The sequence below is a fragment of the Mus caroli genome, unplaced genomic scaffold (genome assembly GCF_978045245.1).
Source record: "Mus caroli unplaced genomic scaffold, Mus_caroli_1 scaffold_18, whole genome shotgun sequence".
Taxonomy (NCBI): Eukaryota; Metazoa; Chordata; class Mammalia; order Rodentia; family Muridae; genus Mus; species Mus caroli.
Genome location: NW_028227273.1, coordinates 73896607 through 74040785, shown reverse-complemented (window position 1 = coordinate 74040785; position 144179 = coordinate 73896607). Strand labels below are relative to the sequence as shown.

General features: G+C 36.2%; 4 protein-coding genes across 4 annotated transcripts; all 4 read right to left on the bottom strand.

Moving 5' to 3' along the window:
* Positions 1–12298: 12298 nt before the first annotated feature.
* On the bottom strand, positions 12299–13315 carry LOC110289055 (formyl peptide receptor-related sequence 7). The gene has a single exon (XM_021155259.1). It carries the CDS (start codon positions 13313–13315, stop codon positions 12299–12301), a length of 1017 nt encoding a protein of 338 aa, XP_021010918.1.
* Positions 13316–72632: 59317 nt separating this feature from the next.
* Positions 72633–92307, bottom strand: LOC110284287 (formyl peptide receptor-related sequence 6). Its single transcript, XM_085832694.1, has 2 exons — positions 92243–92307; positions 72633–76104 (listed from the first exon to the last, which is right to left on the bottom strand). The coding sequence occupies exons 1-2, from the start codon at positions 92301–92303 to the stop codon at positions 75074–75076; spliced, it is 1092 nt and encodes a 363-aa protein (XP_085688820.1). The 5' UTR covers positions 92304–92307; the 3' UTR covers positions 72633–75073.
* On the bottom strand, positions 78759–86774 carry LOC147000500 (vomeronasal type-1 receptor 4-like). The gene has a single exon (XM_085832695.1). It carries the CDS (start codon positions 85669–85671, stop codon positions 84880–84882), a length of 792 nt encoding a protein of 263 aa, XP_085688821.1. The 5' UTR covers positions 85672–86774; the 3' UTR covers positions 78759–84879.
* A 4164-nt stretch (positions 92308–96471) lies between the features above and the next one.
* Positions 96472–132004, bottom strand: LOC110283937 (vomeronasal type-2 receptor 116-like). The gene is made up of 6 exons (XM_085832693.1): positions 131629–132004; positions 118877–119171; positions 117734–118525; positions 116682–116897; positions 114763–114886; positions 96472–101343 (listed from the first exon to the last, which is right to left on the bottom strand). Exons 1-6 carry the CDS (start codon positions 131847–131849, stop codon positions 100415–100417), a joined length of 2577 nt encoding a protein of 858 aa, XP_085688819.1. The 5' UTR covers positions 131850–132004; the 3' UTR covers positions 96472–100414.
* Positions 132005–144179: the final 12175 nt, after the last annotated feature.

Below are 144179 nucleotides of genomic sequence, written 5' to 3'. Positions count from 1 at the left end.
TGTTTCCAATTGTTGTCCGATTTCCTGACCCTCCATACCATTCTCCAGTTTCAGATACTACCACACTTATTTTCTGTCCCTCCATTCCCCTTCTGGTCCCCATCTCCTTCAACCTCCCACAATTGTACTATCCTCTACTCAGTGCAAGACTGAAGCATCCACCCCCTGGTCTTCCTTCAACAATCCATATGGTCTGTAGGTTGTATCATAGACATTGTGAGCTTTTGGGTTAGTACCAACTTATTAATGTGTACATACAGTGTGTGTACTTTTGTGTCTGGGTTACTTTACCCAGTTGATAATTTCTAGTGCCATCAATTTGCCTGTGAATTTCATAAAATCATTGTTTTTAATCACTGTAGTACTCCATTGTGTATATGTAACACATTTCCTGTTTCTATTCTTCTGTTGAGGGACATCTGGGTTATTTTCAACTTCTGGATGTTAAAAATAAGGCTGCTGTGAACATAGTGGAGCATGTGTCCTTGTTATATAATGGAGAATCGTTATATACCCAGGAGCAGTATGGCTGGGTCTTCAGGTAGAACTATTTCCAATTTTCTCAGGAACTACCAGACTGATTTCCAAAGTGGTTTTATTATCTTGTAGTCCTACCAGCAATGGAGCACTGTTCCTCTTTCTGTACAATCTCAACATCTGCTATCATTGGCATTTTTTATCTTAGCTACTCAGACTGGTGTGTGGTAGAATCTCAGGTTCATTTTTATTTGCATTTCTCAGAAGACTAAGGAAATTGCACATTTCTATATGTGTTTCTCAGCCATTTGAGATTTCTCAGTTGAAAATTCTCTATTGAGCTCTCTACTCCACTTGGGTTCATTTTATAAGAAACTTCTAAAGGATTTGAAGCCTTTTGTTTTTCACCTGTACTGGTACTAAATGCCCATGGTACACTTACACTCATCTTCTAAAGCGTTCACGCACATGAAGTAAATGTAATTTTTTTTTTCAAAAGAAAGAAATTTTGAAGAGAGTAAGGTGGCTAATGATTTAAAATAATTTGCAGGTCAGCCTGAACACAAACTATTGTTAAAGGAGACCCAGAGATGTAGAGAACTGCCTCCACCTTCTGCCCTATGATTTCTACCATAATGAGCACACAACCAAACACACACACACATGCACACACACACACACACACACACAAATGAATTAAAATATAAAATAAAATAATTCTATTTAAAATGGATTTACATGTATAAATTTCCCTCTTTTTTAAACATCAAAGAAAATCTCTTAATCAAGTACTTAAAACAAAGTCTTCCTCCATAAATGAACCAAGCAAAAACCAACACACTGGAAACTGTAGAGCTACTGAGAGTGACATCCATCAGTAATGTTTGGCTTATTCACATATCTAAGAACAGTATTCATAAGCATAAATAAATGCAAAATAACATGAAATAAAACTGGGAAAGTAGAATCTTTTATATTGTGGCATAACTTTAATTTTTTTGGTATATTTAGGAAAATTTTTGTGGAAATCTTCATTGATATTTTCTGAACATTCATAAACCTCCAATCACAACTATTGTTATTTCCTTAAGACCAGTCTAACACTTTCTTTATATTATAGGGACTCATTACATGCATGTTTACTTGTCTATTGTGAGGACTGAAGAATAAGTGAGCAATGATAGATGATATGCAGTGGGTATTTATTTATTTATTTATTTATTTATTTATTTATTTATATTTGCGGGGAGCAACCGAGTATTAGAATCTTATATTCTTATCTCAGATTAGCTTGATAGGGTGGTGTCAAATTTTTTTGTTGCTGTGAAAAAATATTCTAACCAAAGAGGATAGGATAAAAAGTGCATATTTGTTTTAAAATTGTAGGTTGTAGGTCATCATGACAAAGAGGTTAAGGTGGTAGATCCTTAAATATGTCAACAGTCAAGAGCACAGAGAGATCACTGTCCTACACAGTATTATTCTCTTTTGCCTTATATAGAATCTCTAATGTAGACTGTCTTCCTTCCTCTGTTAATCATCATTGATAGGCCTATCTCAGTTTGTTACCAAAACAGTTGACTTTGGTTAGTGTATAATACTCTTTCCTCTTCTCCTTCATCCAGATATTCTGTAATGATATGTCTTGCCTCAGAGAGTCCCATTCTATCAGGACATCTCCCTCTATTTCCATAACCAACTGCAAACTTCCATAAGAGAGTGTGTACAGGAGCAAATATCATAGGATGAAATAATGAAGCTAAAGCTTAAATTTGTCATCTCCCCTGTATGTTTTTGTGTATAATCTTGAAACACACAATTTACATGTTATTGTGGTGTGATAGATGTTTGCAATAGTTATGTATCCAACTCCATTTGATAAAAAGGAGATATTAAAGGTAGCAGGAGACAAGGGTTTTGGCTAACTGCTATAAATGATAAGGAACCTATGTTGAAAGTAAAATTATGTTCAAGATATTGAAAGAACAATGAATATCAGGGCAAATAAAACAATAATTTTACAAGGCTATTAGAATCCAACTTGGCTATTCCAAATATATCTTTACAACTTTTAGGGATTGTCACAGGTAAAGCAGTGATGTATCTTGCTGAGAAACCTAGGTTTTGAGTTATTTATAGATAAGCCACCTCCAGTTAACCCATAGAGAAGTGACAAACTAAAGTAATATTAATTTTAATAGAACCATATCAGACATAGATGATATAACATGTAGGTTCATGTAAATCATATTATCATTTCTTGTGGTTTGAATATCTTTACCCAAAGGAGTGATACTATTAGGAGGTATTATCTTGTTGTATTATACGTGTGGCCTTGTTGGATTAGGTGAATATCTTTGCCCCTAGGAGAGATACTGTTAGGAGGTATTGCCTGGGTGGAGAATGTATGGCTTTGTTGGATTAGGTGTGTCACTGTGTGTGTGTGGGGGGGGGGGGCTTTAAGACCTCATCCTAGCTGCTGTAAAGTGAGTCTTTTCTTAGCCGCCTTCAGATGAAGTGGTAGAACTCTCAGATCTTTCTGCATTATGCATGCCTGCACACTGCCATCTTCCCACCTTGATGATAATTAATCCAACCTCTGAACATTTTGCCTGTCAGTCATGGGGAGATTATTCTAGAGAGTAACTTGAAAAATTAATGCCTATTATGACAGAGTGATAAGCTCTGAACTTAACTGCAAGTAACCCATTTAAAAGGAGCAGAGAAATTCTAATGAATAAAACAAGATTTTAAAGGCCTCAGGAAAATCATATTTTGATGAAATATAAGAGCTATAAATGATAAAATGGAATCTTGGAACAAAGTTAAAATTATAATTATGTGAAAGTTGGATTGAGAGCCTAGTAAATACCAAAACAGATGTAGTTTTATTACATGTGACTCAGGTAATTAAATTGGGCCACCTCAAAAAGTATCTATATTTCTGCTGGGGATTGGGGCATTGCCTCAGATAAAACAGAGACTAAAACATATTGAATGTATTCATCTAGAAGGTCAGGTATTTAGGTAAAACTTATATTTGCTAGATATACCCTTGCAATTATGTGGAAGGAATCTATTATAACAGTGGGAAAAACAGACCTAAAATTTTTTGAATATCAGCAAGAGAATCTTAAAATTTTTTACTCCTACCATGGAACGTACAAAGGAGAAGACCAATAAGACAGCAAAGGAGATGAAGATCTAAAAGTTGAACCGATTACATGGGAACATCTCAAAAGAAAAAGAGACAAAATACATTGAATACTTAAAACTTCTTCCTGGTTACAATATTTATGGTAACTATACAGGTGATTTTTTTTTCCCAGAACACCTGCAACTATCAGTGGGATAAGTGGAGGAGGAATAAATGTCTCTACAGTAGCTACTAAAGATTATGGCAACCTGGTTTTCTTGATCTATGTCATCCAATCATGCATAATTATTCATTGCATATTTGGCAAAATGACCTATTATTACAGTTTCTTTATGCAGCCCAAAATGGCTTAAAAAGTTGGACAGGTGCCATTCACATGCTCATGCATAGAGCAGAGCCAACATTAGTTGTTTTGCACACCACACATTTCATAAATATATAAATACTAAATGGTCCTGACAAGGACCATTTTAAAACATTGTGGATTTTCAGAACAAAAGCATCAAACAACCAGAAAGTTAATATCATTCTGACAAGATTCACCTCAAAGATGGTAACATCAACATTTCTTCCAGAGTTCTTCTTGGTACAGGTATGTCCTCAAAAGCTACATTCAAGACAGCTTCAAAGATATTAGCCCTATGTGTTTCAGCCTCAATGACTGCATCATGTAGATTTGTAGTTTTTTGGTCACAGATGATACCTAAATGCTTGTACAGTGAATAAAAGAACTAGTTCTTCCAAAATCCCTATTTTCTTTGTGTCTCCAAATACGTTGTTGCTACCACACAAGAGGATGGTTTTTGTAGAGAATATGGGAAGTGCAGAGGATGGTTGCTGTTGCCAGGTTTTCGTCCTATAGGGAGGTTGGTTGCAGTTTGTTGATGGTCAAGGATGAATGAAAAATTATTCATGAATCTCTTTGTCATTCTCTCTCTTTCTCTCTCTCCTCTCTACTTTCTTTTCGGTTTAGTGTTAGCATGTGAAACTAGGGGTAATTATGTGGTGAAAAGGAAAAGAAGGGTAGAATATGGTACCTACTTTTAGAATATGAAAGTGACAAGAGTCTGAAATTTTTATTTTAGAAAGGATTTTTGGAAGATGATTTTAAGGTTATTGTCATAAAGATCTTATTAGATTAACAATAATTAATTTAAAATGTATGTTTAACTACTTATGTCTTTGACAATTGCTCATAAAAAAGCTGTTAAATAAATTACATGAGGAGCAGCATAAGTTTCTTGGTCCCCCAAGAAAATCCTTTCCCAAAGTCTGTGATTTAGGCAGGAGACCAATGCATCAGAAGGTTGAAGAAGGTGACCTCTTGATGAAAAGGGAGTAATTCTCCTTATCACTGGGAAGAAAAACTTGTGTCTATTCCATTAATATAGGACAGGTACCTATTGCCATGTCAAAGTCAATGCTGGTACTAGAGGTCTCTGATCTCCTGGAAGATTGTTGGTTTTTGTTTTTTAATTTTTAATATTTTTAATACATAATTTCCTCAATTACATTTCCAATGCTATCCAAAAAGTCCCCCATACCCCCCTCGCACTTCCCTACCCACCCATTCCCATACTTTGGCGCTGGGATTCCCCTGTATTGGGGCATATACAGTTTGCAAATCCAATGGGCCTCTCTTTCCAGTGATGGCCGACTAGGTCATCTTTTGATACATACGCAGCTAGAGACAAGAGCTCCGGGGTACTGATTAGTTCATCATGTTGTTCCCCCTATAGGGTTGCAGATCCCTTTAACTCCTTGGGTACTTTCTCTAGCTTCTCCATTGGGAGCCCTGTGATCCATTCAATAGCTGACTGTGAGCCTCCACTTCTGTGTTTGCTAGGCCCCGGCATAGTCTCACAAGAGACAGCTATATCTGGGTCCTTTCAGCAAAATCTTGCTAGTGTATACAATTGTGTAAGCGTTTGGAAGCTGATTATGGGATGGATCCCTGGATATGGCAGTCTCTAGATGCTCCATCCTTTCATCACAGCACCAAATTTTGACTCTGTAACTCCTTCCATAGGTGTTTTGTTCCCAATTCTAAGAAGGGGCAAAGTGTTTACACTTTGGTCTACATTCTTCTTGAGTTTCATGCGTTTAGCAAATTGTATCTTATATCTTGGGTATTCTAAGTTTCGGGATAATATCCACTTATCAGTGAATACATATTGTGTGAGTTCCTTTGTGATTGTGTTACATCACTCAAGATGATGCCCTCCAGGTCCATCCATTTGGCTAGGAATTTCATAAATTCATTCTTTTTAATAGCGGAGTAGTACTCCATTGTGTAAATGTACCATATTTTCTGTATCCATTCCTCTGTTGAGGGGCATCTGGGTTCTTTCCAGATTCTGGCTATTATAAATAAGGCTGCTATGAACATAGTGGAGCATGTGTCGTACTTACCGGTTGGGACATCTTCTGGATATATGCCCAGGAGGGGTATTGCTGGATCCTCAAGTAGTACTATGTCCAATTTTCAGAGGAACCGCCAGACTGATTTCCAGAGTGGTTGTACAAGCTTGCAATCCCACCAAAAATGGAGGAGTGTTCCTCTTTCTCCACATCCTCGCCAGCATCTGCTGTCACCTGAATTTTGGATCTTAGCCATTCTGACTGGTGTGAGGTGGAATCTCAGGGTTGTTTTGATTTGATTTCCCTGATGATTAATGATGTTGAACATTTTTTCAGGTGCTTCTCTGCCATTCGGTATTCCTCAGGTGAGAATTCTTTGTTCAGTTCTGAGCCCCATTTTTAATGGGGTTATTTGATTTTCTAGAGTCCACCTTCTTGAGTTCTTTATATATATTGGATATTAGTCCCTTATCTGATTTAGGATAGGTAAAGATCCTTTCCCAATCTGTTGGTGGTTTTTTTGTCTTATTGATGGTGTCTTTTGCCTTGCAGAAGCTTTGCAGTTTCATGAGGTCCCACTTGTCAATTCTCGATCTTACAGCACAAGCCATTGCTATTCTATTCAAGAATTTTTCCCCTGTGTCCATATCTTCAAGACTTTTCTCCACTTTCTCCTCTATAAGCTTCAGTGTCTCTGGTTTTATGTGAAGTTCCTTGATCCACTTAGATTTGACCTTAGTACAAGGAGATAGGAAAGGATCAATTTGCATTCTTCTACATGATAACAACCAGTTGTGCCAGCACCATTTGTTGAAAATGCTGTCTTTCTTCCACTGGATGTTTTTAGCTCCCTTGTCGAAGATCAAGTGACCATAGGTGTGTGGCTTCATTTCTGGGTCTTCAATTCTATTCCATTGGTCTACTTGTCTGTCACTATACCAGTACCATGCAGTTTTTATCACAATTGCTCTGTAGTAAAGCTTTAGGTCTGGCATGGTGATACCACCAGAGGTTCTTTTATCCTTGAGAAGAGTTATTGTTATCCTAGGTTTTTTGTTATTCCAGATCAATTTGCAGATTGCACTTTCTAATTCGTTGAAGAATTGAGTTGGAATTTTGATGGGGATTGCATTGAATCTATAGATTGCTTTTGGCAAGATAGCCACTTTTACAATGTTGATCCTGCCAATCCATGAGCATGGGAGACCTTTCCATCTTCTGAGATCTTCTATAATTTCTTTCTTTAGAGACTTGAAGATTTTATTATACAGATCTTTCACTTCCTTAGTTAGAGTCACGCCAAGATATTTTATATTATGTGACTATTGAGAAGGGTGTTGTTTCCCTAATTTCTTTCTCAGCCTGTTTATTCTTTGTGTAGAGTAAGGCCATTGATTTGTTTGAGATAATTTTATATCCACCTACTTCACCGAAGCTGTTTATCAGGTTTAGGAGTTCTCTGGTGGAATTTTCAGGGTCACTTATATATACTATCATATCATCTGCAAAAAAGTGATATTTTGACTTCATCTTTTCCAATTTGTATCCCTCTGATCTCCTTTTGTTGTCGAATTGCTCTGGCTAGGACTTCAAGTACAATGTTGAATAGGTATGGAGAAAATGGGCAGCCTTGTCTAGTCCCTGATTTTAGAGGGATTGCTTCAAGCTTCTCACCATTTACTTTGATGTTGGCTACTGGTTTGCTGTAGATTGATTTTAGGTATTGCCATGAATTCCTGATCTTTCCAAGACTTTTATCATGAATGGGTGTTGGATCTTGTCGAATGCTTTTTCCGCATCTAAAGAGATTATCATGTGGTTTTTGTCTTTGAGTTTGTTTATATACTGGATTATGTTGATGGATTTCCGTATATTGACCCATCCTTGCATCCCTGGGATGAAACCTACTTGGTCAGGATGGATGATTGTTTTGATGTGTTCTTGGATTCGGTTAGCAACAACTTTATTGAGGATTTTTGCATCGATATTCATAAGGGAAATTGGTCTGAAGTTCTCTATCTTTGTTGGGTCTTTTTGTGGTTTAGGTATCAGAGTAATTGTGGCTTCATAGAATGAGTTGGGTAGAGTACCTTCCGTTTCTATTTTGTGGAGTAGTTTGTGAAGAACTGGAATTAGGTCTTCTTTGAAGGTCTGATAGAACTCTGCACTAAACCCATCTGGTCCTGGGCTTTTTTTTGGTTGGGAAACTATTAATGACTGCTTCTATTTATTTGGGGGATATATGGCTGTTTAGATCATTAACCTGATCTTGCTTCAACTTTGGTACCTGGTATCTGTCTACAAACTTCTCCATTTCATCCAGGTTCTGCACTTTTGTTGAGTATAGCCTTTTGTAGAAGGATCTGATGGTGTTTTGGATTTCTTCAGGATCTGTTGTTATGTCTGCTTTTCATTTCTGATTTTGTTAATTAGAATGCTTTCCCTGTGCCCTCTAGTGAGTCTGGCTAAGGGTTTATCTATCTTGTTGATTTTCTCAGAGAACCAGCTCCTTGATTGGTTGATTCTTTGAATAGTTCTTCTTGTTTCCACTTGGTTGATTTCACCCCTGAGTTTGATTATTTCCTGCCGTCTACTCCTCTTGGGTGATTTTGCTTCCTTTTGTTCTAGTGCTTTTAGGTGTGTTGTCAAGCTGGCTAATGTGTGCTATCTCTAGTTTCTTTTTGGAGTAACTCAGAGCTATGAGTTGTCCTCTTACAAATGCTTTCTTTGCGTCCCATAAGTTTGGGTATGTTGTGGCTTCATTTTCATTGAACTCTAAAAAGTCCTTAATTTCTTTCTTTATTACTTCCTTGACCAAGGTATCATTGAGAAGAGTGTGGTTCAGTTTCCACGTGAATGTTGGCTTTCTATTATTTATTTTGTTATTGAAGATCAGCCTTAGTCCATGGTGATCTGATAGGATCCATGGGACAATTTCAATATTTTGGTATCTGTTTAGGCCTGTTTTGTGACCAATTATGTGGTCAATTTTGGAAAAGGTACCATGAGGTGCTGAGAAGAAGGTATATCCTTTTGTTTTAGGATAGAATGATCTGTAGATATCTGCCAGATCCATTTGATTCATAACTTCTGTTAGTTTCACTGTGTCCCTGTTTAGTTTCTGTTTCCATGATCTGTCCATTGGTGAAAGTGGTGTGTTGAAGTCTCCCACTATTTGTGCTTTGAGCTTTACTAAAGTTTCTTTAATGAATGTGGCTGCCTTTGTATTTGGAGCATAGATATTCTGAATTGATAGTTCCTCTTGGGGGATTTTATCCTTGATGAGTATGAAGTGCCCCTCCCTGTCTTTTTTGATGACTTTGGGTTGCAAGTCAATCTTATCAGATATTAGAATGGCTACTCCAGCTTGTTTCTTCATACCATTTGCTTGGAAAATTTTTTCTAGCCTTTCATTCTGAGGTAGTGTCTATCTTTTTCTCTGAGATGGGTTGCCTGTAAACAGCAAAATGTTGGGTCTTTTTTGTGTAGCCAGTTTGTTAGTCTATGTCTTTTTATTGGGGAGTTGAGTACATTGATATTAAGAGACATTAAGGAAAAGTAATTGTTCCTTCCTGTTATTTTTGTTGTTAAAGTTGGCATTCTGTTCTTGTGGCTGTCTTCTTTTAGGTTTTTTGAGGAATTACCTTCTTGTTTTTTCTAGGGTGTGGTTCCCGTCCTTGTATTGGTTTTTTTCTGTTATTATCCTTTGAAGGGCTGGATTCATGGAAAGATAATGTGTGAATTTGGTTTTGTCGTGGAATACTTTGGTTTCTCCACCTATGTTAATTGAGAGTTTGGCTGGGAATAGTAGCCTGGCCTGGAATTTGTGTTCTTTTAGTGTCTGTTTAACAACTGTCCAGGTTCTTCTGGCTTTCATAGTCTCTGGTGAAAAATCTGGTGTAATTCTGATAGGCTTGCCTTTATATGTTACTTGGCCTTTTTCTCTTACTGCTTTTAGTATTCTATCTTTATTTAGAGCATTTGTTGTTCTGATTATTATGTGTCGGGAGGTATTTCTTTTTTGGTCCAGTCTATTTGGAGTTCTGTAGGCTTCTTGTATATTCATGAGCATCTCTTTCTTTAGATTTGGGAAGTTTTCTTCTATAATTTTGTTGAAGATGTTTGCTGGTCCTTTGAGTTGAAAATCTTCATTCTCATCCACTCCTATTATCCATAGGTTTGGTCTTCTCATTGTGTCCTGGATTTCGTGGATTTTTTGAGTTATGATCTTTTTGCATTTTCCATTTTCTTTGATTGTTGTGCCGATGTTCTCTATGGAATCTTCTGCACCTGAGATTCTCTCTTCCATCTCTTGTATTCTGTTGCTGATGCTCACATCTATGGTCCCAGATTTCTTTCCTAGGGTTTCTATCTCCAGCGTTGCCTCACTTTGGGTTTCCTTTATTGTGTCTACTTCCCTTTTTAGGTCTTGGATGGTTTTATTCAATTCCATCACCTGTTTGGTTATGTTTTCCTGCAATTCTTTCAGGGATTTTTGTGCTTACTCTTTTATGTCTTCTACTTGTTTAGCAGTGTTCTCCTGTATTTCTTTAATTGAGTTATTAAAGTCCTTCTTGATGTCCTCTACCATCATCATGAGATATGCTTTTAAATCCAGGTCTAGCTTTTTTTTGGGTGTGTTGGGGTGCCCTGGACTGGGCGAAGTGGGAGTGCTTGGTTCTGATAATGGTGAGTGGTATTTGTTTCTGTTAGTAAGATTCTTATGTTTACCATTCACCATATGGTAATCTCTGGGGTTAGTTGTTATAGTTGTCTCTGTTTAGAGATTGTTCTTCTGGTGATTCTGATTAACGTCTATCAGCAGACCTGGGAGACAGGCTCTCTCCTCTGAGTTTCAGTGGTTAGAGCACTCTCTGCTGGCAAGCTCTCCTCTTACAGGGAAGGTGCACAGATATCTGGTGTTTGGACCTCCTCCTGGCCGAAGAAGAAGGCCCAAAACAGGACCTTTCCCAGATGCTGTGTTGCTTTGGCAGATCACAGAAGCTGTCAGCTTCTGTGGTGCACACTCTCACCTGTGCAGACTAAGTTCCTAAATTTGGCGGAGTCCCAGAACCAAGATGATTCTCCCTGCTCCTGAAGCAGAGGGCTTCCGTGAAGGGCGGACCACTGTCCTCTGGCTGGGAGGGTGCTGGATGTCTGCGGTCCGAAAAGGGTGCTGCCTCAGTGGCTCTGTGGCTCCTGCCTGTCCCAGAAGCTGTCTGGCTCTGTGGTGCATACTCTCACCTGTGCAGACTAAGTTCCTAAATTCGGTGGAGTCCCTGCTCCTGAGGCAGAGGGCTCCCATGCCGGGCGGTCCCTATCCTCTTCTTTTAAGACATTCATTAATTTTCAATTTTGTTCCATCACATGATTCTAAACAGATTAACTTTCCTCCAGACTCTATTATAAATGGATGAAAAGTATATTCAACACAACAAGACAGATATGTCACAGCAAAGACATGGTCTTGATATCAGTTTATTTGAGATTGCTTTCCTGGTACGAAAATATAAAATACCCTTACAAATAAAAGGTTCTCAAGAGGCAAGAGTCTTCAGTCTGGTCCATGGCTGGAGCACAGGAAGGCCTTCTGACAGGAGGTTAGAAGCAGCTAGTTAGAAGAAAGCCTATATCATCATCCAAGCATAGCAGGCCTTGATGAACAGAGACTGAAGGTCAGAAGCTTAGGACATTGTGTATGTGACTACTATCCACAGCTTTTCCTATGGGGGCTGTGTGGGCAGTAGCTTCCAAAGGAGCCAGAGGTTCAGGAGACATGAGGGAATGCCTTCTGTCTCATACCCTAACTTAAAAGATAAAGGGATTTTTTTTAATAGTAATTAAGTCTTATAGTCTATAATGTAAGGAAGTCAGGGCAACAGGAACTTGAAATAAGTTTATCACATTATCTTCACACTCAAAAACAGAAATCATTGTAAACAATGTATTCAGAGCCAGATACCATTTTGAAATCCTCTGCCTAAGGATTGGCCCCAGACACAATAGGGACATTTTCCCACCTCAACTGATGTAATAACTATAGAGTTGTTTTGTGTCTTGTGCTGTTGTGCCACCTTAGTGATAGCTCCTGTTCCAGACTCAGTTAAAAAATCCCAAAGTAAGAGTTATTTTTATCATTTTTTATTTTTCCTCCAAATCAGAGGATACTGAAATATTTCTTCTAGAATTCTAGATTAAAAGTCAAAGATCTTATGCAAAGTAGGATGAGACCAAAAGTGAAAATAGGGTGGCACTGGAACATTTCCATGACATTATGCCTCTCAGGTCCTATGGCTCAGAGTCTTAAGTTTGTGAAGACAAGTTTCTAACTTTGTCACTGTTCAGGGCTGAATCTTCCCTCAGGGCCCTCTCCAGACTAGCTGACAGGGAGTAGATCAGTCTCTTTCTGAATTGCTGACCTAGGAAAACATAGAGTATTGGGTTGAGGCAACTATTGAAGGAGGCAAGAGTGCTTACTGGGTCCACCCACATGTGAATATTATTCAGTGTCTCCTCGTTCCCAATATTTCCTAAAAGAAAAATCAATTGAAAAGGGAACCAACAGACAAAGAAAGAAAATGCTACAGCAGTGAGGACACGTAAAGGACGACTGGAATGCACAAAGCCTCTTCTGCCTATCTTGGAAGCCATGAGTCCATAACAGATGACAATGAAGATCATAGGTATGCTGAAGCCAATAATGAAACCGAAGGTTACAGAAATTAAACTCACAGTCGTGGACACTTTTACCTGCTCCTCAGGGGTTGCAGCCCAGGATTCAAAATTGCATATACAGTGTACTTTCCCACTTTCATCTTTCACTGTAGTCAAGAAGAAAAAATGTGGAAATATAAGCATCAGAACAAGTATCCAAGCTCCAAAAATCACTTTCCTTGCCAGATTCACAGTTCGATGATTCTGAGCCCATACTGGATGCAGAACACAAATACAGCGATCCATGGCAATGAAAGTAATCAGGAAGATACTTAGAAAAAGGTTTATGTTTATAATCATGTGAACAAATTTGCAAAGGAACCAACCAAAAATCCATTCTCCATTCATGACAATTGAGATGATCTGAAATGGTAGACTTGCCATGTAAGAGAAGTCAGACAATGCCAGGTTCAGATAACAGATTGTTGTCACAGTGTATGCCATCCGGAACCCAGCCACATAAATCACAAGCCCATTACCTAGCACACCAAGGAGAAAGGTTATAGAGAGGACCACAACTAAGAATGTACATATAACTCTGGAGGTGGTAGAATCATAAAACACCACTTCTGTTCCATTCTGAGGTATGGAGAAGTTGGCTTCCATTTTGTCAGCACCTGCAACATTTCAACAATGACTGTTTCTCAGATCTGTCTCCATCTTATAGTCTTTTTATTCAAATCCCCACACATCACCTTTTATAACAGAGTACCTATTCTGAGGGTAATCTAGGAAAATGATTGTCTGTTGAATGTCTGTTATGTAAAGATTAGTTCTATACATTACCAAGAAGCATTATTGATACTCAGAATAATTATGAAATGAGTCATAATCTCCCATGACCTTTCACGGATATTGAACTGAGCATAGGCAGGGGGACTGAAGTGTTTACTATGAAGAAGAGAGAATTCGCGTGTATATATCGAACATCGTTCCTTGCTCTTCATCAGTCTTTAGCTCTCATATGATAGAATTCAGCTAAGTGATACAGAATGATTAGGGTGAGATTTATTTTCCAGCAAAGCATAATAACTAGTTAGAGGAAATAGTGGATTATGTTAAAAAAAAGATTGTAGATGATGTCTTTTTAATTCTAGCTGTAATATTGTTACCATTACTCCAGCAGTTTTCTTTATCTGATGGTTCACCAGTTAAGGCAATTATCCTTCTAGGCACACCTTGTCACAAGAAGACACTGCTCAGTGAAGACCATATTATCTATCTAATTTTGCTCAATCCAATTCTTCTGTCCCTTTCCACATTGTGATTTTGAAAGAGTTTTTTATGATTATGAGGTATATAAAACATTTACTATGGTATGACTTATGTCACCCAAATCATAACACAGCATACATCCTTTGTTTATATTTATGTATGTGTCTCTGTGTTTGTATTAAGGCATGTTCATGTTTGTGCACATATGTTTGAGCAGTTCATTATAAACGCCCCTAGAATTCTCCATGTACCAAACAATTCAAATTATAGGAGAGACTCCTGTCACTGTCTGGAATTTACTGAGAAGGCTAGATAACCAGCCAATTTGCAGCAGGTATCTACATTAAATCTTCCCCAATAAGATGACCAAAAACCATCTCCACTTTTTCAGGTCTTCATTTTTTCAAAGCTAGGACATTACCAAATAAGCTATAGATCTAATTTAGTATGTATCATCATATAATATTTCTGGGTAGGAAAAAAATAATTTTATATTACATCCAGGACTCAGATCTTACAGTAATATTGAGTGTGGCAACAATAAAAGTTTGTAACATTTTGAATATTGATATGGAAGGGTTCAAATGTATCTTCAAGAATCACTCATGAAAAAAGGAATTTCAAGGGAAAAGTATTAAAGACGTGCAAATAATCTAACTTCTAGTTTCTTCTCAAGCTCATGTTAGGTTTAAAGTTAATTCTATCCATAAAACAGTGCAAATACACTTAAAATATATTCACCTTCTCTCTAAAACACAGTCTCTGCATATATTTTAGGTTATATTCTTGGGCAAGTGGAATGGTGTCTCTAGACAAAAATGAGAAGGTAAGTGGGTTTAGAAATCCCTATACCCTCAGACATGAAGATGTTTGGTGTTTGATCTACTCCCTACCAGACTCCTTTCCTTTCTGTCCTGGAGTATATGACAATGCCCACTAATGGGAAGAATGTAGCCACTAGTAATATAGCACAGAGATCTCCATGCCAGTGAGATTTTATCTAACAAGAATCCTTTCCTGATCATTCCTTCCTGCAAAAGTTATTTAATATCCATTCTGAGTAAGTCCTATGCTCCTATTCTTCACAATGAACAATCAACTGTTTGCATCCAAGGCCCGTGTCTCTTATCATGAACCACCACGTGGGAAAGCCTTCAACATATACAACTGCTTAAGTCTTCCACAAAAGGCTCCTCTGCACTCCTGACATTCAATTATGGACTAAGTTGGAGTTCCCCCTCCTCCAGCCCCAGGCTGATCCATGACTCAAACAGACTTGATATCCAGGAGTATTGCATCCACTGCATCCTCAGCCTCAGCCTGTCTCATTTCTCAGCAGGACTGGGGCTCCCATCTTAAGCTGTGTTCCCTCACTCCTGAGCTTTCCATTAGCCTGACACTCAACAGTGTGGGTTAAAATGCACCCTAGCACCTATTGTTTAATCTGCCTGGCACATTTGCCACTCCCCAGTGGAGAGGTCAACCGAGGAACCTTATTGGTTATCTGATAATCCAAGGCACTTGTTTGCATCTACTGTTGGAGAGAAAGTTGGAAAGTTATAACCTCTGTTTGATAATGTGTGACTCCATATGGGTCCCTGAAGGCAGGAATTCAGTGAGGGGTGGATACCATCTGTACCTTCAAAAGAGTATCTTCCCTATTCCTTATTGAGATGACTTTTTCATTGTTTTTGATACTAAGACTGAGCATGACTGTATATTTAATGTTATGTGGAATACAATGTAACCTAATGAGTTTTGGTAGAGGTCTGGGGCCTCTCTCTAATATGCATGCACTATGCAATCTACACAGATATTTATGTTTATAGTTAGTCAGTCTACAAGATTTCATTATTCCTTTTATTTTAAGAATAAACTCCTGTTTTGAGTAATTGTCAATCCTAGAGAAAGTTACTTGAAGAGTGATAGAGAATCTGTTTTAATTATACTTCCTTTGGACTCTGAGTTGTTCCTCTACCAAACTTAAACTGAATCTTTTACTCCTGTGTAACTGGTACTCTGTATTAATCAAACCAATATTTTATCCAGAGGAAATATATTTAATTTTTCTCTATTCCTAAGGATGACCTATTATGAATTCTTTTGTATATAACCCTAAACAATTCATTGGTTCAATAATTTAGATTTTTAGATATTCACTATTTTTGTCTGCCTTTAATTATTGTTTGTGACTAAGTAAATATTTGTGTTACCCACACCCTTTAAAGTCTCACACAATACCCTATCAACTACATACTCAATACATGCTCATTCTTTTCAACACTCTATTAAGTCACTTGATGCATGGTTCCAATGGAGGTAGGCATCTCTGGAGAAAAGCCAAGTAGATTATTTTTAAAGAGTTTATATTAGAAATTAAAAATAAACTGATATCTTATATCATAGTAAATTATCCTCTTGTAGTTATGGATACTGGATGCCCAAGATGAAGATGATATCTTCTCCTACAATATTTTAACTGCATGTATAGGTTATATCCTTCTCCTCTCCACACTTCATCTTCCCTGTGAGTTAAAGTACATAACTTATACCTCATTGTGACCTTATTTTTAGGGTCCTATTTTGCTTTAATTATTACCTTAATTTTTTTTGTTTCTGAATTGTTATATGTTGAGGCACTCTAATTAGGAATACAATATTGATATGAAGAAAACTTCAACTTAAGCTATAACATAGGATAGTATGAAAAAGCAAGAGCAACTGTGCTAAAGATGGTACTGTTGAAACATTTGAGCAAAGGATTTGCCTGGAGATCCAAAAGAAGTTGAGATGGAAAAAGAGATTAGAGAGGTTGACAGAAATCTAAGCTATGAAATTATATACAAAAGAAGATACTTGGATAGGAGACAAGAATATTTTTATTGGTTGGAAACATGGGTAAGAGGTTAAGTGTTCCTACTACTGTTGTGCACATCCAGGTTCAATACTCATAACAAAACAGTGCCTAAAGCTATCTGTAATACAAATTCCATGGAATCTGCCATCTCCTTCAGAGTTGCCTGGGAAATAGGCATACATCTGGCACATTGTCTTATGTCTTAATTAGGGTTTCATTTCTGTGAAGAGATACTATGACCAAGGGAACTCTTATAAGGGACACTATTTAATTGAGGCTGGATTACAGTTTTAGAGGTTCAGTCAACTATCATCATGGCAGAGTCCATGGAAGTATTCAGGCAGACATGGTGCTGGAGATGGAGCTGAAAGTTTTAGATCTTGATCTGAAGGCAGCCAGGAGGAAACTTTCTTCTGTACTGGATAGAGCTTGATAATATGATCTCAAACCAACCACACAGTGACACATTTCCTCTATCAACGCCATATTTATTCCAGTGGGCTACAGTGCCTCATAATACCATGTTTTGATCCACATATATTCAGACCACTATAACATATGTACAGAAAAAAACACCTATATATACAAAATTTAAATATATATTTTATATTATATATTTTAATTAATATATATTTATATATATATACATTTACATATACATATATATGTATGAAAATGAAAGGGATATATTTCTAATATGTAAGTGTTATTTATTGTAATGAAATCCTTTTGCAGGTTTTACATCAGTTTTCCTGTATTTTATTTTCAAACGAACAAAAATTGTAACAAATATGACTCTGAAGTAAGAAGTGAATTGTTGGTAATCTGTAATCATCAATTAATCCACACACTGTATAGAAGCTGTGTATCAAAAATTATTTTTATTATTTATTTTACTGGCTGAATAAGTCTGAACAAAAAAGTTGTGATTTATTCATGGATGTATAAATCACATGCTATGTTCATAAATGAAGATGTCTTGGCATAGCACAAGACCCTTAGCTGTATATCCTTGTACATATATTATTAAGTTGAGGGGGATTTTACCACTTTCTGATATGAAATATTTATTATTTCGCCTTTAGAGAAAGTACCTATTCTACTTAATATGACTTTTCCAATATTACTGAACTATTGAAAAACCTAGTCTACATACCTACTGAGAGATTTCATTGTTTGCAAGGCCTTTGTAACTAGTTTGGTTTACTAACAGTTTAGTAACACCACTGAATTGTTAGCTTTAACATTAGGATTTACTCACTCAGCACAGTTCTATGCCATTTCCCTTTGTGTTTCCTAAATTTTTCAATAGACCACCTAGAACAGAAGCCTACTTGAAGTCTTTATTTCTTTACTTCATTATATAAATTATGACTTACTCATGCACTCCCCTGGGCATTTCCACAGGACCCCATATTATAATAATAGACTATTTTGCACAAAATAACAAAGCCTGCCTCTACCTTAGGAAGAAGTGTGTTGGGCTGTAGTAGACCCACATACATTCTTATCTGTCATTAAGAGAAAGAACAACCAGACTTCAAAGTACTTCACAAATCTGATCATTAATTATGCCCTATGGATTTTCTTGACATTTGAGTTTTCTTGCCACCTGGGCAATTCTCTATGCAAAATCATGCTTCCTGCCATTCATTTTTATTATTACACATAATTATATGTTTGATATACATAAATTTGCATGACTCTGCATCCACATAGGAAATTTTAAAATATAACTTTTAGAAATCAACAAAAAATTGAATTGGAAGAAGTTTGGAGAATCGTGGAATTGATTTAGGTCATAAATGTCAGAGTGGTTAATATTTTATCCCTTATGTCTGAACTAACTCTTCACATTTGGTAACTCTGTGTCTCTTGTTCCTATGGCTCTAATTTCCATCTCAAGAATTCACTGTTTAAGATAAATAATATTTCATTAGAACCTCTGCTTTAGGATCCAAATTAGTTTTCATTATTATTTAAATACTTGATCATTCCATCCTTGCACATGTGGAGAAAGTTTTTGGAAAACCAGTTCTTTTCTTCACTGATAGCTATATGGTTGATCTTATGACTCCTACTAAAGAGGTAGAAGAAACAAGCACATAAATAAACAAAAGATTATGGAGAAGAGGAGGCAAGGAGGATGAGGAGGGAGTGGAAAAAGAAATAGAGCAAGTTGGTATACACATGTAATCTTAGCATTTGGGAAGCATATATTTAAGGTCTTTTATAAATGTAAGACTTGCTTCATGTACAGAGAAATCTCTATACAACAGGGCAATATTAAACAGTAAGATCCTATTATAAAATCTGAAATCATTGTAATATTTTTTTAAAAAAATGTTTATCTAACCATATGTAGCCAAGTTTCATTTCATTGTGTAGTATATACAAGATTACTAATGAGATAATCCATATTAATTTTTCACAGTATGATTTGTAATCTGATAAATATTTGTATTCTTTCCCTCATTACCTTAGACTATTGCTTGGGTGACAAGGCCCACATACATTAACAGAATTACCAAGCAGGTTAAGAAACAATGTTTTGCTGAAATTTCAGTTTCGGTAACAAAGTCTAGTAGTTAAATTGAATGCTTAATGTCAGCTTCCTCATTTCACAGTAAAAATTATAAATTTGTTATCATTATTCAAAACATGCTATATGTCTATTGAATAGAGCATGCTTAAAAGGAAGGCTCCAGATCAGAAATTAAAGGATGTGGCAGATACAAATAGGTATTATATTGAATGTTTTCATACTCTCTGATCTCTTTCCTCAGTTCACTATCATTTGTGGACTCACAGGAGTACTTTTTTATGTTCAATTTTTTCCATTATATTTAAAAGCAAATTGTATTAATTTAAAATTTTTATGCAATGATTTTAAGCATATTCAGCTTCTTGTCTAATTTTTTTCTAGAAACTCATCAAAAATTTCATGCTGTCTGTATCCCTCCACCCTCTCCCTCTTTGTCTGTCTGTCTGTCTGTCTGTCTCTGTCTGTCTCTGTCTCTCTCGCTCTGTCCGTCTCTCTCTCTCTCTCTCTCTCTCTCTCTCTCTCTTTCTCTCTCTCTCTCTCTCTTTATATATATATATATATATATATATATATATATATATATAATTGTGTCTAGTTATCTGCCTCTGTCTCTGTCTCTTTCTCTGTATCTATTCCATTCTTTGTGTTATTTTTGTTTTGACTAAATCCACTTGTGCATTTACATGACCCTGAAATGTGATCAATATACAAAATAGTACATTATTGAATAAAACCAAATCATTTTTTTCTCAATAGTCACCAAATGCAAAGACATATTTTGACAGATGTGTCTTTTTTCTAACATTTCCTATGTCATGCTTGTATTTTGTCTTCGTTGAGCTTCTACAGAGGTTGTAAATGCTGACTGAACCCTGAGCTAACCTGTGCTTCTGTACTTTCTTCTCTGAAATAGGCATAGCAATTGTACCTAAATATATAGAAATGCACATGTACTCACACAAATAACTTATTATATAGAGTTACCAGCATTTGTACAGGTTTGTAAACTCAGAACTCTAATATGAAGATCTCTGAGTGACCAAGACAAGAGTTTCATGAGACCACTGTCAGTTTTAGCTACATAAAATTCTACAGGTTTACATAATCTGTATAAAGAAACTTCTTTCAAAACGTAAACAAAAAAGTGCTGGAACAATAGTTCTGTGGGAGAGCTCTGTCAAGACCAACTGCTTAGAAGTATATCTTCTGTCTAAAAGAATCATGATCAACCCTACATGACGGTTTAAACCATGTAATACCATGTGAGACCATATAATATGTGTTCTTGGAAAGCTAAGAAAGGATTTCTGAGAGTTTGAGGGCAGCCTAGGTTCATATGCTAATACAAATAAATAGTAATTCACGATTTCCTAAATTTATTTGTACATTGATTAGGCTCTGGGTTTCTATACATGTCTTTAAGGAAACATTACACCACAAAATAGATGATTAATGCTAATAAAGATGACAATTTTCACAGTTTGCACATTTGCTTCCTAAGTGAGATTGAAATCCTTCATATCACTCAATAAATATCACTTAAACAATTTTTGTAATTATTATGCTTGAATTCATCTTTCATGTTAAAGACATACAAACACTCTTGAAAATTTAGAAGATGACCACTGTGAAATGTTTCAGTAGTGATATCTGAAATTTTACTTTCAAATCATTAATCAAAAGTTGGCAGTTTATGATCTTGCAGTATCAGTACCAAAGGACTGAGGATGGGATAGCATGCTGCCAGAAATGTGGTATCATGTTGCTTCCAGTACAGTGATATAAAAATAGCATCATTGTCAAGAATCAGGATGGATTTGGTGAAATAAAACAAAATTAAGATGCTTGTTAGAAGTAGTATGCTTTATGTAGCTTTAGCCTTTGGGAGACACTGAATGAGTCAAAAAGCCTCACCCTCCTCTCGTGTCTGTAGAGAAGATGAACCATATAGATACTGGCACAAACCATGTGTCCTACCAATACAGAATCTGAGAGAGTTATATGTACTCTGCATCTGCCTTCAGATGTACTTGACACTTGAGAAGAACAAAACCTATAATCCCAAATCTTTGTTAAATTCTGTTTATTCTGAAAGCATTCAATATGTAGAGGACTAAATATATTTATCAGAAGGCTAGATATCCAACACAGAAAGCAAGAGATACTGATCTTCCAAGCTTGGCTTTTGATACCCACCCATCCACCCACTCTTGGACTGATAGGCATTGCCTGAAAATTACTCAAGAGGCAAGTGTTACAAAGTGACAGGCCCTGACCTACTCTGTACATATATACAACAACTTTAAGCCAATGGATTCTCAGAATGTGTGTTATTCCCCATATATATATACTGTGTGCAGTACTACTGAAAAGAATAAAGAAATTTCCTATAGCCATGTTGGTGAGTATGAGAAGAGTGGGTCTTGATTCTCGACTAGTATAGGACATAGAGGCATAAACTGCAAGAACAATGGCATTCCCTAGTACCCCAACTACATTCTGTACCAGGAAAAGTAAATTCAGAAGAAAATCAAATCTCATTGTTCCAGGATCAGAGAAAACACTTACTTTTAAAAATGGCTGGGAAAGCAGAGATTTACATAGAAGTTAAGACTTTAATTTTTTTCTTGTTATGATAAAACATCTTTCCTCATGAACTTTTCTTTCTGAAAGCAGTGAGTGAATTTAAAAATTTTCTGCATCAGTGAATTCAAACTTGCCATATATACAGACCAACAAAATATATTCAGATATTGCTCATTGAATCTAGCCAAAAGTCTAAATTTTATTTTGTAGAATCTTCATTGCATGTTCAGGATAATATTTATAAAGTAAAGCATGGCTCACATTATGAATATTTCTTAAGTATCACTCTATGACAGTACAGGCTGACACTCCTCATATTAATATACCTGAGTCACTTCGTAAGGATTTAGAGCCTTGTGTGAGACAGTTTTACAAACTATGATAACCACAAATTTACATTTGACTCAGCCTGGTAGTACAAGTACTTCATTCCAGCACTATAGCAGACTCTAAAAGAAGTCACTGTTGGAACTCTTTGAGCATGATGCTATTGTGGCTATAGAGTTAATTCCTGCCCAAACAGCATTACATAGTGACACTCAGTCTCAAAACAAACATATAAAAATAATTACATACATAAAGCTTAAGACATGCCTTAACTTAAAGAAATAAATAATATTATAGGAATGTGCGTCACAGAATTTATATTGATTCCATAGGATGAACAAATTATTTGTACTTAAATTGAAGTTACTTTTCAAATTGTTAAAATAATCTGTAAATACCATAAGTAGTAAATATTCTACAGATAATGAAAGGAGTTAATATGTTTTGCTGTATTCTGATTACTTTTATCTCTTTTCTCTGAAACAACCCTCTATTTCAGTTATTTAATATTTAGAGTTTTACACATATTCTCATAAGACACACATTATAAAATAAAAATGGAACATTTGCCTTAAAATTAGTCTCAGATATTTAATTTTTTAAAGTTAAATTAAAACTTTTGTTACTAGTTCAAGTTGTGGGTTATTGCAATTGGCCAAGATACTATGCTGCGAATATAAGTTAAGAAAATAAAAAAGTTCTGAGTATAGTAGAAGAACTTTAATCCAAGCATTTGGGAGTAAGAGCCAGGTGATTCTCTGGGAGTTCAAGGTGAGGCTGGTGGAAATGGAGAGTTCCAGGACAGCCAAGTTCACACAGTTAGACCCTATCTATAAAACAAAGAAAGATAAAGACAGGAATGATTGGACACAGAAAGATGGGATAAGGTTAAGTAAACAAGCATAAGCTGCAAGACTCAGTGTTTAAGAGTTTGTTGCTCTCATAGAGGAACTTGGTTTTGTTCTTAGGTCCCATATCCCACACAGGATTTTTATGGGTATCTGATACACTCTGGACACGGCAGGAATCTGCCCTCCTATGATAAATATTAACTTACAAGATATGTAAAAAGTAAACATGAAAAAATAATAAATACATGTAAGAGGAAAGAAAAGTATTCATGGTGATCATGTGAGAATTATAGTGCCAATGTTAAGCAAGACCAATAATAAGAAATTCAATAGTTCCCATCACTATTTTAAAAACAGAAGTTAATTTCCCTATCTCTAATTGTACATTCTAATAACAATCTTGATTCATATTTTGGCAGATAAGAATCTCCTCACATAGGATTAAGAAATGGGAAGATTCAGAAGAGCAAGCAATATTTATTGTTTTAAATAAGAAATATTTGAAGAGCAGTGATCATAAGGGAGGTAAGAACACATCTGTGTGTATTCATATATATATATTTATATACATATGTATATATACACATATGTATGTATATATGTGTATGTATGTATATATATATATATATATATATATATATATATATATATATATAGAGAGAGAGAGAGAGAGAGAGAGAGAGAGAGAGAAGGGTGAGGATTTCAGAATGAATGGAAAAGACATTCCATATTCAATTAGTAATTCCTTTTTTGAATGAGGGAAATAATAGAATTCGGCAGGCAAAACTTACTAAGAAATCAAAGAACACATATCTGTAGAAAACATAATATTCTAGCTAGAAATCCTTAGTTCACTAATATGCTTACAATAGGATAAGTTTGGAGAGAAGCAAAGTATAAAAATTATCAAACATACACACACACACACACACATACACACACACATGCACGCATGCACGCACGCACGCACGCACACTGAGAGAGAGAAGGGGTGGGGACATGCATAATTTCTTATATTCTTTTAGCCTGGTGTCCATTCTTTAAACTCTGTGCTGGTTAGTTTCTTGTCAATTTGAGACAAGGTAAAACCAGAATTAAGATTCTGGAGAGAATCTTTTTTTTGTTTAAATTAGGTATTTTCCTCATTTACATTTCCAATGCTATCCCAAAAGGCCCCCTTACATAACCCCCTACTTCCCTACGCCCCCCACTCCCACTTTTCGGCCCTGGCGTTCCCATGTACTGTGGCATATAAAGTTTGCAAGTCCAATGGGCCTCTCTCTCCAGTGATGGCCGACTAGGCCATCTTTTAATACATATGCAGCTAGAGTCAAGAGCTCCGGGATACTGGTTGGTTCATAATGTTGTTCCACCTAAGGGGTGCAGATCCCTTTAGCTCCTTGGGTATTTTCTCTAGCTCCTCCACTGGGGGCCCTGTAATCCCTCCAATAACTGACTGTGAGCATCCACTTATGTGTTTGCTAGGCCCCTGCATAGTCTCACTAGAGACAGCTATATCAGGGTCCTATCAGCAAAATCTTGCTAGTGTATGCAATGGTGCCAGCATTTGGAGGCTGATTATGGGATGGAACCCTGGATATGGCAGTCTCTAGATGGTCCATCCTTTTATCTCAGCTCCAAACTTTTTCTCTGTAACTCCTTCCATGGGTGTTTTGTTCCCAATTCTAAGGGGCAAAGTGTCAAAACTTTGGTCTTCGTTCTTCTTGAGTTTCATGTGTTTTGCAAATTGTAACTTATATCTTGGGTATTCTAAGTCTCTAGGCTATTATCCATTATCAGTGAGTACATATCATTTGAGTTCTTTTGTGATTGGTTTACCTCACTCAGGATAATGCCCTCCAGGTCCAACCATTTGCCTAGGAATTTCATAAATTCATTCTTTTTAATAGCTGAGTAGTACTCCATTGTGTAAATGTACCACATTTTTTGTATCCATTCCTCTGTTGAGGGGTATCTGGGTTCTTTTCAGCTTCTGGCTATTATAAATAAGGCTGCTATGAACATAGTGGAGCATATTTCTTGCTTACTAGTTGGAACATGTTCTGGATATATGCCCAGGAGAGGTATTGCAGGATCCTCCGGTAGTACCATGTCCAATTTTCAGGGGAAACCACCAGACTTATTTCCAGAGTGATTGTACAAGCTTGAAATCCCACCAACAGTGGACGAGTGTTCCTATTTCTCCACATCCTCGCCAGCATCTGCTGTCACCTGAATTTTGGATCTTAGCCATTGTGACTGGTGTGAGGTGGAATCTCAGGGTTGTTTTGATTTGCATTTCCCTGATGATTAAGGATGCTGAACATTTTTTCAGGTGTTTCTCAGCCATTCAGTATTCCTCAGGTGAGAATTCTTTTTTTATCTCTGAGCCCCATTTTTTAATGGGGTTATTTGATTTTCTGGAGTCCACCTTATTGAGTTCTTTATATATATTGGATATTAGTCCTCTATCTGATTTAGGATAGGTAAAGATCCTTTCCCAATCTGTTGGTTGCCTTTTTGTCTTATTGACGGTGTCTTTTGCCTTACAGAAGCTTTGCAGTTTCATGAGGTCCCATTTGTCAATTCTTGATCTTACAGTATAAGCCATTGCTCTTCTATTCAGAAATTTTTCCCCTGTGCCCATATCTTCGAGGCTTTTCCCCACTTTCTCCTCTATAAGTTTCAGTGTCTCTGGCTTTATCGAGGCTTTTCCCCACTTTCTCCTCTATAAGTTTTAGTGTCTCTGGCTTTATGTGGAGCTCCTTGATCCACTTAGATTTGACCTTAATACAAGGAGATAGGAATGGATCAATTCACATTCTTCTACATGATAACCACCAGTTGTGCCAGCTCCATTTGTTGAAAATAATGTCTTTTTTCCACTGGATGGTTTTAGCTCCCTTGTCGAAGATCAAGTGACCATAGGTGTGTGGGTTCATTTCTGGGTCTTCAATTCTATTCCATTGGTCTACTTTTCTGTCGTTATACCAGTACCATGACGCTTTTATCACAATTGCTCTGTAGTAAAGCTTTAGGTCAGGCATGGTGATTCCACCAGAGGTTCTTTTATCCTTGAGAAGGGTTTTTGCTATCCTAGGATTTTTGTTATTCCAGATGAATTGGCAGATTGTTCTTTCTAATTCATTGAAGAATTGTGTTGGAATTTTGATGGGGATTACATTGAATCTGTAGATTGCTTTTGACAAGATAGCCATTTTTACAATATTGATCCTGCCAATCCATGAGCATGGGAGATCTTTCCATCTTCTGAGATCTTCTTTAATTTCTTTCTTCAGAGACTTGAAGTTCTTATCATACAGATCTTTCACTTCTTTAGATAGAGTCATGCCAAAGTATTTTATATTATTTTTGAATATTGAGATGGATGTTGTTTCCCTAATTTCTTTCTCAGCCCGTTTATTCTTTGTGTAGAGAAAGGCCATTGACTTGTTTGATTTAATTTTATATCCAGCTACTTCACAAAGCTGTTTATCAGGTTTAGGAGTTCTCTGGTGGAATTTTTAGGGTCACTTATATTTACTAGTACAATGTTGAATAGGTAGGGACAAAGAGGGCAGCCTTGTCTAGTCCCTGATTTTAGTGGGATTGCTTCCAGGTTCTCACCATTTACTTTGATGTTAGCTACTGGTTTGCTGTAGATTGCTTTTATCATATTTAGGTATGGGCATTGAATTCCTGGTCTTTCCAAGACTTTTATCATGAATGGGTGTTGAATTTTGTCAAATGCTTTTTCCGCATCTAACGAGATGATCAGGTGGTTTTTGTCTTTGAGTTTGTTTATATATATAAGGGATTACGTTGATGGATTTCTGTATATTAAACCATCCCTGCATCCCTGGAATAAAACCTTCTTTGTCAGGATGGATTATTGTTTTAATGTGTTCTTGGATTCGGATAGCGAGAATTTTATTGAGTATTTTTGCATCGATATTCATAAGGGAAATTGGTCTGAAGTTCTCTATCTTTGTTGTATCTTTCTGTGGTTTAGTTATCAGAGTAATTTTGGCTTCATAGAATGAGTTGGGTAGAGTACCTTCTATTTCTATTTTGTGGAATAATTTGTGCAGTACTGGAATTATATCTTCCTTGAAGGTCTGATAGAACTCTGCACTAAAGCCATCTGTTCCTGGGCTTTTTTTTGGTTGGGAGACCATTAATGACTGCTTCTATTTCTTTTCTTTTTTTTTTTTTTAATTTTCCCCACTTTTTTATTAGATATTTTCTTTTTTTAATTTTTAATATTTTTATTACATATTTTCCTCAGTTACATTTCCAATGCTATCCCAAAAGTCCCCCATAGCGCCCCCCACTTCCCTACCCACCCATTCCCATTCTTTTGGCCCTGGCATTCCCCTATATTGGGGCATATAAAGTTTGCAAGTCCAATGGGCATCTCTTTCCAATGATGGCCGACTAGGCCATCTTTCGATACATATGCAGCTAGAGACAAGAGCTCCACTGCTTCTATTTCTTTAGGGAATATGGAACTGTTTAGATCATTAACTTGATCCTGGTTTAACTTTGGTACCTGGTATCTGTCTAGAAATTTGTCCATTTCATCCAGGTTTTCCAGTTTTGTTGAGTATAGCTTTTTGTAGAAGGATCTTGTGGTGTTTTGGATTTCTTCAGGGTTTGTTGTTATGTCTCCCTTTTCATTTCTGATTTTGTTAATTAGGATGCTCTCCCTGTGCCCTCTTGAGTCTGGCTAAAGGTTTATCTATCTTGTTGATTTTCTCAAAGAACCAGCTCCACGTTTGGTTGGTTATTTGAATAGTTCTTCTTTTTCTACTTGGTTAATTTGCCCCTGATTTTTATTATTTCCTGCTGTCTACTTCTCTTGGGTGAATTTGCTTCCTTTTTTCTAGAGCTTTTAGGTGTGTTGTCAAGCCGCTAGTGTGTGCTCTCTCTAGTTTCTTTTTGGAGGCATTCAGAGCTATGAGTTTCCCTCTTGGAAATGCTTTCATAGTGTTTTATAAGTTTGGGTAATTTGTGGCTTCATTTTCATTAAACTCTCAAAAGTCTTTAATTTCTTTCTTTATTAACCTTTCTTGACCAAGGTATCATTGAGAAGAGTGTTGTTCATTTTCCACATGAATGTTGGCTTTCTGGAAAGAACCTTAATTGAGCATATATTGTCATCAGATTGACTTGTGGGTAAGACTGATACATTCTCTCTATGAATGCTTAATATGAAAATTCCCAACCAACTGTGGTTGGTTGTATAAGGGCAGGGTTGTTAAGAAACCATACAGAGAAAACAAGGAATTGTAATTAGGTAATCAAATATGTCCATTGCTTATGACATCAAGATTAATATATGAAAGAGATTATTTGACATAATAATACTGGAATGTCTGCCCTACATGGGGTTTTATACAACAAATGAAGGATATCCAAATAAAGATCACAATACCATGACATGGAAGAATTTGATCCAAAATAAAACACAATAACACATCCCAGGAGTGTGCATTTTCAGTGAGCTGTCTCTGTTACTAGCACAACCACTTCTATTTTGGAGATCACTTTCATATTTAAAATGCCATGTCTCTATTTTCTATAATCTCATATCTCTGTTACAATTCTTTCCTCTTGCATTCAAAAATAAGTGAACTTGTGTAATAAGAAATGTTTGAATTTAATTACAATTACCAAGGTACAACATATTTAATAAAAATGAGTTGAATCAGAATGGCACAAGTAGATATGCTGGAGCTAATGAGGAAAGCCAATAAGGGAATTATAGGCAACTAAGAAATGCTGAGAGCTGTGAAAATTATTCTTTCCAGGAAGGGCAGTCTCACTAAATGCTAAATTATTTCAAGAGCTGAGTCTTATTTCAGTTACTGGAAGGAAAGAACAACAAAACTTAAGATACATATTTAGAAATACTGTGAAATATGTCCAATGTTGTTACACTTATAATTAACACTTAGAGTTAAAAATATTTTATATAATAAAATTCATGTGACAGGTTGTGCCCCCTTCCAAGTCGTTTGTACCTCCTAAAATCAATTATATATTTATCCAATTTCAAAGAAAATTGTTATCTAATACCAAATAGGTCTGTCCAGAAAATACTCATTCAAGTCACAATATATAGATTGAGCAGGTTACATCTGGAAATTTGTATGTATATCAATATACATACACACAAACACACACACACATAGACACACAGACACACAGACACACACAGACACACACACACACACACACACACACATATATATATATATATATATCTCACATACATATACAGGAATGTAATATCAGTGGAAATAGAGATATGACATGGAAAGACAACATTAGGGTAATGTCAGAAGGTTTGCAGTTATGAAAGGGAAATTTTAAATGATGTTTGTATTAAAATTTCAAAATCACAACAATATGAACTAATCAGTATCCCCAGAACTCATGTCTCTAGATGCACATGTAACAGAAGATGGCCTAGTTGGCCATCATTGGGAAGAGAGTCCCCTTGGTCTTGCAAACTTTATATGCCCCAGTACAGGGAAATGCCAGGGCCAAGAAGTGGGAGTGGGTGGGTAGGGGAGCAGGGCAAGGGGAGGGTGTAGGGAACTTTCAGCATAGCATTTGAAATGTAAATAAAGAAAATATCTAATGAATCAGACCCTCCCAAAAATAATTTCAAAATCAAAGACATTAATGTATAATTAACACCATAATTAACAAAAATATTTAATTAACGAGTACTACTTTGTTTCCATTAACCATCTTCTAATGCAAATGCATTCATTAATACAGCAGACTGTAGAACAATTCACACACGTGTAATATGTTCCAACACAAAGAATTCTTGGCTTTCATATGCTGTATGCAATCATTGTTTGGCTTGCTATACTTATTCTTATCATCAATAGATATTTCATATCCCTATGACAGAAGGTAAAAGACACATAAAGGTAGAAAGAGAGAACTGTCTCCAAAAAATTGTCCTTAGACCCCCTTCTATGCACTGTGGTATGTTTTATCCACCCCAGTTTTGTCTTTCTCTGTCTTTGTTTCTCCCCCATTCTGCCTTCTCTCTCTCTCCCCTTTCCTCTCCCTTCCCTTCCCTCTCCCCCTCTCCCTCATCTACCCTCTCTATGTATATTTGTCTCTCACACAAGAACAGACATAAATAAATGAATAACTAAATAATGCATGGATGAATCAATCAATAATTTAAAAGAGTCAATAAACAATAAAAGCCAAATTTCTGGCTTTCACCTTAGGATTTGATTGAAACATGGAAGAGTGACATATCTAATGTAAGAGTTCAGGGTCTTCTGGCATAGCATATGATATTTACTTTTAGAGATTGTGCCTTGATGATGTTTGGTTAAAAAAGGGTTGTTTTTCCCTGCTACCCATTGCTTCACGTCATGGCAGATTCTAGAATGATCCAGAATTCTGAGGTCCATTTTCAAACTTTTATTCTACTCATGATGCATTCTTCAAGACAACATTACTGAGTTCCCAAACAAATAAAACGTGATGAAACATGCAGATATTTTACTTAGCATTGCTTATGTGCTGGGTGATCCTCAAAAGTTGTAAATACAAGAACTCATCATCTCAGATAATTGAATGTGCTAAAGATTCCAATTCTCTTTCTTATATGAATACTGATAACAATCACATGGAAACATAAATTGAATCTCTAAAATAAGGCAATATGTAATTTACAGTGCAATTATACTTAGCATTCCAGGTCTTAATAGGAATATTTCATCTTATTTTATGCAGAAGCCAGGATCCTCACACCCTCATTCTGTCAAATGATTTTGATCTCTCTCAGCTAGTATTCCATAATGTTCTTTATGGAAAACAAACAACCTGAGTAACAAAATGTTAAACTGGAAAAATCATTCAGGCAGAGAATTCTGAGACCTGAGAATGATGCAGTGAGAAGTTAGTTAAACAGAGAACAAGGGGGGAAAAGAGGCTATGAGAGACAAACTAGGAAAGGAGGGCAGAAATTCAGATTTAAAAGTAAGGCTTGTGATGATATTCCACATAGAATGTATTTTTTTTGTCTTGGGATGTGGTTCATATGGTAGAATTCTTAGAAATTTTTAAATGATGGATGTGAATAACTTGGTTGAATTTTCATCACCACCTGAATTGGGTGTGGTGAAACTTCTGTAACCCCGTCATTTAGGAGACAGATGTTAAGATGATCCAGAAGTTCAGAATCATCCTAGAATACATAGTAATACTGAGGTTGGCCTAGGCTATGAAATGCCACCATAAAAGTAAGACAAACAGACAACACCTCTCAACTGGAAATATTTCTGAGCAATTACCCCAATTAAATGGCTTATTTTCATTTCCATGAAACAGAAGTTATAGAAAAATTTACTTCATCTGTGCATTTGAGTCTAATTTCAGAATTCACATGCTTTTTTACACTCAATGTTCTGGTCAGATTAACATCAGGTTTTCAATTTTTCAATTTTATTTTCATAGTGCATTTGTGGTGTGTGTGTGTGTGTGTGTGTGTGTGTGTGTGTTTATGGTGGTAGAGGTCTTATTAATAGGCAGATGGGTACATCAAGGTTCCTGCATCTCATATTAATGGCAGTTGTGAACTGCTACACATAGAGGGTGCTGAACATATGGATATTCTACAAGATCAGGAAGAACTGTTAACTGCTGAGCCATCACTTCATCCACTTTTATTCTATTTATCCCAAGTCAAAAATGTGCCACAGTTATGGGGGAAAATGGCTTAGTGTTTAAGAGTACATGCTCTTCAGAGGACATGAGTTCAATTTTCAGCTCTCAAATCAGACAAACCAAAATTGCCAACAACTTCAGATCCATGGTATCAGACACCTCCTTGTAATTGTAGTCATGGTTCTAAGAGGCCCATATAAAACATATAATAGAGATATTTTATTCATAACTCAAATGCATAGATTGGGTGGATCTAGGGGTATTTTAACTTATTTCTCAGCTGTAAAGTCCCTTTTTGTTTGCTCTTTCCTGGTTATGCAGTTTTATTTTATTCCAGCTTCCTCCTCTATACCCATTATCTCTCTCTCCCACTATACCCAAACATAGGCTCTAGCCATTTCTTTACCAATTAAATTTGGGAGAAGATTCATATGGCATTACTTGAGTATTTATGCACCTGCTTGTCAAGGGCAACCATCTCTTGAGAAACCAGTCTTGCATATAGGATATAAGCAGCAGTATCAAACAAATCAACCACATCTTATAAAAAATAGATAGATAGATAGATAGATAGATAGATAGATAGATAGATAGATAGATAGATAGATAGATATAATATAAAGAGCTCACTATCTTCCATGTGGTTAGGTGGGGCAGAGCACCTGGGTGTACTAAATTATGGTAAGGAAATTGACAGGATCTGTTGATATGTTTAGAATTTTGTTATGATAGCTGGAGTGTGAGTGTGTGTGCATGTTTGTGTGTGTTTGTGTATGTGTGTGCGTGTGTGTGAATATTTCCAAGATAACAAATATATGCAAATTAAATGTAGATCATTTCTGCTGAATTCTTTCTTTTCTGTTATTGGGTTATCTTTATTCTGTTTTTCTGTTATCTTTCTTTATTTACATACAGCCATATCATTAAGAAATCATGCAAAACATATTTGGAGTCGCATGTTCTTACAATCTTAGGGACACATGGCAACAGCAGCTATCAGACAAAACATGATATGATATGAAATTTCATCTGATGATTTACTGTGCTTACACTTTCTGGAGTAAGCTATCCCTCATTTTTCTGTATATATGTATATAGTTTAAGCATCATCTCTCTTGGATTCTGCCAGTCTCTCACAGTGGGGAATATGTAGTACTTTAAGACAGAAACTCCAAAATAAAAACAAACAGGAGAAAAACATCAGGAGAGTTTCACAGTTGCATGAAACCTGTAGTGGACTCCATTTTTTCTTTGCTGCTAATTAAAAATTCTGGTGTTCAGCAAAAGAGGCTTACATGACAATTTGTAAGAGAAAAGTTGTATGCTGGCAATGTCACTGTTTATCTGATAGGGTTAGATGATCTTTTAGCTTTTGTCTTATAGGTTTATAGTACAAGACAGACACACTATTAAGAGCCTCTTAGCCCCTCATTTCTTAGGAACAAAGTCAACAATTAGAAATTTTTTTTCTTGCATCCATAATCTGGGGTTTTATTTCGAGTTGGGTATAAATTGTATATTTCAGCAATGAAATGAGAGGATGTAAACTGAATACCTTAATTTTCACTAACAACTGCTAAGTGCATGTAAACACAGAGATATGTCTATGATCTGGTGTATTTGTGTATGTTAGTGTGTTTTTCCTTGCATCTGTGCATGAATACACAGTGCAAATAGTAAAGTTCTACTGTCTGAATATGCACCCTGATTGATAACTTGTCCATCAATTCTCTATGCTGCAGGACACTGCATAGCTGTTGTATTAAAAGGAAAGTACCAATAGAATATTGGAATTATCAGACTCAGGATACTCCCTCAATCACAATTTCCTGATGACCCTGGATCTCCTTACCTGCTGAATTTCATATTCTTGCATCTTTTGCTCAACACAGAAGCAGTGAATTACACAGGTGAAGCTGTTCTGAGACCAATGAGAAAAGGTTTGTCCTATCCAACTGCTCTCATGTTATTCCCTTATAGTCACACCCACGAATGTAACTTGCAATTTATCCAAAAGAAATCACTCACCAGGGCTGAACTCGGCTACTATAACAGAGTCAGGTCTGACGCCCTCAGTAAACACAGAGCATTTGCAGTCAGTGCAGTTATAGATTCTCAGGATCTGCGAGTTCACTTCTGCACCTGAGCTGCAATTACCTTGTCACCTGCTGAACACTGACAATCTGTGCAAAGGGACAATTATTCAGCCATGAACAAACTGTTAATTCAGTGCCAGGACAAGTTACAAGTTTGGGAATTATGAAAATCAGAGTTAATTAGCATTGATGTAGAAAGTTCCCTGAGTCTGTTGCAATGAGCTACCCCTGAAATAAAAGAAAGAGTAAGTGGGTCAGCTATACCTTTGGTCTGATTCCTTCAGCATCACAGGCTATATATATTTGTCGTATTCATTACAGAAGTGGTGCTAATGTTTCAAAATGAGGATAAGGAGACTACTGATAGCAACTCTTAAACATATGTTCACCTCACATTTTTAGAAACCTTGGGAAAGCCTATACTAGTGAAATACTTGAGTTTTTTTATTTTCGTATGTCATAGAACTAAGGTAACAGGGGCAACAGAGGTCCTCATATTCAACATTTGCATCCATTTCAGTCTTCATATTGAGGCTCTTATATGAGTAATTATAATTCAAGACCATGATAATTTGGAATGCATTGTTGTCCAAATTACTCAGTGGGTAAATGCATTTGCAATGCAAGCATGAGAACCTGGGTTTAAACATTAAAACCCCATTTAAAAACCTGACACTAGGGCAAATGGCTATACCTCCCAATGTTCTGAAGATGAAATTGGAAGCTATGACTAAAGAAGGAATCCTTGAAAGTTTGACTGTCAGTTAGCTTGCAATACACGCAGGACATAAACAAGGTTGCATATAAAAGATCCACATCTAAAGAGTTTTTTGATTGCCAGATAAATGGTGGAATGTACTTAGTACATTCACATACAGGCCTACACACACATACACAAAACACACACACACACACACACACAAGGGTGAGATTGGAGAAAGACTAGATAGAAAAGTAAAGAATCAAAGAGTAAGATTGGCCATTTTGAATAAGATCTCCTTATTCTTTACCAACTTGGACCATCATTTTCATATTTCTCTTCCTACCACTCTTCCTCTTTCTTTTCCATAAAATGTACTCTGTACTCTATTTTCTTTGTTTTTATTATTTTAAGTGATTTTTGGTTGTGTTTTTGTTTTCTTTTTACTTTGTCTGACTTTGATGTCACTAAATATACCAGACGGGACATAAATTCAGAGTTATCCACCTCCCTCACCTGCCCCAGTGATGAGTTTAAAGACTTTTATAAAAGATTTGACAAGTGTCCATGTTCAAATGGGGAATTATTTTTTCAACCACCTTCCCCACTCATATAAAAATGTGCTCTTAATGCTATATCAGACTGCTTGTTCTATTTGGTAGGTTTGTTTAATTTATGTTTTGTTTTATTTTGAGGGTAACACTTGGCTGTGTAACTCAGTCTAAGGTAACTCTAATCCTCCTGCCTCGGTCTCAATAATCATGGTTTTAGATAGCCTTAATACTATTTCCATTTCATATAAGTTATTTACCAAATTAACTCTGCTAATTCAATTTCCCTTCCTTGACTAAAATATTCTTATAACACTATCTCATCATTTCCAGGACAAGTAACCAGGCCCTGGGATTATTAAGAGCTGAGTTAATTAGCATTGATTAAAAATTTCCCAGAGTCTGTTACAATGGACTATCCCTCAAATAAAAAACAAGTTAATAAGTGAGATAATAAAGAGTTAACAAGAGTTAATAACAAGCAAACTTTATTTGATCTTTTAATATTTAAGTCTGCATTCTGTTTAAACCTTCATGTATGTACTGTTAAAAATTTCAAGAAATAATTATAAAAAATAAAATGTTGTGTAAAAATTTCAGTGTAGTTACCCACCGAGTTTTCGATATATTAAGGATAAAAGAGTGAAGAAACCCAGGAGTTCCTGAGCACAAAAGCAGAAAAATTCCCGAATAGGAAAATGCAAGCTCACTATTTGAATTTCCCCCAATTCTGTACCTGCACATGTCCACCCTGAAAACATCTGCTCTCCAAGAAATCCAAACTAAATTTTGTCTTCTGCTTCATTCACTAATGATTCTTGCCTGAGCAGAAGCGACCACTCTCCTGGAAATTTACCTTCTAATAAATCTCCTGTGTGAGATCTGTGTTCTCTCTTCTGTTAGTCTGAACTTCATTTGGAACATATCAATAACCTCTAGCTCATATGCAACAGACTCATTGCCTTGTTCATTGATTACTCACCAGACCATCATTCAAGACAATTAGGTAATTTTCCCTAAGCTTCGGTAAGTCAGCATTAGTGGCTCATGATTGTCTAGAACCCCTCTGGTAATTTTGGTGTAAAATGTAGCCACAGCCATGGTCTTTAAGGCTAAGACTGAAACTATATCTGACCTGATCCCACTACCCTAGGAGCTAAATCACTGAAATTTCCCTAGGCCCAACTTGGCTATTATACCACTTCCTTCCCTCTTACAATACATTCACTTTAGATCTTCCTGTAAATTCCACAGATCTTCTAGATCCCTGTGGGTTTAAAAAAAAACAAAAAACAAAAACAAAAAAACTTTATTCCCTAAAGTTTCACTGTGAATGAGACCCTGCTCAGTTTTTGTCCTTGCCTCCTGTGTTCTAGGAGATTCCTGGTATTAGGCCAGAAGTTTCTCCTCTGGATTTGTGAGGCTAAGTCCTTAACCTCCCAGTGAATAAGGCTTTATCTGACTGCTTTGGTGAATACTGCTTCTGTGTCTCTCCTGAGTCAAACCCATGACCCCCAGTTGTGGTCTCATCCATTGTCTTATTAGACAATATTACCTCAGCACTCATTAATTCCTCTAAGCAAAATATTACTAGCATCCCTTATCGTTCCCACATCTATCTCTTTATTATCATAGTCTGCTTTAATTACCTAGGAGCATGCTTTGTGTTCACACTAGATTCCACAGATTGAAATATTTCCTTAATCCTTAATACTACCATGCCAACTTTCTCTCTCTCCAAATGTTCACAATGCTTCAATAATCTACTACCCATAAGTAAACAGTTGTATATCCTAAGGATGTCTGGGATTTGTGTCCTGGTGTATAGTTTTCCAAACTTAGGGGTGATACCTGCAAAAAAAAAAAAAAAAAAAAAAAAAAGCAAACCAAACCAAACCAACCAACCAAACAAACAAACAACAACAAAAAAAAACCCCAAAAACCCCAAAAAAAACGAAACAACAACAACAACAAAATGTGCTTATTACCGTCACCAGATTTAGAATGCTATGGTATGATACATGAACAATTCTGGTCATCATTTTTCTAGTAGTCCTGGGTCATAAGTGCTGGCGTTACCACTGAAACATAAGTGACTAGTTCTCTAACTCTTTTCCATGAAGTTTCCTCTCAGTTCATCCAGGATCTCTAAATGGTGGCTCTGACCACCCTTACCTTACAAGGTCAAATATACTCACTGATCACAGTAGTATTAAAACATTAGTAATGATTATGTTTACTAACAATAGAGAAACCTGTTTCTTAAACAACAGATTGTCTGTTCCTTGCAGACAAATATTGCTTCCACATTAACAAATTGGGTAAACAAAAAGACAAGATCCAACAATTCCAAATGGATCTACTGAAATGTAAGAAATAGCTGATATCAGTACTGGCTATGATAGTGCATACTGGTTTGGACTCTGAACAGATATGGATAAATATTCACCTTTTTTGTGTCCTTGTCTATGTACATTCTCCTGTTCAAAGCCACTCTTACTGGGTAGAGAGTGAGCTACAAAGTTGCTTTGTTTTGCAGTTTCCTAAGGACTAAGCATGTTAGAGATTTCATTCTGTTTCATCAGTCATTTTATTTTATTTTTATTTCTAATTTGCATAGAAAGAGTTACCCCAAGATATGTTTTGGGGCTACTCTGAATGATAGAATTTTCTTAATTTCCATTTTAGTTTCTTTGTCATTTTTTATTGAAAATTACTAACTTTTAAGCATTATTGCTTTTTTTTTTTTTTTTTAAATCTGGCTCCCAAAAGTTTTCATCAGCACTAGAATTTGTCTGATGTAGTTTCCATATGTTTAGATGAAATGCCTGACAGTAGGGAGAGGGAACTTATAGAGAATACCTCCAGCAGAAAGACAGGATATTATTGAGAGATGAGGTTGACATCCCTCAGTCACATCTCTGACCCATAATTGTTCCTGTCTGAAAGAAGTACAAGGACGGAAATGGAGAGGAGCCTGAGGAAATGAAGGTTCAGCAACAGGCCCAAAGTGTGATCCAGCTCAAGGGGATGTCCAAAGGCCTGACACTATTACTGAGGCTATGGAGCACTCACAAAAAGGGAACTATTATGACTGCACTCCGGAAGACCCAACAAGCAGCTGAAAGGGTCAGGTGCAAACATTTGCACCCAACTAATGGACAGAAGCAGCTGACCCCTGTTATTGAATTAGGGAAGGTAGAAAGAGGCTGAGGAGAAGGGCGATTCTGTAGAAGGACCAGCAGTCACAATTAATCTGGACCACCGAGATCTCTCAAACACTGGACCAGCAAACAGGCAGCATACACGAGCTGATATGAGTCCCCCAACACACATAAAGTAGAGGACTTCTACGTATGTGTTCATTCAAAGATGATGCACCTAACTAACCCTCTAGAGATGGGAGGCCCCAAGGATTTTAGAGATCAGGTGAGGTGGGGAGTGGGAACATCCACATGGAGACAGGTGGGTGGGGAGGAGGCATGGGATGTGAAATAGTCAGAGGGTTGATCGGGGGCGTGTGCATAAAATATGAAGTGTAAAAAATAAATTAATTTAAAAAAATAAAATAATATCATCTGAAAGTAAAAATTACTCAACTCTCTCTCTTTCCAATTCATATATACTTCTTTCCCACAGTCCTCTAATTGTTGTAGGGGTTGAGTGCTATATTAAGTAGATATGGAGAATAGGTATCCCTATCATTTTCTCATTTTTCACTACAATGTTTTGACTTATTTTCAATTTAGGTTCATGTTGGTTATATGATGACTTATGATTATTCCAGATTGCCTTTCTTGCATTGAGGTATCTCCCTGTATTTCTAGTTTCCTTAGGATCATTTATCATGAAGGGATGTTGAATTTTATTAAAAGACTTCGGATAAAATAGGAATACCATGTTTTTTTTTTTCTTTTTAAAGTATGCTCTAAATGATGGACTGTGTCTGTCATTTAAAATATTTTATTATGTTTTAAAATCTGGTATACAAGGAACTTGATGAAATTAGATATTTTAATATGCATTTGCATGTAGTTTGCAAGTACCTTTTGAAAAATTTTTTATCTTTGTCTATACTTCAGTAGGTTGTTGTTTTTTTTTAGTGGATGTTTTGCTTTAATTATCAGGGTGAGCGTGGCCTCGTGAAAAGAATGAGGAATTTTTTACTACTTTTCGTTTTTCAGAATAATATTGTAAATATGTGCATTATTTAATGATTAAAGTTATAGTGAAATTCTGGAATGATTTAACTTTATGGTGACTTTCGTTGGATGGGAAAATATTGATTTTTTTTTTTGTCAAATATCCAGTTCTTCATTCCTTTAATGCTGTCTTTTTTGTTTTTACTTCATTTACTTTAGCTGTTAATTTGATCATTTTTCCATCTTTTCATCTTAGGTGTTATTTATTCACATCGATCTAAAGTTTGAAGTTCTTTCTGTAAGCTATTAATGTGATATCTTTGACATTCTTCGTTTGGGTACTCAGTGCAATGAAAAATCTTCTTATTGGAATTGCCTTCATGTTTCCTCAGAGGCGTGAGTATTATATTTGCCTTTTCAGCTAATTCTAAACACTTTTTAATTTCCTTCTTGGTATCTGTCTTGATAAATGTTTTATGAAAGTAATGACTTATTCAGCTTGTATTAATATTAATATCTTCATTTGTTTTTTTTTTTTTTTTTGCCTTGTTAATATCCAGCTTTAATTCATGGTGGTCAAATTGGATGCAGGACATATATTAAACCTCTTATATAGTTGAGATTTATTTATTTCTAAATATTTATCCAATTTTGGATAAACATCCCTCAGTTTATACGAAGAAATATATTTTCTTTGAGAAAAATTTTCTGTAGTTATTTCCTATGTGCATTTGATTTGTGATATTATTTTTTTAAGATTTATTTATTTATTATATGTAAGTACACTGTAGCTGTCTTCAGACACTCTACAAGAGAGCGCCACATCTTATTATTGATGGTTGTGAGTTCATCATGTGGTTGCTGGGATTTGAACTGAGGATCTTTGGGGGAGCAGTCAGTGTTCTTAATCACTCCAGCCCTTGTGAAATTGTTTAACTTCAGTGTTTTTCTAATTGTTTTTCTAAATGTCCTGTACATTGGAGTAAGTGGGAAGTTGAAATCACCCCACTATTGCTTTGTGAATGTCATCATGTGATTTTACCTGTAGTAATGTATTTATGAAACTAAATGCCCTAGTCGTATAGTACATAAATATCAAGAATTATAATGTCCTCTTGGAAGATTTCTCCTTGGATGAATGTGTAATATTCTATTTCATTTCATTTCAATTGAGTTAGATGTCTGTTTTATCAGATATTAAAAGAAGCACAATTTATTTACTCTTGACTCCATTTGTTTGGAATAACATTTATATTTAAGTTGTATTTACTTCTGTTGGTGATATGTGATACTTGGATGTAGTAGAAAAATGGATCTCATTTCTAATAAGGTATTTAGTCTATGTACTTACTGAGTTTTTATAAAAATTGATTTTGACAATTATTGAGAAGAGTTTATTATTTAATTTCTATTATTTGTTGTTATGGTTTCAAATTTCCTTTTTTGTTTTTATTTACTCTTCTGGTAATATATATTCTTTGTGTATTTCTGTCCATGATTAATCTCTTCAGAATGATGATTTCCTTATAGTAGCTTTTGTAGAGCAGTACTGTTGGATGGGTATAGATTTAATTATATTTTACCTGGAATATCTTCTATATCTATTGTTATTGATAGTTCTGTTGGGTATTTTAGTCTGAGTCAGCATCTGAAATCTCTCAGAGTTTGTAAACCATCAGATAAAGGATATTTTGAAATATCCAATGACAAATAAGGTATTATTTTGGCCTGATCATTATAAATTTCTCAGTAATTTTTCTTTGCAGATATTAGTGGCCTCTTTTTTTCCTTGTTTTTCTGTGCATTTATTTCTTGTTGTTTATTTCTGTGTTCTTCTTTATGTTGTTCTGTGTGTATTTTGATTAATATGTATTGTTTGGATTGTCTTATTGTCCTGTCTATTGGTATTTTACCTTGAGCGCCACTAATGTCTCTATGATGGTGAACATTTATTATTATGTTTTTATTTTTATATTCTTTATGGTAATGTCAATGTCCTGTGATTCTTCTCTTTCTTCTACATCTAGCACTTATAGAATAGGTTATTTTCTTCATGTAAACATTTGGTTACTTTTTGGTGGCGCAGGTTAACATATTCTTTGGCTGATGTATGAATTTCCACTACATTGTTTTTATTACCTAAGATTCTTTCTTGCATGTCTCATAGTCTTTTGTCTTAATACAGCCTAGATTTTTTTTTCAGGTCATAAAACAATTCAGATTTATTTATTTATTTATTTATTTATTTATTTATTTATTTATTTATTTATTTATGTATTATTATTTACTTACTTTTTATTTTTTCTTTTTGTAATTTTTATTAGGTATTTTCTTCATTTACATTTTAAAAGCTATCCCGAAAGTCCCCTATATCCTCTGCCCACCCCCCACCCCGCTACCCTACCCATCCACTCCCAAATGGCCTTTGTGTTCCCCTGAACTGGGGCATATAAAGTTTGCAAGATCAAGGGGCCTCTTTTTCCAATTATGGCTGACTAGGCCATCTTCTGCTACATATGCAGCTAGAGACACGAGCTCTGGGGGCTCTGGTTGGTTCATATTGTTGTTCCACCTATAGGGTTGCAGACCCCTTCAGCTCCTTGGGTACTTTCTCTAACTCCTCCATTGGGGGCCCTGTGTTCCATCCAATAGCTGACTGTGAGCATCCACTTCTGTATTTGCCAGGAACTGGTCTAGCCTTACTCGAGACAGCTATATCAGGGTGCTTGCAGCAAAATCTTGGTGGCATATGCAATAGTGTCTGCGTTTGGTGGCTGATTATGGGATGGATCCCCAGGTGCAGCAGTCTCTAGATGGTCCAAACTTTCTTCTCAGCTCCAAACTTTTCTCTGTACCTCCTTCCATAGGTGTTTTGTTCCCAATTCTAAGAAGGGACAAAGTATCCACACTTTGGTCTTTGTTCTTCTTGAGTTTCATGTGTTTTGCAAATTATATCTTGGGTATTCTAAGTTTCTGGGCTAATATTCACTTATCAGTGAGTGCATATCATGTGTGTTCTTTTGTGATTGGGTTACCTCACACAGGATGATATCCTCCAGATATATCCATGAGATTAAGAATTTTTTAAATTCATTGTTTTTAATAGTTGTGTAGTAGTCCATTGTGTAAATGTATCACATTTTCTGTATCCATTCCTCTGTTGAGGGATATCTGGGTTCTTTGCAGCTTCTGGCTATAATACATAAGGCTGCTATGAACAAACTGGAGCATGTGTTCTTATTACCAGTTGGAACATCTTCTAGATATATGCCCAGGAGAAGTATTGCTAAATCCTCCAGTAGTACTATGTCCAATTTTCTGAGGATCTTCCAGACTGATTTTCAGAGTGATTGTACAAGCTTGCAATCCCACCAACAATGGAGGAGTGTTCCTCTGTCTGAACATCCTTGCCAGCATCTGCTGTCACCTGAAGTTTTGATCTTAGCCATTCTGACTGGTGTGAGGTGGAATCTCCAAGTTGTTTTGATTCACATTTCCCCACTGATTAAGGATGTGGAACATTTTTTTCAGGTGCTTCTCAGATTCATTGCAATCCCCATCAAAATTCCAACTCAATTCTTCAACGAATTAGAAAGGGCAATTTGCAAATTCAACTGGAATAACAAAAAACCTAAGAGAGAAAAAACTCTTCTTAAGGATAAAAGAATGTCTGGTGCAATCACCATGCCTGACCTAAAGCTGTTCTAGAGAGCAATTGTAATAAAAATTGCATGGTACTGGTATAGTGACAGACAGGTAGACCAATGGAATAGAATTGAAGACCCAGAAATGAACCCACACACATATGGTCACTTGATCTTTGACAAGGGAGCTAAAACCATCCAGTGGAAAAAAAGACAGCATTTTTAACAAATGGTGCTGGCACAACTGGAGGTTATCATGTAGAAGATGCAAATTAATCCATTTTTATCTACTTTTACTAAGTAAGTCTAAGTGGATCAAGGAACTCCACATAAAACCAGAGACACTGAAACTTATAGAGGAGAAAGTGGGGAAAAGCCTCAAAGATATGGGCACAGGGAGAAAATTACTGAATAGAAAAGCAATGGCTTGTGCTGTAAGATTGAGAATTGAAAAATGGGACCTTGTTGGGGCCGGCTAGAGACTCACATGTCCGGGTTTGAGCCTGGAAGGCATCTTGGAATCTGGAAGAGAGGGAAACTAGGCGAAGAGAGAAAGATAGAACCAAGACTGGGTTCTGATCAAGGTTCAGATTTTTAATGGCAGACATACTTTATAAAAGAACGGGGGGGGGGGAGTCCATTCCCACCAATTCATCCTTGGAGCCTGGAACCAGCTGCAGGTGATGATGTGCAGAATAGGGTGTAATCCCCAGGATAGCTCTGGGGCATCTCAGCAGGTAGCAGTATCTTGAAGAGGAACAGAGGCAGTGACAGAACAATAGAATGATCTAGGGAGGAAGGCTCCACCCTAGATAATCGCCTTAGTGGCATCAAGGTGAGGTTCTGGCTTAGCCTGCTTCAGGCTTATGGGAGGCTACTGGACCTCATAAATAAGCATCCAATATATTTTGATATCTTAAAATTTTAGATGTTCAATTTTACTTATTTGTGTTTGCTTTAGTAAATTTATTTCTATCTATCTCAAATTGTTTTCATTGTTACATTAATTGGTCTTTGTTTCTTTAATTTTCCTAAGGAGGATTATTTTTATCTTTATTTTGATCCATGAATATATTAATAATTGTTATGTTGTATTCTTTATCATATGCCTCATTTATATTAAATATCTCATTCATGTATATTGTTTTTAATTACCTGGCTGAGAAAATAGAATGAAGATACATAAAAAGAAACAGACCACATATATCAATAGTTTTAGTGCAATGGATTATATATATATATATATATATATATATATATATATATATATACTCACTTTAAGTTCAGATCACTTCCACCTTCCTTCTCACCCATGCCCACAATCCTTCCATTTATGACCTGACTCCTTCTCGACTGAGAGTGTGAAGAAAACCTTGGTTATTTCATCACCCAGGCATATCAAGTCTCTGTATGGCTAGGGGCATCATCTCCAACTGAGATAAAAAAAAGGCAGCTGAGATAGAAGAACATATCCTACAGACAAGCAACAGCCATTTTCATTGCTCCTAATCCAGTTCTTTGAGACCCATATGAAGCCTGTCTTAGTCAGGGTTTCTATTCATGCACAAAACATCATGATCAAGAAGCAAGTTGGGGAGGAAAGGATTTATTCAGCTTACACATCTACATTGCTCTTGATCAACAAAAGAAGTCAGGACTGGAACTGAAGCAGGTCAGGATTCAGGAGGTGATGCAGAGACCATGGAGGGATGTTACTTACTGGGTGGTTCCCCTGGCTTGCCCTGCTTGCTCTTTTATAGAACCCAAGTCTACCAGCCCATGGAGGGTTGTGACTAAAAACTGATTAAAAGGAAGTAGTGTATTGATAGCAATTAAAGAAGGATTGGATCAAAACCTATTATATGTGCACATAAATCCTGGAAGTAATATGTAAGGAAGAAGGTAGTGTCTATAAATCTAGAATTATCTACACCAGTGTACTAATTAATTTGTCACTGAGTAAAAAAATATGGTTACATCTGTGACAGTCCTATAGTTAGAATGTCTCAGAATAAAAGGAAATACCATAGCCTGAACTGATATCATGTTAACCTACATTTCTGACTAGATGTAGGTCAATGTGTGTCCACAGTGTCACTATGCAACTACAGAGAATAGCCACTGCTTTCAAAGTCTGTAAGCTTTCTAGCCTATGATGACTCCTCGGGGCTGGCACTAGCTAGCATAGCTTTGTGTTTATCTGTACACACAGCCTTTGTTATTGCGATTTTTGTGAAACACAGAGACACTCCTAATGTCAAGGCCAATAATCAAGATCTGAGTTACATTTTGCTGATCACACTCACTTTCTGTTTCTTATGTTCTTTGAACTTCATTGGTCAACCAAACCAAACACAGCTGCCTGCATCCTTCAGGAGACCATATTTGCAGTTGTTTTCACTATGGCTCTTGCCACTGTATTGTCTAAAGCAATTACTGTGGTTCTTGCCTCTCAGGTCCGTTTTCCAGGGAGAATGGTAAGATGGCTAATGATATCAAGGGGTCCAAACTACATAATTTCTATCTGCACCTTGACGCAGCTTCTTCTTTGTAGAATATGGATGGCAACATCTCCACCATTCATTGACCAAGACACTCATACTGAACTTGAACACATCATCTTTTTTTTTTTTTTTTTTTTTTTGCAACAAGGGCTTAGCTGTTGTCTTCCAATCTGTTTTGGGATACCTCTGTTTCTTGGCCTTGGGAGTTATACCATGGCCTTCTTGTCTAGAAAATGTGTCTGTTACATTCAACGAATCCAAATTTCTGTCATTCAGTATGCTGGTGTCTTGTTTCTGGCTCATCTTCCTTCCTACCACAGCACTAAAGGGAAGGTTATGGCAGCTATGGAAGATTTCTCTATCTTGGATTCCAGCACAGCACTCCATGTCTTCATATTTGGTCCCAAGTATTACATTATCTTGTGATCAGACAAGAATTCATTTCATCAATTCAAAAAGAAAACACATTCTAGAAGGAAGAATTCTCCTAAAATACAGTTGAAAAATACATTTAGCTTTAATGTTAAAAACTTCATAAAAGGGATCATTCATTTATCATTCTAAAATATGTTAAACAATTACAATATGGATGTAATTATATTAGGATTTATTCTTTATTCAACTATATTATAGTGTTATTGTAGGAAAGCCATTTATTTTCCATGTCTTAAAATCACATTTGCTCTGGTGATTCAACTTCTCAGAGTCTAAGAAATGATGACTCTCTTCCTGGATTATGTAAAATGTTTCTAACCTTTCTTAATATAAACTCTTCCTTTAAATTTATTGTTTTAATTTATTGAACAATTCATGTGCATTCTTCATTTTTCCTGAAAGAGAAAAGACACTTAGATTGAAAAGACCATTTGAACATAATTTTTAATGTCCACTAATTAATAATACTAATAATTTAATTACCATATAAGTAGTGTGTAAATTTATTATATATTGAAATTTCAATATGCCATATTTGAAAATAAACAGCATGGTAGATGTAAAGATTTCAAGACATTTAATTAATTTATAATGTTCTGTTTAAATTTATGTGTTTATACTGAAAACCACCACTTGTCATAATTTAAATTATATCTTTCATAATGTAATAGCATTCTAGTTCATAGCACTATGTTTTGCATAGTAATTTAGTATGAAGGTTCATTTAAAAATGCATTTTATTACCCAAAGTGAAATATGAGTCAACCATAACAATCCACTTTGAGCCCATGTTCATAGTTTGACAAAATTTATGACATATCCAGCTGTTTGAATGTTAGCTGACTACTGTAACATTCATTTAAATTTAGACATTTATGTATCTATTATATATTATTTGCCTTTCTGATGCATCAATTCATCTGAGAATTACTGCTATCTCAACTTGTTGATGTTGAATTTTTGTATTGTTCGTTAATGAAAATTGTTCATTTGACTTAATTTGTTTAAATTGTTCTCCCTTAAATTTCTGCAAACTGGTATAAAATACTCAACCAAAATCAAAAAAATCATTTATATCCTTCTATTTTATTACTACCCATTCCATCATGATTCATTATTATTTGGTAAAAATAATAAACATTATACTTAAAATAATCTTTCTATCCCCATTGTTATATGAAAGAAAACATATAAAATTGTTAGAAAAATATATGACTTTTCTCTTAGTCATGGTGTATCTCTTTACTTATCGCTATATATATATATATATATATATATATATAGCAATACCCTTTCAAGATTTTTTTGTTGGCTGGTGGCTGATGACAAGCTCAACTAGAGGAGAACCAGGTCTTTATTGGAAACCTATTAACGTCTACCCCATGGCAGAAACAACGTGAACCTTAGAAGGAAACATATACCCCCCATATTACTAAAATAGCATTGGTGCACCCATATTTAATGGGAACAATGAAAGTCAAAAAGGACAGCACAGCTGTTTCACAAAGATCTAATAAAACAGACCTACATGTTAAGATCATGATCAAATGCTTTTCAGTTTTGTTCTGAATCTCCACCGGTTGCAAGCTTAAAGGAGGCTTTTATTATTTATTAGATGTTTTCTTCATTTACATTGCAAATGTTATCTCCTTTCCTAGTTTCATGTATGAAAATCCCCTATACCCTCCCCACTGACCCTGCTCCCAAACCCACCCACTCTCCACTTACTGGCCCTGGCATTCCCCTAACTGGGGCCTAGAATCTTCAAAAGACCAAGGGCCTCTCCTCCCACTTATGGCAAACTAGGCCAACCTCTGCTATATTTGCAGCTAGAGACATGAGCTCTGGGGATGCCGGTTAGTTTATACTATTGTTCCTCCTATAGGGCTGCAGACCCCTTCAGCTCCATTAGTACTTTCTCTAGCTCCTTCATTGGGGACCCTGTGTTCGATCAAATAGATGACTGTGAGCATCTACTTCTGTATTTGCCAGGAACTTCCATAGCCTCATAGGAGACACATATATCAGGGTTCTGTCAGCAAAATCTTGTTGGTATAAGCAATAGGGTCTGGATTTGGTGGCTGTTTATGGGATGGATTTTCGGGTAGAGCAGTCTCAGGATGATACTTCTTTCAGGCTCTGCTCCAAACTTTGTCTCTGCAACTACTTCCATTTTGGTGCCCCTTCTAAGAAGGAATGAAATATCCACACTTTGGTCTTCCACTTGAGTTTCATGTGTTTTGCAAATTGTATCTTGGGTATTCTATGTTTCTGGGCTAATATTCACGTATCAGTGAGTGCATATCATGTGTGTTCTTTTGTGATTGGTTTACCTCACACAGGATGATATCCTCCAGATACACACATTTGCTTAAGAATTTCTTAAATTAATTGTTTTTAATAGCTGTGTAGTAGTCCATTGCGTAAATATACCACATTTTCTGTACCCATTTCTCTGTTGAAGGGCATCTGGATTTTTTTTCAGCTTCTGGCTATTATAAATAAGGCTGCTATGAACATAGAAGAGCATGTGTCCTTATTACAAGATAGGAAGTCTTCTGGATATATGCCCAGAAGTGGTATTGCTAGATCTGCTGGTAGTACTATACCCAATTTTCTGAGGAACCACCAAACTGATTTCCAGAGTGGTTGTACAAGCTTGCAATTCCACCAGCAATGGAGAAGTGTTCCTCTTTCTGAACAACCTTGCCAGCATCTCTATCACCTGAATTTTTGTTCTTAGTCATTCTGACTGGTGTGAGGTGGAATCTCAGGGTTGTTTTAATTTGCATTCCACTGATGATTAAAGATGTTGAACATTTTTTCAGGTGCTTCTCAGTCATTTGGTATTCCTCAGTTGAGATTTTTTTGTTTTCTCTGTTCCCAATTTTTTAGTAGGGTTATTAGGTTTTCTGGAATCCAGTTTCTTGAGTTATTTATATATGTTGAATATTAGTCCCCTATGGGATTTTGGATTGTTAAAGATTTTTTCCTAATTTTTGGTGAACTTTTTGTCTTACTGACAGTGTCCTATGCCTTACAGAAGCTTTGCAAGTTTATGAGGTCCCATAGGTCAATTCTTGATCTTACAGCACAAGCCATTGCTGCTCTGTTCAGGAATATTTCCCCTGTATGCATATCTTTGAGGCTCTTCTCCACTTTCTCAATGTCTCTGTTTTTATGTGGAGCTCGTTGACCCACTTAGACTTGAGCTTTGTACAAGTAGATAAGAATGGATCAATTCGCATTCTTCTACATGATAACTTCCAGTTGATCCAGCACTATTTGTTGCAAATGCTGTCTTTTTCCCATTGGATGGTTTTAGCTCTTTGTCAGAATTCAAGTGACCATAGGTGTGTGGGATCAATTCTGGCTGTTCAGGTCTGTTCCATTGATCTGTGTGTCAGTCGCTGTACCAGTACCATGTAGTTTTTATCACAATTGCTTTGTAGCACAGCTTGAGGTCAGACATGGTGATTCCACCAGAGGTTCTTTTATTATTGAGAATAGTTTGTGCTATCCTAGGTTTTTTGTTATTCCAGAAGAATATGCAAATTGCACTTTCTAACTCAGTAAAGCTTGGAATTTTGATGAGGATTTTATTGAATCTGTTGATTGCTTTCAGCAAGATACCCATTTTTACTATATTGATCCTGCCAATTCATGAGCATGGTAGAAATTTTCATCTTCTGAGATCTTCCTTGATTTCTTTCTTCAGAGACTTGAAGTTCTTATCATATAGATTTTTGACCTCTTTAGTTAGAGTCACACCAAGGTATTTTATATTATTTGTTACTATTGTGAAGAGTGTTGTTTCCCTAATTTTTTTCTCACCCTGTTTATCCTTTGTATACAGAAAGGCCACTGACTTGTTTCAGTTAATTTTATATCCAGGTACTTCACAGTAATTGTTTATAAGGTTCAGGCTTTCTCTGGTGGAATTTTTATGGTCATTTGTATATACTATTATATTATCTGCAAATAGTAATATTTTGACTTCTTCATTTCCAATTTGTATCCCCTTTATCTTCTTTTGTTGTCTAATTGCTCTGGCTAGGACTTCAAAACTATATGGAATAAGTAGGGAGAAAGTGGGCAGCCTTGTCTAGTCCCTGATTTTAGTGGGATTGCTTCGAGTTTCTCTCCATTTTGTTTGATGTTGGCCTCTGGTTTGCTGTATATTGCTTTTATTATGTTTATGTATGGGACTTGAATTCCTGATGTTTCCAAGACTTTTATGATGAATGGTTTATGGATTTGTCAAATGCTTTCTCAGAATCTAACTTGATAATCATGTGGTTTTGTCTTTGAGTTTGTTTATATAGAGGATTATATTGATGGATTTCCATATATTAGACCATCCTTGCATCCCTTGGATGAAGCCTACTTGATCATGGTGGATGATCATTTTGATGTGTTCTTGGATTCAGTTTGTAAGAATTTTATTGAGTATTTTTACATCAATTTTCATAAGGGAAATTGATCTGAAGTGTTCTTTCTTTGTTGGGTGTTTATGTGGTTTAGGCATCAGAGTAATCGTGGCTCCATAGAATGAATTTGGTAAATTTCCTTCTGTTTCTATTTTTTGGAATAGTTTGAAGAGATTTGGAATTAGGTAATCTTTGAAGGTCTGATAGAACTCTGCACTTTCCCATCTGATCCTGGGCTTTTTCTTTTCTTTTCTTTTTCTTTTTTTTTTTTTTTTTTTTTTTTTTTTTTTTTTGCTTGGGAGACTATTAAAAACTGCTTCTATTTCTTTAGGGGATATGGGACTGTTTAGATCTTTAATCTGATCCTGATTTAACTTTGGTACCTGGTACCTGTTTAGAAAATTGTCCATTTCATCCAGGTTTTCCAGTTATGTTGAGTATCAGCTTTGGTAATAGGATCTGATATTGTTTTTAATTTCTTCATTGACCAAGTTATCATTGAGTAGAGTATTGTTCAGCTTTCATGTTTATGTGGCCTTTATATTATTTATGTTGTTATTGAAAATCAGCCTTTGTGCATGGTGATCTGATTGGATGCATGGGATTATTTCAATATTTTTGTATCTGATGAGACCTGTTTTGTGACCCATTATATGGTCAATTTTGGAGATGGTACCCTGAGGTGCTGAAAAGAAGGTATATCTTTTTATTTTGGGTAAATTGTTCTATAGATATCTGTTAAATCCATTTGTTTCATAGCGTCTGTTAGTTTTACTCTGTCCCTGTTTAGTTTCTGTTTTCAGGATCTATCCATTGATGAGAGTGGGGTGTTGAAGTCTCCCACTATTATTGTGTATGGTGCAATGTGTGCTTTGGGATTTGCTAAAGTTTTTTTTTTTTTTTTTTTTAATGAATGTGGATGCCCTTGCATTTGGAGCATAGATGTTCAGAATTGTAAGTTTATCTTGGTAGATGTTAGCTTTGATGACTATGAAGTGCCCCTCCTTGGTTTTTTTTGATAACTTTGGTCTAAAAGTCAATTTTATTTGATATTAGAATGGCCACTCCAGCTTTTTGTATTTTCATGGGCTTCTCTTTATTTAGGTTAGGAAAGTTTTCTTCTATGATTTTGTTGAAGATATTTACTGGCTTTTTAAGGTGAAAATCTTCATTCTCATCTACACCTATTATCCTTATGTTTGATCTTCTCATTGTGTCCTGGATTTCCTGGATGTTTTGAGTTAGGATCCTTTTGGATTTTGAATTTTCTTTGATTGTTGTGTCTATATTTTCTATGGAATCTTCTGCACCTGCGATTCTCTCTTCCATCGCTTGTATTCTGTTGGTGATGCTCACATTGATGATTCCTGATTTCTTTCCTAGGATTTCTATCTACATAGTTGTCTCCCTTTGGATTTTTTTTTATAGTTTCTACTTCCATTTTTAGATCTTGGATTGTTTTGTTCAATTCCTTCACCTGTTTGGTTGTGTTTTCCTGCAATTCTTTAAGGGACTTTTGTGTTTCCTTTTTAAGAAGTTCTACCTTTTAGCTGTGTTCTCCTGTATTTCTTTAAGAGAGTTATTATTGGCCTTCTTAAAATCCTCTACCAGCATCATGAGATTATGATTTTAAATTTGAGTCTTGCTTTTCCCTTCTGTTTTGTTATCCAGGACTCGCTGTGGTGGGAGTACTGGGTTCTGATTGATGGGAAATTTCTCTCATTTTTTTTTCAAGACAGGGTTTCTCTGTATAGCTCTGGCTGTCCTGAAACTCACTTTGTAGACCAGGTTGGCCTCAAACTCAGAAATCTGCCTGCCTCTGACTCCTAAGTGCTGGGAGTAAAGGCGTGTGCCATCACTGCCCGGCTCTGATGGGAAATTTCATAAGAACAGTTATTCCACTTTAAATGAGCACTTTCCTAAGCTTCCCCAGGAATTTCCTAAGTATACTACCTAATCTGCTTTTAGGAAGATATTCTTATCTGGGCCACCTTGAAGATTCCCTGCATTGTGAATGTTATGACATTCATAAATATGTCCTAGATCTTCCTATGATAAAATGGTTTCAAGATATGTTTGGAAGATCTGCTTTTGGACTAACAATGGGAGAAAATATTCAGAACAAAGCAAACTTTGAAATGTCAACAAGATTTAGAGGGCTAGAGAAGGTGTACCAAACTCAAATTAAAAGCCTCTTCTTATAATGCACTCAGTCAATTACATGGCATATGAGATTGTGGATTTGACCTATGGCATGCCTCTTCAGTCAGAAATACCAACAAAGTTAAAATAGCTGACATTAATATTCCCTTCCATAGGGCTTACACTGACAGAAAAAGAGTTGTCTGGGAGAATGATTAAAGAAAAACAACAACAACAACAACAACAAAAACCACCAACATATAAGGACCTTTCTTTCATGGAGAAGTTAACTTACAAAAGGCCCCAGTGATATCTAATGAACAAGGAATGATGTAAGACCAATATTATACACAAGAAGTTTTAGAAAGATATAAAAACATATAGATTGTATTACTCCAAAAATTGAAATATAATGAAAGCAGCATTGGCCTTAAGGTTTTTCTTGGGCTCAAATGACAATTGGTACTCATTAAACATTGATTATATACCAGTTTAAAAATGCAAGCTTCCCATCCTAGCTTTGGGAGTTTAAGTAGGTCTACTGTCCTTGAAACCTCAAAACAGCCAGTCTGGTAACGTTTTTTTCATGTTATGGGAAAACATGTCTCTAGAGTCTTTTAAAAAGTATTTATTAATCCCAAAAGATGTCCCCTGTTTTGTTCTCCCTTCCCAGGGTTCTTCACCCCATTCTCCCTCTTCTTTGCCTCTGAGATAGTGCACTCCCTGCCCTACTCATCTCCATTTCCTGGGGCATAAACTCTCTGCAAATTTAGGCCCCATCTTTCTCACTGAGACCAGACAAGGCAGTCCTCTGCTACACATGTATCTGCAGCCTCAGACCAGGCAGTGTGTATTCCTCTCTTCAAGCACAAAGTTGTATCAGTAATAGTGTCAGGGTTCATTGTCTGTACATTGAATGGATTCCAAGTTATGTCCATTTCTGGTGAACCTTTCTTCACTCTGTACAAGAATTTTGACACTGCCCAGGAATGGGCTTTCATGCTTTTGCAAAGTATGCCTCTATATTCTTAAATATTGAAATATGTATTTGTTGAGAGGAAATAATTGTAAAAGAAATTATGTTCTATCATGACTTATCAATGATGACTATACTTAAGACTCCAGAAATGATTGTAAATGATAACTGTTCAGCCATGGTTTATAAATGATGACTATACTTATATTCTTATGACCAAGATAATGTCAGAATACATGTGTTACTGATACAATCCATTTTTTGAAAAAATAATGAATCAGCTGCTGGATTGAACCTCTCAGAGCACAAAATGCTCCTGTCTGCAAGTATAACAGAAGTATAATTTGTAGTGTCAGGGCTTGGTGCGTACCCATGGACTGGTTATTGGTTGGTCATTCACTTAAACACTGCTCTAATCCTCATGCTTGCATTTCTTGTATAATGGATATAGTTTGAGTTGTAAGTACTTGGGTTCCTGCCTGAGAACAGCAGGTAGTCTCTTCAGGTTCCATATTCCTAATAGAGTGAGACACATGTAAGATTAGCTCCATTTATTCTTGGGTGCTTCCCTTATCACAAGTTTTTGTTGCTTCCTTGAGATGCCCCTGCCACCTTCTCAACCCCATCAGTTAAATATTTCCATTCATTTTCATGGCCATCTAGCCATCTCACTTGTCTTTTCCCATACCTGAAACTGAACTCCTCTTTCCCCTTTATATCTCCTCTTTGTTGTCACCAGAAGATTTACCCCCAGCAGATGACTCACACAGATAGAGTCACCTACAGCCAAAGAGTGGATTGACAATGGGACTCTTAGGGAACATTCTAAAGAGTGAACTTCATATTCACACATAAATCTTGTTTCCTTTACTTATTGAAGGAATGTCTCTCTGCAACAGGTCCAGATCATTAAAGAAAATCACAACCAATCAAAATGTAGAATTGTGAAGATCAATCAAAACTAATATACTTGTAACACACTAACAAACAAAGGCTCAAGGTTAATTGGACCCAAAGAGCTGAAGGGATTTGCAGCCCCACAGGAAGAACAACAATTTGAAGCAACCCACACAGCTCTGAGGGAATAAACCACCAACAAAAAGATTACACATGGCTCCAGCTGCATACATAGCAGAGGATGATCTTTTCAGACATCAATGAGAGGAGAGGCCCATGATCCTATGAAGGCTAAAGGCTCCAGTTTAGGGGAATGCCAAGACCAGGAAGTAGGAGTGGGTGGGTTGGTGAGCAGGGGGAGGAGAGGTGGAATGGGGGTTTTGGAGGAAAACTAGGAAAGGGGAAAATTTTGAAATGTAAATAAAAAACATCTAAGAAAATATAATAAACACACACACACACAAAAGAGGGGGGCATAAACTTTTAAGAGACAGGAAACCAGGACATTTGGTAAGAGTTTGTACCTCTGGACAGGAAGCAACTACCTTTAAAGTTATATAAAATATCATCAACATGACTGTCAAAGCATGACCTGAACCAGAACTGCAACACACACACACACACACACACACACACACACATGTATATGCTACTTTCAATGGGAACAACTTATGACACTATGCATAAAGAACTACAGACAACTGAGTAATGCTCAGAAAGCAATAAAAAGCCACATTAGGATATTTAATCTTCCTTGAAGAAATACATTTTGCTAAAATTTGAAAGAAAATAATCAGTGGTAAAGATTATTGTTTATTAAACCACATACAGACCTGACATTTGAGACTGTTACTTAATTTTTTGAATATTTAGAGTATAAATGTACTTTCAATTTGGCTTTGTTACTCATGGAGCACTGTTGAGAGACTGAGTATTTCAGAAGTTGGGTCTGTTGACTTGAATTTAGTGGCTTCTATTTTCTTGTTTTAATATTTTATTTTGATTTGCCGTTCTCTTATATCTAAGGACTTTGAACATTTCTTTAAGTGCTTCTTGGACCATGAGATTCCTCTGTGGAGAATTCTGTTTAGCTTTCTGTGTTACTATTTTTAATTTGGGTTGTTGGTGTTTAATTTTTTTAAGATCTTTATAACTTTTGGATATTAGCCTTCTGTCACGTGTAGGGTTGGTGAGTGTCCTTTCACAATCTGTAATCTAATGTTTTGCCTTGTACATGGTGTCCTTTGCCTTACAGAGGCTTTTCAATTTCATGATATCCCACTTATCACTTATTATCTTAGAGGCTGAGCCATTGGTTGTTCATGGTTGAGGGTGATAAATATGGATCTATTTCAATCTTCTACATGTAGACATCCAGTTAGACCAGTACCATTTGTTGATGATACTCCTTTTTGCCTGTGTATGTTTTCTTTAGTTTTGTTTTGTTTTGTATCAAAATCAAGTGTCCACAGGTGTTTTTTTTTTTTTTTTTTTTTTTATTTCTGGGCCATTGATACAAATTTGTTGGCCAATGGGTCTGTTTTCTATACCAATACCCTGTACTTTTTATCACTATTACTCTGTAGTCTATTGACATAAGGAATGTTCATTCCTCAAAAAGCTATATTGGTTTTCAAGATTGTTTTTTCTCTGTTGTTGTTGTTGTTGTTTCTGTTGTATTGTTTTCAAAAGAAGTTGACAATATGAATGGGAATCTACAACTGATGAGGATGAAGATGTACAGTGACTCTTCAGGAAGAGACAGAATCCTGGGATACAAGAGGAAACCTAGAACCAATGGGGGTGTCCTTAAATGTGATTCACAGCATTGGGCCCTGAAAGTTCCATTTCCTGAAGCCTGACAGGAAACCCAATTGCATGATAGGGATACCCACACACTCACCTAAATTTTAACTCAAAATGTTCCCTGTCTACAAGAAATGCAAGGACAGTGAATGGAACAGATCTAGGAAGAATGGCCAAACAATAACCAGCCCAACTTGAGACCCATCCCATGGGCACATACCAATCCATCACACAACTAATTAGATTCTATTATTGTTTCAGATTAGCATAGCTGTCCTCTCTGAGGCTCAAAACAGCAGTTTACTTAGCGACATGCAAAAACCCACAACCAAACCATAGATGGAGCTATGGAAGAACAGGAAGAAGAATTGAAACATCTAATGGAAAAGGAAATGAAAAGGAAGACAAACAGAATCAACAAACCTAGACCCTTGTAGATCTCAGAGACTGTATCACCAACCAAAGATGTATAGCTTAGGCTTCCTGTGGGTCCTGAACAACGAAAGTGGATGCTATCCCAAAAGCTATTAACTGTCATTGTAATAAGTTCTACTAGCTAGAATGTCTTGTATACTTTCAGAGGGAGAGAATGCACCTAGCTTCACAGAGACTTTATATTCCAGGATGGGTAAATACCACCCATTTAGAGGAGAATGGTAGGGAGTATAGGGGGGAAGGATTGTTTGAGTTGGAATTAATAATAATAATAAATTTAAGTGATCCTATTCTCTCCATTGACTCTGTTTCTCTTACTGTGTATATCTGTCTCTTTTCTTGCTTTCTTGCTTTCTTTGTATATAAGTATTGTTGTGTGTCTGTATCAATATATGTATCTATTCATATTTGTATGTATGTATGTCTTTTCTCCTATCCAAATGCACATATATATAATAGTATCAAATCTATATCATATCATAGTCATAGGTCCTAGGGTCACATGAACTAATTTTATACCACAATATTGCTTGAACTAAAGCCTCAAACTTCAAAACACAGACACTATTGCACATGCCAGCAAGATTTTGCTGAAAGGACCCTGATATAGCTATCTCATGTGAGGCTATGCCAGTCAGTGCCTGGCAAATACAGAAGTGGATGCTCAAAGTCATCTATAGGATGGAACACAGGGCACCCAATGGAGGAGGAAGAGAATGTACCCAAGGAGCTGAAGGGGTCTGCAACCCTATAGGAGGAATATAAATATGAACTAACCAGTACTCCCCAGAGCTCGTGTCTCTAGCTGCATATGTAGCAGAAGATGGCCTAGTTGGCCATTATTGGGAATAGAGGCCCCTTGGTCTTGCAAACTTTATATGCCTCAGTACAGGGGAATGCCAGGGCCAAGAAGTGGAAGTCGGTGGGTAGGGGAGCAGGGCAGAGTGGGGAGGGTATAGGGGACTTTCCAGATAGCATTTGAAATGTAAGTGAAGAAAATATCTAATAAAAATTGCAAAAAGAAGCCTCAAACTTTGTAGGAAACAAGAAATTGATACTTATGTACTCTGATCAATATTTATTTTTTAAGCTTATGATAGTTTATGATGACACATACACCTTTGCATTCCTACAGGATCAATAAAGAATATTTAAATATATCAGAAGATATTCCTCTGGGGGTTTTTTTGGATATTTTATTTGTTTACATTTCAAATGTTATTCCTTTTCATGTTTTCTCCTCTGGAAAATCCCTATCCCTTCCTCCTTCCCCCTGGTTCCTTGTGGATGGCTTACTCACCCATCTACATACCCACTAGTAACTCTTCTCCCAGGCATTCCTCTACATGGGGGCATCTAGCCTTTCCAGGCCCAAGGTTCTCTCCTCCTCTTGATGTCAAACAAGATCATCTTCTGCTACATATGCTACTATAGCCATGAGTCCCTCAATGTACACTAGTTCATAGTTATATAAATTGTCTAGTAGTTCAATGAATATTCTATATTGGTCTTACTTATGTCTATATTGGTCATGACAAATGAACTGATATTAAGTTCTTAAAGGGGCAATAATATTTTGTTTAGTTGTTTTATATAGATTTTAGTCTATCAAGTCAGAGAAAAAGTAAAGGAAGGATCTAGCTAAAAAAAATATGTTCAACTCCTCACATCATAGAGAATGAGTGAACAGATAAGTTAGATATAAGCAAAGCATAAAAAACTGTCAAAACTTTGTGACTAGTGGTTGTTGTCCTTTCAAAATTCTAAGATCTCAAAATACAAAAAAATACTCAAAACAGCAACTTTTTGGGCAAAATACAGATGTGGAAAATATATAGCATATTTCAAGGCAAATACCCAACTATCATACATGATATATTTGTTCCAGTTAGACAGCCACAAACTTCTCAGTTCTATAATAATTATTACCTTTATCTTGGTCAACATCCATTCTTAAGTACAAAAAAATCTCTTTGTATTACTTTTCTCTACAACACATGTCCTATCCAGACCTCACTACAGTCAGTCTGAGTTTGCTATATACTGCTTGGCAAACTGGCTAAATGTAGTCTTAGTACAATCTTCTACATATCCCTCAACAAGATTTCATTTATACCTGTTGACTACTACCTTGTGGATGATTCTGTCGCAATTTACTGGCAAGTCAAATCTATTTTTTATTTCTTTTAACATACAGTATTAGCAGTTTCTACTGTGTGATAACCCATAAAAATATTTTCTTAGGTTTTCCATAGCATGACCCCTTTGATCATCACTCAATTCTTGATATATCTCTTTCCAAAACAATATGTTTTTACTTTCTCAAGTCATCTATGTGTTTCTATCAGCAAGGGATTTTTTTATTTACCCTATACAAAAAAAATATTTTATTTTATTTTCTCTTTTCCTTTTTCCTTTTTCCTTTTTTCTTTTCTTCTTTCTTTCTTTCTTTCTTTCTTTCTTTCTTTCTTTCTTTCCTTCTTTCTTTCTTTCTATCTTTCTTTCTTTCTTTCTTTCTTTCTTTCTTTCTTTCTTTCTTTCTTTCTTTTTCTTTCTTTGTTCCTGTCTTTCTCTTTCCCTTTCTTTCTTTCATTAATTCTTTCTTCTCTTTTTTCTTCCTTCCTTTGTTTCTTCCTTCATTCCTTCTTTCCCCCGCTTCTCTCCCTCTTTCTCCCCCCCCCTCTTTCTTTTAAAATCTAATGATTTTACTGGAATTTTCTGCAGGCATATGGGTAAGGACTTATGGGGTATAGACATCAGCTGACCACTCAAAGTCTACCTCAGCAAGGTAACTTCTCTTGAATGTTATATCATTATACCTTAATCTATAGTAACCACACAACCCAATATATCTTACAAGTCTCTTCTTTCCCCTAAAAGATCTTACTGTTTCTTATGACCACAAGATATACAAGTTTTGACATTTTTATTATCTATGAAACTTTCAGATGCTTGTATGTTGTTTAACTCAGAGTCTAAAGGAGTTACTATGTGTAATGGGATGTTTCAAAATAGACTTTTCAAGTGGGCAGTAGTGGTACATACCTTTAATCCTAGCACTTGGGAAGCATAGGCAGGCAAATTTCTGAGTTCAAGGCCAGCCTTGTCTTCAGAGTTCTAGGACAGCCCCAGCTATACAGAGAATCTCTGTCTTGAAGAACCAAAAACCTAAATAAATAAATAAATGAATAAATAAATAAATAAGAACTTTCTGAGTTATAAAGGAAATCTTTCTGGAATGAAAATGTTTTAGTTTGCAAGGCTATGTCTACTATACTACTAATGGATTGCACTACTAACTTGATTTCCTTGCATCTCCAATGCATGTGATGTCTTCATTTCTCTGTATCCTATAACTGAAGTGTGGGGCATCTTCATCAGTGGGGTCTTACCATCTGATTTTGGTGGGCAAAGCAAGGGCATGCATCTTTGTCTTTTATGAGAGATTTCTTTTTAATTTTTAAATTATCTTTAAGTATCAAAAGATGGCCTAGTCGGCCATCACTGGAAAGAGAGGTCCATTGGACACGCAAACTTTATATGACCCAGTACAGGGGAATGCCAGGGCCAAATAATAGAAATGGGTGGGTAGGGAAGTGAGGGGAGGGTATGGGGGATTTTTGGGATAGCATTGGAAATGTAATGGAGGAAAATATGTAATAAAAAATATTTAAAAAAAAGAAAAAAAAAGACTTTTCTTTATTATTTGAAATTTACTTTTCTTTTATGCGCAAGGGTGCTTTGCCTGCATGTATTCCAGTGTATATCTATGGTGGAGTTAGTATCCAATAGCTATTATCCAATGCCCTCTGTGATCTGTAAACATTTTTTACTCTTTTGAAACTACGGAGTCTGTCATCCCAAGGAATATACCATTTCATATAATACTGCACAGTGTGGACCTTGGAAAAACCATCCGTTGTAAGAAGAATGTGCTTCTCTTATACTATAGGACGTCATATGGTGTACAATTCTCTTGTCAAAGTATGTACATACATGACAAATGGTTTTAGAGTTCTTTACTTGTTTCAATCACCATTTGACCTTTTAAAGCCAGTGGAAGAGCAACCACCAGATAGCTTTGTGAGGAGGACATGCTACTTCATGTTTTCTCTGCTGTTGTATTCTCTTTCAAAAAATCTCTTATTCATTCATCCTAAATTTGAAATCAGGCTCCCCAGTTCCACTCATTTCCCTGTTTAGTTGTATCACACTCTCCCTTGTAACATGCCCCCAAAAATGAAAAGAAAAGAAAAACAAAAAACAAAACACAAAACTTTGTCAGTATTTCCCACTGCATACCATATTGGCCATCTTTCTTTCTGTCTTTCTTTTTTCTTTTTTTGGTCACTGCAACCCTCAAAATACAAGTTTATTGAATAAAGCTGAGAGGAGCAATAAACCGACAAAAAATATATCCACACCTTAATAAAATATTTATGTATTTACCAAGTTCAGTAACAGTTTTTTTACATTCAGAGGCTATACATTGGAAAATGTTGATAGTAGCTTTTAGATGTCCTGAAATACTGAAAATCAATGGAAAGACATATTAAAAAGTTAAGGTTTCCATAGGTCAATTAACAAAATCCTATGCAGTTCCTGCTTAGTTTAACATTCTGGTTCCAATCCCTCCTTTTAGACACAATCAAGTTCTCACATTCTTTGAAATGCTTCACAGTGACCATTAGTCATATAGGACTACAGGAGCAACGTTTAAATATTCCTTTATTCAAACCACCCATTCCATTCAGGACAAGTGCAACATGCCCCTATGAATAAGAAGAGAACTTTACAGCCCAGATTCTATTCATTAAGAATGTGAATGGAGAAAACAAGTAGTGTCTGTGTAACATAGTGCAGTTATTTGTACAGAATGTTGTTAAGGCCATGACAGTCTATAAATTAAAACAGTACTCAGTAAAAGAACTTACCATTGACTACACTTGAAATGCTCAATACATCTGGATACATAGTGTTGACATAGGTACTACTTAACAGAAGAGACAAATCTCACACAGTATGAGCAACATATAAGCAGGGGGCACCATGGGGTTTATCTATTATATCTGCATGAGTAACAGTTTACAAGTCAACCAGTATTAATATGTTCCTTCATGTATGTGGAGATTGCTAAAATATGTTCATTGTAAGTTTTGCAGAGCTGTGTATCATAGAAGCAAACAATAAACACCATTGGTTCCTCTGTTCTCTGTGTGGCTGATCATTAAACAATCTGTAGACATTGTGCATGATTACGTTTCAAAGTTCTCTCACAGAAAGCATTCAATACCCTAATGCACTGGAAAAGAAAGATTCAGATTTAAAAGTACATCTCATGTTGATCAAAGAGTACTTTAAGAAGAACATAAATAACTTCCTTAAAGAAATACAGGAAAACACAGGTAGACAGGAAGAAGCCCTTAACTAGGAAACAAATAAATCCCTTAAAAAATACAGGAAAACCCAATCAAACAGGTGAAGGAATTGAACAAACCATCCAGGATCTAAAACTGGAAAGAGAAACAATAATGAAATCACAAATAGAGATAACCCTTGAGATAGAGAAACTAGGAAAGAGATCAGGAGTCATAGATGCAAACATCACCAACATATTCTATAGAAGATTCTATAGAAAACATTGAAACAACAGTCAACAAAAAATGCAAAATGCAAAAAGTGCATAGCCCAAAACACCCAGGAAATCCAGAACACAGTGAAAAAACAAACCTGAGGATAATAGGTATAGAAGAGAGTGAAGATTCCCAACTCCAGTAAATATCTTCAACGAAATTATAGACAAAATCTTCCCTAACTGGAGAGAGAGAGAGAGAGAGAGAGAGAGAGAGAGAGAGAGAGAGAGAGAGAGAGAGAGAGCCATAAACATAAGAAAAGCCTACAGAACCCTAAATAGAATGGATCAGAAAAGAAATTCCTCAAATCCAGCCCTCCAAAGGATAATAGATAGAAATCTACAACACAAAGAAGGAAAATACACCCTTGAAAAAGCAAGACAGTAATCTCCTTTCAACAAAAGTAAAAGAAGATAGCCACACATACATATATCCACCTCTACCAACAAAAATAAAAGAAGCAACAAACACTGGGCCTTAATATCTCTTAACATCAATGGTCTTGATTCCCCAATAAAAAGAAATAGACTAAAAGACTAGATACTTAAACAGGACCCAGCCTTTTGCTGCACACAAAAACACATGTCAGTGACAAAGACAGACAACTCCTTAGGGTAAAAAGCTGAAAAAAATTTCCAAGGAATTATTTCCAAGAAACAAGCTGGAGTAGCTGTACTAATGTTGAATAAAATAGACTTTCAACCTAAAGTTGTCAAAAAAGATGAGGAAGGACACATCAACGAAAAAATTAACTATGATAAACTCTAAATTCTGAAGGTCTATGCTCCAAATGCAAGGTGACCCACCTTCATAAAAGAAACTTCACTGAAGATCAAAGCACACATTGAACCTTACACAATAATAATAGAAGACTTCAATGCCTCACTCTCATCAATGGACAGATCATGGAAACAGAAACTAAACAGAGACACAATGAAAGTAACAGAAGTTATGAACCAAATGGACTTAACTGATATCAATAGAACATTTCATCATAAAACGAAATAATATACATCTTCTTCTCAGCAACTCGTTTAATCTTGTCCAAAACTGACCATATAATTTGTCACAAAACAGAATTCAACAGATACCAGAAGATTGAAATAACCCCAGGCATCCAATCAGATCACCAAAGACTAAGACTGGTCTTCAATAAAAACAACAGAAAGCCCACATAAACATGGAAGTGGAACACTGTTCTACTCATTGATAATTTGGTCAAGGAAGAAATACAAAAAAAAAAAAAAAAAAAAAAAAAAAAAAGGCCTTCTTTAGAATTTAATGAAAATGGTGTCACAACATATCCATACTTAGGGGACACAATGAAAGGAGTGCTAAGACTAAAACTTAACTCTGAGTGCCTCCATAAAGAAACTTGATAGACCATATACTAGCAATTTAGCAACACTTCTGAAAGCTCTAGAACAAAATGAAGCAAATAAGTACAAGAGGAATAATCAAACAGGAAATAATCAAGCAAGGGGGTGAAATCAACAAACTAGAATCAAAGAAAACTATACAAAGAATCAACAAAACCAGGAGCAGGTTCTTTAAAAATAATCAACAAGATAGATAAATCCTTAGCCATATAAGCCTCATAACCAGGAGGCACAAAGACAGTATACAAATTAACAAAATCAGAAATAAAAAGGAAGACATAACAACAGAAAATGAGAAAATTCAAAAAAATCATCAGATCCTACTACAAAAGCTTATATTTAGCAAAACTGGAAAATCTGAATGAAATGGACACTTTTCGAGACATATGTCAGGTTCCAAAGTTAAATAAGGCTAGGCAACAGTGGTGCATGCCTTTAATGCACTTGGGAGGCAGAGGCAAGTGGATCTCTGAGTCCGAGGCCCGCCTGGTCTACAAAGTGAGTTTCAGAACAGCCACGGCTATGTAGAGAAACCCTCTCTCAAAAAACTAAACAAAACAAAAAACAAACAAAAAAGTTAAACCAGGATCAGATAAGCCATCTAAACATTCCCATAACACCCAAAGAAATAAAAACAGTTCTTAAAAGTCTACCAACCAAAAAAATAGACAAAGCCAGATGGTTTCAGTGTAGAAGAGTATCAGATATTCAAAGAAGATCCAACACCAATACTCTTCAAGCTATTCAACAAAATAGAAACATAAGATAGAACTACTTTGTTCTATGAAACTACAATTATGCTCATATCTAAACCACACAAAGACCTATAAATGAAAGAGAACTTCAGACCAATTTTTCTTATGAATATTGATGTAAAATTACTCAATAAAATACTCAATAAAATTCTCAGAAACCAAATCCAAGAACACATCAAAAAGGTTTCATCCCAGGGATGCAGGGATGGCTCAATATAAGGAAATCAATCAATATAATCCACTATATAAATAAACTCAAATAAAACAAATGAACATAATCACCTTAATAGAAACTTATAAAGAATTTGATAACATTCAATATCTCTTCATGTTAAAAGTTTTGGGAAGATCAAGAATTTTAGGCCCATATCTAAACATATAAAAGCAATATGTAGCAAACCAGTACCCAATATCAAATTAAATGGAGAGAAATTCGAAGCAATATCACTAAAATTCGGGACTAGACAAGGCTCCCCACTCTCTTTTTACCTATTCAATAATGTACTCAACTTTCTAGCCAGAGAAATTAGACAAATAATGGAGGTCAAACAGATACAAATTGCAAAGAAAGAAGTCAAAAACATTATTTGCAGATGATATGATAGTACATTTTAGTGACCCCAAAAATGCCACAAGAGAACTCCTACACCTGATAAAGAACTTCAGCAAATTGGTTGGATATAAAATTAACTCAAACAAAACAGAAGCCTTCCTCTACTAAATGATAAACAGGCTGAGAAAGAAATTAGGGAAATGAAACCTTTCATAATAGTCACCAGTAACATAAAATACCTTGGCCTTACTCTAACCCAGCAAGTGAAAGATCTGTATGGCAAGTACAGCAAGTCTCTGAAGAAAGAAATCTACGAAGATCTGGAAGATGGAAAGATCTCCCATGCTCATGAATCAGCAGGATTAATATACTAAAAATGTCCATCTTGCTAAATGTCCATCTACCAATTCAATGCAATCCCCATCAATATTCTAACTCCATTATTCATAGAGGGAGCAATTTCCAAATTCAATTGGTACAACCAGAAACCCAGAAGAGCAAAACCTATTCTCAAAAATAAAAGAACATCCAGGGAAAGAACCACACCTGACCTACAGCTGTATTACAGAACAACTGTGATTAAAACTGCATGGTATTGGTATCGAAACAAGCAGGTAGATAAATGGAATAAGATTGCAGTCCCAGAAATGAACCCACATGCCTAGGGTCACTAAATCTTTAACAAAGGAGCGAAAACCATCCAGTGGAAAAAAAGAGAGCATTTTCTTTCTTTCTTTCTTTTTAATTATTAGATATTTTCTTCATTCACATTTCAAACCCTATCCCGAAAGTCCCTTATACACTCCCCGCACCCTGTTCCCCAGCCCACCCACTCCTGCCTCCTGTCCCTGGCATTCACCTGTACTGAGGCATATAATCTTCACAAGACCAAGAGCCTCTCCTCCCATTGATGGGCTACTATGTCATTCTCTGCTACATATGCAACTGGAGACACGAGCACTGGAGGGTACTAGTTAGTTCATATTGTTGTTCTTCCTATAGGGTTGCAGACCCCTTCAGCTCCTTGGGTTCTTTCTCTAGCTCCTTCATTAGGAGAGCAGTGTTCCATCCAATAGATCACTATGAGCATCCACTTCTGTATTTGTCAGGTACTGGCATACCTCACAAGAGACAGCTATATCAGGGTTCTATCAGCAATATTCTTGCTGGCATATGCAACAGTGTTTGGGTTTGTTGGTTGTTTATGGAATGGATCACTGGGTATCACAGTCTCTGGATGGCCCTTCCTTCTGTCTCAGCTCTGAACTTTGTCTCTGTAACTCCTTCCATTCGTATTTTGTTCCCATTCTAAGAAGGAACGAACTATCCACACTTCAGTATTCCTTCTTCTTGAGTTTCATGTGTTTTGCAAATTGTATCTCGGGTATTCTTAGTTTCTTGGTTAATATCCACTTATCAGTGAGTGTATATCATGTGTGTTCTTTTGTGATTGGGTTACCTCACTCAGGATGATAACCTACAGATCCATCCATTTGTCCAAGAATTTCATAAATTCATTGTTTATAATAACTGAGTAGTACTCCATTGTGTACATGTACCACATTTTCTGTATCCATTCCACTGTTGAGGGACATCTGGATTTTTCCAACTTCTAGCTATTATAAATAAGGCTGCTAGGAACACAGAGGAGCATGCGTTCTTATTACAGGTTGGAACATCTTCTGGGTATATGCCCAGGAATGGTATTGCTGGATCTTCTGGTAATACTATGTCCAATTTTCTGAGGGACAACCAAACTTATTTTCAGAGTAATTGTACAACATTACAATCCCTCCAGCAAGGGAGAAGTGTTTCTCTTTCTCGACATCCTTGCCAGCATCTGCTGTCATCTGAATTTTTTATTTCAGCCATTCTGACTGGTGTGAAGTGGAATCTCAGGGTTGTTTTGATTTGCATTTCCCTCATGATTAAGGATTTTGAACATTTTTTAAAGGTGCTTCTCAGCCCTTCAGTATTCCTCAGTTGAGAATTCATTGTTTAACTCTGACCCCTATTTTTAATGGGTTTATTGGATTTTCTAGAGTCCAGCTTCTTGAGTACTTTGTATATATTGGATGTTAATCCCTAACAGATTTAGGATCGGTAAAGATCCTTTCACAATCTGTTGGTGGCCTTTTTGTTTTATTGACAGTGGCTTTTGCGTTACAGAAGTTTTACAATTTTATGAGGTCCCATTTGAAAAGATAGCATTTTCAACAAATGGTGCCAGTTCAACTGGTGGTCTGCATGTATAAGAATCCAAAGTGATCCATTCATATCACTTTACACAAAGCTCAAGTACAAGTGGAAAAAGAATGTCTATATAAAACCACACACCCTGAATATAAATAACAGAAAGTAACGAACAACAGTGAAAACATGGGCACAGGAGAAATTTTCCTGAACAGTATACCAATGGCTTATGCTCTGACATCAAGAATTGACACTGTCAATAGGACAAAATGGCAACTAACAGCTTGTGAATAAATCTTTACAAATCCTTTATCTGATACAGGAACAATATCCAATATATAGAAATAACTCAAGAAGTTATACTCCAGAGAACCAAATAATCCTATTAAACATAGAGTAAAAAGCTAAACAAATAGTTCTCACCTGAGAATTAAATGGCCAAGAAGCACTAAAAGAAATGTTCAACACCCTTCGTCATCAGGGAAATGCAAATCAAAACAATTCTGAGATTACACCTCACACCAGTCAGAATGGCTAAGATAAAAAACTTGTCAGTTGCTGATGAGGATGTGAAGAAAGAGGAACACTTCTCCATTGCTGGTGGGATTGTAAACTGGCAAATCCCTACAGTGTGGTCTCCCTTTCCCCAGCCTGGAACCTGCTTGCTCAAGGGTGGAGCTTCCTGCTCATTCGTCCTGCCACGCCTACTGCTGGACCCTGTCGCTTTGCTGCTTGGAGCCACACACTTGCTCATCCTGCTACTGGATCCCGAGATTGTTTGGTGGGAAATCGGGTTCCCTCCCCCTTCCTTTATAACTGAGTGTCTGAAAAAGTAAAATTGAGCTTTGATCAGAATGCTGTCTTACATTTCTTTCTCTCGCCGCCTAGCCCCTCTTCTCTTCCAGGTTTCCAAAATGCCTTTCCAGGCTAGAACCCAGGCTGTGATCTGCTGGCCGGACACAACACTACAGGAAATTGTTAGGGTGGTTCCTCATAAAATTGGACATAGTACTACATGAGAACCTATCTATACCACTCCTGGGCATATCTAAAAGATACTCCAAGGTATAAAAAGGACACATGTTCCACTATGTTCATAGCCACCTTTTTATAATAGCCAGAAACTGGAAAACAAAAATCATCAAACAAAGACGAAAGCAAGACACCATCAATAAGACAAAAAGGCCACCAACAGATTGGGAAAGGATCTTTACCTATCCTAAATCAGATAGGGGACTAATATCCAGTATATATAAAGAACTCAAGAAGGTGGACTCCAGAAAATCAAATAACCCCATTAAAAAATGGGGCTTAGTGCTAAACAAAGAATTCTCACCTGAGGAATACGGAATGGCTGAGAAGCATCTGAAAAAATTTTCAGCATCTTTAATTATCAGAGATTTGCAAATCAAAACAACCCTGAGATTCCATCTCACACCAGTCAGAATGGCTAAGATCAAAGATTCAGGTGACAGCAGATGCTGGCGAGGATGTGGAGAAAGAGGAACACTCCTCCATTGTTGGTAGGATTGCAAGCTTGTACAACCACTCTGGAAATAAGTCTGGCGGTTCCTCAAAAAATTGGACATAGTACTACCGGAGGATCCCGCAATACCTTGCCTGAGCATATATCCAGAACATGTCCCAACCAGTAAGAAGGACACATGCTCCACTATGTTCATAGCAGCTTATTTATAATAGCCAGAAGCTGGAAAGAACCCAGATGCCCCTCAACAGAGGAATGGATACAAAAAATTTTGGTACATTTACACAATGGAGTACTACTCAGCTATTAAAAGGAATGAATTTATGAAATTCCTCGGCAAATGGTTGGATCTGGAGGACATCATCCTGAGTGAGGTAACACAATCACAAAAGAACTCAAATGATATGTACTCACTGATAAGTGGATATTAGCCCAGAAACTTAGGATACCCAAGATATAAGATACAATTTGTTAAACACATGAAACTGAAGAAGAACAAAGACCAAAGTGTGGACACTTTGCCCCTTCTTAGAATTGGAAACAATCACCCATGGAAGGAGTTACAGAGACAAAGTTTGGAGCTGAGACAAAAGGATGGACCATCTAGAGACTGCCATATCCAGGGATCCATCCCATAATTAGCCTCCAAACGATGACACCATTGCATACACTATCAAGCATTTGCTGAAAGGACCCTGATATAGCTGTCTCTTGTGAGACTAGGCCGGGACCTAGCAAACACATAATTGGCTGCTCACAGTCAGCTATTGGATGGATCACAGGGACCCCAATGGAGGAGCTAGAGAAAGTATCCAAGGAGGTAAAGAGATCTGCAACCCTGTAGGTGCAAGAATATTATGAACTAACCAGTACCCTGGAGCTCTGGACTCTAGCTGCATATGTATCAAATGATGGCCTAGTCAGCCATCACTGGAAAGAGAGGCCCATTGGACATGCAAACTTTATATGCCCCAGTACAGGGGAATGCCAGGGCCAAAAAGTGGGAATGGGTGGAGAGGGGAGTGGGGGGGAGGGTATGGGGGACTTTTGGGATAGCATTGGAAATGTAATTGAGGAAAATAGGTAATAAAAAATATTTTTTAAAAAAAAGATTTTCTGCCATAAAAAAAAAAAAAACAGATATCCTTCAACAGAGGGACGGATAAAGAAAAACATGTTACATTTACACAATGGAGTATTAATTACCTATTAAAAACAATGTCTTCATAAAATTCACAGGCAAATGGATAGAACTAGAAAATAGCATTGGAAATATAAGTAAAGAAATTATCCATTAAAAAAAGAAAGAACGAAAATATTATCCAGAGTGAGGTAACCCAGTCCCAAATGAACCCACATGGTATGCACTTGATGATAAGTAGATGTTAGGGCAAAACCTCAGAATACCCACGATACAACTCAGAGAACATATGAAGATCAAGAAGAAGAGACACCAAAGTGTGGATTATTCAGTCCTTGATTAGAAGGGAAAACAGCACACTCACAGGAGATAGAGGGTGAGAGGGACTCTGAAGGAAGAGATACCATGGAGGGGAAAAGTGGGACAGGATCAGATATGGGAGGAGAAAGGGATGATAGAGAGAAGGTCAAGAAAATGAACAGAGTTATGTAGCAAAGGGATATGGGGAATGGGAAGTATCCACCAGAAAGTCAGAGAAGACAGGAAAGCAATAGGCTGTCCAGATTCAAAGGTGATGACATTAGCTGAAATTCTCAAAAGGGGAAGGGAAAGCCCTGCGGAAGCCATATCCAGAGGTTAGGTAGGTCCCTGTTTGAGGAATGGGACCATACACTCATCTCAAATTTTTAACCCAGAATTGTTCCAGTCTTAAGGAATTATGGGGAAAAGTGTGGAGCAGAGACTGAAGCAAAGGCCATCCAGAGACTGTCCATTCTGCATATTCATCCCATATACAAACACCAAACCCAGACACTATTGCTAATTCCAAGATGTGCTTGCTTACAGGAACCTGATATTACTGTCTCCTGAGAGGTCCTGCCAGATATTGACAAATACAGATGAGGATGATCATAGTTAACCATTGTACTGATGATGAGGTCCTCATTGAAGGAGTTGGGGAAGGGACTGAAGGAGATGAAGGGGTTTGCAACCCTATAGGAAGAACAACAATATTAACCAACCATACCCCTCCAGAGCTACCAGGGACTAAACCACAAACCAAAATGGGGAAGAACCTCAAAAACATGGGCACAGGAGAAAAATTCCTGAACAGAACACCAAAAGCCTTTACTCTAAGATCAAAAATTTGCAAATGGGACCTCATAAAATTGCAAAGCTTCTATAAGACAAAGGACACTGTCAACAGGACAATTGGCAACCAACAGATTATGCAAAAATCTTTTCCAATTCTATATCCGATAGAGGGCTAATTAACCCAGACACTATTGCTGATGACAAGAAGTATTTGCTGAAAGGAGCCTGATATAGCTGTCTCCTGAGAGGTCCTGCCAGAGCATGACAAATACAAATGAGGATGCTTGTAGTTAATCATTGGACAGAGTGTGGCATTTTCATTGAAGGAGTTCAGGAAAGGATTGAAAGTGCTGAAGGGGTTTGCAAGCACATAGGAAGAAAAAAAATATCAACCAACCAGACCCCTCCAGAGCTCCCAGGGACTAAGCCACAACCCAAAGTTTACACATGGAGGGACCCATGTGCAGCTGCTACATATGTAGCAGAGGATGGTTTCCATCTCTGAGAGGAGAGGCCGTTGGTCTTCTGAAGGCTGGATGGCCAAGTGTAGGGGAAGGTCAGGGCTGTAAGATAGGAGTGTGTGGATAGGTTGGGGAGCACCCTCATAGAAGCAGGGACAGTAGGAGGGGTATGAGATAGGGGGTCTGCTGAGGGGAACCCTGTAATTCAAATTTAAATTTTAAAGAAATACATAAAATATCCAATTAAAAATATATAACCTGGAAGAATAATAAAAAGTAACAAAAAATTACAAGATATTAGGACCTCTCTTTCTTGGAGAAGTTAGCTTTCAAATGGTCACCTTCATGTGTAATGAACAAGGAACAACATAAGACCAGTATTAGATAAATAAAGAAATTTTACCAACATTCTATTATGCCAGAAATTGAAAAACAATGACAACAACACTGGCCTGAATGCTTTTCTTGGGCCCACTGACAATTAGCACTTTGGCCATTAAAAGTTGATAATACACTATTTGGGACATGACAAGCTTCCCATCCTAACTTGGAGAGTTTAATTATGTCTCCTCTCCTTGAAACCTCAATAGCTTCCAGCCAGAGAATGGGCTGTCATGCCTTGCAAAAACATGGCTCTAGATTCTTTTTATTTTTTAAATTATTAATTATTTTATTAATTTATATCACAAATGGTGCCTGCCCCCTCTGTTGTTCTCTCCTCACAGAGTTCTTCACCCTATTCCCTTTACCCTTCACCTCTGAGATGGTGCTCCACCTGCCATAGGTATCCTATGTCCCTGGGGTGTCAAATCTCTACAAGGTTAGGCTCCCCCTCTCTCACAGAGGCCAGATAAGGCAGGCCTCTGCTACATAAGTAACTGGGGCCTCAGACCAGGCACAAAGCCTCCTGTCTTCAAGCACAAAATTGTTTCAGTAACAGTGACAGGGTTTGGTGCCTACCCATGGAATGGATTTCAAGTTGTTCCAGTGCTTGGTTGCTCTTTTATTCTGTTTCTGCACAATTTTGCCCCTGCCCAGATTTACTACACAGCCCAACCCTAAGATTATAAAAATCCTAATTTTTCTGAAGTAAACGCTACACCAGGAAGCTAATTCCATGTTACTTTGTGCTAATCACTTCTCATTGATAACTGGTGGGTAGCACACACACACACACACACACACACACACACACACACACACACACGACATATGAAAAAACAACGCAATATGATTCTTCCTAATGTTCATAATTCCCTAACAACTGACTACAAAGATGTTGAACTAAATGACATATATTGACTAAAGATTTCAAAAGAATGAATTATTGCCATATTACTTAATTCCAAGAAAACACATAAAAATAACTGAAAAAAGGAAAAAAAGATACTTTAATTATTGGCTTGCTTAAAGTTTTAGAGGCTTTGTCCATTATCATAACAGCTAGGAATGGTTACTCAAACTGGTGCTATAGCAGTAGCTCAAAACATGCATCCTGATTCTTAGTCTGATAGAGAATGACTGGGCAGAACAAGGACTTTTGAATATCAAAGCACACTCTTAAGGACACATTTTCTAAAAGTATATACGTACAATTCAAGGCCTCATATTCTAATAGTTCTCATCCTTCCAAACAATCTCACCTCTGGTATATAAACACTCAGACATAAGATACTATAAGGGATACTTTCATTCATACTATCACACAGGATATATTCCATCATTTGAGGAAATCAAGGAAAGAGCTGAAGACAGAATCTGGAAGCAGTAATCATGAGCACAGAAGATTGTTCTTGGTTTGGATCCTCTGTCTTTCTTGATACAATTTCTTATACAGCTTAGGCCCAATGCTGAGAAATATTATAATCCATTGTGGGTTGGGTTATAATTAATCAAATAGCAACAAAATTGCCCTTACCCAAATTTTAATAGGAGAATCTGATTGAGATAATTACTTAGTAGGGATTTTTCTCCAGCTATTTCTAGGTTTATATGAAATTTACAGAAAAATATAAAAACCCAGAGATATAAGGTATAATTCCAATATTTCATCTTCAGAGGGCTTTCACTATACCATCTTGCTCAAATCCCAATTGCTTAGCAATGGGTTTCCATTAGCTGAATTCATGATTCAAGTTCTCAGGCAGCTGGATCAATTGTATCTCTATTTTTACCAGTTTCCCATTCAAGACTTGGGAATGTTATAAACTATCTCCTAGTGTTTAACATTCTTTCATTCATTATTATACAATATCTCAGACAAAAATAGTAGTATTAATGCCTTATTTCAAACTGAGCCATCAACATACACTTATTCTCAATCCTAGGAGCTGATGTCAATCTCTGAGTAGTGCTGTTCACTGCAAAGAGCGGCATCAATAAATAAGCATGACAGTGGCATTTTTATTTGCATGGGTATTTAGAGGGTAGCTTCTTGCTACTTGTTTTACATAAACAAAAGTAGTAATTTCCATAGGTGTGCCTGTTTAATCATGAACACCCATATACACTAAGTGAGCTCATAGTATCATACATGGATTCCTTCCCATCAAGTAGTCTTCCTAATTAACTAGTGAGTATATTATAACTTATAAAGTGTTCATGGCACTACAGCACACATTGGCATATATTGCCAATATTTTGATCATGGGTGTCCTAGTTCTCTCTTCAGAATAGTGTGGTTGATGTCCCTCTTTCCCCTAAAATCTCCATAGAATTCACTATATCTACAAAAGCTAGGTAGGGCCTAAGCCATTTTCAATTCATATCCAAATTGTTTTTTCTGTTTCTTGCAACAAAGTTTTATGTTGCCTTCAGCCATTAGAAGTTATCATACTTCACAATAATAGCCTGGGCTGCTTTCAGGAACAAATATAAGCAACAAATCAACAATTAATATCCCACTCTGCTGTAAGAAATATTTGCTTATGGAGTTATTATTATAGGAACAGAAATATACAAAATATTTTTTAATATATTTCAACTCTATTATACGATATATGAGTATAAGTATTTTTCAAGTAGCCTTCATTATGTTTAACTATACCCACCCTTTCTGTGTTTAAACCCATGGTATATCCTCCCTCTAATTTGATATATTTTCTACTATCTTCATCTTTTAAACCATTCAAAGGTTTTTTTTTATTTATTTTTTCTTCATCACATAGTTCTAAAGGGTTTTAACTTCCTGCAAAAAACATTAGAAATAGGGGGAAAAAAGTAATTCAACAAAGCAAGGTAGATTTGTCACAGCCAAGACACAGTCTCAAAATGACTTTATTCAAGATCACTTTCATGCTATGAAAGTATAAAATGAACTTACAAATGTAACATAAAAATAAAGGGGTGTTTTAAAATACTAGTTATATATTATAGTCTATAATGTAGGGAAATTGGGGAAGCAGAAAATTGAAATAGGTTGACACATTATCTCCACACTCAAAAACAGAAATCATTGTAAACAATGTTATCAGAGTCAGATACAATGTCAAAATTCTTTGCCTAAGGACTGGTACCACATACAATAAGGATGTTTTCCCACCTCAACTGATGCAATAACCATACGCTTGTTTTGTGTCACATACTGTTGTGCCACTTCAGTAATAGCCCATGCTCTGGACTCAGTTAAACTCTCCCAAAATAGGACTGATATATTTTTCTCATTTTTATTGTTCTTCCAAAACAGAGGACGATGAAGTGTTTCTTCTAGACTTCTAGATTAAAGGTCAAAAATCTTATGCAAAGTAGGATGAGATGGAAAGTGAGAATAGGACAGCAGAGGAAACATTTCCATGGCATCACTCCTATCACATCCTATGGCTCAGAGTCTTTGTGAAGACAAGTTTCTGATTTTGTCACTGTTCAGGGCTGAATCCTCCCTCAGGGCTCTCTCCAGGCTAGCTGGTAAGGAGTAGATCAATCTCTCTCTGAATTGCTGACCTAGGAAAACATAGAGTATTGGGTTGAGGCAACTGTTGAAGGAGGCCAGAGTACTTGCTGGGTTCACCCACGTGTCAATATTATTCTGTGCCTCCTTGTTCCCAATATTGCCTAAAAGAAAAATCAATTGAAAAGGGAACCAACAGACAAAGAAAGAAATTGCTACAGCAGTGAGGACACGTAAAGGACGACTGGAATTCACAAAGCCTCTTCTGCCTATCTTGGCAGCCATGAGTCCATAACAGATGACAATGAAGATCATTGGTATGCTGAAGCCAATAACAAAACTGATGATTACAGAAATTAAACTCACAGTCATAGATACTTTTTCTTGCTCCTCAGGGGTTGCAGCCCAGGATTCAAAATTACATATGCAGTGTACTTTCCCACTTTCATCTTTCACTGTAGTCACGAAGATACAATGTGGAAATATAAACAGTAGAACAAGTATCCAAGCTCCAAAGATCACTTTTGTGGCCACATTCACAGTTCGATGATTCTGAGCCCATACTGGATGCAGAACACAAATACAGCGATCCATGGCAATGAAAGTAATCAAGAAGATACTTAGAAAAAGGTTTATGTTTATAATCATGTGAACAAATTTGCAAAGGAACCAACCAAAAAGCCATTCTCCATTCATGACAATTGAGATGATCTGAAATGGTAGACTTGCCATGTAAGAGAAGTCAGACAATGCCAGATTCAGATAACAGATTGTTGTCACAGTGTGTGCCATCCGGAACCCAGCCACATAAATCACAAGCCCATTACCTAGTACACCAAGGAGAAAGGTTATAGAGAGGACCACAACTAAGAAGATACATATAACTCTGGAGGTGGTAGAATCATAAAACACCACTTCTGTTCCATTCTGAGGTATGGAGAAGTTGGCTTCCATTTTGTCAGCACCTGCAACATTTCAACAATGACTGTTTCTCATGTCTGTCTCCATCTTATAGCACATTTATTCAAATCCCCACACATCACCTTTTATAACAGAGTACCTATTCTGAGGGTAATCTAGAAAAAATGATTCTCTGTTGAATGTCTGTTATGTAAAGTTTAGTTCTATACAATACAAAAAAGCTTTACTACTACTCATACTGATTATGAAATGACTCATAATCTTCCATGACCTTGCATAGGTATTGAACTAAGGATAGACAGGAGGAGGTAAGTGTTTATTATGAAGAAGTGCACATTGGAGTGTGTGTATTGGCCATCATTCTTTGCTCTTCTTCAGTCTTTTGCTCTCATAGGAAAGAATTCAGCTAAGTGATTCAGAATGTTTAGGGTGGGGTTTATTTTCCAGCAAAGCATATGTACTAGTTAGGGTGGATACTGGATTATGTTAAAAAATTGTAGATGGTTTCTTTTTAATTCTTTTTGTGATGTTGATACCACTGTTCGAACATTTTTCTTTACCTATTGTTTCTCCATTTAATTTAATTATCCTTCTGGGCACACCTTGTCACAAGAAAACACTGCTCAGTAAAGACAATAAAATCTATGTAATTTTGGTCAATCCACTTCTTCTGTCACTTTCCCTATTGTGATTTTCAAAGAGCTGTTTTCTGATTATGAGGTATATAAAACATTTACTATGGTATGATTTATGTCACTATACCCCAATTAATAACTCAGCATACATCCTTTGTTCCTATTTCCATAACTGTCTGTGTGCTTGTATGAAAGCACATTCATGTTTATGCACTTGTTTATATAGTTCATTATAAACTTACCTCAACAATTGAAATTATTAGAGAGACTCCTCTCACTGTCTGGAATTTGCTAAAGAGACTAGATGACCAGGAAATATGCAGCAGATTTTTACATTAAAGCCTCCCCAATAAGATGACCACAAAGCATCTCCACTTTTTTGGCCTTCATTTTTCAACACAAGAACATTACCAAGTGACCTATCCCCATAGCCATAAAATAAATTTAGGATGTATCATCATATATATTTCTGGGCAAGAATAAAAACAATTTTATATTACATTCAGTACTCAGATAGTATGATTATCTTGTGTGTGGCAACAATAAAATTTTGTAACATTTTAGATATTAATATGGAAGAGTTCAAGTGTGTCATCAAGAATGCCTCATGACAAAAGGAATTTCAAGGGATATATATATATAATAGAAGTGCAAATAATCTTACTTCTACCTTCTTGTCAAGCTTATGTTAGGTTTAATGCTAATTCTGTCCATGAAACAATACAAAAACACTTAACAATATATTCTCCTTCTCTCAAAAATATGTTTTTGATTGTATTCTGAGGCAAGAGCAATCCTGTCACTAGATAAAAACTGGTAAGGTCATGTGGGTTCAGTAATCCCTATGCCCTGAGACATGAGGATGTTTGGAGTTTCATTTACTCCCTTCCAGACTCCTTTCCTTTCTGTCCTGGAAGAAGTGACAATCCCCCCCTAATTGGAAGATCTCCATGCCAATGAGGTTCTAGCCAACAAGCATCCATTTCCTGTTCATTCCTTCCTGCAAAAGATATTTAATCTCTGATCCATCCTGAGTAAGTCCTAAGCTCCTATTCTCCACAATGAACAAGCAGCTGTTTGGATCCAAGGATTGTGTCTCTCTCATCATGAATCAGTATGGGGGAAATTCCTCAGCAAACAGAGCTGCCTAAGTCTCTCACAGAAGGCTCCTCTGTACTCCTGACACTCAATGATGAACTAAGCTGGAGTTCTCCCTCTCCCTATCCCCAGGATCATCCATGACCCTACCATACTGGACACCCAGGAGTTTACTAACCTCTGCATCCTCAGCCTCACCCTGCCTCGTTTCTTACCAGGGATAGGACTCCCACCTTAAGCTGTGTTCTTCCAATCCTGAGCTTCCTGTTAACCTGACATCTGACAGTGTAGGGTAAAATGCACACTAGAGCCTCCTGTTCTGTCTGCCTGACAGAGTTGCCACTCCCAAGTAGAGGTGTGAACCGAAGAACAGCATTGGATATTTGTTAATATAGGGCTTAAATCTAGAGTTGAAGAGAATGTTGAAAAGTTATAACCGCTGTTTGATAATGTGTAACTCCTTGTGGGTTCACAAAGGCAGGAAGTCAGTGAGGGGTGGTTACCATCTCTGTTTTCAAAAAAGGGTTTTGACTTATTACATAGTGAGATGAAATTCTTTTTTGATTTTTTATAATAAGAGTGAGCATGATTGTTTAATTAATGTTATCTTGGATACATTGTCATCTAATGAGTTTTGGTAGAGGTCTGGGACCTCCCCTTTATCTGCATACCTTATGTAATCTACACAGACATATATGTTTATGTTAGTTAGCATACAAGATTTTATTATTTTTTACTATAAGAATAAACTAATGTTTTGAGTAGTTGTCAAACCTAGAGAAGGTTATTTGAATAATAATATAGAATCTGCTTTAAATCAAGTTGTTTTGTCCTCTGAGTTCTTCCTCTACCACATTAAACTCATCTTTCACACCTGTTTAACTGGTGCTCTGTACTAACCAAACTGATGTTTTATCCAGAGAAAATATCTTTGAACTTTCTCTACTCCTAGGGGTGACCTATTATGAATTAGTTTGATGTAACCCCATCAAACTCATTGGCTCACTAATTAATTTTTTTAGATGTTCATTATTTTGGTATGTTCTGAATTCACTGTGTGTGACTAAGTAAATATTTGTGTTACCTATAGCCAAGTAAAGTGTTCACAGTACCCTCTAAACTACATACTCAATACATGGTCATTCTTTACAACACTCTGGTAATTCACTTGATTTTTGGTCTTAATGAAGGTAGGCATCTCTGGAGGAAAGCCAAGTAGATTAATTTTTAAAAGTTTACATAAAAAATTAAATATAAACTGATATATTATATCATAATTGCAGTTGGATACCTGATACCCAAGATGAAGATGCTATTTTCTCCTACAATATTTTAACTGTCATATATAGGTAGGTATCTCCTCCCTCTTTCCAACCTCATCTTGCTGGTGAATTGACGTATGTAACCTATACTTCATTGTGACCCTACCTTTAGGGTTCAATTTTGCTTTAATTATTAATATAAAAGTATTCAGCTTCTGAGTCATTATATTTCGATGTATTCTAATTAGGGATACAATATTGATATGAAGAAAACTTCAACTTAACCCTTAACATAGGATAGTGGGTATGAAAAAGCAATGAGCAACAGTGCTGCAAATAGTACTGAGAAAAATTTGAGCAAAGGATTTGCTTGGAGATCCAAAAGAAGTTGCGCTGGAAAAAGATATTAGAGAGAAGTTGACAGAAACTTAAGCTATGAAATTATACACAAGAGAAAATACTCAAATAGTAGACAAAAATATTATTGGTTAGAGATATGGGTCAGAGGTTAACTGTTGTTACTACTATTGTGCAGATCCATGTTCAATACTCATAACAAAATAGTGCCTAAAGCTATCTGTAATATAAGTTCCATGTAATATAAGGATCTGCCATCTCTTTCTGGATTGCCAGGGGAATAGGCATACATCTGGCACATTGACATATGTCTTAATTAGGGTTTCACTTCTGTGAAGAGATACTATGACCAAGGCAACTCTTATAAGGGACAATATTTAATTGGGGCTGGCTTACAGTTTCAAAGGTTCAGTCTACTATCATCATGGCAGAATCCGTGGCAGTATTCAAGCAGACATGGTGCTGGAGAAGGGGATGAAAGTTTTATATCTTGATCTGAAGGCAGCCAGGAGGACACACTCTTCTCTACTGGATAGAGCTTGATAATATGATCTCAAACCAACCCCACAGTGACACATTTCCTCCATCAAGGCCATATTTACTTCAGCGGGCCACAGCTCCTCAAAATGTCATGCTCTGGGCTACATATATTCCGACAACCACACCATATGTACAGAAAACCATGCATACATACAAAATATAAATATATATTTTATCTTATATATATTTATAAATATGTAACAATATATATATTAGATAAAGAAAGAATTCTATCTTTAATATGTAGGTATCATTTATTGTAGTGAAATCATTTCTGCAGGTTCTGCAGCAGTTTTTCTGTATTTTATTTTTAAACAAACAAAAATTATGACAAATATGACTCTGGAGTAACAAGTGAACAGATTGATATTCTGTAATCATCAATTAACCCACACATTTTCTAGACCCTATGCATCAAAAATATTTTTATTTTTTTACAGGTGAAATAAAACTGAGCAAAATGTTATGATTTATACAAGGATGAATAATCCACATGCTATGTTCTCAAATGAAGATTTGTTGGCACAGCACAACACCCTTAGTTATGTATCCTTGTACATATGTTAGTAACTAAGATTGGGAATTTACAGCATTCTGATATGAAATATTTACGACCTTACCTTTAGAGAAAATGCCTATTCCAATTTATATGACTTTCGCAGTATTATTGAACTATTGAACAACTGAGACTAGAGCTCTACTGAGAGGGTCCATGTTCAATACTCATAACAAAATAGTGCCTAAAGCTATCTGTAATATAAGTTCCATGTAATATAAGGATCTGCCATCTCTTTCTGGATTGCCAGGGGAATAGGCATACATCTGGCACATTGACATATGTCTTAATTAGGGTTTCACTTCTGTGAAGAGATACTATGACCAAGGCAACTCTTATAAGGGACAATATTTAATTGGGGCTGGTTTACAAGGCCTTTGTAGTAGTTAGGTTTTTACTAACAGTTTAGTAACATTGCTTAAGTGTTGGCTTTAATATTGGGATTTACTCATTCAGCACAGTCCAACGACATTTCCCCTTGTGTAGCCTAAATTGTTCAATAGACCATCTAGATGAGAAGCCTACTTGAAGTCTTTGCTACTTTACTTCATTATATAAATTATGACATACCCATGCCCTTGTCTGAGCATTTCCACAGGACCCCCAATTATAATAATAGGCTGTTTTGCACCAAATAACAAAGCCTGCCTCTGCCTCAGGAAGAAGTGTGTTGGGCTGTAGTAGACACATGTACATTGTCACCTGTCATTAAGAGGAAGAACAATTAGACTTCAAAGTACTTCACAAATCTCATCATTAATTATGCTCTAAGGATTCTCTTGCCATTTGAGGTTTTTGCAAACTTGGCAATTTTAAATGCAAAATGATGCTGCCTACTATTTATTTTTATTAAAATACATCATTGTAAGTTTGGTATACATTAATTTGCATAACACTTCCTCCACATGGGAAGTTTTTAAAATATAACTTTTAGAAATCAACAAAAAGTTTAATTGGATGCTGGGCAGTGGTGGTACATGCCTTTAATCCCAGCACTTGGGAGGCAGAGGTAGGCAGATTTCAGAGTTCGAGGCCAGCCTGGTCTACAAAAGTGAGTCCCAGCACAGCCAGGTCTATTCAGAGAAACCCTGTCTCAAAAAACAAAAACAAAACAAACAAACAAAAAAAAGTTAAAAAGATAAATTGGAAAAAGTTTGGAGTGTCATGAGATTGATTTAGGCCATAAATGTAATAGTGGTTAATGTTTTACCTCTTATGTCTGTATTAACTCTTCACATTTGGTACCCTGCCTCCTTGTCTCTTGTTCCTATGCATCTAATTTCCATCTCAGGAATTCATTGTTCAACACAGAGATTATATTTCCTTAGAACCTCTCCTTTAGGATCCTAATTAGTTTTCATTATTATTTAAATACTTACACATCCTTATTATCCATAGTTACACATGTGTAGAGAGTTTTTGGAAAACCAGTTCTTTTCCTCACTGATATCTATAGGGTTGACCTCATGATTCCTACCAAGTGAGTAGAAGAAGTTGTTAAGGGTTCAGATCTGAGTTTGTATAAGTATCCTTCCCATTCTAAAAATATTTTTATGAGAGCTAGTAATGATTTAATTTTGATGTTACTGTAAGCATTTTTATGACTTTATTCTTAATTCCTTCTTTAAGTTCTGTTTTATATTTCACATTTTTTTTAATTCTTTTGCTGAAACTATTAAAAGAAGGTCACTGATTTTGGAATAACAGACTTAAAGCTATCCAAAATACGGTCCAAGGATTTTAGAAAGCACAAGTAAGAGACGATTTCCTAGAAGTGCCCTGATATTTGCAAGGTTGTACTCAGCAGAATGGGGGTGGAACAGATTATGAAATGAGATGTAGCAGGCTTTTGATGTACAAAAGCCTTCACAGCTACAATGGCTCTGCATAGTATAAACCAGAGTAGTGGCCCATATTTTTAATCTGAAAACTCTAAAGTTGGGTTTATTGCATGAAAAATACTGAAGTTCACTACTAATATGGGGCACATATGTACATTTTGATTATCCAGTAGAAGTAGATGATTTTTAAAAATAAGTATCCAGAGGACTACATTAATAACTCCATTGGAAGATAGCTTGCCTTGAATAAGTTCAGCCCTGTCTTTTATTCTCAATCGTTTGTAAAATGTGCATAGGATACAGGAAAATAATCCAAGAACTGGAATAAAAGGAACAGGAAGATCAATGTTTCAGTCTTATCTTTGGCAGAATTGAAGCCAGCCTTTTATACATGAGACCCTGTCTTTAACAACATGCAAAAAAACAAACAAATAAACAAAAGAGTACTGAGAAGGAGAGGCAAGGAGGATGAGGTGGGAGAGGAAAAAAGAAATCTAGCAAGTTGGTATACAAATGTAATCTTAGCATTTATCAAGCATATATTTGAAGTCTGTTAAAAGTTTAAAACTTGTTTCAACTATATAGAAATCTCTATATAACATAGGACAATATTACACAGTGAGATCTTATTATAAGATATGAAATGATTTTAAAATCTTTTAAAAATATTTATCTCATCTATGTAGCCAAGTTTCATTTCGCCATGTAGTGGATACAAGATTACTAATGAGATAATCTATATTAATTTTTCACACTATGATTTGTAATTTGATATATACTTGTATTCTTTCCTCATCACCTTAGACTATTGCTTGGGTGACAAGGCCCATATACATTAACAGAATAGCAAAGCAGGGTAAGAAACAGACTTTTGTTGGAATTTCAGTTTAGGATACAGAGACTAGATTTTGAATGTTCAATGTTAGTTTCTTCATGTGCACAGTAAAAATTGTAAATTTGTTATCATTATTCAAAACATGCTACACGTCTAAAGAATACAGCATGTCTAAAAGTAAGGCTCCAGATCAGAAATTAAAGGATGTGAAAGGTACAAATAGGCATTATATTGAATACTTGGATACTCTGAGATCTCTTGTCTCAAGTAATTATCATCTGTGGATTCACAGGAACATTTTTCAACTTCAGTTTTTTCTGTAGTATTTCAAATCAAGTTGTATTAATATAAAAGTTTTAGGCAATGATTTTAATCATATTCAGCATCTTGCCCAACTTTTCCTAGAACCTCATTCAAAATCACATGCGTTCTCTCTCTCTCTCTCTCTCTCTCTCTGTGTGTGTGTGTGTGTCTGTGTGTCTGTGTCTATGTCAATGTGTCTATCTGTTTCTGTCTCTGTCTCTTTCTCCACATCTATCTCATTTTTGAGTTCTTTTTATTTGACTAAATCCTCTTGTACATTTATATGGCCTCTACATGTGGTCAATATATGAAATGGTACAGTAGTGAATAAAAGAAAACCAATTTTTCACAACAGTCAACAAATACAAAGAGGTATTTAGAGAGATGTGTCTTTGTTCCAGCATTTCCTGTGCCATGCTTGTATTTTGTCTTTCTTGATCTTGTACAGATCTTTTACCTGCTGTCTAAACTCAGAGCTAACATGTGCTTCTGTATTTTCTTCTCTGGAATAGATATTGAAATTACACCCAAATATACAGAAATGCATATGTACTCACAGTGACACACACAAATAATCTGTTATATAGAGTTGCCTGCAGTTGTACAGGTTTGTAAACTCAGAACTCTAATATGAAGGCCTTTGAGTGACCAAGATAAGAGTATCATGAAACCACTGTCAGTTTTGGCTGCATACCATTTTATAGGTCTACATGATCTGTAAAATCAAACTTCTTCTTTAAAAATGGAAACAAAAAAGTGCTGAAAGGATAGTTCCGTTGTAGAGTTCTGTGAAGACCAAGTGTTTGGAAGTATATCCTGGAAGTATATCCTCTGTCTAAAAGATTCATGTTCAACCCTAGATAATTGTTTGAGCCATGTAATGCCATGTGAGACCATATAATAAGTGTTATTGGAAAGATAAGGAAGGATTTCTGAGAGTCTGAGGTCAGCCTGGGATATGTATATAGATGTTGCTACAGATATATAATAATTCATGATTTCCTAAATTTATTTGTACCTAGAATAGGCTCTAAGCTTCTATACATGGCTTTAAGGAAATATTACACCACAAAATAGATGAATGATGCTCATAAAGACTACAATTGTCACAGTTTGCACATTTGCGTCATAAGTGAGACTGAAATCCTCCATAACACTCAATAAATATCACATAAATAATTCTGTAATTATTATGTTGTATTCATCTTCCATGTTATAGACATACCAATACTCTTGGAAAATTTGAAGATGACCACTGTGAATTGGTACAGTAGTGATATCTGAAACCTTTATTTCAAATCATTAACTAAAATTTGGTATTTTATGATCTTGGGGTATAAGTACCAAAGGGCAGAGGGTGGAATAGCATGTTTCCAGAAGTGTAGTGGCATTTTAAATCAAGTATTGTGATATAAAATTAGTATCATTTTTAAGTATCAGGATGGATTTGGTGAAATTAAACAAAATGAAGATGCTTGTTAGAAGCAGGATGCTTTGTGTAGCTTTAGCCTTAGAGGATAGTCTTTTGGAGATACTGAATGAGTCAAAAAGCCCCACCCTACCCTGGTATCTATAGAGAAGAAGAACCATGTAGAAACTGGCAAAAACCATAAGTCCTATTAATATATAATCTGAAAGAGTTATCAGTACTCTGTATCTGCCTTCAGATATTCTTGACACTTGAGAAATGCAGAGCCTAAAATCCCACATCTTAGTTAAATTCTGTTTATGCTGAAAGCATTCAATATATACAGGACCAAAGGTATTTATCAGAAGGCTAGATATCCAACATAGAAAGCAAGAGATACTGATCTTCCAAGCTTGGATTTTGAGACCCATCCAAACACACACTCTTGAACTGATAGACATTGCCTGAAAATTACTCAAGAGGCAAGTGGTACAAAGTGATAGGCCCTGACCTACTCTGTACATATATACAACAACATTAAACCAATGGATTCTCAAAATGTGTGTTATTCCACAGATATATACACTGTATGCAATCCCCTTGAAAAGAATAAAGAAATTTCCTATAGCAATATTGGTGAGTATGAGACGAGTGGGCCTTGATTCTTGGCTAATATAGGGCATAGAAGCAGAGACTGTAAGAACAATGGCATGCCCCAAAGGTCCAACTATATTCTGTACCAGGAAAAGTAATCTAAAAATACAATCAAAACCCATTGTCCTAGGATCAAAGAAGACACTTATGAAAAATGGTTTGGAAGCCAGAGAGTTACAAAGAAATTCAGATTTTAATTTTTTCTTGTTTATGATAAAATGTTTTCTTATCTCATGAGCTTTTCTTTCTGAAGACAGTGAGTGAATTTAAGGGAATTTTATATCAGTGAATTCAAAATTGTCACATATACAGGCCAACAATGTATACTCAGATTTTGCTCATTCAATCTAGCCAGTAGTCTAAATTCTATTTTCTAGATTCTTCATTGAATGTCCATTATACTACTTATTTAGAAAAGCATGGTTTACATTACGAATATTTCATAAGACTCTAATCACTGTATGACAGCACAGGCTGCCACTCCTCGTGTTAATATACCTGGATCAATACCTAAGGATTGTGTGGGAGGCAGTTTTACAAACTATGATAACTACAAATTTACAATTGAATGAGCCTGGCAACAAAAGTATTTAATCCTAGCACTATAGGGACTCTAGAAGGAGTCACTGTTGGATTTCTTTGAGCATGATGCTTTTGTGACTAAAGAGTTAATTCCTGCCCAACCAGCATTACATAGTAATACCCAGTTTCAAAACAAACATATAAAACTACATACATACATACATACATACATACATACATACATACATACATACAGCTTAAAACATGCAATAAATTAAAGGAATAGATAATATAATCAGCATATATGTCAGGGAATTTATAATAAGTGATTCCACAAAATTAACAAATTATTTGTAAGTAAAGTTATTTTTCAAATTATTAAAATAATTTGTAGATATCACAAGTAGTAAATATTCTATAGACTGACAGTGAAAGGAGTTAATCTGTTTTGCTGTCTTCTGATTACTTTTATCCCATTTCTCTGAAGCAACCCTCTATTTCAGTTATTTAACCTTTAAAGTTTTAGACATATCCTCATAAGAAACATGTAAAATAAAAAATAGAGTATTTTCCTTTAAATTAGTCTCAGACATTTAATTTTTGAAAGTTAAAATTAAGCTTTTGTTCCTAGTTCAAGTTGTGGGTTATTAATATTGGTCAAGATACTATGCTACAAACATAAGTTAAGAAAATGTTCTGAGCATGGTAGAAGACCTTTAATCCAAGCATTTGGGAGTAAGAGCCAGGTGATTCTCTGAGAGTTCAAGGTGAGGCTGGTGGATATGGAGAGGTCCAGGACAGCCAAGTTCACACAGTGAGACCCTATCTATAAAACAAAGAGAGAGAAAGACAGGAATGATTGGACACAGAAGAATAGGATAAGGGTATGTAAACATGCATATGCGGCAAGGTTCAGTATTTAAGAGTTTATTGCTCTTGGAGAGAATTTTGGTTTTGCCTTAGCACCCATATCCTACACATGACTTTTATGGGTATCTGATACTCTCTGGACTCTGCATACATCTGCCGGTATATGGCGAATATTACTTTACAAGTTATGTACAAAAATACACATGAAAAAATAAATACATGTGAGAGGAAAGAAAATGATTCATGATGATCATGTGAAACTTATAGCAGGACTGTAAAGCAAGGACAATGATATGAAATTCAATAGTTCCAGTCACTATTTTAAAAGATGAAGTTGATTTTCCAGTACCATTCTCTAATTGTACATTCTAATTATGATCTTAATTCATATTGGGACAGATGAGGATATACTTCTATGTGATTACTAAACAGAAAGATTAAAAACAGCAAACTATCTTTTGTTTTAAATAAGAAATATTTGAAGAGCAGTGGTCATAAGGGAAGTAAGAAGACATCTGTGTGTATTCAAAAATATAGTTTGTATTGATTGAATGTAGTTGTATAGATTGATTATATATATATATATATTATATATAATATATATATATATGGAGAGAGAGAGGAAAGGAGGGAGAGAGAGACAGAGAGAGAGAGGAAGATAGAGAGGGAGAGAGAGAGAGAGGATTTCATGATAAATGGAAAGGAGTCTCTAAATTCAAATTGTAATCCCTTTTTTGTATCAGTAAGATAATAGAATTCTCTCTGCAATAATTCACATGAACAAATCAAAGAACACGTATCTGTTAATAATATTATGTTCTAGCTGGAAATCCTTAGTTCCACTGATATGCTTATCATAGGATAAGTTTGGAGAGAAATAAAGTATAAATTGTCAAACACACACACACACACACACACACAAACACACATAACTTCTTATATTCATTTATCCTATGGTGTTAAGTCAGTAGTTGAGCAAATTTTTGCATGGTGCCCAGGCTTTAAACTCGCTGCTGGTTAGATTCTTGTCAACTTGAGACAAGCTAAGGCCACCAGGAAGGAATGTTAGTTGAGCATATATTGTCATTAGATTAACTTGTGGGTAAGACTGATGTATTCTCTTTATGAGTGATTAATATGAGAAATTTTAACCAACAGTGGTAATATAACCTCAGGGCAGGGTTGTATAAGAAACCAGGGAGAGAAAACAAGGAATTGTAATTAACAAATCAATGTCTGTCCATTGCGTCTGACATCAAGATTATTTGACAGAATAATACTGTAATGTCTACCCTATATCGAGCCTTATACAACAAGGGGAGGATACCCAAATAAAGAGCACAATACCATGACATGGAAGAGTTTGTTGCCATATAACTGATCTTTAAGGAAGCAAAATAACAACCTAGCAGTGTGTATTCAGAGTGAACTGACTTTGCTACTAACACAAGCAATCTTATTCTGGAGATCACTTTCATTTTAAAGACACATTGTTTTTATTTTCTCTAACCTCATATCTCTGCTACAATTCTTTCCCCTTCCATAAGATAAAACAAACAAACAAAAACAAAAACAAAACAAAAAACAAAAACAAACAAAAAAACTAGTGGACTTATAACTCAGGTAATCAGAAATTTTTGAATTTAATTATAATCACCAAAGTAAAACATATTTAATATAAATGAGTTGAATCAGAATGGCACAAGGAAGATGCTGTTGTTAATGGGAAAAACCAATAAGGGAACTAAGGAATGCTGAGATCTGTGAAAATTATTCTACCCAGGAAGGGAACTTTAAATTGATTATCCCAATACCAAATAGGTCAGTCCAGAAATAATTCATTCAAGTTACAATATATATAGATTGAGCAGGTTGCATTTGGGAATTTGTATGTGTGTGTGTGTATGTGTGTGTGTGTGTGTGTGTGTGTATATATATATATGTATATATATATATATACGCATTATATATATAATGTACATGTACATATACATATACAAGAATGTAATATTAATGGAAATAGAGATATGACATTGAAAGACAACATTGAGTAATATAGAAGGTTTGGAGTTAAGAAAAGGAAAATTTAAATGATATCTATATTATAATTTCAAAATCAAAGACATTTATATATAATTAACACCATAATTACTGAAAGTATTTAATTAACAAGTACCACATTGTTTCCATTGACCATCTTGTAATGCAAAGGCATACATTAATAGAGCCGAGCATAGAACAACTCACACACATGTAAAATGTTCCAACACAAAGAATTTTTCGGTTTCATACACTGTATGCTATCTTAGTTTGGCTTGCTATACTTATTTCTTGTTAACACCAATAAATATTTCGCATCCCTGTGATGGAAGGTAGAATACACATAAAGGTGGGAAGAGAGAACTGCCTCCAAAAAGTTGACCCCCTTCTACACACAGAGAAATGTTTTACCCAGCCCAGTTTTGTAGTTTTGTCTTTCTCTGTCTTTCTTTTTTTTTAATATTTTTTATTACGTATTTTTCTCAATTACATTTCCAATGCTATCCCAAAAGTCCCCCATACCCTCCCCCCCCCCACTTCCCTACCCACCATTTCAATTTTTTTGGCCCTGGGGCATATACAGTTTGTATGTCCAATGGGCCTCTCTTTCCAGTGATGGCCTACTAGGCCATCTTATGATACATATGTAGCTATAGACAAGAGCTCCGGGGTACTGGTTAGTTCAGAATGTTGTTCCACCTATGGGGTTGCAGATCCCTTTAGCTCCTTGGGTACTTTCTCTAGCTCCTCCATTGGGAGCCCTGTGATCCATCCACTAGCTGACTGTGAGCATCCACTTATGTGTTTGCAAGGCCCTGGCATATTCTCACAAGAGATAGCTATATCTGGATCCTTTCAGCAAAATCTTGCTAGTGTATGCAATGTTGTCACCATTTGGAAGCTGATTATGGGATGGATCCCTGGATATGGCAGTCTCTAGATGGTCCATCTTTCTAGAGATGCATCACATGCACTTCATCTGTGCATGTGAGTCTAACTTCAGAGCTCACATGCTTGCTTACACTGAAATACCTGGTAAAATAATAAGCATCAGGTTTTTAATTTTTAAAATTTATATTCATAGTTTATCTGTGGGGGGTGTGTGTGTGTGTGTTTATGGAGTTAAAGGTTTTTTTAATAGGTAGATGGGTTTATCAAGTTTTCTGTATATCAAGTTACTGGCAGTTGTGAACTGCTACACATAGGGGCCTCTGAGCATATGGATATTCTACAAGATGAGGAAGAACTCTTCATGGATGAGCCATCTCTTCATCACCTTTTTTCCCATGTCAAAACTGAGCCACAGTTGTGGAAAAATGGCTTAGTGTTTAAGAGTACATGCTGGTTTTTCAGAGGTCATGTGTTCAGTTCTCAGCTCTCAAATTAGACAAATCAAAATTCCCAACAGCTTCAGATCCAGGGTATCATACACCATCTTATAGTTATAGTCATGGTTCTAACAAGCCCAGATATAACATATAATACAGATATTTTATTTACTACTCAAATGCCTAGATTGGGTGGGTCTAGGGGTATTTTAACTTATTTCCCAGGTAAAAAGTCCCCTTTTGTTTGCTCTTTCCTGGTTATGCAGCTTTAGTCCTTTGCAGCTTCCTCCTCTATACCCATTATCTCTCTCCCACTATCTGCAGCCTCCTTTTAAACTCATAATAGTTTCTCCATTACACAAGCATAGGCTCTAGGATTTATTCACCAATTAAATTTGGGAGAAGATTCATATGCCATTACTTATTTGTGCATCTGCTTTTCAAATGCAACCATGTCTTGAGAAATTAGTTTTGCATATAGGATATAATCGGCAGTATCAGACAAACCAACCACAACTTTTTCGTCTTCTGCCATCTATATTGTAAATAGCTCACTATCGTCCATGTGGTTAGATAGTGTAGAGCAACTAGGTGTATTAAATTATAGTAAGGAAATTGACAGGATCTGGTGATATGTTCAGAATTTTATTGTGATAGCTAGAATGTGAGTGTGTGAATGTTTATATGTGTGTTTGTTTGTTTTTGTGTGTGTATGTGTGAATATTTCCACGATAACAAATGTATGCACGTTAAGTGTCGATAAATTTCTGCCGATTTCTTTCTTTTCTGTTATTGGGTGTTTCCTTTATTTACATACAGCTATATCATTAAGAAATCATGCAAAACAAAAAACAAAATTGGAGTAGCATGTTCTTATAATCTGTGGTACACATGGCTACATCAAATATCAGACAAGGTATGATGTGATAAGACCTTTGAGCTGCTGTTTATTGTGTTGAAATTTTCTGGAGTAAGCTATCCCTCATTTTTCTGTATACATGTCTATAGTTTAATATCTCCTCTCTTGGTTTGTCCCAGTCTCTCACAGTGGGGAAAATGTAGTTCTCTAAGACAGAAACTTCAAAATAACAACAAAGAGGAAAAGACATCAGGAGAGTTACACACTGCTTGAAAGCTGTAGTGGATTTCATGTTTTCTTTGCTGCAGATTACAAACTCTGGAGTCAAGTAAAAGAGGCTTACACAACAATTTGCAAGAGACAAGCTATGTTCAGGCAATACCATTGTTTATGTGCTAGAATTAGATGTTCTTGTAGCTTTTGTGTCCTCGAATTAAAGTACATGACAGCCATGCTATTAAGGGCCGCTCAGCTCCTCCTTTATCAGGAGCAAAGGCAACAATTAAAAAAAAAAAGGTTTCTTCCATCAAGAATCTGGGGTTTTATTTAGAGTTGGTTATAAGTTGGGTATTTCAATACTGAAATGAGAGGATGTCAATTGTATTCCTGAATTTTCACTAACAACTGCTAATTGCAAGTTAACACAGAATCTGTGATTCTGTGTATTTAAGTGTGTTAATGTGTTTTTCCTTCCATCTGTGCATGAATACACAGTCCAGATACCAAAGTTCTATAGTCTGAATATGCATCCTGAACTAGATCTTGTGAATCAATTTTCTATTCTGTAGGAAACCGTATAGCTTTTGTATTAAAAGGAAAGTGCAGATAGAATATTTAAATTATCAGACTCACTCTACTCTTTCAGCCACAATTTCCTGATGTCCCTAGAATTCCTTGACTGCTCAATTTCATATTCTTGCATCTTTTGCTCAACATAGAAGCAGTGAATTACACAGGTGAAGTTGGCCTGAGGCCAATGAGAAAAGTTTTGCCCTATCCAAATGTTCTCATGTCATTTCCTGATAGTCACACCCATGATCATAACTTGTAATTTATCCAAAAGAAATCACTCACCAAGGCTGAACTTGGCTACTGTAACAAGGTCAGGTCTGCGGCCCTCAGTAACACAGGGCATTTGCAGCCAGTGCAGTTATAGATTCTCAGGATCCTTGAGTTCACTTCTACACCTGAGCTGCAATTACCTTGTCACATGCTGAGCACTGACAACGTGTGCAAAGGGACAATTATTCAGCCATGAACAAACTGTTAATTCAGTGCTAGGAAAAATTACAAGTCCTGGGAATTATGAAAACCTGAGTTAATTAGCACTGATGTAAACTTCCCTGCGTCTGTTGCAATGAGATACCACTCAAATACAGAGAAGAGTTAGTAAGTGGGTCAGCTATACCTTTGGCCTGATTCCTTCAGCATCACAAGCTATATATGTGTCATACTCATGACAGAACTGGAGCTAATGTTTCAAAATTAGGATAAGGAGACTATACTGATAGCAAGTCTTAAACATATGCTCATCTCACATTTTCAGAAACCTTGGGAGAGCCTATACTAGTGAACTACTTATTTTTTTTTGTTGGTCTGTCATACAACTTAAGTAGCAGGGGCAACAGGGGTCCTCATATTCAACATCTACATCCATTTCAGTCTTCATATTGATGCTCTTACATGAGTAATTATAATTCAAAACCATAATAATTTGGATTACAGTGTAGTTCAAATTACTCAGTGAGTAAAAGCAATGCAAGCCTGAGGACCTGGATATAAATATTAAAAGCCCATATAAAAGCTTGAAACTAGAGCAAATGGCTACACCTCCCAATATTCTGAAGATGAGATTGGAAGCTATAACTAAAGTAAGAATCCTTGAAATCTTGACTGTGAGTTAACTTGCAGTACACAGCATAGCATAAACAATGTTGCATATAAAAGATGTACATCTGAAGAGATTTTTTTGATTAATAGATAAATGTTGAAATGCACTTAGCATATTCACATACATGCATACACACATACACAAAAAGTACACACAGGCGCACACACACACACACACACACAGAGACAGAGAGAGAGAGAGAGAGAGAGAGAGAGAGAGAGAGAAACTAGATATAAAAATAAAAGAAGAGAGAGATTGGCCATTTTGAATAAGATCTCCTTATTCTTTACCAACATGGACCATAATTTTCATATTTTTCTTCCCACCCATCATCCTCTTTCTTTTCCATAAAATGTACTCTTTACTCTATTTTCTTTGTTTTTATTATTCTAAGTGTTGCTTGGTTGTGTTTTTGGTTTTGGTTTTGTTTTTTTTGTAACCTAGACTTGTCTTGATATCACTACATAAAATAGACTGAACATAAACTCAGAGTGATACACCTCTCTCACCTGCCCCATTGCTGAGATTAAAGTCTTTTATAAAAGATTTGACAAATGTCTATGTTCAAATGGAGAATTTTTTTTCCACCAACTTCCCTATTCATATAAAAATGTACTCTTAATGCCTCATCAGAGTGCTTGGTTTTTTTGGTAGATTTGTTTAATTTATATAATTACTATTTTGAGGGTAATATTTTGCTATATAACTCAATAGAAGGTAACTCTAATCCTCCTGCCTCAGCCTAAATATTCATTGACTTAGCCTTAACACTACTTCCATTTCATATAATTTACTTAGCAAATTAACTTTGCTAATGTAATTACCCTTCATGGACTAAAGTATTCTTATAACACCATCCATTATTTCCAGGACAATGAACCAGGTCCTGGGATTACTAGCAGGTGATTTAATTAGCATTGATTTAAAGTTCCCAGAGTCCATTACAATGAGCTACCACTCGAATACAAAAAGTGAAACAATAAAGACTTAGTAAACAAGCAAACTTTATTTGGTCTTATAATTTTTAAGTATTCATTCTGTTTAAACTTTCATGTGTATACTATTGTAAATTCAATAAATAATTATAAAAAAATAAAAGTTGTGTAAATATTTCAATGTTGATACCCACCCAGTTTTCAAGATATTAAGCGTAAAGTTTATGTATGATAAACCAATCCTGGTTCTGGAAATGTCCACCCTGAAAACATCTGATCTCCAAGAAATCCAAACTAAGCCTTGTCTTCTCCTTAGTGCCCTGATGATTCTTGCCTGAGCAGAAGCAGCCACTCTCCTGGAAATTTACCTTCTAATAAATCTCTTGTGTGAGACTTGTTTTCTCTCTTGTTAGTCTATAAAGTTCACTTGGAAACTATCCGTAAACTCTAGTTTATACATATGATACTCATTGTCTTCTTCATTGATTTCTTAGCACCCCATCAACCAGAAACAATTAGGTAATTTTCCCTAAGTTTCACTGAGTCAACAGAAGTGACTCATGATTGTCTAGAATCCCTCTGGTATGCTTGGAGTACAAAGTACCAACAGCCATGGTCATAAAGTCTAAGGATGAAACTCTCTGACCCTATCCACTACCCTAAGTGCTAAATCACTGAACATTCTTTAGGTTTCCTTCCATCTTTTATATATATGTTTTTTTTATTACGTCTTTTCCTCAATTACATTTCCAATGCTATCCCAAAAGTCCCCCATACCCTCCCCCCAACTCCCCTACCCACCCATTCCCAATTTTGGCCCTGCAAGTCCAATGGGCCTCTCTTTCCAGTGATGGCCTACTAGGCCATCTTTTGATACATATGCAGCTAGAGTCAAGAGCTCCAGGGTACTGGTTAATTCATAATGTTGTTGTACCTACAGGGTTGTAGATCTCTTTAGCTCCTTGGATACTTTCTCTAGCTCCTCCATTGGGTGCCCTGTGATCCATCCAATAGCTGACTGTGAGCATCCACTTATGTGTTTGCTAGGCCCCTGCCTAGTCTCACAAGAGACAGCTATATCAGAGTCCTTTCAGCCAACACTTGCTAGTGAATGCAATGGTGCCATCGTTTAGAGGCTAATTATGGGATGGATCCCTGGATATGGCAGTCTCTAGATGGTGAGACAAAAGGCTTCCTTCCATCTTGTCCTCACTTTAGAGCTGCCTATAAATTCCACAGATCCTCTAGATACTTGTAGGTTTGTTTTTTTTTAACTTTATTCCCTAAAGTTTTTCTGTGGAATAAAACCTGCTCAGTTTTTCTTTTTGCTTCCTGTGTTCTAGGAATTTCCTAGTAATAGGCCAGAAGTCTCTTCTCGGGCTTTGTGTGGCTAATACCTTAATCTCCTAGTGAATAATCCTCTACCTGACTGCTTTGGCAAAAGTTTCTTGTGTGTCTCTCCTGGGTCAAATTTCATGACCCCAGTTGTAGCCTCACCCATTGTCTTATTAGACACTTTTACCTCATCACTCTTTAATTCTTCTAAGCAAAATATTGCTAGCACCCCTTACTGCTCCCACATCTATCTCTTTATTATAATAGTCTGATTTACTTACCAAGGAACATGCTTTGTGGTCACACTAGATTTGGGAGATTGAAATAATTCCTTAATCCTTAGTACTACCATGCCCAATCATTCTTCAAATATTCACAATGCCTCAGTTGTCTATTCTATCGGTGTCTGGAACTTGTGTCCTGGTGTTTATTTTTCCAAACTTAGGGGTGATTCCTGTTGAAGAACCTGTGTCAATTACCATCACCAGATTTAGACTGGTTTGGTATGATAAATGAACAATTCTAGTCATCATTTTTCTAGTATTACTTGTCATAAGTGTTGGCATTATTATTTGAACATAATGAGTGATTACTTCTCTAGCTATTTCCTGAGAGGTCTCCTCTCAGTTCATACAGGATCTCCAAAGATAGAGACCTGACTACCCTTACCTTCCAAAGTCAAATAGCCTCACTGACCACCGCAGTATTAAAACATCAGTAATGATTCAATTCACTAACAACAGAGAAAACTGTCCATTTCTTAGGAGAAAAGACTGTCTATTTCTTGTGGACAAATGCTGCTTTCACATGAACAAATTGGATAAACAAAAAGACAAGATCCAAAAATTCCAAATGATCTACAGAAATGGAAGAAATAGCTTGGTTTCTGTCCATCAGATTACTGAAGGTCAGTATGGAATATTAGACTGCCCATTTCAATCCCACTTCATCTCCTTTCCTTTCCTTTCCTTTCCTTTCCTTTCCTTTCCTTTCCTTTCCTTTCCTTTCCTTTCCTTTCCTTTCCTTTTCTTTTCTTTTCTTTTCTTTTCTTTTTTCGTTTTTTTTTGTTGTTGGTGGTGGTGGTGGTGGTTTTTTGTTTTTGTTTTTCGACACCTCCTTTTCTTAATCCTACAAATTGCACTGCATTTATAAATCTTGTTTTGATTTCATAGCGGTAGAAGATGTCAGGCAAACAAGAAATATAAAGAAAAATAAAATTCTCAAATCTTAATAAGGTCATGAACACCCAAAGAGAGCATGTATTTAGAATTCCAAATAAACATAAGCAAAAGGCATTTTCACAGAACATTACAGTAAATTCATTAACAGTACAGAATATTAAAATAGTTAAAAGAATAGGAACAGGCCATAAAGGCAAACCTATCAAAATAACAACAAACCTTTCATCAGAGAACCTGACATCAGCAGAACATGGGATACTGTGTGTCAAGACCTGAAAGTAAGAAATTCTCTGCCAATGTCATTGTATCCAGCTAAGTTACCTTTCAAATCCAGATGAAAATACCCACACACAAAAATGCAATTCATGACAAGCAAAGCTATTCTTTAGAAGATATAATAAAATCCTTCGTGCAGAGGAGGAAGCCTATTTACATGCTTTATTTCTTGAAGGGTAGTAAAATAGTGGTCTACTTTCTCAAGTTGATAATTATATGATTAAAACTACATTCAACCAACAGTTAAGGAAAAGGTGATGAAGGAAAATTAAAATCAGACATGTCAGATATGAAAAATACTAGATAAAAATTTGAAAGCAGTTTTTTTGTGAGTTAAGAAACAGTGTAAGAGAAAATATTTACTATACAAAGTCATCAAAAATATCATCAAACCAAATATAATAACATTTAAATAGCACAAGTTCAAAATGGAGACATAGCTCAATGGTTGTCTAAACTGCCAACAAAAAGAGTATATATGAAGGGATTCATGGCTCCAGTTACATTATCATCAATGGGAGGCGATGCCCTTGATTCTGTGGAGTATTGATACCCCAGCATAGGGGAATGTGAAAACAATGACCCAGTAGTGGGTGAGTGGGTGTAGAAGTATCCTCATAGAGGCAAAGGGGAGAGGATATAGGAGGGTTGGAGTGTTGATTTGTGGAGGGGAAACCAAGAAGAGGAATATCATTTAAAATGTAAATGAATAAAATGATTAAGAGCAAAAGAAGGTAAGAAGGGGAAAACAAAACAAAACAAAACAATAATCTCTGAATCAAAATTAGTCCTTGTGTAGATGACTTTAGTACAGTATTCTACCAGCTCTTCAAAGAAGAGCTAATACTTATTCTGATCATAAAAAGATAAAGGGGTACTAATATATGTTCTATCTGGGTGTGGGGGAAGGTGGTGCTTTGGAGGACCTATGCCAAGGCATCCCTTCCCTCTAAGAGACCAGCCACATGAAGGTATAAGAGAATAGAGTTTATTCAGGGGACAGTGAGGGAAGGTAAGAGGGTAGCAGAGGCAGAGAAAGGCAGAGAGAAGGAGAGAGTAGAAAAGTAGAGGTTAGACATGACCACATGGAAAGGAGTGGGGAACAAGGGGGCAAGAGGCAAGGGTATGAGAAAAGGAGAGACAAGAGAAAGTGGAAGGGCCAAACAGCCCCTTTTATAGTGGGCCAGGCCTATCTGGCTGTTACCAGGTAACTGTGAGGAGGAGCATACCAGGCAATAGCCAGGTATCTTTTGGGGTGGAGTCCAGACAGAATGCCAACATTCCCCTGTTTTGGATTAGTTAATAAAGGAAATATTAGAAAGAGGTGATGGCAAAACAGGAGTAGGGTCATTGTGATATCTGGCTGTTTTATGCTGACATTGGGGGCTACATGTCTCTGGGGAACCTAGAGAAATGGGTATCAGGGCTGTTTGTCCAGTGTTAGTAGAGTTGGCTGTTTTCTTGCTGTCCAGAGCCTGCTGAGTTACCCGAGGATAGGTCAGAAGGAACAGGCTCAGAAGTCTGTGTCTGTGACAAAAGATCGGAGCATCTGAAAGTTGCTTTTCTGGAGCTGTCCGGGGTATAGTAAACACCTGGACTTGGCAAGATGTTGAAACACATTATTATAGGTAGAGAATAAGATTTGAGAAGTACATTTGAAAGAAAGAAAATTGGTTTTCTTAGGATGTACATTTGAAACCCAGAGGAATCCCACCCTTTGGAATAGGTTAGGCAGATATACTTACCTGGATAGAGTCTATTTAGTCTATAAGAGAAAGATCTGAGTGGGTTTCCTCTAGCTTATAAGTTTATAAAAGAGATAATATAAGTTAGCAACATGAATAGTTTTTAAGATGAGCTTTTTGTGGAGCAGGAGGATAAGTTTAAAGAGTTGGATCATATAGCGGAATGTTTATTAGAGTTAGTCAAATTCATAGAAACTCATATAATGTTAGGACAGTGGCATAACAAGAGGAACTATGAAGCATTTGATTAATGGAAATAGAGTTTAGGAAAGGAGATAACAGATTACATCTGTGAAAGTTTTTTTTTTCTATCTTCTGTCTTAGCTGTCAATGTAATCAGAAGTCTAGGTAATAAACAATAATTTAGCATGGAATCTTGGGCAGAGTCAGTCTGGCTTTAATCCCAGCACTTCGGAGTCAGAGGCAGGTGAATTTCTGAGTTAGAGGCCACCGTGGTCTACAGAGTGAGTTCCAGGACAGCCAAGGCTACACAGAGAAACTATGTCTTGAAAAAAACAAAAACAAAAAACAACAACAAAACAAAAACAAAGAACCTATATTAATATATGAGATTAATTTTAAGGTAATTTTTCTAATTCCTCAGCTGTTTTAGTAGGATAACTTTGCTCTTCTGATGCCACTTGACTTGGCTGTTATTGAATGTCTTCTTATGCTCTCCTCTAGCCAACCAGGTTTCAGGTTATAGGTTTATATACTCTTTTCTGATTTTATCTTTGCTATGTAGGTATTTTTGCAAGTTTTCTCTTGGTTTCTATTTCTTCTGTTTCTGTCTCTGTCTCTCTTTCACTTTTCCTCTCCCTCTCTCCATTTGCCTGAGAATTCTAGGCATGTAGTTACCAGTGTGTCTTCAGGTCCAATATGGTACTTCCTATGGGATTTATTTATTCATCTTTTTATTTTTTTTGAATAGCCTTTCAATGCTGTCATTGGCTTTTCTAGATTTAGTGTATCAGAGATCTTCTGACAAAGATGTAGGCCAAAATATGAAGCTCACATGAAAGGACTTCAGCTTAGGGCTATTGAGTGTACATTAAGGTGAGCTGTTGTGCAGGGAGCAGAGTTTTACTGTGGGTATCTGGTGTTGATGGGGTTTCTGGCAAAGCAATTGCAATTGACTTAAATATAGAACCCAGGTAATCGAAGGCAATTTATCGGTGTTTTTTGTAGTTTAAGAGGTGATTGTTTATAAAAGGCTCTTACATGAGCCACTAACCAGGCAGCATATATGGGCTGGTCTGAAGTCTCTAGTACATATATAGCAAATGACTGCCTGGTCTGACCTCAGTGGGAGAAGAAGAGCCTATTCTTTAATAAAGTTGGGGCCCTAGGGTGTTAGGAAGCCTAATGGATCATGGAGAGAGGGAGCATCATCTTGGAGGTAAGCCTGAGGAATAATGGGATGAGAAACTATGGGAGGGGAAACCAGGAATGGGGCAATGCCTGGAATGTAAAAAATAAAATAATAAAAAAAAGGATTTTCCAAATTTCCAAATTCTATGGTCCTAATTCATGCATAGTAAAAAATGTGAATCAAATTCAAAGCCAACTTATCTCAATAACATGAAAAGAAAGTTCATGTCAAAGAATAATACAGAAATTCATGATCCAGATATGGCACCACCAATTCTTAGACATGAAGGAGTAGAGGCTCAGAGAGTAGATGTAGTTTTCCAATCTAGAAACCAAAGCCAAACAAGAAAGGCTCTCACACTAGAACATTGTAATACAATTGGATAAAGAAAGAAAACATAACAGAATTGAATGCATATTATAATCTCATAGAACATGATCAGAAAAATATAGGGAATGAAATAAGACCTTTTATGAAATTATTAACATAAAAGATTAATTTGTTTTTTGGACTATGTTTTTTGAGATTTGTTTTTTCTAGAGTGTATTTTGTTTCTGATATAATTAAATGTATTCTCATCTGGTCTCAACAAGACAATGTAACACTTAGGACCAAATATGAAGCCAAGAAGTGCTGTGCTGGAAGCCAAGATAGAGAATATTTCTGTAGCAACCATGAATTTCCCCTTAGTGCTATGGTAGACAGGAAGGAAAGTGACCCAGACACAAAAGAACACCAGCAAGCTGAATGACAGAAATTTGGATTCATTGAATGTATCAGGAAGAGTTCTAGATAAGAAGGCCACGGTGTAACCACAAAGTGCCAAGAAGCAGAGGTATCCGAGGACACAATGGAAGGCAACAGATGAGCCCTTGTTGCAAAAAATGATGATGTGTCCATGTTCAGTATGAGCATCTTGGTCGATGAATGGAGGAGAGGTTGCCATCCATGTTCCACAAAAACCAACTTGGATCAAGGTGCAGATTGGAATGATGTAGTTTGGGGCCCTTGATATCATTAGCCACCTTACCATTCTCCCTGGAAAAGTGGCCTTGAATGCAATAACCACAGTAATAGCTTTGGCCAACACAGTGGCAAGAGCCACAGTGAATGCAACTCCAAATGTGGTCTGCTGAAGGATGCAGGTGTTTTTGTTGGGCTGGCCAATGAAAGTCAAAGAACAAAGAAAACAGAAGGTGAGTGTGATGAGCAAAATGTAACTGAGAGCTTGGTTATTGGCCTTGACAATAGGAGTGTGTCTGTTTTTCACAAAGATGCCAATAACAAAGACTGTGAGTGCAGATAAGCACAAAGCTATGCTGGCCAGGATCATCCCCAACTGGTCTTCATAGGCCAGAAAGCTTACAGCTTTCTTGAGGCAATAGTTCTTCTCTGTGTTTGCATAATGACTCTCTGGACACTTTATACATTGATCCACATCTGGTCAAAAATATAGGTTATCATGAGATTATGAGTCCAGGTTGGATTGATCCCTTTTTTCCTGAGACATTATTCAATATCTGGACTATTACTGTTACATTTCTTTGCTTTTTCAAGGACAAAGTAATAAGCACATTGTTTTGTATAATTGCATACTCATAAAGAAACTTCTTCCTTATATATTTCTTTTAGTATTTATGTTCATATATTTTTTTGTTCCAATCCATCTCTTTCCTACTGTTAATCTCCATTCCTTCCCTCAGATTTTCCTCCCAACTTAATTCCCCCCACCTCTCTCTTGCTATAACTACTGAGTCAATTCATTATTACCAGTGTGTATATTACTGGGGATGGCTTCAGTTGGACCATAAATAGACATACAGGGTCTTCATTGCTAAAGCAATGTGATGTTTCCCTTTTTAGTACAAAGTACTTCCAGGAACTTTTTTGATAATCCATCTTCATCATAGTTATTGAAATTGAACTAACCTAATGCTTTCCCTCTCTTTACTGACAAATTTTCCCTGCCTTTTCTGATATTGGTATGTCGCTTTTGATAAGTTATATTGAATAAATGTACCTCAGGCCATATATCACTTCACGAATAAAATATTGTTTATTAATTAATTATACATGCAAAATTTATTACAGAGAGAGGATTTTTGCAATGCTTTTCAATTAATGCTTTTTAAAATATGTCAGACCTAAATTCACTTTTCTCCTTGGAACTCTTTAAGTTTCCAATTTTTTTTTTTTCATTCTCTACTGGAGTATAGGGAAGAGATCCTATTCCATTGCATTTACTATTACATTAGTAAATGCTCAAATAGTACCCAGTAAAATGATTTCATAACATTTGAGACAGGGATCTATTTCATGTAAATAGAAAATTATTACAAAAATTGAAGAATGGGTTGAAGAGATGGCTCAGCATTTGAGAGCACTGACTGCTCTCTTCCAGAGGTCCTGAGTTCAATTACCAGCAACCAAATGGTGGCTCACAATGACCGGAAACAGGTATCCAATGCCCTTTTCTGGTGTGTCTGAAGACAGTGACAGTGTACCCACAAACATGAAATAAATAAATAAATCTTAAAAAAAGAGTTGGAGGACTTTAGAAAATCGTTTTATCCATTGTATATTTTGCCTTCTTTTTCAAAGTCCAAGTGTTCATAAGTGTGTGGTTTTATTTCTGGATCTTCATTTCTATTTCATTGAACAACATGTCTGTCTCTGTACCAATAAAATGCAGTTTTTGTCAGTATTGCTCTGTAGTAAAGCTTGAAGTCAGGAATGGTGATTCCTCCAGCCATTCTTTTATTGTTAAGAATTGTTTTTTCTATTCTGGGATTTTTGCCTTTCCAGATGAATTTCAGAATTGCTCTTTCCATGTCTTTGAAGAATTGTGTTGGGACTTTGATGGAAATTGCATTGAATATGTAGATTGCCTTTGGTAGGATAACCATTTTTAGTATGTTAATTCTGCCAATCCATGAGCATGGAAGAGCTCTCCATTTTCTGAGAGCTTGAATTTCTTTTTTGAGAGACTTGAAGCTATTGTCATACATACTTGTTTGGTTAGGGGTACCCCAAGATATTTTATTTAATTTATGGCTACTGTGAAGGGAGTTGTTTTCCTAATTTCTTTCTCAACCTGTTTATCCTTTGTATAAAGGAAAGCTACTGATTTATTTAAGTTAATTTTATATTTGTCCAATGTGCTGAGGTTGTTTATCAGTTGGAGAAGTTCTCTGGTAGAATTTTAGCGGTTGCTTATGTATACTATCATACAATCTGCAAATAGTGATTTATTTTTTCTTTGCCAATTTGTATTCCCCTGGTCTCTTTTTGTTGTCTTGTTGTTCTAGCTAGCACTTTGGGTCTTATAATGACTAGATATCGGGAAAGTGGGCACCTTTCTCTTGTCCCCAATTTCAGTGGGATTGCTTCAAGTATGTCTCCATTTAATTTTATATTGGCTGTTGGCTTGCAGTAAATTGCTTTTATTATGTTTAAATTCCTGTTCTCTCCAATACTTTTAACATAAAGGGGTGTTGTATTTTGTCAAATGCTTTTTCTGTATCTAAGGAGATGATCATGTGATTTATTTCTTTAAGTCTCTTTATATAGTAGATTACATTAATAGATTTTTGTATATTGATCCAACCTTGCATCCCTGTGATGAAACTTGATCATCATGAATCATTGTTTTGGTGTGTTCTTGGATCAGTTTGTAAAATTTTTATTGAGTATTTTTGTATCGATATTTATATGCGAAGTCTATTTTTTTTTTTTTGGTTGAGTCCTTGTGTCGTTTAGGTATCAGAGTAATTGTGGCTTCATAGAATTAGGTAGTGTTCCTTTTCTTTCTAGTTTATGGAATAGTTTGAGGAAAATTGGTATCAGGTCTTCTTTGAAGGTCTGGTAGAATTCTGCACTAAATCCATCTAGTCTTGAGCTTTTTTTGTTTAGGAGGTTTTTAATGACTTGTTAAGCCAAGAATGGATAAAAGAAAGCATCTTCAATAAATGGTGCTGGAATAACTGGCTGTCTTTATGCAGAAAAATGAAAATAGATCCATTTTTGACACTTTTCACAAACCCTTAGTCCAAGTGGATCAAGAACCTCAACATAAAAAAGATACATTGAATCTAATAGAAGAAAAAGTGGGAAAGAGCCTTGAACTCATTGGCACAGGGGTGGATTTCCTCAGCAGAACGCCAAAGCCTCATGCTCTAAGATCAAGAATTGATAAATGGAACTTCATGAAACTTGAAAGTTTCATTAAGGCAAAGGATGTAGTCAATAAGACAATTTGGCAACCTACAGATTGGGCAAAAAACTTCACTAACCCTACATCAGATAGAGGGTTAAATATCTAAAATATATAAAGAACTCAAGAAATTAACAACCAAAAAACCAAAGAACCCAATAAAAAATGGGGTATAGAACTCAACCAAGATTTCACAACTGAGGAATCTAGAATGGCTAAGAAGCACCTAAAGAAATGTGCAAAGTTCTTAGTGATCAGAGAAATATAAATAAAAAAGACCCTGAAATTCCACCTAATATCAATCAGAATGGCTAAAATCGAAAACTTAGGTGACAGCATATGTTGGCAAGGATGTGTAGAAAGAGGAACACATCCTTCATAGCTGGTGGAATCACTCTGTAAATCAGTCTGGAGTTTCCTCAAAAAAATTGGAAATTGATCTACCTGAAGACACAGCAATACCAGTCTTGAGAATTTACCCAAAAGATGCCCTGCCACGTCACAGGGTCAAGTGTTCCAATATGTTCATAATGGCCTTATTTGTGATAGCCATAAGCTGGAAACATCCCAGATGTCCCATGACTGAAGAATGGATACAGAAAATTGTGGTTCATTTTCACAATAGACTACTACTCAGTTATTAAGAATGAGCACATCCTGAGTTTTGCAGGCAAATGGATGGATCTAGAAAAACATCATCCTTAGTGAGTTTAATACCAACCCAAAAGGACATGCATGGTGTGTACTCATTAGTAAGTTGATGAGAAGAAAAGAAAAGAAAAGAAAAGAAAAGAAAAGAAAAGAAAAGAAAAGAAAAGAAAAGAAAAGAAAAGGAAAGGAAAGAAAGGAAGGGAAGGGAAGGGAAGGGAAGGGAAGGGAAGGGAAGGGAAGGGAAGGGAAGGGAAGGGAAGGGAAGGGAAGGGAAGGGAAGGGAAGGGAAGGGAAGGGAAGGGAAGGGAAGGGAAGGGAAGGGAAGGGAAGGGAAGGGAAGGGAAGGGAAGGGAAGGGAAGGGAAGGGAAGGGAAGGGAAGGGAAGGGAAGGGAAGGGAAGGGAAGGGAAGGGAAGGGAAGGGAAGGGAAGGGAAGGGAAGGGAAGGGAAGGGAAGGGAAGGGAAGGGAAGAGAAGAGAAGAGAAGAGAAGAGAAGAGAAGAGAAGAGAAGAGAAGAGAAGAGAAGAGAAGAGAAGAGAAGAGAAGAGAAGAGGAAAGACGAGAAAAGATGAGAAAAGAAGAGAAATGGAAAGAAAAACTACAGAATATCCGAGATACAGTCCAAAGAACTCAAAGAGGTCAGCAGGCTGAATGGACCAAGTAAGAATACCTCAGTCCCACTTGGGAGGGAGAAGAAAATAATCACAAGTGGGGAGGGAGGGAAGGAGGGAGGGAGGGAGGGAGGGAGGGAGGGAGGGAGGGAGGGAGGGAGGGAGGGAGAGAGGGAGGGAGGGAGGGAGGAAAAGACCTGGAAAAGAAAATGGACATGGGGAATAGGACTGGGGAGAGAAGGGAAACTGATCTGGTATTGGATGAAAGAAAAGAACTGCAGCCCTGAAGGCCAGTAGAAAAACAAACAAACAAACAAACAAAATGGAAACAGACAACCTAGAGAAATAGGAAGTTGGGAGGACACTCCAGAATGTACCAGAGACCTGGGAGATGAGAGACTCTAAGGACTCAAATGTAGGAACTTAGATGAAATGCTGGACAGTAGGGAGAGGGAAATTATAGAGCCCACCTCCAGCAAGAAGACAGAACATTAAGTGAGGGATGGGGTTGCCATTCCACAGTCACAACTCTGACCCATAATTGTTCCTTTCAGAAAGAATTACAGAGATGGAAACTGAGAGGAGCCTGAGGAAAAGAAGCTCCAGTGACAGGCCTAAATTGGAATTCAGCTCAAGGGGAGGTCCTAAAGCCTGACACTACTACTGAGGTTATGGAGCACTCACAAAAATGACATAGCATAACTATACTCCACAAAACCCAAAAATCAACTGAAAGTATCAGATGTGGATATTTGCACCCAACCAATGGACAGAAGCAGGTGACTGCTGTTGTTGAATTAGAGAAGACTGAAAGATGCTGAGGAGAAAATCAAACCTGTAGGACCATTGGCAGTCTCAATTAATCTGGAACCCTGAGGTATCTCAAAATTTGGAATAGCAAACAGGTAGCATACACCAGCTGATATGAGGCCATCAGCACACATACAGTAGAAGACTGCTGGGTCTGTGTTCATTCAGAGATGATGAACCTATCTCTCAAGAGCCTGGAGGCCCCAGAGAGTTTAGAGGTCAGGTGGGTTGGGGGTGGGAACATCTACCTGGAATCAGGGGGTTGTGGAGAAGGTATGAGAGGTGGAACAGTAAGAGGGTGGGAGCAAAGGGGGAATAAAATATACAATGTAAATAAATAAATAAACAAATAAATAAATAGATTGAAAAAATAAAAAATATAACAGTTTTATCATACTCTGCTCTTATAATTTTGAAAATTTGATGATTAATGTAAAAATCTATGTACCAGGGTTTTTGTGTTACATTATCCAATTGTCTCTAAATTTCTTTTGTGAATTGATCACTAGACTTTTAAGTTTACTTTATTAATAATATCAGTTTTCTTTATTAATAATAATAATATATCTCATTTTAAAAGTTATTACCTTGTTGTAAAATTTTCCAATCATCTATATTTTTTAAATTTATAGTGCTTTGCATTTCTTTGAGCTGTGTCATGATGTAGAGTTATTAAACAGAACCCCTGTCAGATTTGTTGAGTGACACACTATTATTGTATTTATAGAGAATACATTCCCAAACTGACTTGGTGACACACATGAATACATACATTCACACACAAACCCTGTACAATACATATATATATATATTTATATATATATACATATATAATGTATGTATATGTATTTATTTATATGAATATATTGTATCACTTATTTAGTATATCTATAATATCTAAAAGTTGATAGTAATATTTACTATTAAAGAATGATGGGATTTATGAGAGTGTGGAAACTTCATAAAAACCAGAAGCCTCTGAAAACTAAAGAATAAGTGATAAACAGAAATTTCATGACACTTTCTAAATATAAACTTATGATTGTGACAGTATGTACATAATAGGTATAAGCTCATGCCTGACCAATTAGCATCATGGATGGATGATTATCATGAAGTGATACCTTTTTCCTGAGGAGCTATAGTAATTTCTTTTTTGGTAAGAATGGAAGAATCAACATTCTTCACAACTGTTACTAATAGAAAGTATAGATTTCTACAGTGCAGGTCTCACATTCAAACATATTTGAGTAGGACAAATTGAAGTAAAGATAGAGATGTTTTTCTCAGATGTTTTGTGGGCATGAATATGGTCAAATACATCCTATTGGATTTTGACAAAAGTAAATAAATAGCATTTTAAAAATTTCTGTTTTAGTACAACCAAGATTCTATTTTGATTGAGATTGGATTATAGAATGTTAATATTTTTGTGTGTGTTAAAGATGCCATGAATGTACTCATTACCTATTCTTCTAGGTGTATATTGTATAATCCATAACATCTCTTAGAAATTGGTACATTTCTCCAGAGCTCTTGTCTCCAGCTGCATATGTATCAAAAGATGGCCTAGTAGGCCATCACTGGAAAGAGAGGCCCATTGGATTTGCAAACTTTATATGCCGCAGTACAGGGGAACGCCAGTGCCAAAAAGGGGGAGTGGGTGGGTAGGGGAGTGGGGGGTGGATATGGGGGACTTTTGGGATAGCATTGGAAATGTAAATGAGGAAAATAGCTAATTAAAAAAATATCTAAAAAAAAGAAATTGGTACATTTCTATATTACAGACTGTTCATGTTGCCTTGAGATTATAGTTGCAAATAAAAATTTTACTATATTTAATTGGACAATATGAAAGGAATCCTTCAAATTAAGAGTATGTAAATATTTAATTATAGTAGAAAGTAAATATAATGGGGAAATCAAATACAAATTTCCATTTGACTCCTTGTATGGAAATAAGATAGAAATTGATGTAAATATAGAGAAACTTGAAGCAATCCCACTACAATCAGGGACTAGACAAGGCTGCTCACTCTCTTCCTACATATTCAATATAGTACTCAAAATCCTAGCCAGATCAAGTAGACCACAAAAGGGGGTCAAAAAGACACAAATTGGAAAGAAAGAAGCCAAAACACCACCATTTGCAGATGATATGGTACTATACTGAAGTGACCCCAAAAATTCCACCAGAGGACTCCTAAACCTAATAAACAACTTCATCAAAGTGGCTGGATATAAAATTAACTGAAACATATCTGTAGCCTTTCTCTACTCAAAGGATAAACATACTAAGAAATTAATTAGGGAAACAACACCCTTTACAATAGTCACAAATAATATAAAATAACTTGGCGTGACTCTAACTAAACAAGTGAAAGATCTGTACAGCAAGAACTTCACATATCTGAAGAAAGAAATTGAATATCTCAGAAGATGGAAAGATCACCCATGCTCATGGATTGGCAGGATTAATATAGTAACAATGGTCATCTTGCCAAAAGCAATCTACAAATCCAATGCAATCCCCATTAAAATTCCAACTCAATTCTTCACAGAGTTAGAAAGAACAGTTTGCAAATTCATATGGAATATCAACAACAAAATCCAGGATAGGAAACACTATTCCAAAAGTAAAAGAATCTCGGGGGGTAATCATCATCCCTGACTTCAACCTGTATTACAAGCAATAGTGATAAAAAGTTTGTGGTATTGGTACAGAGACAGGAAGTAAGATCAATGGAATAGAATTGAAGACCCAGAAATGAACCCAGACACCTATGCTGACTTGATCTTTGACAAAGGAGCTAATATTATTCACTGGAAAAAATACAGCATTTTCAACAAATCATGCTGGTTCAACTGACAGTCAGCATGTAGAAGAATGCAAATCGATTCAATATTATCTCCTTGTACAAAGATCAAGTCTTCAACATAAAACCAGATACACTGAAACTAATAAAAGAGAAATTGAGAGAAACCCTCAAACACATGGGAACAGGGGAAATTTTTCTGAACCAAACACCAATGGCTTATGCTCCAAGATCAGCAATCGACAAATGGAACCTCCTAAAATTGCAAAAGACACTCTCAATAGGACAAAAATGCAACCAACAGATTGGAAAAGATCTTTACCAATCTCTCATCTGAAAGAGGGCTAATATCCAAAGAACTCAAGAAGTTAGACTTCAGAGAATCAAATAACCTTATTAAAAAGGGGTACAGAGCTAAACAAATAATTCTCAGCTGAGGAATATCAAATGGCTGAGAAGCACCTAAAGAAATATTCATCATTAGTCATTAGGAAAATGCAAAGCAAAACAACCCTGAGATTCTACATCACACCAGTCAGAATGGCTAAGTTCAAATACTCAGCGGATGCTGCCGAGGATGTGAAGAAAGAAAGACAAAAAAAAAAAAAACCACTCCTCGGTTGTTGGTGGGATTGCAAGCAGGTACAAGCACTTTGGAAATCAGCCTGGTGTTTCCTTAGAAAATTGGGCAGAGTATTATCTGAGGATCCAGCTCTACCACTCCTGGGCATATGCTCAAATTATACTCCAACATATAACAAGGACACATGCTCCACTATGTTAATAGCAGCCTAATTTATATCAGCCAGAAACTGGAAACAACCCAGATGTCCTTTAACAAAGGAATGGATACAGAAAATGTGGTACATTAACACAATGGAGTGCTATTTAGCTATTGTACTAGTTGGTTTTGTGTATCAACTTGGCACAAGCTGGAGTTATCACAGAGAAAGGAGCTTCAGTTGAAGAAATACTTCCATGAGTTCCTACTTTAAGGCATTTTATCAATAGATAATCAAGGGGAGAGGGCCCATTGTGTGTGTGTGGCCATCCCTGGACTGGTAGTCTTGGGTTCTATAAGAAAGTAAGATGACCAAGGCTGAGGAAGCAACTCAGCAAGTAACATCCCTCCATGGCCTCTGCATCAGCTCCTGCTTCCTGTCCTGCTGGAGTTCCAGTCCTGACTTCCTTTAGTGATAAACAACAGTGTGGACATATAAGCTGAATAAACCCTTTCCTCAGCATCTTGCTTCTTGATCATGATGTTTTTGCAGGAATAAAAACCCTGACTAATACAGCTATTTAAAACCATGACTTCATGAAATTTTTAGGCAAATGGATGGAACTAGAAAATATCCTCTTAAAAAAAACAGAATTTTAATTATGTTCCTTTCCCCTTTTGCTTCCAGCTTGTTTTGATTAATAAAATTACCCACAGCTGTTATAAAGAAAAGAAGAAAAGGAAAGAAAAGGAAAGGAAAGGAAAGGAAAGGAAAGGAAAGGAAAGGAAAGGAAAGGAAAGGAAAGGAAAGAAAAGAAAAGAAAAGAAAAGAAAAGAAAAGAAAAGAAAAGAAAAGAAAAGAAAAGAAAAGAAAAGAAAAGAAAAGAAAAGATCCTCTTGAGTGAGGTAACCAAATCACAAAAGAACACACATGAAATGTACTTATTGATAAGTGTATATTAGCCCAAAAGCTCAGAATACCCAAGATACAATTCACAGACCACATGAAATTTAAGAAGAAGAAAAACCAAAGTTTGGATGCTTTTGTCGTTCTTAGAAGGGGGAATAAAATACTCACGGGAGGAAATTCAGAGACAAAGTGTCCAACAGAAAATGAAGGAAAGGCCATCCAGAGACTTGCCCCATGAGAATCTTTCCCATATGCAGTCAACTAACCTAGACACTATTTCAGATGCCAAGAAGTGCTTGCTGACAGAAGTCTGATATAACTGTCTCCTGAGAGGCTCAGGCAGAGCATGACAAATACAGAGGGGGAGGTTAGTAGCCAACCATTGGACTGAGCACTGGGTCCACAATGGAGTAGTTAGAGAAAGGAATGAAGGAGCTGAAGGGGTTTGCAACCCCATAGGAAAAACAACAATACCAACCAACCAGACCCACCAGAGATCCCAAAGACTAAACCACCAACCAAAGAGTTCACGTGGAGTGAATCATGTCTCCAGCCACATATGTAGCAGAAGATATCCTTGTCAGGCATCAGTGGGAGGAGAGTCCTTTGGTCCTGTGAAGGCTTGAAGCCCCAGTGTAGGGGAATGCCATGTCAGAGAGGCAGGCATGTGTGGGTGGTTGTGGTAACACAGTCATAGAACTAGGGGCAGGGGAATGGAGTAGGGGCTTTCCAGAGGAGAAACCAGGAAAGGGGATAACATTTGAAATATAAATAAATAAAATATACAATAAAAGAAAAGAAACAAAAAAAACCCAAATTGATGTAGGTAAGTTATAACTCCTAGGACATGAACTTAAAAATTATTTATTGTTCATCCAAATTGACATAATATTAAGAATGATAGTATAGAATAATTGTTTTGTATTCTAATATTAGATATCAAACTTAAGACAAGTTAGGTGACATTATCAAATTATTGCATCCTAATTTCTTCAGCACAGAAAACTTTAGGTGATATGCAGCAATCAAATATGTGTATCTACTATATCGCACTTGCTTCATTAAACATTGCTTTTATTATGTTTAGGTATGTGCCATGATTTCCTGATCTCTCTAGGACTTTTAACATGAAGTGATGTTGTATTTTGACAAATGCTTTTTCATCATCTAATGAAAGGATGATATGTGATATTTTTCCTTTTTCTTATTTAAACTGTATATTGCATTGATGGATTTTTGTCTATCCCTGGATACTTGGGAAGAAGCCTTCTTGATCATGAACAATGTATATTTTTGTTTTCTTGAAATTGTTTTCAGAAAATTTTATTGAGTATTCTTGCATCGATTTCATAACTGAATATGGATTGAAGTCCTCATTCTTTGCTGAATGTTGCTTAGTTTAGATAGCAGAAAAACTGTGGTTTCATAGAATGCATTAGCTAGTGTTTCTTCTGTTTCTATTTTGTGAAATAGTTTGAACAGTATTAGTATTAACTCTTCTTTGAAGATCTGGTAAAATTCTGTACAAAAACCATCTGTTCCTGGGTTTTTTGTTTATTTGTTTTGGAGGGTTTTTATGACTGCTTCTTACGGGTTATGAGACTATATAGATATTTTACCTGATCTTGACTTACCTTTTGTACCTGGTATCTTTCTAGATAATCATCCATTACATCTAGATTTTCTAGTTTTGTTGAGCATAGGCTTTTGTAGTAATATCTGATGAGTTTTTCGAATTTCCACAGTTTCTGTTATTATGTCTCCCATTTCGTTTCTGAGTCTGTTAAATTGAATACTCTTTCTGTGCCTTTTAATTAATTTGCTAAGGGTTTTTTGGCTAAGTCTTAGGTGACTCTCTTGAATATTAGTATCCTAATATTTTCAACACAAAGGAAGAATTTTCTCCTCAATGGGACTAATTTTTATTTAGTTCATGCAAACTATTAAGTATTGAGAATGGTGACATGAGAAACTTTTAACAAGAAGTATTAGAGAGTATTCTGACAGCTGCCACTCTAATCACCCAAGTCATGTGGTACAATTCCAATTGCTCAGAATTTATGTATTACCATGATGCATTAATTTTTACTGCATTGAAATTGACAGTAAAACTTTACTAGCTATTACCTGATTGAACATATCTAATCTTTAAGAAAATATTGCTTTACTTTTCATAATAAAATTACAGTGTAAGATAATAAATATCACTCCGAATTATATTATTCCATGCAAATAAAATTCAGAATTTTTAAAACAGTACATCACTGAAATTCAGCAATGGCAGTTTAAATAAGTGATACAAAATACGTTTTCTTATTGGAATGCCAAAATATATCTCTGTCTGTCTTTATTTCTCTTTCCCTCTGTCTCTGTCTCTGTTTCTGTCTCTGTCTCATTCTCTATCTATCTATCATCTATCTATCTATCTATCTATCTATCTATCTATCTATCTATCTATCTATCTATCTATTTATCTATAAACACACATGTCATATGTGTATGTACCTGTGGGTCATTTCTATAACTATAATTCATGTGCTAGATACTTATTCCCAGAAGAAAAATTTAAAATGTGTGTCTCATGCAGAGTATTAGCTCATGATTGCAAACTCATCCGTTTATACAGTAATGTTGGAAGCTGATCATCAATCACAAGAGTTGTAGGAAAATTGCTAGGATGTGTGCTCTTTTCATATACACTTACTGTGTTCTGAAAGTCTAAAAAGCTCCCTCCACAAACACCAGCACATTTTTTCTGACATTTTGAATTGTGAGACAAACAGAACTATTTTATTTAAAAATCAAATTTTGCATAAATATACAGCTACATAAAGTAGAAAAAGATATCTAAATTTCAGTGATAATGACAATAACTATCATGTCTTGAATAGTATCGCAGATATTTTGTAAGTAAAACTTTCTAAAGCGTTTAGGGAATTGTGTAATTATCCTGTCTTAGTTACTGTTCTTTTGCTATGAAAAGATAGCATAAACCAAGCTTATAAAAATTATTTAACTGGGGTATATGCTTATAATTTTAGAATATTATCCAATTCCTTTCATGATGGAAGAAACTAGGCAGAGATGACCCTGGAGTACTAAATGGATTCTATCATACTGACTTGAAGGCAATAGATAGCGAAAAGAGAGAGGCCAGATATTACTTGGGCACTTTAAATGTCAAAGTTTGCAGATAATGACAAACCTCACCATAAGAGACTACACTACCTTTCTTTAAAATTCCATTAACAAAATAAAATGTTTTCTAAAAATCTTATCCAAGAGATAGCTTAGGTTAACACAGCCTAGAGTCTGCAGATGACTACAGGCAAACTGTTTTCTTAACACATAAGGTAGATGGACCTATGAATTCATAGCACATGAGACAATGCATTAGATGTTAGCAAGCTTAAGATAGGCAAAAGAACAGTATAGAAAAAATGGAGGTATTCATAAACCACACACCCATAAAATCAGATATTGGCAGTTGATAGCTATTTGGAGGAGTGTCCATTTTCTTTATTATGTATTAGGAAGAAACACCTATCTACCTACCTTGTTGGTTGACAACCTACAAGTGTTATCCATATACCCAAGAGAAAATGAGTATTACAGACTGTATTAGATATTTTAATTACACAAATTTGGGTAGAGGAAAGAGGGTAATAAATATATGAGACATTGGAGTGGTGACTATAATCAAATCACATTCTATGAAATTATCAAACAACTAAAACATTAGGAAAATATGAAAAATGACTGAGGAACAGTCACTATGAAGATACAACAGATCTGAGCTTTTTATGAGTTTTAAAAATTATCAATACACAGTCTGAATAAAAACATTTGGTAATGTGTTAATAGATGTCAAATGGCAAAGTAAAATAGAACATACAGTAAAATACTAGGGAATATTTTTCTGAAGTCAATCAAATATATAAATCATGTATGATTTTAATGCTTATCTAAGGCCATTTTAAAGGGATAGACATGGATTGTTGCATATACTTTCCTAAACAAAGAAAGGAAAATTATATTCTGATTTCTATTTAGAACATTTACATATGCCAGTGCATTAAAAAGTCATACGGATAAAGTGGAAAATTTTTTTGTAAAGGCTATGTTTACCTGTCTTATTAGAAATCTCATTGTGTGCACAAGGAGTACATTTGTAGCAGCAGACAGCATTGCCCTCCAGGATTACTTTCCTGAATCCATGCCCACAACTCTCACTGCACACAGACTGGGGTATCTGAGAAGAATGAAAAGAATGTTATCTACTATTTAGTGTATTATGAAAAATCTAATAATTAACAATTTTGAATGATGTGCATTGTATTTCCATGTATTCTTATGAATAGAGAGGATTATAAAAAGGTTTTACCCTTGATAAGGCAAATTTATTTAATGATTGGTCTGAGAATTATCAAAGTGTTAGAGAATTTTAAATCTTAATGAATTAAGGACAATTTTGAGAAAGTTAGGTGATTGTAGATATGATATACAAGGCTATGGGTTCTCTCCAGACTGATACAACCTCTGTACTTTTTTACTACTATGTTGATTGCCTTTACTTCCACCATGACTGTGAATATTGACTGTCAATTTGACAGAATATAAAATGATCATGGAAATAAATATAAGTGTATTTTTTAGAAAGAATTGAAAAATGAATTTATATAGTTTGAAAAGGGCCACCTAAATTTTTACAGTCACTATTTGTTTGCTTATTTCTAAACAAAAGTATAGGAGGCAGAACAAAATTTCTCTCTTTGTTGCTGTCTGCATTAAACATTATACATTTGAAAATCATGTATTTTGAAATTTAATATGCTGCATCCTCAAACTCTTTCTTAAGTTATTTCAGTTACATATTTATTTGTTGGACACAGGCACCTCAGTAGCTTATACAGTTGCATTCCATACCGTTCTTTTCCAGTGGTCTGAGTAGTAAAGAACAACTGATCATGAATCGAAAAACAATGACACATGAATATGCACAGAGACATAAGGGATTCTAACACAGCTACTATATGTGATTTAGAATGGAAAGTGTTCCATGTATGTTAAAGTATTTGAATATTTATTTATCTGTTGGTAGCCCTATTTGGACGATAATTGAAATTTTAGGAGATGAAATTTGCTGGAGGAAATATGTATCTGGGGGTGGGAATTCTAATCATTTTCTTAGATTCAATTTTCCCACTTTATAAACTCTTAATATGTGTGAGTAAAAACACTATCTTTCTGATTCCTGTTCCTGTCTCCATGACTATGCCATATTGTTATGCTTCTATTTTGCTGGAATCCATAGTTCTGGAACCATAAGCAACAATATTCTCTGTTTTCCAAAAGTTGTTTTTTATCATGTTTGATTACACAATAAAAATAACTTTTATATTTTCCATTGTATTCATCTTAAAATGAGATATTTTCTCTAGAACATTGAATCATGAGTCATTTAGGACACAATTTTTTTCTTTCCTAGATTTCCTAATTTGTGAAAAGTGGAGTAAATTTAATGTTCATATAAGTGAACAAAAGAGGAACATATAACACTCAATACTTCTAGAGAATCAATGTCACCATAAATAATTATGACATTTGTCTCATCTATATTTTTCCAGAATTGGTTTAAATGTGAAGACCAGGTGGCAGGGATCATTTTCACAAAAGCTATGCAGATTCCTTTTCTCTCCATCTCATTTCTGAAATCTGATAGAATTTTATTTCCTTTGTGGTCATCTGGAAGAATGAGACCAACCCAGGACCACCTAAAATGAACCATCAAAGAGACAATGCCAAGTGAAAGAGGTGAGGACTTGTGGGCTATCTGGTAGAGAGAAGAATACTGATTTTGGTCACTCAAAATAGGATTTTGATCTACATAAAGAAAGATTAAAAGCCAATAGTACCAGTTTTATTATATGTTATATTGGTAATAAAAGATTAATGGGCCTTGAGTCAGAAAACAAGAACTATTGTACTGGAAAACAGAATTTTATTACTAACATACACTCAAAGCATTGAGATAAGACATAACACACCTCTGAAAATTCTTCTGGCCATTGGATGATCTGCTCAGTTAAAGACAACTGTTGGTCCTGGGGAGCATTTGGAGAAAATGATCCTATTTTTACCTTTCTTCCAAGACCCTTTGGTAAATTCCAAATGTTAAGAATGTCATATTTTACATTTACTTCCTGTCTCCAACCTAAACTCATTTGGTCTCCCACTTCAATGTCCTTCAGGAAAGAGTTGAGCTGAAAAAGATTCATGAACTTATATTACACTGTGTCCAAGTGTCAGAACAGAAACTCTGTTTTGGAATGTGTCTTCTTGTTCTTAATTTCTGATGTGAATGAATGTCAACATTAATGAAGCTTCCTAGAATGCTAAAATGAAAACCCAAGTTTGTGGGATGCCATTCTCCATCTGAAAGGTCATTTAGCTCTAATGGAAACCTTTAAATCAAGCTCAGATAATGAATCAATTACTTTTAACTCATGTAAAGGTTAATTATTTGAAACCTACCCAAATTTCTTTGTTTTCAGAGTATCTTCAGAGTACTACTACCAAAAATGAGGGTTTTGAGGTCTAAATGGTAAATAAAAGGTAACATCACAGAAAAAAAAAACTCTCAATTTAGTTAAATGTCCAATTCTTATTTCTTTTGTAACAAAAATTTATAGAGAAAACACTGCTTTCTTTTTGCAACTATTGCAATGAGAATATTTTATAACTAGCTTTGATGACATGAACTTGGTAATGACAAAGCACAGCTCCTCCTGTTATCTTGCATCCCATCTCTGGATAACACACATGGGAAACTCTCATGATCTCTTGGTAAGCTTAGAAACACAAAAATCCCTGTGATTGTGGACAATATAAACTAAATTTTACAATATAAAAATACAAGTCACTTCAAATCTCAACAACAAACATGTGGATCTCTCCTGACATCCAGGTAACTTTAGTAACACAAAATTTCTTCTAATTGTGGACAATCTAAACTAAATTTTACAATACTAAATTAAATGTCACAGCAAATCTCATATATCAGAGTGCTGAAAATACAATATAGTAGAAAGCATAATACCTGCCATGGAAAAAACAAAGTTTCTTCCCCCTTTTCATATGGTTCCATTTGTACTTGCTGAAGTCTCATCTCATGGAGACTGTGAGCCACAGCATACACAGCATTGTATATGCTGGTACTCTCATCACTCATGGACACATCAAATATGTGACGAGGCAATACATCCAAAGAAGCATTGAACTGACAGTTGTTCAAAAGTTGACAACCAATATCAGAAAATGAACACTTGAAGAACAAATGCCACAACTTAGGAAGATAAATATCTTCTGGATATTTGTAGGGATTAACTGTTTGAATAAAATTTGTAAACTCAAATCTTTCTGAATAATGGTATGTAAAGATGAGGCTCCCATGGAATGAGTCTAACAAGAAATAATCAGCAGAGTCAGTAAAATGAGGTTCAATGTTCATGACCCAGACTTTCCATGTCAATAACCTTTGCCCAATATTTCTCATTAGACCTTCTAGAGAATCAATGTCACCATAAATAATTATGACATTTGTCTCATCTACATTTTTCCAGAATTGGTTTAAATGTGAAGACCAGGTGGCAGGGATCATTTTCACAAAAGCTATGCAGATTCCTTTTCTCTCCATCTCATTTCTGAAATCTGATAGAATTTTATTTCCTTTGTGGTCATCTGGAAGAATGAGACCAACCCAGGACCACCTAAAATGAACCATCAAAGAGACAATGCCAAGTGAAAGAGATGAGGACTTGGGGGCTATCTGGTAGAGAGAAGAATACTGATTTCGGTCACTCAAAATAGGATCATAAGGGCCAAAGGAAAGCTGAAACAAATTGAGAAAGAAGAGGAACAATATTAATTTCAAACAAAATTTCACTCCCGAATCAAAATTTGAGAACAGGAAAAATATATTTTTCCCAATTTTAAAAGAAATTTTCACTTCTATCATTTTAGAGAAATTTCTGGCAAGCCTGTAAGTTTCTAATACCTACTTGGTTTAATTTACTTCACAATACATTTCCTGCAAGCAAGAGAAATGTGGGTTGATCTCCTCATATTTGAGTCTTTGCTTTGATATTTGAATAATTAAAATTTTCTCTTTTAATTTTAAAGACACCTATAATATCAACAAAGAACTCCCAATTTCCAGTTGCTAGAGTATATCTTTTCTCACCTGTGGAAATTTAAAGAGTTGAAATAATGTGCCAATTTGTGCAGATACCGTCCATGATGTTCCTGTAAGTGCAGCAGTAAAATACCTTTTTCCACAGTTGTAATTAGGTAAAATATATTTCTCGCTATGAGCTGTAAGCCACATACAAGCATTCATAAGTGTATCCTTCTCAGTGAATCTGACATTGTAGAAATCAAATCCAAGAGATATGTTGGGTAAAAGATTGGGGTTCCCATTGATCTCCTCAATGGCAAATATCAGGGCCAGAATATACTGGTAGCTTTTAAAATTATACCTGTGTAAATGACATAAAATTAGCAAAAGAAATATTGCCTTTATGTCACATGCCTGAATATTTGTACAGCAAATTTTATAGTTCATCTTCTTTCTATGAAATATATAATTTGATATCTTCACCATAAGTATGTAGAACTAGACTGGGTAAATATATCAGAATTAGGCAAGATCATTTTGCATTACAATTCTTTGATCATAGTTGCTCAAAGCAACTTTATTCATCTTTTATAGGCAAGTCAAATAAAAACTGTCTACAAATCAAGAATTATTTTCATTCATAATAGCAGATCTGCTGCTACAAGTGATTGGTTTCCTGAGCACTTCACTTATATATACAAGTATATGTATATGTAATTATCCATATAATCAATTTTCAGAAACAATATCTTATTTAAATAATGTTCTAAGGTAAAATAATTCTATTCATGGCCTCAGTTGCTATTTCTCTAAGATGGATTTTTGAGTATAGTAACCTGGATTTGCTAGTGGAACTTGCAAAGAAATGTTGTATAACACAATGCCTGTTACATTTTTCATCTATGTGTGTATTTATGATATTTGTGCATACCAGTTTGTGCATGTGTGTCTCTTTGTAGGTACAGTTGTATTGAGGTCAGTAAGTATGAAGGTAAGATAAGACAAGTTACAGAGTTACTCCTAGCTATTCGGATAATTTATAAAGAGTCTCTGTATTTCATTTAATTCTGAATTACTTTCATTTGGTAATCAATTGCTTGCTTGGTGGTTTGAGCAAAACCAAGCCTATGACTTTACTGGACATTGCTCTGTACATCAGGCTGACCTTCAACTCATTAATACCCACATTCCTTGCTCTGCTTAGTACTGGGAATCATGGTTTGAATCCCCATATCTGGCTTCTGGCTTTCTTTACTTTCTTACTGTATATGCCCAGTTACACAGAAAATTTCTAGAGATTCTCCTGTTTCAGTCTCCAACAAAGGACAGTTTTTCTAATCCCCTGCTCTTAAGCACCAGGACAAGCTAGGTGTCTTTGAACCTCAGAGTAATCAAGAAATAGTTTAGATTTTTTTAGAAGCCATCAGCCTCAGCACACAGCGTAGTTGGGGCACTTAAAGGCCAGGAATTATCGGTCTTCAGACCTAGGTACACTACTGTGTATCGCTTCTGCCCATTTCAGGACAGGCAGTGTTCCAGCAGAATGGCAACATCCTTCTCAGGTCTCTAATTAATTTCATCTTTGTTGACTCCAAAACACATCTTTCTATTGGGCTTGCCCCATTCCTTTTTGGCAGTGCTCCTTGGAAGAAAGACCAGAGCTCTATTATCTTGAGCATTTTGGGATCTCCATGGCAATTCAGACTTATCTTTAGAGCTTCACATAATGGCTTCTTTGAGTCTCCATGCATGGAGATCCCTGATATGTCCATGGATTTAAAAACTTTTCTTGGCCTTGTCAGATATCAATGGGAGGAGAGAACCTTGGACTTGGGAAGGCTCAATGCCCCAGTGTAGGGGAATGCCAGGCCAGGGAGGCTGGATTGGGTGGGTGGGTGGGTGGGTTGGTGGGTCGGTGGGGGAGCACCCTCATAGAATCAGGGAGAGGGAAGATGGGGTAAGGGATTTCTGGAGGGGAAACAGGGAAAAGGGATAACATTTGACATGTAAATAAATAAAATATCCAAAAAACAAAAACAGAAACTTTTTTTTTCTTAGTCACAGAGAATGATTCCATAATCCCTTCTATTCTTGACTTGAGTTTTAAGACCACATGCTTAAAATGTCAAGTTCTGCTGCATGGTGAGGCTCTAGCATACCCTATTCATTTAGTTAAATCTTGTCTAGCTTTTATTTTGTTTGTTTGTTTTGTTCTGTTTTGTTTTTGTTGTTGTTACTGCATTGTTTTGTTTTGTTTTGTTTTGTTTTTCTGACTACACTCATATCTTGAACCTCAATTTGTATTCCAGGAAGTCCCTAACCTGAGAAATTCACCAGCAGAAATTAACGGTGTAAACACTATACCCAGCTCTAAGGTTTACTTTAATTAGCTTAGCTAGGTAGAATTTTGTCCTTAATTCTCAACTTCCATTATTCCATTTTTCACAGTGCTTCTAGTTAGTAAGTTTATGTATTTGAACACAGGATTTAACTCCATTCAAATTCCTAGACCTCTTTATATTGCAATCTGTACATTTTGTGATTTTTTTCCATAACTTCCTACTTTTCATTATAAATCTTCATAAAAGTAAACACTAATAAACAGACAACAGAGTCAATACAAGGCTGTGTTTAGAATCTTTCTAGCAAAGGAGATTAATTTATAACTATTCACTTCAGAGTAAGGCAGATTCCTTTGGTCTAAGGCCAAAAAGTGACAACATTCTTTAACAAAATATCACAAGAGTCACTTGAAAACATTACGATTTGTCTCCTTGGAAACCAGTTGATCCAGGAACTCTGAGTTCAAGTCACAAACAACATTTTTTTTTCATGTTCCTTTTAGAACGGTTCATTAATGATCACTTCCAGCATTTAAATACTTTTCGAAACCAAATCCCAAAGTCAATATATCTCCAAACAAACAAGGAAACAAACCAGTAAGCGCTCATCCAAATTGAACAACGCTTATCACAGCAACAACCTTGTCACTGGTAACATTTTCTGTGTTAGTTTTGTTATAGTGTTATGAAGAGAGATGATGACCATGGGAACTCTTATGCAAGCAAACCTTTAATTGAGGATGGCTTACAGTTTCAGAAATTTTGTCCATTTACTGTGGTGGGATACATGGCCTTGTGAAGGCAAACATGGTCTTAGAGAATGTAAGATGTCCGCAAGCAGCAGAAATGAAGACCATGGACAGAGTTTTGTTTCTTAGATGTATAAACCACACCTAGCTCTATTAACACACTTCTTAAAGGAAGACCATATCTACTCCAACAAGGCCACAACTCCTCATAGTATCTTTGACTATTGGTGAAACATTCAAACAAATGAGTTTATGGTAGCCATTTCTACTCAAAGCTGAACAGTATTCCAACTTGATAATTCTTTAAAAAGATTTAACTGTTATTCAATAATATGATCTATGATAGGCAATCATATTCTGGGCTGGTACCAACTCAATGATACTCCAGACACACAAAGTGTGCTTGAATGAGGAAAAAATTATTAAAATTAAAATTGAGTGGGTAGAAAGATGAGGGCAGAGAGAGTGGATTTAGGACTGACTGAAATGAAACTTTGAAGAATATGAAAAATATGATGGGGGCACAGGGTCGGCTGACACTCGCCAGCTACCCACAACACCCGCCACAGGATCTTAAGACTTCTGGTGAGTGGAACACAGCTTCTGCTCCAATCCAATTGCGCACGGGACCTGAGACTGCATTAGTTAGGGAAGCAGAAACCGGCCTGAGTAGGGCCACAGGCCTCATCCGGCCAGATCAGCACCGGGGTAGCTAGAGCGCAGGGTCGGCTGACACCCGCCAGCTACCACGACCCCCGCCACAGGATTTTGAGACTGCTGGTGAGTGGAACACAGCTTCTGCTCCAGTCCAATCACGCGGGACCTGAGACTGCTTTGGTTGAGGAGGGAGAAATCCGGCCTACATAGGGCCACAAGCCTCTTCCGGTGAGAAAAGCACCGGGGTAGCTAGGGCGCAGGGTCGGCTGACACTCGCCAGCTACCCACAACACCCGCCACAGGATCTTAAGACTTCTGGAGAGTGGAACACAGCTTCTGCTCCCATCCAATTGCGCGCGGGACCTGAGACTGCATTAGTTAGGGAAGCAGAAAACCGGCCTGAGTAGGACCACAGGCCTCTTCCGGCTGGACCAGCACCGGGGTACTGCCAGCTACCCACGACCCCCGCCACAGGATTTTGAGACTGCTGGTGAGTGGAACACAGCTTCTGCTCCAATCTTTAAGCAGTGACAACGACAACAACTAACCCCAGAGATTACCAGATGGCGAAAGGTAAACATAATAATCTTACTAACAGAAACCAAGACCACTCACCATCATCAGAACCCAGCACTCCCACTTCGCCCAGTCCAGGGCACCCCAACACACCTGAAAAGCTAGACACGGATCTAAAAGCATATCTCCTGATGATGGTAGAGGACTTCAAGAAGGACTTTAATAACACACTTAAAGAAATACAAAGGAACACTGGTAAACAGGTAGAAGACAGTAAAGAGGAAGCACAAAAATCCCTTAAAGAATTGCAAGAGAACACTGCTAAAGAGTTACAAATCCTTAAAGAAAAACAGGATAACCTAATCAAACAGGTAGAAGTCCTTAATGAAAAACAGGAAAACACATCCAAACAGATGATGGAAATGAACAAAACCATACTAGACCTAAAAAGGGAAGTAGACACAATAAAGAAAACCCAAAATGAGGCAACACTGGAGATAGAAACCCTAGGAAAGAAATCTGGAACCATAGATACTAGCATCAGCAACAGAATACAAGAGATGGAAGAGAGAATCTCAGGTGCAGAAGACTCCATAGAGAACATCGGCACAACAATCAAGGAAAATGTAAAATGCAAAAAGATCCTAACTCAAAACATCCAAGAAATATAGGACACAATGAGAAGACCAAACCTACGGATAATAGGAGTGGATGAGAATGAAGATTTTCAACTCAAAGGACCAGCAAACATCTTCAACAAAATTATAGAAGAAAACTTCCCAAATCTAAAGAAACAGATGCTCATGAACATATAAGAAGCCTACAGAACTCCAAATAGACTGGACCAGAAAAGAAATACCTCCCGACACATAATAATCAGAACAACAAATGCTCTAAATAAAGATAGAATACTAAAAGCAGTAAGAGAAAAAGGCCAAGTAACATATAAAGGCAAGCCTATCAGAATTACACCACATTTTTTCACCAGAGACTATGAAAGCCAGAAGATCCTGGACGGATGTTATACATACACTAAAAGAACACAAATTCCAGCCCAGGCTACTATACCCAGCCAAACTCTCAATTAACATAGATGGAGAAACCAAAGTATTCCACAACAAAACCAAATTCACACATTATCTCTCCACAAATCCAGCCCTTCAAAGGATAATAACAGAAAAAAACCAATACAAGGACAGGAACCTCGCCCTAGAAACAACAAGAAGGTAATCCCTCAACAAACCTAAAAGAAGACAGCCACAAGAACAGAATGCCAACTTTAACAACAAAAATAACAGGAAACAACAATTACTTTTCCTTAATATCTCTTAATATCAATGGACTCAACTCCCCGATAAAAAGACATAGACTAACAAACTGGCTACACAAACAAGACCCAACATTTTGCTGCTTACAGGAAACTCATCTCAGAGAAAAAGATAGACACTACCTCAGAATGAAAGGCTGGAAAACAATTTTCCAAGCAAATGGTATGAAGAAACAAGCTGGAGTAGCCATTCTAATATCTGATAAGATTGACTTCCAACCCAAAGTCATTAAAAAAGACAGGGAGGGACACTTCATACTCATCAAAGGTAAAATCCTCCAGGAGGAACTATCAATCCTGAATATCTATGCTCCAAATACAAAGGCAGCCACATTCATTAAAGAAACTTTAGTAAATCTCAAAGCACACATTGCACCTCATACAATAATAGTGGGAGACTTCAACACACCACTTTCACCAATGGACAGATCATGGAAACAGAAACTAAACAGGGACACAGAGAAACGAAGAGAAATTATGAATCAAATGGATCTGGCAGATATCAACAGAACATTCTATCCTAAAACAAAAGGATATACCTTCTTTTCAGCACCTCATGGTACCTTCTCCAAAATTGACCACATAATTGGTCACAAAACAGGCCTCAACAGATACAAAAATATTGAAATTGTCCCATGCATCCTATCAGATCACCATGGACTAAGGCTGATCTTCAATAACAAAATAAATAATAGAAAGCCAACCTTCACGTGGAAACTGAACAACACTCTTCTCAATGATACCTTGGTCAAGGAAGGAATAAAGAAAGAAATTAAGGACTTTTTAGAGTTCAATGAAAATGAAGCCACAACATACCCAAACTTATGGGACGCAATGAAAGCATTTCAAAGAGGAAAACTCATAGCTCTGAGTGCCTCCAAAAGGAAACTAGAGAGAGCACACATTAGCAGCTTGACAACATACCTAAAAGCACTAGAACAAAAGGAAGCAAATTCACCCAAGAGGAGTAGACGGCAGGAAATAATCAAACTCAGGGGCGAAATCAACCAAGTGGAAACAAGAAGAACTATTCAAAGAATCAACCAATCAAGGAGCTAGTTCTTTGAGAAAATCAACAAGATAGATAAACCCTTAGCCAGACTCACTAGAGGGCACAGGGAAAGCATCCTAATTAAAAAAATCAGAAATGAAAAAGGAGACATAACAACAGATCCTGAAGACATCCAAAACACCATCAGATCCTTCTACCAAAGGCTATACTCAACAAAACTGGAGAACCTGGATGAAATGGAGAAGTTCCTAGACAGATACCAGGTACCAAAGTTGAATCAAGATCAGGTTAATGATCTAAACAGCCCTATATCCCCCAAAGAAATAGAAGCAGTCATTAATAGTCTCCCAACTAAAAAAAGCCCAGGACCAGATGGGTTTAGTGCAGAGTTCTATCAGACCTTCAAAGAAGATCTAATCCCAGTTCTTCACAAACTATTCCACAAAATAGAAACAGAAGGTACTCTACCCAACTCATTCTATGAAGCCACAATTACTCTGATACCTAAACCACAAAAAGACCCAACAAAGATAGAAAACTTCAGACCAATATCCCTTATGAATATTGATGCAAAAATCCTCAATAAAGTTCTTGCTAACCGAATCCAAGAACACATCAAAACAATCATCCATCCTGACCAAGTAGGTTTCATCCCAGGGATGCAGGGATGGTTCAATATACGGAAATCCATCAACGTAATCCAGTATATAAACAACTCAAAGACAAAAACCACATGGTCATCTCGTTAGATGCAGAAAAAGCATTTGACAAGATCCAACACCCATTCATGATAAAAGTCTTGGAAAGATCAGGAATTCAAGGCCCATACCTAAACATGATAAAAGCAATCTACAGCAAACCAGTAGCCAACATCAAAGTAAATGGTGAGAAGCTTGAAGCAATCCCTCTAAAATCAGGGACTAGACAAGGCTGTCCACTTTCTCCATACCTATTCAACATAGTACTTGAAGTCCTAGCCAGAGCAATTCGACAACAAAAGGAGATCAAAGGGATACAAATTGGAAAAGATGAAGTCAAAATATCACTCTTTGCAGATGATATGATAGTATATATAAGTGACCCTAAAAATTCCACCAGAGAACTCCTAAGCCTGATAAACAGCTTCGGTGAAGTAGCTGGATATAAAATTAACTCAAACAAATCAATGGCCTTTCTCTACACAAAGAATAAACAGGCTGAGAAAGAAATTAGGGAAACAACACCCTTCTCAATAGTCACAAATAATATTAAATATCTTGGCGTGACTCTAACTAAGGAAGTGAAAGATCTGTATCTTCACTTCAAGTCTCTGAAGAAAGAAATTATAGAAGATCTCAGAAGATGGAAAGATCTCCCATGCTCATGGATTGGCAGGATCAACATTATAAAAATGGCTATCTTGCCAAAAGCAATCTACAGATTCAATGCAATCCCCATCAAAATTCCAAATCAATTCTTCAACGAATTAGAAAATGCAATCTGCAAATTCATCTGGAATAACAAAAAACCTAGGATAGCAAAAACTCTTCTCAAGGATAAAAGAACCTCTGGTGGAATCACCATGCCGGACCTAAAGCTCTACTACAGAGCAATTGTGATAAAAAGTGCATGGTACTGGTATAGTGACAGACAAATAGACCAATGGAATAGAATTGAAGACCCAGAAATGAACCCACACACCTATGGTCACTTGATCTTCGACAAGGGAGCTAAAAACATCCAGTGGAAGAAAGACAGCATTTTCAACAAATGGTGCTGGCACAACTGGTTGTTAAAATGTAGAAGAATGCGAATCGATCCATTCCTATCTCCTTTTACTAAGGTCAAGTCTAAGTGGATCAAGGAACTTCACATAAAACCAGAGACACTGAAACTTATAGAGGAGTAAGTGGGGAAAAGCCTTGAAGATATGGGCACAGGGGAAAAATTCCTGAATAGAACAGTAATGGCTTGTGCTGTAAGATCGAGAATTGACAAGTGGGACCTCATGAAACTACAAAGCTTCTGCAAGGCTAAAGACACCATCAATAAGACAAAAAAACCATCAACAGATTGGGAAAGGATCTTCACCTATCCTAAATCAGATAAGGGACTAATATCCAATATATATAAAGAACTCAAGAAGGTGGACTCCAGAAAGTCAAATAACCTCATTAAAAAATGGGGCTCAGAACTGAACAAAGAATTCTCACCTGAGGAATACCGAATGGCAGAGAAGCACCTGAAAAAATGTTCAACATCCTTAATCATCAGGGAAATGCAAATCAAAACAACCCTGAGATTCCATCTCACACCAGTCAGAATGGCTAAGATAAAAAATTCAGGTGACAGCAGATGCTGGCGAGGATGTGGAGAAAGTGGAACACTCCTCCATTGTTGGTGGGATTGCAAGCTTGTACAACCACTCTGGAAATCAGTCTGGCGGTTCCTCAGAAAATTGGACGTAGTACTACCGGAGGATCCAGTAATACCTCTCCTGGGCATATATCCAGAAGATGTCCCAACCGGTAAAAAGGACATATGCTCCACTATGTTCATAGCAGCCCTATTTATAATAGCCAGAATTTGGAAAGAACCCAGATGTCCCTCAACAGAGGCATGGATACAGAAATTATGGTACATTTACACAATGGAGTACTACTCAGCTATTAAAAAGAATGAATTTATGAAATTCCTAGGCAAATGGATGGACCTGGAGGGCATCATCTTGAGTGAAGTAACACAATCACAAAAGAACTCACACAATATGTATTCACTGATAAGTGGATATTAGCCCAAAACTTAGGATACCCAAGATATAAGATACAATTTGCTAAACGCATGAAACTCAAGAAGAATGAAGACCAAAGTGTGGACACTGTGCACCTTCTTAGAATTGGGAACAAAACACCCAGGGAAGAAGTTACAGAGACAAAGTTCGTAGCTGTGATGAAAGGATGGACCATTTAGAGACTGCCGTATCCAGGGATCCATCCCATAATCAGCTTCTAAACGCTGACACCATTGCATACACTAGCAAGATTTTGCTGAAAGGACCCAAATATAGCTGTCTCTTGCGAGACGATGCCGGGGCTTAGCAAACACAGGAGTGGATGTTCACAGTCAGCTATTGGATGTATCACAGGGCTCACAATAGAGAAGCTAGAGAAAGTACCCAAGGAGCTAAAGGGATCTGCAACCCTATTGTTGGAACAACATGATGTACTAACCAGAAACCCGGAGCTCTTGTCTCTAGCTGCATATGTATCGAAAGATGACCTAGTCGGCCATCAATGGAAAGAGAGGCCCATTGGACTTGCAAACTTTATATGCCCCAATATAGGGGAATGCCAGGGCCAAAAGAATGGGAATGGGTGGGTAGGGAAGCGGGGGGCGCTATGGGGGACTTTTGGGATAGCTTGGAAATGTAATTGAGGAAAATATGTAATAAAAATATTAAAAAAAAAGAAAAATATGATGATTTGCTTATAAATGTAAATATATTATGGATAAGATTTTCAAGGAAACAATGAGAGTTGGGTAAGGAGAACTGGTTCAGCAATTAATAGTGTTCTTTACCTAGGGAACACAAGTTCTGTGGACAGAAAATATACTAGGTAACTCTCATCCATCCAAAATTCCTAATCTTGAAATCTTTACAACAATTCTGGACTATTTGGCTACCAGCATTATTGAAATATAAAACCATGATGAATGACCTGGCACCTGTGTTAGAGGATCATTGCTTATGCTACCTATTTGTGCATAACTTTAATATTTATTATAATTTTATTTTATAAATGCATGTATGAGCCTTACTATTAATTTTACTATGTATCTGATATTTTAATAAATTTCATACCAAAAAAAAAGAAATGATCAAAACAATTATCAAACATTATTTTTAAAGAAAATCAGCACATAAAAGTTTAAAAAGTAAAATTTAAAAAATAAAAAATAATATTTTCCAATGGAAACAAATTAATAAATACAATGACCTATTGTGAGATAAAATGATGAAAGGACAATTCCTCATTTATAAATACTGTATACTCAAATAAATACATATATAAATTTAAAGATATTTAGGAATTTGGAAAATTCTACTTTTGTATATAATTAATCAATGTTCAATCTTTTGTAGTTTATGCTACAGAAAGCAGAGGTGCACAAACTCTCCAATAACAAAGCAATTATAAGAGAAATTTACTTTAATGAAACACATTTGATCTGTTCTTTGCATACCCTATTTTGAAAGCACATTGTATATAATAAATATATACCATATTTGATAATGAAATGGAAGGTCTGATTTATATAAACACATCATATGCCCTTTATTAGGAAACATATAAATATTTCTCTGTAATTCAGAAAGGCCTGTCTGACTCTAGGCATTCATGTGGAATATTTCACATGACACACTCATAGGCATGATGTCTTTGTAAATACAACCATAAAAATGAGAGTACATACTGCAAAGAGATAGTGTAAATATGTAAACACTGGAAAGCTCAAAATAAAAATTAAATCAGCAAACAATCACTTATAAGAAAAATTGAGATGGATGGAATATCTCTGGAGACCAGAAGTATTCACAATTCTGACACAAAAGAGAAGTATAAAAAAAGAGTTCTCAGCTTTGTGGAATATATGCCTTTCTGTGATCAATGCTGTATTAGAAAATTACACCTACCGAATGAGTTTTATAAGACAATTCTGTTAATTCTTTTTAATAAAAGCCATTGTGTTTCTGTCACAAATTTTATATGTTTGATTTTTCTGAATTTATGATACCTTACACATTTTGACAAGAAACAACCCTCTTATTAATAATGAACTAACCAGACACTAAATGCTCACATAACTAAAAATACAATCTTTCAGCAAAGGGCTTGATGTTGCCATAATATAAAGTCAATGCATGAAATTGGACAGTGGTATGTGAATTGCTGATATAGAAAAGGGGGGGCAGAAGAAAAGTGGATAATTATAATTAATTCAGAGAATTAATTATAATGCAGTAGAAAAAACCTCACTCAACATCCATGCTTGCCACATCTGTTATGCATATGAGAAAACTATGATATTATTTGAGACAAAATTTGATCCTTAAAAAATTAGAGCTAACATAAAGTAATTTATCCAAATAAAAAATTGTGGGTAACCATAATTAGTAAGTTACAAATTTTCAAAATAAATCTGTCAAGATAAAATAATTCAATTTGCTTTCATATCTTGACATTTTCTCTTCCACTGTCTTTGATTTAATGACTTAATATCTCTCTAAGTTTTGACAAAATGTGTAGTACTGTCAAACACCTGTATTTCATTTGTTCATTTTCCATTTGTTGACATCTAACATATTTCTTTCTGTATTCACAGAGATTTCTCTATTTAGGGCCTTACTTCCTAGACCAGTACAAATAAAACAATATATAATTAAGATAGGAATGTCTAATAAGGATAAGTAACTCTCATTTCCTTTATGCACTTATATTTCTCTCTAATTGAGTCAGACTTATCTGACTCGATATATTTATCTGGAATATATCACACAAGCTAAGAAATATCCCAAAGAAAATACCCTCAGAGTAACTATGTTTTGATGAACTTATTCATAAAAATGAGAATAAATAATGGAAACTAATTGAAGGTACATATTAACACAATAAAAGTGAAAAGAAGGATTAAATTAGAAAAAAAACATTTATAACAGAACTTGAGATAAATTAAATATCCATGGAGAACAGAAGTGTTCACAACTTCTAATTGTGACTCTAAGTCTTGAATCAACTGCACACTATAAAAGACAATCTCTTCACTGAATTATTATAACAACAATGACAACTTAGTACATTCAAGGACACCATCTAATATCAGAAGCACAAATCAGGAGTTCAGAAATGCTATGAACTACAAGGTCAGTATTAGATTGAATCATGTTTTCATAACAATAAAAACTATTGAGAGATTGTAAAATAACACAAATGTCAAATATGTGGTTACAGTCATCAATCAAGTCAGGAACCAAAATGAATAAAGTCAAAGTTACTAATTCATTTCACATTTGAGAGAAGAAAAAAGCCAAAAAGAAAATTAAATTGGGGAAAACATTTTAGAATGTCTAATATAAAAATTGTCACAATAAAACCCCCAAAGATTAAGTAAGTTTAAAGACTATACCTACTAAATTATGATAATTCTGAACTCAGAAAATGAATTAGTGCACTTACTGTAGGTAATTGTCCATATAATAGTATGGTAGATATGGATGTGGAACTTTGTTCATGGTGTAGTACGTATGAATAGGGAAAAATGCACCAATAACCACATCACCTTTATGGTGAAAATCTTCAGCAATTATGTAATAGCATTTACTGATATTATAGCTTATAAAGACACAGAAAAAATTAGGAATCTGCAAAAACAATGGGACAAAAATCCAAGAGAACATCCTATTACTACATGGGTTTGCGTGATGCAGATCAAACACTATCCAGTAGATATATGTTCGGGTAATAGTTATGTGACCATGTAAGTTTAAACTTCGTTGATGAATGAGGCTGTCACAATAATAATTCAAAGGTTTTCTTGTATTTTGAAGCTATTTTTTTTCTCTCACCGCTGCAGCTGAGGTCCCATATTCAAGTAAAAAACAACCTGGAAAACACATTTGTTCATATTCATCCCTAGCCAAAGGCATTATGATTTCAGCCAGTACTACAAATAGCAAGAGATCAGGTACAAACTCCTCTTGGGATGATTTGGCTAAAAATATGAAGCAAGAAAGTTTTCATATGAAAACAACTTTGGGTGTTTACTATAGGTTACACTAGAGGAGCTCAACTAAGTGAAAACAAAAGGGCAAAAAGCAAACCATTGTATTTGTATCCACTCAAAATTAATGTCTTGTGTAGTTCCCATTTGATATTTAATAGTAAAGACACAGAGCAACATGTATAATGTAAGGCTGTTGGCATTTTTTATGGAGAACTATCTCAGCTTGCCTTCTAGACCTGACTCCCTTGCCACCTTGTGACTACCATGTGGCTCTCCCTGCTGGCCCTCTTCCTGTTTTCTCATCATTCTATGTCATTTTTTTCAGCATTGGTGCACTGATTCCATTCTTTGGCTTGCCCTGCCACAGATATACCTATTAGCACTTTATTTATCAAAAGCATATTCTTATTTATACAAAAACTTGTGGTGGAGATTCCTCAGTTTACAGTAAACACATCAGCAGATGGACTATATTGCCTTTTGGCAAGATTGGGGTTTACGTGGCCTTCCCCATAGAAGCTTTCTTCTTCTTCTTCTTCTTCTTCTTCTTCTTCTTCTTCTTCTTCTTCTTCTTCTTCTTCTTCTTCTTCTTCTTCTTCTTCTTCTTCTTCTTCTTCTTCTTCTTTCTTCTCCTTCTCCTTCTCCTTCTCCTTCTCCTTCTCCTTCTCCTTCTCCTTCTCCTTCTCCTTCTCCTTCTCCTTCTCCTTCTCCTTCTCCTCCTCCTCCTCCTCCTCCTCCTCCTCCTCTTCCTCCTCCTCCTCCTCCTCCTCCTCCTCCTCCTCCTCCTCCTCCTCCTCCTCCTCCTCCTCCTCCTCCTCCTCCTCCTCCTCCTCCTCCTTCTTCTTCTTCTTCTTCTTCTTCTTCTTCTTCTTCTTCTTCTTCTTCTTCTTCTTCTTCTTCTTCTCTTCTTCTTCTTCTTCTTCTTCTTCTTCTTCTTCTTCTTCTTCTTCTTCTTCTTCTTCTTCTTCTTCTTCTTCTTCTTCTTTTGAGACAGGGTTTCTCTGTATATAGCCCTGGCTGTCTGAGAACTCACTTTGTAGACCAGGCTGGCCTCAAACTCAGAAATCCGCCTACCTCTGCCTCCTGAGTGCTGGGATCAAAGGCATGTGCCACCACGCCTGGCTGGAAGCTTGCTTCTTAACATAATAATCTCAGATAATCTTTTTGAGGAGGTAAAGAAGTTACAAATATTTCCATAGAGAAATTAGGAATTGTGTGTTATAGAAGTGGTAGTACCATACCTCTGGCACTGTAAGCACAGCAATTAACAATTGTGAATATAGAGACATACTTTATAGCCTATTGATTCTTTGTGTGTGGATGTAGGTTTTCTCAACATCTATCCCATTCAGTCCAAGAAAGGGCTTTTTCTCTAGTATCAGTAAACAATATACTCAAAGAACAGTTAGGAGAAATAAAATGGTAAATATTACATTTACAATAAATTTCACTTATTTTTATTTCACAACTTTAGAGAAAGCACCCCTAGCTACTAGGTATTCTATCCAAAGTTCTATAGACAGTTTATCTCAAGTGAGCACAAGGAGAACTGTCATTTTAGTATCTTCTTAGAATATCTCCAATGGAATTTGAATTTTTGAGCCTGTGACTATATTATTATCAGAACTCCATTGATTAATACTAAAGATAAGAATCTTTGAAGTCTATCACAAGTCTAGTCTTGAAACCCACCCAAGACCTCAGAAGGAAAATTTTCATCTGAAGAAGAAGAAGATACACACTAAGCAGCTTCTGAATCTAAGAAAAATGACAAAATTCTACCATCTTCTTGGACATTCACCCATGATTGCACTGTATCAGTGGGGGCATCCATCTTTGTAAATCAGGTTTTGAGTATCTGTCAAGTTTAATATGAAGTAGGAACTTAATGAGACTGTCCTACTTTGTCTAGACAATGTGAGTCAATCAACTGCCCAGTTTTCTGCATATTGACAGTTTGGATTGTGTGCTGTGAGCAGTCAAGGTAAATGGCATTTTATAGCTTACTATCCATCTTTGCCACATTTTGAGCAAGCACAAGGTAAAGATTCTTTTGTGCTCATTTATATTTATTGAGGAGGTTAGGAGTAATGCCAGGGCTTGTTATATCTCACTATGAGAAAGCCTTTTTTATAAAAAACATCTTAAGTGGCATATTCTTGTGATCTCTGAAGTGTTTGAGGATCACTTATCTATATAAAGTTTATCTAAATAGAAAAAACTTTGGTTGTTTCTTGTTATTCATCATAAAATTAATCTGGAAAATATATACAGGAGGCAAAGTAGACATATTCCTGTAATTAATTGCATCAATTCTGAACCTGACGACAGTTATAGTTCTGAATATGTTAAAGGATTTGATCATTTATAACATGACTGACTACAAAAAATAGTATTTCTTAATTATTCCTAAAATTTTACAATAGTAGTTTGAATAAGATTAGTAAATTAGGCTTAGCCTTTAAAATCACAATTTATATTATTTTCTTTAGTTTCAAATTAAACTTTTAATTGTGGATTAAGTCCATAATGAGACTGACAAATTTACTGATCTTTAAGGTAGACTCTGTAAAGAAACTAATATAGCCACTCCATGGGTGAAAAGGAAAAAGTGCATTCTAAACTGACAAGGCTGTTTCCCTGGAAAGCAAGAAAAATCCCTAATGCCCAATACAAGTTATTAGGTATGAGTCTTATCTTAATGAAAGGGGCACATTTTTTTACTTGCCGGAGATAAGAATAACTACCTCCCCCCCCCCCAAATAAGAATCTTCCTTAAGCCCCAGAGGACATGAGGCTTTTGTTTAAATGCCTGACCTTAAAAAAGAAAGGATTTTCTTGGAGGATCAGAAAACATATGATGTTATTCATATAAATTATTTAGCAGCTTGATTTTGAGCAAGTAGCAAATGCATAAGAAGTTAGACATACATCATGAGTAAGTTTTTGATAAACTGAAGAACTCTTCATAACTTTACATTTTCTATCATCATGTGGAAATCATTTCCAATCTATGATGTTTGAGACTTCTCACATTCTTCTTATTCTAAAAAGAGATACAATGATCTACTCCTCTTTTCCCCTTTATCCCAGTTCCACTGCCCTGATTTCAATAACTATTCACACAGGGAAACAAACAAAAGGATAGAAGACAGTGAGGAAGAAAAAAATTGCTGATCCTGTTTTTCTTTCTTTTCTAATCACAACCATCAGTAAACTTCATCCAACTCTCAGATTTACAACTGACAACAACCACCCACTGCAACTTTAAATGGAATGAGGGTGTTGTTTTCCTTAGATGGCTTCCTGCTGTCTAAGTCAATGTCATTTTCAAAGACGCTAAGAAAATTGTGATGATCAGAAAAGCCTGTTTGTAGCTGCCCTGAATGCAGATTTGGGGGAAACACTTATATTTGTCAGAACACTGGAACAGACATTGATGTCATTATCTTCGAGGGTAACTTTTGTTAGGGCTATGATGACTTCTATAGTATCTTGTCTTTTTTCACTGAAAACACAGAAACTTTTAAAAGTCACATTGTCAGACCATTTGGCACTAACACATACATGGAATATACAATGTGCACAAATCTGCTAATATTGATTCTTTGTTCTATAGTTAATCGTGTAAAAGATATCTGTCAATCCTTGTGTGTTTGGACTGCATAACCAAACAGTAATGATTGGTTGTATATCCCCAGCCTTGATATGTGAAAGGATGACATGCAACAATTAAGATAAGAAATCCATGTCTCAAAAAACATCATTAGCTTCTGTAGATACATCCATGGGTCCTCCACTTGGCTGGCCAGTATTTGCAGTGGTTAGAAATAAAATGTTTAAGCCTTGTTACCTATAAAGTTACCATGAATACTATAACTCCTAATAGGTTTTCAACATTCAAGGTTTTCTTTTTTTCTTTTTTTTTTTTTCTTAAGACTGAGGAAAATCCCTTCTCCCTTTACAGTCTATCCCTTGAGCTGTTCCCATGTAAAGAGGATCAGCTTTCTTTTTTTTTATTATTACATATTTTCCTCAATTACATTTCCAATGCTATCCCAAAAGTCCCCCATACCGCCCCCCACTTCCCTACCCTCCCATTCCCATTCTTTTGGCCCTGGCATTCCCCTATATTGGGGCATATAAAGTTTGCAAGTCCAATGGGCCTCTCTTTCCAGTGATGGCCTACTAGGCCATCTTTCGATACATATGCAGCTAGAGACAAGAGCTCCGGGGTACTGGTTAGTTCATCTTGTTGTTCCGACTATAGGGTTGCAGATCCCTTTATCTCCTTGGGTACTTTCTCTAGCTTCTCCATTGGGAGCCCTGTGATACATCCAATAGCTGACTGTGAGCATCCACTCCTGTGTTTGCTAGGCCCCTGCATAGTCTCACAAGAGACAGCTATCTTTGGGTCCTTTCAGCAAAATCTTGCTAGTGTATGCAATGGTGTCAGCGTTTAGAAGCTGATTATGGGATGGATCCCTGGATATGGCAGTCTCTAGATGGTCCATCCTTTCATCACAGCTCCGAACTTTGTCTCTGTAACTCCTTCCATGGGAGTTTTGTTCCTTATTCTAAGAAGGGGCACAGTGTCCACATTTTGGTCTTCATTCTTCTTGAGTTTCATGCGTTTAGCAAATTGTATCTTATATCTTGGGTATCCTAAGTTTTGGGCTAATATCCACTTATCAGTGAATACATATTGTGTGAGTTCCTTTGTGATTGTGTTACCTCACTCAAGATGATGCCCTCCAGGTCCATCCATTTGGCTAGGAATTTTATAAATTCATTCTTTTTAATAGATGAGTAGTACTCCATTGTGTAAATGTACCATAATTTCTGTATCCATTCCTCTGTTGAGGGACATCTGGGTTCTTTCCAGCTTCTGGCTATTATAAATAGGGCTGCTATGAACATAGTGGAGCATGTGTCCTTCTTACCGGTTGGGACATCTTCTGGATATATGCCCAGAAGAGGTATTGCTGGATCCTCCGGTAGTACTATGTCCAATTTTCTGAAGAACTGCCAGACTGATTTCCAGAGTGGTTGTACAAGCTTGCAATCCCACCAACAATGGAGGAGTGTTCCTCTTTCTCCACATCCCCGCCAGCATCTGGTGTCACCTGAGTTTTTGATCTTAGCCATTCTGACTGGTGTGAGGTGGAATCTCAGGGTTGTTTTGATTTGCATTTCCCTGATGATTAAGGATGTTGAACATTTTTTCAGGTGCTTCTCTGCCATTTGGTATTCTTCAGGTGAGAATTCTTTGTTCAATTCTGAGCCCCATTTTTTAATGGGGTTATTTGACTTTCTGGAGTCCACCTTCTTGAGTTCCTTATATATATTGGATATTAGACCCTTATCTGATTTAGGATAGGTAAAGATCCTTTCCCAATCTGTTGGTGGTTTTTTTGTCTTATTGATGGTGTCTTTTGCCTTGCAGAAGCTTTGCAGTTTCATGAGGTCCCACTTGTCAATTCTCGATCTTACAGCACAAGCCATTGCTGTTCTATTCAAGAATTTTTCCCCTGTGCCCATATCTTCAAGGCTTTTCCCCACTTTCTCCTCTATAAGTTTCAGTGTCTCTGGTTTTATGTGAAGTTCCTTGATCCACTTACACTTGACCTTAGTACAAGGAGATAGGAATGGATCGATTCGCATTCTTCTACATGATAACAACCAGTTGTGCCAGCACCATTTGTTGAAAATGCTGTCTTTCTTCCACTGGATGTTTTTAGCTCCCTTGTCGAAGATCAAGTGACCATAGGTATGTGGGTTCATTTCTGGGTCTTCAATTCTATTCCATTGGTCTATTTGTCTGTCACTATACTAGTACCATGCAGTTTTTATCACAATTGCTCTGTAGTAAAGCTTTAGGTCTGGCATGGTGATTCCACCAGACGTTCTTTTATCCTTGAGAAGAGTTTTTGCTATCCTAGGTTTTTTGTTATTCCAGATGAATTTGCAGATTGCACTTTCTAATTCGTTGAAGAATTGAGTTGGAATTTTGATGGGGATTGCATTGAATCTGTAGTTTGCTTTTGGCAAGATAGCCATTTTTAAAATGTTGATCCTGCCAATCCATGAGCATGGAAGATCTTTCCATCTTCTGAGATCTTCTAGAATTTCTTTCTTCAGAGACTTGAAGTTCTTATTATACAGATCTTTCACTTCCTTAGTTAGAGTCACGCCAAGATATTTTATATTATTTGTGACTATTGAGAAGGGTGTTGTTTCCCTAATTTCTTTCTCAGCCTGTTTATTCTTTGTGTAGAGAAAGGCCATTGATTTGTTTGATTTAATTTTATATCCAGCTACTTCACCGAAGCTGTTTATCAGGTTTAGGAGTTCTCTGGTGGAATTTTTAGGGTCACTTATATATACTATCATATCATCTGCAAAAAGTGATATTTTGACTTCATCTTTTCCAATTTGTATCCCTTTGATCTCCTTTTGTTGTCGAATTGCTCTGGCTAGGACTTCAAGTACTATGTTGAATAGGTATGGAGAAAGTGGACAGCCTTGTCTGGTCCCTGATTTTAGAGGGATTGCTTCAAGCTTCTCACCATTTACTTTGATGTTGGCTACTGGTTTGCTGTAGATTGCTTTTATCATGTTTAGGTATGGGCCTTGAATTCCTGATCTTTCCAAGACTTTTATCATGAATGGGTGTTGGATCTTGTCAAATGCTTTTTCTGCATCTAACGAGATGACCATGTGGTTTTTGTCTTTGAGTTTGTTTATATACTGGATTACGTTGATGGATTTCCGTATATTAAAACAGCCCTGCATCCCTGGGATGAAACCTACTTGGTCAGGATGGATGATTGTTTTGATGTGTTCTTGGATTCGGTTAGCAAGAACTTTATTGCGGATTTTTGCATCAATATTCATAAGGGATATTGGTCTGAAGTTTTCTATCTTTGTTGGGTCTTTTTGTGGTTTAGGTATCAGAGTAATTGTGGCTTCATAGAATGAGTTGGGTAGAGTACCTTCTGTTTCTATCTTGTGGAATAATTTGTGAAGAACTGGGATTAGATCTTCTTTGAAGGTCTGATAGAACTCTGCACTAAACCCATCTGGTCCTGGGCTTTTTTTCGTTGGGAGACTATTAATGACTGCTTCTATTTCTTTGGGGGATATAGGGTTGTTTAGATCATTAACCTGATCTTGGTTCAACTTTGGTACCTGGTATCTGTCTAGGAACTTCTCCATTTCATCCAGGTTCTCCAGTTTTGTTGAGTATAGCCTTTGGTAGAAGGATCTGATGGTGTTTTGGATGTCTTCAGGATCTGTTGTTATGTCTCCTTTTTCATTTCTGATTTTGTTAATTAGAATACTTTCCCTGTGCCCTCTAGTTAGTCTGGCTAAGGGTTTATCTATCTTGTTGATTTTCTCAAAGAACCAGCTCCTTGATTGGTTGATTCTTTGAATAGTTCTTGTTTCCACTTGATTGATTTCGCCCCTGAGTTTGATTATTTCCTGCCGTCTACTCCTCTTGGGTGAATTTGCTTCCTTTTGTTCTAGTGCTTTTAGGTGTGTTGTCAAGCTGCTAATGTGTGCTCTTTCTAGTTTCTTTTTGGAGGCACTCAGAGCTATGAGTTTTCCTCTTAGAAATGCTTTCATTGCGTCCCATAAGTTTGGGTATGTTGTGGCTTCATTTTCATTGAACTCTAAAAAGTCCTTGATTTCTTTCTTTATTCCTTCCTTGACCAAGGTATCATTGAGAAGAGTGTTGTTCAGTTTCCACGTGAATGTTGGCTTTCTATTATTTATTTTGTTATTGATGATCAACCTTAGTCCATGGTGATCTGATAGGATGCATGGGACAATTTCAATGTTTTTGTATCTGTTGAGTCCTGTTTTGTGCCCAATTACGTGGTCAATTTTGGAGAAGGTACCATGAGGTGCTGAGAAGAAGGTGTATCCTTTTGTTTTAGGGTAAAATGTTCTGTAGATATCTGCCAGATCCATTTGATCCATAACTTCTGTTAGTTTCACTGTGTCCCTGTTTAGTTTCTGTTTCCGTGATCTGTCCATTGGTGAAAGTGGTGTGTTGAAGTCTCCCACTATTATTGTATGAGGTGCAATGTGTGCTTTGAGATTTACTAAAGTTTTTTTAATGAATGAGGCTGCCTTTGTATTTGGAGCATAGATATTCAGGATTGATAGTTCCTCTTGGAGGATTTTACCTTTGATGAGTATGAAGTGCCCCTCCCTGTCTTTTTTGATGACTTTGGGTTGGAAGTCAATCTTATCTGATATTAGAATGGCTACTCCAGCTTGTTTCTTCAGACCATTTGCTTGGAAAATTGTTTTCCAGCCTTTCATTCTGAGGTAGTGTCTATCTTTTTCTCTGAGATGAGTTTCTTGTAAGCAGCAAAATGTTGGGTCTTGTTTGTGTAGCCAGTTTGTTAGTCTATGTCTTTTTATCGGGGAGTTGAGTCCATTGATATTAAGAGATATTAAGGAAAAGTAATTGTTGTTTCCTGTTATTTTTGTTGTTAAAGTTGGCATTCTGTTCTTGTGGCTGTCTTCTTTTAGGTTTGTTGAGGGATTACCTTCTTGTTGTTTCTAGGGCGTGGTTCCTGTCCTTGTATTGGTTTTTTTCTGTTATTATCCTTTGAAGGGCTGGATTCCTGGAGAGATAATGTGTGAATTTGGTTTTGTCGTGGAATACTTTGGTTTCTCCATCTATGTTAATTGAGAGTTTGGCTGGGTATAGTAGCCTGGGCTGGAATTTGTGTTCTTTTAGTGTCTGTATAACATCTGTCCAGGATCTTCTGGTTTTCATAGTCTCTGGTGAAAAATCTGGTGTAATTCTGATAGGCTTGCCTTTATATGTTACTTGGCCTTTTTCTCTTACTGCTTTTAGTATTTTATCTTTATTTAGTACATTTGTTGTTCTGATTATTATGTGTCGGGAGGTATTTCTTTTCTGGTCCAGTCTATTTGGAGTTCTGTAGGCTTCTTGTATGTTCATGGGCATCTCTTTCTTTAGATTTGGGAAGTTTTCTTCTATAATTTTGTTGAAGATGTTTGCTGGTCCTTTGAGTTGAAAATCTTCATTCTCATCCACTCCTATTATCCGTAGGTTTGGTCTTCTCATTGTGTCCTGTATTTCCTGGATGTTTTGAGTTAGGATCTTTTTGCATTTTCCATTTTCCTTGATTGTTGTGCTGATGTTCTGTATGGAATCTTCTGCACCTGAGATTCTCTCTTCCATCTCTTGTATTCTGTTGCTGATGCTTGCATCTATGGTTCCAGATTTCTTTCCTAGGGTTTCTATCTCCAGTGTTTCCTCATTTTGGGTTTTCTTTATTGTGTCTACTTCCCTTTTTAGGTCTAGTATGGTTTTGTTCATTTCCATCATCTGATTGGATGTGTTTTCCTGTTTCTCTTTAAGGACTTCTACCAGTTTGGTTGTGTTTTCCTGTTTTTCTTTAAGGACTTGTAACTCTTTAGCCATGTTCTCCTGTAGTTCTTTAAAGTCCTTCTTGATGTCCTCTACCATCATCATGAGATATGCTTTTAAATCCAGGTCTAGTTTTTCAGGTGTGTTGGGGTGCCCTGGACTGGGCGAAGTGGGAGTGCTGGGTCCTGATGATGGTGAGTGGTCTTGGTTTCTGTTAGTAAGATTCTTACCTTTACCTCTCGCCATCTGGTAATCTCTGGAGTTGTTATAGTTGTCTCTGTTCAGAGGTTGTTCTTCTGGTGATTCTGAGTATCCTCTGTCAGCAGAGCTGGGAGACAGGCTCTCTCCTCTGAGTTTCAGTGGTTAGAGCACTCCCTGCTGACAAGCTTTCCTCTTAAAGGGAAGGTGTACAGATATCTGGCGTTTGGACCTCATCCTGGCCGAAGAAGAAGGCGGAAAACAGGACCTTTCCCAGATGCTGTGTTGCTTTGGCAGGTCACAGAAGCTGTAGGCTTCTGTGGTGCACACTCTCAGCTGTGCAGACTAAGTTCCTAAGTTCAGTGGAGTCCTGGATCCAAGATGTGCTCCCTGCTCCTGAGGCAGAGGGCTCCTGTGCAGGGAAGACCACTGTCTTCTGGCTAGGAGGGTGCCGGATGTCTGTGGCCCCAAAAGGGTGCTGCCTCAGCGGCTCTGTGGCTCCCGCCTGTCCCAGAAGCTGTCTGCCTCTGTGGTCCTCACTCTGACCTGTACAGACTAAGTTCGGCGGAGTCCCGGAGCCAAGATGACGTTCCCTGCAGGGCAGGTCACTGTCCTCCGGCTGAGGATCAGCTTTCATATCATCAGTTTTGCTATTCTTCTGGCTCACTTCCTTTATACTTTTCATGTCACTAGCTAAGAGGTCTCACTTGGTAAAACCTAGTCTTTTTTAAACTTGAAGAAGTACATAGACTTTTCTTTCCTTTATAATTAAACACAGCTTCTTCTCCAAAGCAACACGTTCACTTTCCCTGACTTCTAATTTGAAGTTAACATATGCTCAAAGTATATAGAATGATAAAATTTAGTAGACTTTTATAAAATCCAGTGAGACATTTTTGCAGCTGTGCTACTTGTCTCCCTTAGCCAATCTTTTCAAGATGTCTTCACTGATCCCATCTAATCTTCACTAACTTTGAAGAAATACATAGCTTTTGGTTTTCCCAGAAGACATTTCTTTACTTCCATTCTGAGGTTAACACAAACATACTGTATTTTTGATGATATGGTTTAGTAGTATTTTCTAAAATACAGTGTTTTCCAAAAGCTGTGAAAACTGTCTCACTGATATTCAAAAACATTTTAGTTTTATTTTGAATATTTTAGGACTTCTTTCTCTCTCTCTTTCATTTTTATTGGTTATTTTAATTATTGACATTTCAAATAGTAAAAATATTTAATTTAGTGAAGAACTGTGTAATCTATTTCTGGGATTTCTCATGATCCTCTAACATTTTATGGTCATATCCTTTAACTCACAGTTATGATTTTAGCTTAGGAGGATCTCTTTGTGTTCATGATTGCTGACTTGATGCTTAAGGTCTTGTCTCCTTACCTTTTTTATCATGATGTACTATAACCTAGATCTCTAAACCAAATAAACACTTTCTTCCATATGCTCCTTTGGGTATTTTTTCACAGCATTAACAACTAGGTCTCCAACCTATCAAAATAATCAAAGTAGTCTGAGATAAGAGCTGAATGGATTGGCTCTCTTTTGTACAAAATTCTCACGTAATACATCATCAGTCATCATTAATTCATACTGTGGGCATCATAGTGTACAAGGAAGGAGGCCTATCATGAGTCTACCTAAGAGAAATAATAGAGTAAAAACTGGTTTTATCAAAGTGACAATTGCTGTGAGTATGAGTTTATGAGTGGTCAGAGGACCAATGAAATTTTCTTCACCATAATTTCCAATATTTAAATGCTGTTTTGTAACTGATGTTAAATATTTTGGTAGACTACAAAACATGCAGTTTAACCATTTCATTTAATTACTGTTTTGTGTTTATGAAAACTATGCTTGTATATGTGTAAAGGCCTAAGATGATTTTTTAATGTCTCCCTCAGTTTTTCTCCAAGTTTTATTTGTATGTGTGCTTATTGTTAAATTTTGGGACTCCATATATGGTACTATATAATTTATGTTTTTATATGAAAGTATAAATAATACATGTTATCATATTTTTAAATAATTTAACTTTATGGTAGTGTATTTTAATTTGGGGGGATGTATGTGTGTTGATGTTTTCTGTAGAAACTATAAGGCACATTGTGGGAATCAGGTCTCTATTTATGTGGGTCTTATGGGTCAACTTCTCATGCTCTGGATTTGCTTCAAATTATTTTAACTGAGTAGTCCCCTTGCCAATTTCAGATTTTTTCCTTTTTAAAAAAATCTCTTATTTCATGTGTGTGAGTATTTTAGATGGTGGATATAAATCATGGATGTATCATGTGCATGACAGATGGCATGCAGTAGCAAAACATGTGAAAGGATGGTTTCAGAACAATTGAACAGGTGATATAAGTTTGTTTGCTGGA

Excerpts from the sequence above, each read along its gene's own strand:
- LOC110289055 (XM_021155259.1), bottom strand. The coding sequence starts at position 13,315 with ATGGAAGCCAACTTCTCCATACCTCAGAATGGAACAGAAGTGGTGTTT.
- LOC147000500 (XM_085832695.1), bottom strand. The coding sequence starts at position 85,671 with ATGGGTTTTGATTGTATTTTTAGATTACTTTTCCTGGTACAGAATATA.
- LOC110284287 (XM_085832694.1), bottom strand. The coding sequence starts at position 92,303 with ATGCCCTGTGTTACTGAGGGCCGCAGACCTGACCTTGTTACAGTAGCC. Across the intron at positions 76,105-92,242 it reads AGTAGCCAAGTTCAGCCTTG|GTGCTGACAAAATGGAAGCC; the intron begins GTGAGTGATTTC and ends GAAATGTTGCAG.
- LOC110283937 (XM_085832693.1), bottom strand. The coding sequence starts at position 131,849 with ATGTTCTCTTGGATTTTTGTCCCATTGTTTTTGCAGATTCCTAATTTT. Across the intron at positions 116,898-117,733 it reads CTTTGTTTTTTCCATGGCAG|CTCAACTCTTTCCTGAAGGA; the intron begins GTATTATGCTTT and ends AATCTTTTTCAG. Across the intron at positions 101,344-114,762 it reads TGAGATTTCTAATAAGACAG|ATGTGGATCAATGTATAAAG; the intron begins GTAAACATAGCC and ends ATTTTTGACCAG.